This window comes from Zea mays, chromosome 8 (genome assembly GCF_902167145.1).
Source record: "Zea mays cultivar B73 chromosome 8, Zm-B73-REFERENCE-NAM-5.0, whole genome shotgun sequence".
NCBI lineage: Eukaryota > Viridiplantae > Streptophyta > Magnoliopsida > Poales > Poaceae > Zea > Zea mays.
This window is the reverse complement of record NC_050103.1, coordinates 172,834,827-172,976,998: the sequence shown is the minus strand read 5'-3', so window position 1 is coordinate 172,976,998 and position 142,172 is coordinate 172,834,827. Positions and strand designations below refer to the sequence as shown.

The window sequence follows — 142,172 nt, the reverse complement described above, 5'->3', positions numbered from 1 at the left end:
GTTGAGGCAAGAGAATGTCAGGTAATGGAGAGCGCCGGTGAGGCTCCGATAGGCCGTCACGTTGGTGACCACGACTCGCTGTCGTCGAAGAGCTTCGTCTGAGCGTCCTTGTTGTCACAGCAAATGTGACGATGGATTTCAATGATGAAAGCGTACCCCTGCCTTTTAACCAGACGAGGTTGAGTGACCTAGTGTGTCTTCGATTCTCCCTTCTCTCTTTGGCTTTGTTCGATGTTTCACTATTGTGTCTTTGCAGATGCTTGGGAACATCACATTTTGTCTACCCGCTCTTCCTGAGGAACCGGTATCAAGGCGGAGAAGAAGCGAAAAAGGGAGGCAGAGGAAGCAGCGGCGCGCTTGGAGCGCCGTCACAAGAAGAAAGCTTGTCTTGCTCGCGTCAAGTCGGGGGAGAGCATCACCCCATCCACGGACACGGAGGACCTGACCTCTACGGCTTCCGCCGGAGCGGGGAACCCTTCGTCCGTTGGCGTTCCTTCCCGCCCTGATGACGTCGAGGCGAGCTCCAGCGCCCTCCTCCGAAGGGAGGGCGCCGTCGCGGCGCCCACTGCCCCGACGACCATGCCGACGGGGCATCGCAAAGGGATGTCGAGGGCGAACGAGTCGTCTTCTACTCCCCCTGCGTTGGCAGGCCGCGAGATGGTGTCGCCTCCTCTAGCGCCAACTAATCCGGCAGTGCGCCACGAGGAGGTTTTACCACTGATCACGGATGGAAGCGACGTATCCTGGGGTGCTCCTCTCCTAGCCCCCGAGCGGGATGTGGCAGTTTGGTCGACATGTTCCGCTTTCTTGATCCTGAAAACAAGGTGGACTGATCTAGCTTACCCACGGGTAAAATTTTCTTAGGTTCTCGATGTTCCATGTGTTAGTCAGAAGGTTGTCGTCGCTGTTCTTGAGTCGGTAGGCTCCCGGGCGCATGATCTGGGCAATGATGTAAGGTCCCTCCCAAGGCGTCGAGAGCTTATGTTTGTCCTTGGTGGTCATTACCCTTCGCAGTATCATGTCTCCGACGTTAAATGACCTACCTGAAAGGGAAATGTACCCTTGGGCCATTTCTATAAATGTTTTGGAGATTAGATGCTCAACACATATTGTTTTGTGCTAAATGTCAAAGAGATGCAAATAGAAAAGTAAGGTATGATTCTAGCCTCAGTGAATTGTTTTTGGTACTAACATATTCTACTAAGTGCTAGGAACCTTGTCAAATCAAGAGAAATTGGATTGGAGAAGTTTGGCTAAGTCCAGCCAAACTTGCACCAGACTGCGATGCACCGGACAGTGTCCGGTGCTTAGGCTGGCGCGCTCGGCGAACTGGCTGCTCTCGGGAAAAGTTGGGAGAGTCGCGGCTATAATTCACCAGACTGTCCGGTGTGGCAGCCGCGCCCACTCCAACGGTCGGCCGCGCGATCAGCGGACGACACGTGGACTTCACCAACGGTCACCAGGTCGCACCGGACTGTCTGGTGTGCCACGGGGCCGGTTGCTGCAACGGTCGGCTTCGCCAGAAAAGGAAGGAAATCGTACACTGTTCACTGTCCGGTGCGCCCACAAACAGAAGGCAACAATGGCCTTCCAAATGGAGCTCCAACGGCTCCTAGCTGCCTTGGGGCCATAAAAGGGACCCCAGGCGCATGGAGCAGGACACCAAGCCTCCATTGAACATCCTAAGGCGCCTAGACTTCGTAAGCACGTATTCGGTTCATCGCATTTAAGATTTGAGCACTTTTCTGAGTTGACTCTGTTGCACTGTGTTGTGTGCTCGTTTCTTGACTTGTGTGCGTGTCGTTGCTGCGACTCTAGCTCTTGCATGTGTTTCTATTCCCTCCCTTACTCTTGTAGTTTAATTGCGATCGATCTTGTAAGGGTGAGAGGCTCCAACTTGTGGAGATTCCTTACAAAGAAAATTCTTGAGAAAAGAAAGAAAATCGTGGTACTCAAGTTTGATCTTTGGATCGCTTGAGAGGGATTGAGTGCAATCTTTGACCAAAGGAGGTCACCATAACCTGGAGTAGGCATTGTCGAACCACATGATAAAATCACCGTGTCACTTGCACATCTTTCTATTGTGATTGCTATCTCCCTTAGAGTTCTCACTTAATCACTTGCGCTATTGTTCCTAAGTTCAATACACATTCTAAAGGAACAATCAAGTGAAGAGTTCTCTCCCTCTCTATTCATAGCACCTTGGTTCTGACCTCACTAATATTTTATAAACTAAGTTTGTGTTGTTTAGTTTGATTTTTACAGGATCACATATTCATCCCCCCTCTAGGTGCTCTCACTACCACGCACCTGGTGATCATGGTAGCGTCGCAAGTCCTGTTGGTACTTGGCAGAGCGAACCACGACCATGTTGCGTGCTTCGTCGAGCAGGTCGACGGCGAGCTGTGCGTCCATAGTTGCTCGTTCAACATCGTAGGCCTTAGTTCTCGGGGAGCCGTATTCTAATTCAGAGTGCAACACGCCTCCGCGCCAAACGCTAGGAACAAAGACGTGCAACCTGTCGCCCGGGACGACGTGGCTCGCAGGCTCCAGAGTACTGCAGGTAGTTCGGTCGCCCATCGTCCGACGAACTTTTTGAGCTTGTAAAAAATCCGTGGTTTGAGGCATTGCAGGATTAGGCCATTCGCGCGCTCGACCTGCCTATTGGATTTTGGGTGCACCACCACTACCCAGTCAACACGAATGTGGAAGTCATCGCAGAACTGGAGGAGCGACTCCCTCGTAAATTGGGTTCCGTTATCGATGATGATGGAGTTGGGCACCCCGAAACGGTAGACGATGAAGGGCCCGACCAGGTATGATGTGAGCTTGGCAATTGGTCTGGCCTCGATCCATTTGGTGAACTTATCCACCGCCACAAGCAAGTGGGTGCAACCCTCTGGTGCTTTCTTGAAGGGCCCGACCAGGTCCAGTCCCCAAACCGCAAATGGCCAGGTAAAGGGAATGGTCTGGAGGGCTTGAGCCGACATGTGTGTTTGTCGTGCGTAGTACTAGCAGCCCTCACAGGTACGAACGACCTGCTCGGCGTCGGACATGGTAGTTGGCCAATAGAATCCTTGCTTGAACGCCTTCCCGACGAGCGCACGTGGGGCCCGCACGTTCCTTCGTGCATTTCGGCGAGCAACTGTCGTCCTTCATTATATGTGATGCACTTTTGCTTGATGCCCAAGGCGCTTTTCTTGTAGAGTGTTCTGTCGATGATAACGGAGGATTTCGCCTTTTGAGATATACGCCTGGTCTCAGTCGTGTCTTCGGGCAGCGCTCTGTCTGATAACAGGTTGACGAGGGGCTGGCGCCAGTCCTGTTGGTCGGTCGTTGCGACCAACTTGTTGGCGTGGGCAAGCGGGGCGACCGGGCCATTCGTCCCCTCGACACTTCCCTCCTCAACTTGCTTGATTTTCACTGAGGGTTCGTAGAGGTCAGAGGCGAAGACTCCATTCGAAACGGGTTTTTGCCCCAACGCTATGGTCGATAGCTCGTCGGCCTCGGTGTTGAAACGTTTGTAACTATGGTGCGGTTCGAAGGCTTTGAACTTCTCCTCGAGTTCACCGTAGTACGCACACATTTTCGGATCGCGCGGCTCCATCGCCTTCATGACTTGGTTGACAACCAATTTAGAGTCGCCACTGGCTAGGAGACCCCACGCTCCTACCACGACTGTGATCCGGAGTTCGTTGACGAGGGCTTCGTATTCAGCGATGTTATTGGTGGCGTCGAAGTGGAGGCGAATGGCGTAGCGGAGCTTGTGTCCTTGAGGTGACGTGAGGACAACACCTGCACTGCTTCCGGTCTTTAGGTAGGAGCCATCAAAATATATCGTCTAGTGCTCTGGGTCCTCCACTGGTGGTGGCTCCTGTGCCTCCGTCCATTCCACGACAAAAGTCGACGAGGGCCTGGGACTTGATCACGGTTCTGGCAATGTAGCTGATGTCGAGTTCGTTGAGCTCGAGGGACCACTTCGTGATGCGCCCGGACGCATCCCGATTCCGGACGATCTCGCCAAGGGCTGTCGTGGACACCACTGACATAGGGTGTCGGTCGACGTAGTGGACCAACTTCCGCTTGGCGATGAGGACCGCATAGAGCAGCTTCTGGATCTGAGGGTATCGTGTCTTGGACTTTGTAAACACCTCGCTGACGAAGTACACAAGCCTTTGTACCTTGAGTACATGTCCCTCGCTTTCTCTTTCCACTACTAGTGCAGCGTTGACACCCTGGGTGGTGGTTGCAACGTAAAGGAGGAGGGTTTCACCTGGATCGGGCGCAACCAAAACCGGTGGCGAGGTGAGGAACACTTTTATCCGATCAAGTGCCTCCTGGGCTTCGGTCGTCCAAGAGAAATGGTCACTTTTCCTCAAGAGCTTGTAGAGGGGCATTCCTATTTCCCCGAGTTCGGACACAAATCGACTGAGTGCGGCGACGCACCCGACCAGTCGTTGTACCCCTCTGGATGGGGCTCGTGCGTCAGATGGTCTCTATTTTTTCTTGATTAGCTTCGATTCCTCGATCCGACACCATGAAGCCTAGAAGCTTTCCCTTGGGGACCCCAAAAACACATTTCTCGGGGTTCAACTTGATTCGGAACCTTCGGAGGTTGGCGAACGTTTCTTCTAGGTCTGTGATGAAATCATTGAATTTTTTTGGTCTTTACGATGATGTCATCCACGTAGACTTCCAGGTTACGCCCGACCTGGTATGTAGCTCCGACGTTCTCCAAGCCAAACGGCATGGAGACATAGCAAAACATGCTAAAGAGGGTAATGAAAGTGGTACACGGCCAGGAAGGAGAGGAGCTCGCACCCGGCGGTCGAGTCCACGACCTAATCAATATGCGGGAGAGGGAAAGGGTCCTTGGGGCATGCCTTATTGAGCCCCGTTTTTCTTCTTGACAAGCACATGATTTGAGATCTATACTGGGTGGTGTATCTCCCTTACGGATCCCACCACCAGGAGCCTCGCCACCTCTTCGCCAATGGCCTTGCGTTTCTCTTCATCAAAATGGCGAAGTCGTTGGGTGACTGGCCTGGCCATAGGTTGGATATTCAGGGAGTGTTCGGCGACCTCCCTAGGGATCCCCGGCATATCCGCGGGCTTACAAGCGAAAACGTCGCGATTAGCCCGAAGGAAATCGACAAGGGTGCTTTCTTGTTTGTCGGGGAGTGTTGCCCCAATTCGAACGTGCTTGGAGGGGTCAGCGTCGTCGATTGGGACCCTTAGGAGCGTCGTCGACAAGCGAAAACGTTGCGGATTTGAATGTATCGGAACCAGCCTTAGGAGCGTCCGATCCAGCCTGCAAGTCGGCTCCAGGGAAGTTCATCACCTCGAACTGCATCTGCTCGGTGCGGAAATTAGAGGGGTCTCAGAACGTAACAGATGGAATGATCCGCCCGAGCGGGCGAGTGTCGTGCCCGGGCATGATGTCGTGAATCGGCGCGGTGTTGGGGCGTAGCGCGGGGCGTGCAATCCCCAAGGCATCGAAAGTATCAACATACATGATGTTGAGACCGCTCACCCCATCCATGAGGACTTTGGAGAGACGCTTCGGGCCGACGATTGCCTCGACGACAAGGGACTAGGTTCCGGGATGCAGGACCCTGCCTAGGTGATCGCGTCGGTCGAACGCGATTGGGATTTTCAACCACGAGGGGTCCAACGAGCCGAAAGGCTCTGCCGCATACACCTTCTGGGTGACGGACTCGTGGTGGCACTTGCTGCCGCTCCTCTGCTGATGGTTGGCGGTGGTCTCAGATGTTGGCGATGGTGCCTCCCCTACTTGCCCCTTTGTGGAGGCAACAAGTTGGTTGGGGTGTCGCTTTGGAGCAGTGGCACGATTCTCGTGGCGTCGCTTCTTCGGCCTGCTCCTGGTAGAGTGCCTGGGCGGCATGCTTATGACGACTTGTGCATCGAAACAGAGCTCTCCAGCTGAGTTGGCGAGGAAGTCGAGGGAGCCAAACTTGATGCTGCTCCCAGGAGTGAAAACCCCCATGTCAGGCAAACACTGATGATGTCGCTTGACACGCTAGCGGTCCCCTACCTGGCACGCCAACTGTCGTGGTTTCAGAAAACGAGGGACAATAAGATTTGTGTTCGGTGGACGATGCTAGCGCGGACTCGCTCCGAATGGTGAATCACGGGGACTTGGACGATGAACTTGGGACACGGGTTTATACTGGTTCACCCTACTCCAGTGTAGTGTTGATCGTAGTATTGCTTCAGGCGTGTTACAACAGGTGTGCTCGTGTGTGAGTAGAAGGGCCTTCCCTTTTATATCTCAAGGGATAGGCCTTACAACGGTGTCTCTTAGAGAGAGAGAGTCCTTCGGTTGTCATGGCGGGTCCCCTCGTCAAGGTTGTGTGCGGTAATGTTTCCGGTATGGTGTTGCTCATCTCGCCTGTTCCTGCGGTGAGTTCGTGGCTGACGTCCCCACGATGACACGCGATGAGCCCCACAATTCAGCCCCTGGGCCCGACGCATACAACACGACTTTCTCCAATCGTTGTGGGTCCTACGTCGTCCTTTCGCGCGCACGTCGCCCATTCGGTATGGCACCTCGTCCTGTCGCTTCTGTCATACCGGCTACTGTGGAGGCTCCGGTGCTAAGGTCACCTCTGACTGAGGCTACCTCATCCCACCAGACAACGTGGTATGCTTATTATAAGAAAGGGGTGTACCATCGTGTCTGCGACCATTGCGTGGGCTCCTGGTGACGTGTCCTGCCGTGGTTGACGTATGCTTGCGGCGTTGGCCTACTGCTTGGGCTCACTTGGCGGATGCCTGGTCGTCCGCCCCGCCTCACAGACATGCTCGGCAAGGAACTTGATCATCCACACCGCCTTGCATGCTTGCTCGGCAGAGGACTTGGTCGTCTGCTCCGTCTCGCAGACTTGCTCGACGGGGGATTTGGTCGCCTGCCTGCCTCGCAAACTTGCTCGGCAGGGGACTTGGTCGTCCGCTCCGCCTCGCAAACTTGCTCGGTGGGGGACTTGGTCGTCTGCTCCGCCTCGTAGGCTTGCTCGGCGGGGGACTTTGGCGCGTTGGCTAGAAAAGGGTTTATGGGCTTGTTTTGGGTACCACATTCCCGGGTACCTGACAGCATCCCCCAAGCCTTTGTGTGACCTATTGTGGTCGTGCGAAGGCTTTCTCTTAAGGAGTTGAATCCCTCGGTCCTGCCGTGGTTGACGTATGCTTGCAGCGCTGGCCTAGTGGTTGGGCTCACTTGGTGAATGCCTGGTCGTCCGCCCTGCCTCGCAAACTTGCTCGGCAGGGGACTTGGTCGTCCACTCAGTCTCGCAGGCTTGCTTGGCGGGGGACTTGGTCGTTCGCCCCGCCTCGCAGACTTGCTCGGCAAGTCTGCTTGGTCGTCTTCTCACAGGCGCACAGCCGGTCAGCCGCCCTCCAGTCCCGCACAGCTGTCGGTGAACAAGAACTAGGAGCTGCCAGCGCACAAGGACCAGGCCACCGGCGCACACGACTGCAGTCCCCAGCGGCGAACACGTCTGCAGCTCCCGTCGTTGCCCCAAGACAGAGCCGCTGCCCAAGGAGCCACCACCGCCGCCCAAGGAGGAGCTGTCGTATGCCCTGACCTTGTGCAGCGCCCTACTCCCTCGCCTAGATGGTATAAGTTGTGTTTTCTCCTCTAGTTTCCTTGTTTGTTGAGGGCCCTCTATTTGATTAGATTATACCATCTTGAGAAGGAATGGGGAGTTATGGACAGCAAACACACAGGTAAGTCACCATCTTGATGCTTGTAGTTGCTATATTGTGTATCACTGTATTGTAAATTATATATATATATATATATATATATATATATATATATATATATATATATATATATATATATATATATATATATATATATATATATATATATGTGTGTGTGTGTGTGTGTGTGTGTGTATGTATCCTATTACTATATACTATATAAGTATATATGTCTAGAAACATATGGACGACGAAACGGACGATCAGCTCGATTAGGGTCGATTAACTATACGACTAGGTCCGACTAGACGACTTGAAAACATTGCGGAGAATTCATAGGAAGTTGCTTATTTTAAACATGAACGGTGTCTATTAACCATGATTATGGTCCTTATGTATGTTCTCATCGAGGATAAATTTTTCTCATATTTAGAACATGAGTGCTAAACTGAGATGAAAGGTTGCTTGATGCTTTCTTTAGTGATGGTTCAGCTGTTGCAGAGGTATATTATTTGGACTAAATACTCCCGAATATTGTATCCTAGACTGGTTTCAAATGTTATCCAACCAAATTTCAATAACCATTGAATTTAATGGGACATACAGGGTGCGTTTAGTTCAGTTTTTTTAAACTGCTTCTACTTTGAAAAAAGCGCAAGCTGAACCAAAGAGGTTCAATTTTTATGCAGCTACTTTGAAAAAAGCAGCTTCTCTATAGTACAATTTTGAAAGCAGTTTGGGCCCTGCTTTTGCTACTTATCCAAGTTCGTCATATTAATAAACATATGCGGCAAATAGAAATTAAAATATGATTTAAAATAATTAAGTGTTATAATAAATGAAATAAAAACATTCTTAATATAAAAAAATTAAAAATGGAATTGTAAATTTGATTTATTTGTAAAAATATGAGAAACTTTTCCTGCGGGGGGCATTGTATATTAAGAAGACCTTCTCACATGCCCCACCCATACACAACGGCATCGAAACCCATGTGAGAACGACCACGACCGGAGCTGAGCCTTAGGCCTGTGCTTTGGCGTGGGACAGACGAGGGGATTTTTTTTAACCATAGCCTGAAATTCGCTCCCACGGGGAGTCAAACCCAGAAACTGAGATGTGCTACTCAGACCACCTAACCAACTCAGCCCCCTTTCGCAATAGAGTACATATAAACAATATATAATTTATTTACCGTGGGCAACTCACAAAAAATTGAACCAAACAACTTTTAGCTTTTTTCTTACAACAGCTTTTTCACATTAACTTTTCACAGCTAAACCAAACGTACCCATAAACTAGCATAATACATATATGCACTTCACACCCATTTTATCGCAATATAATCAGATTGACATGAACCAAAGAAAGTTACCTCTTCAAGCCGCGTCTGGAACTGCTCTTCCTGAAATACATGAACATCAAAAGGTAATATGTTTGCCTATAGATGAGAACATTCATGATGCACTGGTCTCTGAAAACAATGGTTTCAGACACCATTCAGATTATGCATAGCAAAGAAACGAACTGAATTTCGGGAAATAACATAAGGTGAGCCTAACAGGGGTTTTTTCCTTCAAAATTTCAACCCAGTTACAACACAGGTAAACAAAACTATGTACCTACTATACATTTATACAACATGCATTGGGACTTACGTGTATATGGTTTACGTGTTTTTTGCAAGATTTTGTATTGTGAACTTGTTCTGGTGCTGTGCTACTGCTACCCACTAATTTAAGAGGTTACTGAAACTAAGTGTCACCACGACACGTTTTGGATGCAGAACCCAAGGCAAGTGCGGTAAGAATGCCACTGTGTTTGAACTCACAGTCAGGGCATGTTTGAGAGCAAGGTATTGGAGGGGATTGAGGGGCTAAAATCACTTACTATCCCAATTCCCAAAAAAGCCATCAAAGAAATCCTAGAAATACAGTTTCCCATACAAACCCCATGAATATGTCAGAGTCGAGTATTACCTGTTGTCTCAACAACTCAGCTTTCTCCTCCGCGAGCCGCGTTACCATGTATTCTAGCTCGGCGATATAGGCCTTCAGCAACCGAGCAAAAGAATCAAATCCTCCACTTAAACTAGCAGGATTCGAAGCTTAATCACGTTAAATTGCAACATCTGTGAAAGGTGCACCCACCTGCTTCCTCTCCCGTGACCTGGCAGCAGACTCGCGGTTTTTTATCATTCGTTTCTCTCGCTGGATAGCAGAGCGAGCGCGATCCACTGTACTCACAAGCTGCCGCTTCCGTTCCCTCCCGCCTCCGCCGCCAGGCACACTCACGCCCTCCGCTCCGCCCGGTAACCCCATGACCGGCGCGGGGGGGACAGAAATCTTAACCTCATCCTCCTTCACCGCGCTCTCCCTGGCCAGGAAGTCCTCCAGCGTCACCTCCGGGCCGCCTGTGCCAGCGCCACCATCGGGAGCGACAGCCTGAGCCGCCACGGGAGCCACGGCTTCCCCACTGCCACCTCCGCCAGTGATCTCCTTCCACACCTCCTCCGCCGTCTTCCGCGTGGCGCTCACCGGCGCCGGGGCCGGGGGCATCGGGCGTCCGGGTTCCGACGCGGGCGGCGCCGGGGTGGGCATGTCGCTGTAGATGCCGCGGAGGAGCTCCTCGACGTTCATGGAGCCCGGCCCGCTGCCCCCGCCGCCGGGCCTGCTGGCGGCCTGCGCTAGGCGCGCGAGATCCGAGGCCGTGTGCGACGGCGAGGACGACGGTATCACCCTCGACGATGCCATGTGCTCGGCGCCTCCGCGCCCAGGGCCTTCCCGTCCCCGCCCTCGCCGCGCCCTTGTCGTTTCCGTCGGATTACTTTTTCTCTCCCTCTCTCAGCTCTCTGCTCTCGGGAGCTTGGTTAGATGAGGTGAGGGAATGAACTAGGAAGGAAGGAGAGGGACTGACGGAGCGGTGGTTGGTCTAATGGTTTGGTTGGCTCGCTGGAACTCGCAATGCGAGCTAGGGGCCAGGGCTCGAAGCGCTGTTGTCGTGTGCTGACTGATCGGAGCAAATACAATAATGGACTCTAAGTCTACTTATATGACATTTTTTCTTATATAAAAGAGATTATCAAAAAGCAGAGGTAATGAATTCTTCTCATGCAAGAGCCGGATGCTACACGAGCTTCAAGACAAGATGATAGAGAAAGCTACGAGGATTCATCTCAGAGTCAACTTTAGAACCAGCTTTATTATATGAGTGTGTTTATTACTGGCTCTAAATGACATGCTAAGAAGTTAGAGCCAACAATACACTTTATTATTAAACTTGCTAAGAGGATCAAATTTGTGGCGTTTACGCAAGTCTGGTCGACGAGTGACACATGTCTTGTGCGTGTGCTAGGAAGTGGTCTGTCTTCCTGCCGTCTGACTCGACTCGAGTACTCGACCATGGGTCGGTCGCCCGGCCCGTCGTATTGTCTATTGCGGGTAGGTTCTGTAGCAAGGAGATACAACAAGGGATCCCATGCGATCGGACTCCTCTCGCTAAGTCGTGCCTGTGAGTTCGAACCTATCCGTAGAGTAGTAGCCCGGAGCACGGTGGTCACTGGACCGGGGCCAGTGCGTCGTGGCTATAGTCTGAGTAGACCTACATGTACCACCCGATCCGACCCGATCGGTTAATACAATGGACGAGTATAGACCATAACTTTTAATCTGCAATAAATCACGGGCTATAATTTTGATCCAAAACTCGACCCAACCTGAAAAAAAAAACCCAACCAAAACACCCTGATCCGACGCGTCAAACTAGGAGGTACAGTCCAACCCAACCCGACACTAAGAACGAGTCAGGTATGGCCTGTGCTATATGACCCACAACCTGACTTTGATCTGACTCGAACCCTACCTGACGTTTTGAACAGGTCTAGTGTGAGTTGTCATGTATTGCCGAGCCTATGTCTGGACAAGTGCTTGAAGTCCGAGCGATGACTTGCGCCTAGAGCCCTAGACATGAACAACCTTTTTCATCGCTCGTCTAATGGCAACGACAACTGTTATCCGATAGTATCCACCTAGAAACGAGGTGTGTCGAGGAAAGCACATGTGACAGGCGACTCCCCCAACGACAAGGTAAATTGTTACCTTTACAAAGGGGTCATTTAGTTTGCTAGGGATATTCACAATCTGACTATACACGGAATCTGTTGGTGTCTTTTTGGACCAAACACTAATGTTCCCTAGGTCGTTCTCGTAGCGAGTTCGGACCTTGGGGATGATCCCTAGGTTTTGCCCACGAAGGGTCAAGACCTAAGATGATTATCCTGAAGATGGGACATCACCTCTATAATGGCCACCCCCTATTTGAGACTAAACAACAACGAACCCTAGGACATTCTCGTGATGAGCAATACCTTGGATTCGGCTCTGCAAGATTCACCTGTGTGACACCTCATAAGCCTCTGACAGGAACTAGGCAAAACTCACATTTCTACTACGGATTGTCCGAATGAGAGAAGAACATCGTCCGTGACCAAGCTCGTACTGTTCGGCCTTAGGCACAAACCATCCACCAGTTGGAAACCAAAGAAACCTGAAGGTGCCAAGTTCGGTAAAAAAGAATTATGGCATCCCTGCGGACCGTCCCGGGTGCATGACCGGACCGTCCGCGACTGCTTTATCCGACATCCGATGACACATTTAATGCACTGATAACCGCTGATATAGCCGTTATTACTGATCGTTATGATTTCAGTCGTTGATGTGCAAGGGCGGACCGTCCGGGCCAGGAGCGCAGACCGTCCGTGGTTGGCAGAAAGTGGGCAACAACTAGAAAGTGGTTTGTGGCTATAAATACAACCTCAACCACCTCCATTCACTTCATCATAGCTTCCACAACTCACATTCATTGCAAGGAGCAAAGACTTCGCCCATTCACACTCGAAGCATCAACTCCATCTCTAAGTGCCATAATTGTGTTCGAGAATCATTAGTGATTAGTGCTTTGGAGAGACACAAGAGAGTCTGACATTGTGATCTTTTATTGTTCTTTACTACTTGGCTTTCTTGATCGTACTTTCTTCATCTCATTCTAAACTCTCAAGTAACTTGTAAAGCTAGCAAGAGATACTTAATTGTGTGGTGATCATTGCGGGGTCTAAGTGACCCTCGAGATTAAGAAAAAGCACTCAGCCGGTCTAAGTGACCGTTTGAGAGAGGGAAAGGGTTGAAAGAGACCCGACCTACTTAGCCTTCTCAACGGGGAGTAGGTTCTTTGGAACCGAACCTCAGAAACAAATTGTTGTGTTCATTTGTGTTGATCATCACTGAAAGTTGCCTAGAGGGGGGTGAATAGGCAAATCTAAAATTTATAAAGTTCAAGCACAACTACAAGCCGGGGTTAGCGTTAGAAATATAAACGAGTGAAAGGGAATTAGGCTTACACCTAGTTCCTATATAATTTTGGTGGTTGAATTGCCCAACGCAAATCTTTGGACTAACTAGTTTGTTCTAGTGTATAAGTTATACAGGTGCAAAAGGTTCACACTTAGCCAATAAAAAGACCAAGTATTGAGTTCAACAAAAGAGCAAAGGAGCAACCGAAGGCTCCTCTGGTCTGGCGCACCGGACAGTGTCCGGTGCACCAGAGGACTCCAACTCCAACTCGTCACCTTCGGGAAAATCCAGAGCCAGCGCGCTATAATTCACCGGACTGTCCGGTGCACACCAGACAGTGTCCGGTGCTCCAACGGGACGCGGCTCTAGAACTCGCCAGCCTCGGTATTTCGCGAAGGATGCTCCGCTATAATTCACCGGACATGTCCGGTGTGCACCGAACTGTCCGGTGCATCCTCGGAGCAACGGCTCCTTCGCGCCAACGGCTACCTGCAACGCATTAAATGCTCGCGCAGCGCGCGCAGAAGGCAGGCGCGCCCATACCGGCGCACCGGACACTGAACAGTTCATGTCCGGTGCGCCACCGGACATCAAGGCGGGCCCAGAAGTCAGAACTCCAACGGTCAGATTCCAACGGCACTGGTGACGTGGCTGGGGCACCGGACATGTCCGGTGTGCACCGGACTGTCCGGTGCGCCATCGACAGACAGCCTCCACCAACGGTCAAGTTTGGTGGTTGGGGCTATAAATACCCTAACCACCCCCACATTCATAGCATCCAAGTTTCTCAGCTTCCAACCACTATACAAGAGCTAGCATTCATTGCAAAGCACACCAAAAGAGATCAAATCCTCTCCCAACTCCACACAAAGCATTAGTGATTAGAGAGAGTGATTTGTAGTGTTCATTTGAGCTCTTGCGCTTGGATCGCTTCTTTTCTTTCGCATTCTTTCTTGTGATCAAACACTCACTTGTAATTGAGGCAAGAGGCACCAATCGTGTGGTGGCCCTTGAGAGCACCTAGAGGGGGGGTGAATAGGTGATCCTGTAGAAGTTCAAAACTTAGGCCACAAAAACTTGTTAAGGGTTAGCACAAGTATGGCCAAGTGGCTAGAGAGGACTCGAAACACGATAACCACAAGAAAGCAATCACAGAGTTGACACGGTGGTTATCCCGTGGTTCGGCCAAGTACAAAACTTGCCTACTCCACGTTGTGGCGTCCCAACGGACGAGAGTTGCACTCAACTCCTCTCAAGTGATCCAATGATCAACTTGAATACCACGGTGTTTTTCTTTCCTTTGATCTTTTCCCGTTTGCGAGGAATCTCCACAACTTGGAGTCTCTCGCCCTTACAATTGAGTTCACAAAGAAATACGGAGTAAGGTGGGAATGAGCAACGCACACAAGACTCGAAAATCAGAGCAACAACACGCACACAAGTCGCAACAAGAGCTCGCAACGCAACACAAAGAGTTCACAACTCCACAAGAGCTCTATATGCTATCACAATGAAACGAATGCGTGAGATTGATGTCTTGGTGCTTAGAAGAGTTGTAGGAATGCTTGGTATACTCCTCCATGCGCCTAGGGGTCCCTTTTATATCCCCAAGGCAGCTAGGAGCCGTTGGGAACAAATCTGGAAGGCCATCTTTGCCTTCTGTCGTCGGGCGCACCGGACAGTCCGGTGCACACCGGACACTGTCCGGTGCCCGATTTGTTTCCTTAAACAGCGCATCCGACCGTTGCTGTCTGAGTCAGATCTGCGCACAGTTGGCGCACCGGACATGTCCGGTGCACACCGGACAGTCCGGTGCTTCCTTCCGACCGTTGGCTCGGCCACGTGTCGCGCGCCGATCGCGCGGCCGACCGTTGGCCCGGCCGACCGTTGGCTCACCGGACAGTCCGGTGCACACCGGACAGTCCGGTGAATTTTAGCCGAAGTCGCCGGAGAAAAAATCCGAGAGCGGCCTCTTCGGCCGAGGCAGTCTGGTGCACCGGACACTGTCCGGTGCACCACCGGACAGTCCGGTGCCCCAGACCGAAACAGCCCCTTGGCTGCACACAGCCAAGTCTTCTCTTTTCTTCTTCTATCTGTTTCTAACACTTAGACAAATATATTAGTACACAAAACCAATGTACTAAGACTTAGAAACATACCTTTTCTCTAGATTTGCACTTTGTTCATCCATGAGCATATTTTCACATTTAAGCCCTTGTGTTTGCACTCAATCACCAAAATACTTAGAAATGGCCCAAGGGCACATTTCCCTTTCAATCTCCCCCTTTTTGGTGATTTATGCCAACACAACATAAAGCAACTAGAACAAGTGCAAAATCACTTCAAATAAAACTCAAATTGGTTTTGATTCAATTTTGGCATATATGGATCATCCTTTGCCACCACTTGGTTTGTTTTTGCAAATCAAACTCAAACCTCTATCTCTAAGTCAAACACACATGTTGAAGCATAAAGAGAGTCATTCCAAAAGAGATTGATCAAAGATTTCAAAAACTCCCCCTATTTCCCATAATCAACACTTCTCCCCACAAGAAGCCATCTTTTGACAATAGAGACAATAAGAGACAATAAAAGCTTTTGACAAAACAAAAACTCTATTCTACTATTTTCAAAATCATCTCTCAAGTGGTAGCTGATCCATTTATTGCTTTGGCCTTTATTTTCTCCCCCTTTGGCATCAAGCACCAAAACGGGATCAATCTTGGCCTTTTAACCCCATTGCCTCACCAAAGTCTTCAATTAAGAGCAAATGGCAATAAGATTTCATGAGATGAACTTGGAATTAGTTACCCTCTCATCGGAGTGCAGTGGAAGTCTTTCATGGTCCAAGTCCACCTTTTCCCTTTCAATCCTCCTTCGAGACTAAATTATCAAACTCAAGCACATGGTTAGTCTCAAAGGGTCAAGTTGTAACACATCTCCCCCTAAACATGTGCATCACTTTGCAACGGACTTGTGAGGTCCAGGGAGTGTTGGTACAACTTGAGCACCACAATAAGCAACAAAATGCAGAATGAACCTGATCAAATGCATAAACACATGTATGCTACAATTCAATCCAAGTTCCGCGAATCTAAGACATTTAGCTCACTACGCAACCTGCAAAAGGTCTTCTCATCTAGAGGCTTAGTGAAGATATCGGCTAGCTGGTTCTCGGTGCTAACATGAAACACTTCGATATCTCCCTTTTGCTGGTGGTCTCTCAAAAAGTGATGCCGGATGTCTATGTGCTTTGTGCGGCTGTGTTCAACAGGATTTTCCGCCATGCGGATAGCACTCTCATTATCACATAGGAGTGGGACTTTGCTCAGATTGTAGCCAAAGTCCCTGAGGGTTTGCCTCATCCAAAGTAGTTGCGCGCAACACTGTCCTGCGGCAACATACTCGGCCTCAGCGGTGGATAGGGCAACGGAGGTTTGTTTCTTAGAGTTCCATGACACCAGGGACCTTCCTAAGAATTGGCACGTCCCCGATGTACTCTTCCTATCGACCTTACATCCAGCATAGTCGGAGTCTGAGTATCCAACTAAGTCAAAGGTAGACCCCTTTGGATACCAGAGCCCGAAGCAAGGCGTAGCAACCAAATATCTAAGAATTCGCTTCACCGCCACTAAGTGACACTCCTTAGGATCGGATTGAAATCTAGCACACATGCATACGCTAAGCATAATATCCGGTCTACTAGCACATAAGTAAAGCAAAGAACCTATCATTGACCGGTATGCTTTTTGATCAACGGACTTACCTCCTTTGTTGAGGTCGGTGTGTCCGTCGGTCCCCATCGGAGTCTTGGCGGGCTTGGCGTCCTTCATCCCAAACCGCTTTAGCAGATCTTGCGTGTACTTCGTTTGGGAGATGAAGGTGCCGTCCTTGAGTTGCTTCACTTGGAACCCAAGGAAGTAGTTCAACTCGCCCATCATCGACATCTCGAATTTCTGCGTCATCACCCTGCTAAACTCTTCACAAGACTTTTGGTTAGTAGAACCAAATATTATGTCATCGACATAAATTTGGCACACAAACAAATCACCATCACATGTCTTTGTAAAAAGAGTTGGATCGGCCTTCCCAACCTTGAAAGCATTAGCAAGTAAAAAGTCTCTAAGGCATTCATACCATGCTCTTGGGGCTTGCTTAAGTCCATAGAGCGCCTTAGAGAGCTTACACACATGGTCGGGATACCGTTCATCCTCGAAGCCAGGGGGTTGCTCCACGTACACCTCCTCCTTGATTGGCCCGTTGAGGAAAGCGCTCTTCACATCCATTTGGTACAACCTGAAAGAATGGTGAGCGGCATATGCTAGCAAGATTCGAATTGACTCTAGCCTAGCCACAGGAGCAAAGGTCTCCTCGAAATCCAAACCTGCGACTTGGGCATAACCTTTTGCCACAAGTCGAGCCTTGTTCCTCGTCACCACCCCGTGCTCGTCCTGTTTGTTGTGGAACACCCACTTGGTTCCCACAACATTTTGCTTCGGACGAGGCACCAGTGTCCAAACTTCATTGCGCTTGAAGTTGTTTAACTCCTCTTGCATGGCCAACACCCAGTCCGGATCTAGCAAGGCCTCTTCTACCCTAAAAGGCTCAATAGAAGAGACAAAGGAGTAATGCTCACAAAAATTAACTAATCGAGATCGAGTAGTTACTCCCTTGCTAATGTCACCCAGAATTTGGTCGACGGGATGATCCCTTTGAATCATCGCTCGAACTTGGGTTGGAGGTGCCGGTTGCACTTCTTCCTCCATCACATGATCATCTTGTGCTCCCCCTTGATCACACGCCTCCTTTTGATGAACCTGTTTATCGTCTTGAGTCGGGGGATGCACCATAATTGAGGAAGAGGGTTGATCTTGATCATCTTGTTCCTGTGGCCGTACTTCTCCAATCGCCATGGTCCGTATAGCGGCCGTCGGAACATCTTCTTCATCTACATCATCACAATCAACAACTTGCTCTCTTGGAGAGCCATTAGTCTCATCAAATACAACGTCGCTAGAGACTTCAACCAAACCCGATGATTTGTTGAAGACTCTATACGCCTTTGTATTTGAGTCATAACCTAATAAAAACCCTTCTACAGCTTTGGGAGCAAACTTAGAATTTCTACCCTTCTTCACTAGAATGTAGCATTTACTCCCAAATACACGAAAGTACGATACATTGGGTTTGTTACCGGTTAGTAGCTCATACGACGTCTTCTTGAGGAGGCGATGAAGGTAGACCCTGTTGATGGCGTGGCAAGCAGTGTTAACGGCTTCCGTCCAAAAGCACTCGGGGGTCTTGAACTCTCCTAGCATCGTTCTCGCCATGTCGATGAGTGTCCTGTTCTTCCTCTCTACCACACCATTTTGCTGTGGTGTGTAGGGAGCGGAGAACTCGTGCTTGATCCCTTCCTCTTCAAGGAACTCCTCCACTTGAAGGTTCTTGAACTCGGATCCGTTGTCGCTCCTTGTCTTCTTCACTTTGAGCTCAAACTCATTTTGAGCTCTCCTGAGGAAGCGTTTGAGAGTCCCTTGGGTTTCGGACTTTTCCTGCAAAAAGAACACCCAAGTGAAGCGGGAAAAGTCATCAACAATAACTAAACCATACTTACTCCCTCCTATGCTCAGATAGGCGACAGGTCCGAAGAGGTCCATATGCAGCAGCTCCAGGGGTCTTGAAGTGGTCATCACGTTCTTGCTGTGATGTGCTCCTCCCACTTGTTTACCTGCTTGACAAGCTGCACAAGGTCTATCTTTTTCGAAATGCACGTTAGTCAACCCTATCACGTGTTCTCCCTTTAGAAGCTTGTGAAGGTTCTTCATCCCCACATGTGCTAAGCGGCGATGCCATAGCCAGCCCATGCTAGTCTTAGCTATTAAGCATGCATCTAGACCGGCCTCTTCTTTTGCAAAATCAACTAAATAAAGTTTGCCGTCTAATACACCCTTAAAAGCTAGTGAACCATCACTTCTTCTAAAGATAGACACATCTATATTTGTAAATAGACAGTTATACCCCATATGACATAATTGACTAACAGATAGCAAATTATATCCAAGACTCTCTACTAAAAATACATTAGAGATAGAATGCTCATTAGAAATTGCAATTTTACCTAACCCTTTTACCTTGCCTTGATTCCCATCACCGAATATAATTGAATCCTGGGAATCTTTATTCTTGACGTAGGAGGTGAACATCTTCTTCTCCCCCGTCATATGGTTTGTGCATCCGCTGTCGATAATTGATAGTCGCCTAGAGGGGGGGTGAATAGGGCGAAACTGAAAATTTACAAAAATAATCACAACTACAAGCCGGGATTAGCGTTAGTGATAATAAATGGGTCCGCAAGAGAGGGCGCAAAACAAATCACAAGCAAATAAGGAGAGTGACACGTGGATTTGTTTTACCGAGGTTCGGTTCTTGCAAACCTACTCCCCGTTGAGGAGGCCACAAAGGTCGGGTCTCTTTCAACCCTTCCCTCTCTCAAACGGTCCCTCTGACCGAGTGAGCTTTCCTTCTTCTCAATCAACCGGGAACAAAACTTCCCCGCAAGGGCCACCACACAATCGGTGCCTCTTGCCTCGGTTACAATTGAGTGTTGATCACGAGAGCAAAAGAGAAAGAAAGAATGCGATCCAAGCGCAAGAGCTCAAAAGAACACGGCAAATCTCTCTCTCTAGTCACTAGGGTTTTGTGTGGAATTGGAGAGGATTTGATCTCTTTGAATGTGTCTAGAATTGAATGCCTAGCTCTTGTAAGTGGTTGAGAAGTGGAAAACTTGGATGGCAATGAATGTGGGGTGGTTGGGGTATTTATAGCCCCAACCACCAAATGTGGCCGTTGGGAAGCCAGTTTGCTTGATGGCGCACCGGACAGTCCGGTGCACACCGGACATGTCCGGTGCCCCTGCCACGTCATCAGTGCCGTTGGAATCTGACCGTTGGAGTTCTGACTTGTGGGCCACCCTTGATGTCCGGTGGCGCACCGGACAGCTCCTGTTCATTGTCCGGTGCGCCAGCATGGGCAAACCTGACGTCTGCGCGCGCTGCGGCGCATTTAATGCCTCTGCAGGTAGCCGTTGGCGCGGGATAGCCGTTGCGCTGGAGTCACACCGGACAGTCCGGTGCATACCGGACATGTCCGGTGAATTATAGCGGACGAGCCGTTGGCTTTTCCCGAAGCTGAAGAGTTCCTGAGGCCGCTTCTCCATGGCGCACCGGACACTGTCCGGTGTACACCGGACAGTCCGGTGAATTATAGCGCGAGAGCCCCTGGAAATTCCCGAAGGTGGCGAGTTCGAGCTGGAGTCCCCTGGTGCACCGGACACTGTCCGGTGGTGCACCGGACACTGTCCGGTGGCACACCGGACAGTCCGGTGCGCCCAGACCAGAGGGCCTTCGGTTGTCTCTTTGCCCTTTTGTTGAACCCAACACTTGGTCATTTTATTGGCTATGTTGTGAACCTTTGACACCTGTATAACTTATACACTAGAACAAACTAGTTAGTCCAAAGATTTGTGTTGGGCAATTCAACCACCAAAATTATATAGGAACAAGGTGTAAGCCTAATTCCCTTTCAATCTCCCCCTTTTTGGTGATTGATGCCAACACAAACCAAAGCAAATATAGAAGTGCATAATTGAACTAGTTTGCATAAAATAAGTGCAAAGGTTGCTTGGAATTTAGCCAATATAACTACTTACAAGATATGCAAGGAATGTTTCTTTCTTATATAACATTTTGGACCACGTTTGCACCACTTGTTTTGTTTTTGCAAAACCTTTTGTAAATCCTTTTCATAGATCTTTTGCAAATAGTCAAAGGTAAATAAATAAGAGTTTGTAAAAACATTTTCAAGATTTGAAATTTCCTCCCCCTGTTTTAAATGCTTTTCCTTTGACTAAACAAAACTCCCCCTAAAAGAGATCCACCTCTTAGTGTTCAAGAGGGTTTTGATATACCAAATGATAAAGACTTTTGGAAAGCACTAAGTTTTTGAATTTGGTGGTGGTGGTGCGGTCCTTTTGCTTTGGGCTCATTTCTCCCCCTTTTTGGCATAAATCGCCAAAAACGGAATCATTAGAGCCCTCGTAGTGCAATCTTCCCCTTTGGTCATAAATAAGTGAGTTAAGATTATACCAAAGACGAAGTCCTTTTGCGTTTGAGCTTTTACTCTCTCAACCAAGGATGAAGTCCTTTTCCTTGATGCTCATTTCTCCCCTGAAGAAGAGAGAGTTGCTCGGAGTGGTGGCGAAGTATGAGTTACGGAGTGGAAGCCTTTTGTCTTCGCCGAAGACTCCAATTCCCTTTCAATATACCTATGACTTGGTTTGAAATAAACTTGAAAACACATTAGTCATAGCATATAAAAGAGATATGATCAAAGGTATTCAAATTAGCTATGTGTGCAAGCTTAGCAAAAGAAATTTCTAGAATCAAGAATATTGAGCTCATGCCTAAGTCTGGTAAAAGATTGTTCATCAAGTGGCTTGGTAAAGATATCGGCTAATTGATCTTTAGTATTGATGTAAGAAATCTCGATATCCCCCTTGTGTTGGTGATCCCTAAGAAAATGATACCGAATGGCTATGTGCTTAGTGCGGCTATGCTCGACGGGATTGTCGGCCATCTTAATTGCACTCTCATTATCACATAGCAATGGGACTTTGGTTAATTTGTAACCGTAGTCCCGCAGGGTTTGCCTCATCCAAAGCAATTGCGCGCAACAATGTCCTGCGGCAATGTACTCGGCTTCGGCGGTGGAAAGAGCGACCGAATTTTGCTTCTTTGAAGCCCAAGACACCAAGGATCTTCCCAAGAACTGGCAGGTCCCCGATGTGCTCTTCCTATTGATTTTGCACCCCGCCCAATCGGCATCCGAATAACCAATTAAATCAAATGTGGATCCCCTAGGGTACCAAAGCCCAAACTTAGGAGTATAAGCCAAATATCTCAAGATTCGTTTTACGGCTGTAAGGTGTGATTCCTTAGGGTCGGATTGGAATCTTGCACACATGCACACGGAAAGCATAATGTCCGGTCGAGATGCACATAAATAAAGCAATGAACCAATCATCGACCGGTATACCTTTTGATCCACGGACTTACCTCCCGTGTCGAGGTCGAGATGCCCATTAGTTCCCATGGGTGTTTTGATGGGTTTGGCATCCTTCATCCCAAACTTAGCAAGAATGTCTTGAGTGTACTTCGTTTGGCTAATGAAGGTGCCCTCTTGGAGTTGCTTGACTTGGAATCCTAGAAAATACTTCAACTCCCCCATCATTGACATCTCGAATTTCTGTGTCATGATCCTACTAAACTCTTCACATGTAGACTCGTTAGTAGACCCAAATATAATATCATCAACATAAATTTGGCATACAAACAAGTCATTTTCAAGAGTTTTAGTAAAGAGTGTAGGATCGGCCTTGCCAACTTTGAAGCCATTAGTAATAAGGAAATCTCTTAGGCATTCATACCATGCTCTTGGGGCTTGCTTGAGCCCATAAAGCGCCTTAGAGAGCCTATAGACATGATTAGGGTACTCACTGTCTTCAAAGCCGGGAGGTTGCTCAACATAGACCTCTTCCTTGATTGGTCCATTGAGGAAGGCACTCTTCACGTCCATTTGATAGAGCTTAAAGCCATGGTAAGTAGCATAGGCCAATAATATGCGAATTGACTCAAGCCTAGCTACGGGTGCATAGGTTTCACCAAAATCCAAACCTTCGACTTGTGAATACCCTTTGGCCACGAGTCGAGCTTTGTTCCTTGTCACCACACCATGCTCATCTTGCTTGTTGCGGAAGACCCATTTGGTTCCTACAACATTTTGGTTAGGACGTGGAACTAAATGCCATACCTCGTTTCTCGTGAAATTGTTGAGCTCCTCTTGCATTGCCACCACCCAATCCGAATCTTGGAGAGCTTCCTCTACCCTGTGTGGCTCAATAGAGGAAACAAAAGAGTAATGTTCACAAAAGTGAGCAACCCGAGATCGAGTAGTTACCCCCTTATGAATGTCGCCAAGGATGGTGTCGACGGGGTGATCTCGTTGGATTGCTTGGTGGACTCTTGGGTGTGGCGGTCTTGGTTCTTCCTCATCCTCCTTTTCTTGATCATTTGTATCTCCCCCTTGATCATTGCTATCATCTTGAGGTGGCTCGTCTTCTTGATTTTGCTTTTCATCACTTTGAGCCTCATCCTCATTTTGAGTTGGTGGAGATGCTTGCATGGAGGAGGATGGTTGATCTTGTGTACTTGGAGGCTCGTCGGATTCCTTAGGACACACATCCCCGATTGACATGTTCCTTAGCGCGATGTATGGAGCCTGTTCTTCACCTATCTCATCAAGATCAACTTGCTCTACTTGAGAGCCGTTAGTTTCATCAAACACAACGTCACATGAGACTTCAACTAGTCCAGTGGACTTGTTAAAGACCCTATATGCCCTTGTGTTTGAGTCATAACCAAGTAAAAAGCCCTCTACAGTTTTAGGAGCAAATTTTGATTTTCTACCTCTTTTAATAAGAATGAAGCATTTGCTACCAAAAACTCTAAAATATGAAATATTGGGCTTTTTACCGGTTAGGAGTTCATATGATGTCTTCTTGAGGATTCGGTGAAGATATAACCGGTTGATGGCGTAGCATGCGGTGTTGACCGCTTCGGCCCAAAACCGGTCCGGTGTCTTGTACTCATCAAGCATGGTTCTTGCCATGTCCAGTAGAGTTCGATTCTTCCTCTCCACTACACCATTTTGTTGAGGTGTGTAGGGAGAAGAGAACTCATGCTTGATGCCCTCCTCCTCAAGGAAGCTTTCAATTTGAGAGTTCTTGAACTCCGTCCCGTTGTCGCTTCTTATTTTCTTGATCCTTAAGCCAAACTCATTTTGAGCCCGTCTTAAGAATCCTTTTAAGGTATCTTGGGTTTGAGATTTTTCCTGTAAAAAGAATACCCAAGTGAAGCGAGAATAATCATCCACAATAACTAGACAGTACTTACTCCCGCCGATGCTTATGTAAGCGATCGGGCCGAATAGATCCATGTGTAGGAGCTCCAGTGGCCTGTCAGTCGTCATTATGTTCTTGTGTGGATGATGAGTGCCAACTTGCTTCCCTGCTTGGCATGCGCTACAAATCCTGTCTTTCTCAAAATGAACATTGGTTAGTCCTAAAATGTGCTCTCCCTTTAGAAGCTTATGAAGATTCTTCATCCCAACATGGGCTAGTCGGCGGTGCCAGAGCCAACCCATGTTAGTCTTAGCAATTAAACATGTGTCGAGTTCAGCTCTATCAAAATCTACCAAGTATAGCTGACCCTCTAACACACCTTTAAATGCTATTGAATCATCACTTCTTCTAAAGACAGTAACACCTATATCAGTAAAAAGACAGTTGTAGCCCATTTGACACAATTGGGATACGGAAAGCAAATTGTAATCTAGAGAATCTACGAGAAAAACATTAGAAATGGAATGGTCAGGGGATATAGCAATTTTACCCAAACCTTTGACCAAACCTTGGTTTCCATCCCCGAATGTAATCGCTCGTTGGGGATCTTTGTTTTTCTCATAGGAGGAGAACATCCTTTTCTCCCCTGTCATATGGTTTGTGCACCCGCTGTCGAGTATCCAACTTGAGCCCCCGGATGCATAAACCTACAAAACAAGTTTAGTTCTTTGTTTTAGGTACCCAAACGGTTTTGGGTCCTTTAGCATTAGATACAAGAACTTTGGGTACCCAAACACAAGTCTTGGAGCCCTTGTGTTTGCCCCCAACAAATTTGGCAACTACTTTGCCGGATTTGCTAGTAAGCACATAAGATGCATCAAAAGTTTTAAATGAAATGGCATGATCATTTGATGCATTAGGAGTTTTCTTTCTAGGCAATTTGGCACGGGTTGGTTGCCTAGAGCTAGATGTCTCACCCTTATACATAAAAGCATGGTTAGGGCCAGAGTGAGACTTCCTAGAGTGAATTCTCCTGATTTTGTTCTCGGGATAACCGGCAGGGTACAAAATGTAACCCTCGTTATCCTGAGGCATGGGAGCCTTGCCCTTAACAAAGTTAGACAAATTTTTAGGTGGGGCATTAATTTTGACATTGACTCCCCTTTGGAAGCCAATGCCGTCCTTAATGCCCGGGCGTCTCCCATTATAGAGCATGCTTCTAGCCAATTTAAATTTTTCATTTTCTAAGTCATGCTCTCTAATTTTAGCATTAAGTTGTGCTATGTGATCATTTTGTTTTTTAATTAAGGCAAGGTGATCATGGATAGCATCAACATTAATATCTCTACATCTAGTGCAAATGGACACATGCTCAATAGTAGATGTAGAGGGTTTGCAAGACTTTAATTCAATAACCTTAGCATGCAACAAATCATTCTTAGTTCTAAGGTCAGAAATAGTAGTATTGCAAACATCAAAATCCTTAGCCTTAGCAATTAATTTCTCATTCTCATTTCTAAGGCTAGCGATGGAAGCATTCAATTCATCAATCCTAGCAAGCAAATCAACATCATCATTTCTAGGATCAATGCAAACATGAGAATCAACCTTAGCCAACAAATTAGCATTTTCATTTCTAAGGTTGTCTAAAATCTCATGGCAAGTGCTTAGCTCACTAGATAATTTTTCACATTTTTCTCTTTCTAGAGCATAAGCATTTTTAACCTTAACATGCTTCTTATTTTCTTTAATAAGGAAGTCCTCTTGGGAGTCCAAGAGATCATCCTTTTCATGGATAGCACTAATTAGCTCATTTAATTTTTCTTTTTGTTCCATGTTAAGGTTGGCAAAGAGAATGCGCAAGTTATCCTCCTCATTTTTATCATCCTCATCACTAGATGTTTCATATTTAGTGGAGGACTTCGATTTTACCTTCTTTTTGCCGTCCTTGGCCATGAGGCACTTGTGGCCGACGTTGGGGAAGAGGAGGCCTTTGGTGACGGCGATGTTGGCGGCGTCCTCGTCGTCGGAGGAGTCGCTTGAGCTTTCGTCGGAGTCCCACTCCCGACAAACATGGGCATCGCCGCCCTTCTTCTTGTAGTACTTCTTCTTCTCCTTCCTCTTGCCCTTCTTGTCGTTGTCCCTGTCACTGTCACTTGATAATGGACATTTAGCGATAAAGTGACCGGGCTTACCACACTTGTAGCAAACCTTCTTGGAACGGGATTTGTAGTCCTTCCCCTTCCGTTGCTTGAGGATTTGCCGGAAGCTTTTGATGATTAGGGCCATCTCCTCGTTGTCGAGCTTGGAGGCGTCAATTGGTTGTCTACTTGGTGTAGACTCCTCCTTCTTCTCCTCCGTTGCCTTGAAGGCCACGGGTTGCGCCTCGGATGTGGAAGGCTCATCAAGCTCGTTGATCTTCTTGGAGCCCTTAATCATGCATTCAAAACTAACAAAATTCCCGATGACTTCCTCGGGGGTCATTTGTGTATATCTAGGATTGCCACGAATTAATTGTACTTGAGTAGGGTTAAGGAAAATAAGGGCTCTCAGAATAACCTTAACCACTTCGTGGTCATCCCATTTTGTGCTCCCGAGGTTGCGCACTTGGTTCACCAAGGTCTTGAGCCGGTTGTACATGTCTTGTGGCTCCTCCCCTTGGCGAAGACGGAAGCGACCGAGCTCCCCCTCGATCGTTTCCCGCTTGGTGATCTTGGTGAGTTCATCACCCTCATGCGCCGTCTTGAGTAGGTCCCAAATCTCCTTGGCGTTCTTCAACCCTTGTACTTTGTTGTATTCCTCCTTGCTTAAAGAGGCAAGGAGAATGGTTGTGGCTTGAGAGTTGAAGTGCTCGATTTGGGCCACTTCGTCCGTGTCGTAGTCCTCATCCCCTACGGATGGTACCTGTACACCATACTCAACAACATCCCATAATCTTTTGTGGAGAGAGGTTAGATGAAATCGCATCAAATTACTCCACATAGCATAATCTTCACCATTAAAAGTTGGTGGTTTGCCTAATGGGACGGAAAGTAAAGGTGTATGTTTAGGAATGCGAGGGTAGCGTAGGGGGATCTTACTATACTTCTTACGCTCTTGGCGTTTAGAAGTGACGGACGCCGCGTCGGAGCCGGAGGTGGAGGTCGTTGAAGTGTCAGTCTCGTAGAAGACCACCTTCCTCATCCTTTTGTGCTTGTCCCCACTCCGATGCGGCTTGTGAGAAGATTTTTCCTTCTTCTCCTTATGGTGAGAAGAGGAAGATCTTTTCTCCTTCCGCTTGGAGGATTTCTTCTTCTTCTCTCTTCTCTTGGTGCGGGACTCTTCCGATGAAGATGAAGTGCTCCCTTGGCTTGTAGTGGGCTTGTCGTCGCCGGTCTCCATCTCCTTCTTGGCGTGATCTCCCGACATCACTTCGAGCGGTTAGGCTCTAATGAAGCACCGGGCTCTGATACCAATTGATAGTCGCCTAGAGGGGGGGTGAATAGGGCGAAACTGAAAATTTACAAAAATAATCACAACTACAAGCCGGGATTAGCGTTAGTGATAATAAATGGGTCCGCAAGAGAGGGCGCAAAACAAATCACAAGCAAATAAGGAGAGTGACACGTGGATTTGTTTTACCGAGGTTCGGTTCTTGCAAACCTACTCCCCGTTGAGGAGGCCACAAAGGCCGGGTCTCTTTCAACCCTTCCCTCTCTCAAACGGTCCCTCTGACCGAGTGAGCTTTCCTTCTTCTCAATCAACCGGGAACAAAACTTCCCCGCAAGGGCCACCACACAATCGGTGCCTCTTGCCTCGGTTACAATTGAGTGTTGATCACGAGAGCAAAAGAGAAAGAAAGAATGCGATCCAAGCGCAAGAGCTCAAAAGAACACGGCAAATCTCTCTCTCTAGTCACTAGGGTTTTGTGTGGAATTGGAGAGGATTTGATCTCTTTGAATGTGTCTAGAATTGAATGCCTAGCTCTTGTAAGTGGTTGAGAAGTGGAAAACTTGGATGGCAATGAATGTGGGGTGGTTGGGGTATTTATAGCCCCAACCACCAAATGTGGCCGTTGGGAAGCCAGTTTGCTTGATGGCGCACCGGACAGTCCGGTGCACACCGGACATGTCCGGTGCCCCTGCCACGTCATCAGTGCCGTTGGAATCTGACCGTTGGAGTTCTGACTTGTGGGCCACCCTTGATGTCCGGTGGCGCACCGGACAGCTCCTGTTCATTGTCCGGTGCGCCAGCATGGGCAAACCTGACGTCTGCGCGCGCTGCGGCGCATTTAATGCCTCTGCAGGTAGCCGTTGGCGCGGGATAGCCGTTGCGCTGGAGTCACACCGGACAGTCCGGTGCATACCGGACATGTCCGGTGAATTATAGCGGACGAGCCGTTGGCTTTTCCCGAAGCTGAAGAGTTCCTGAGGCCGCTTCTCCATGGCGCACCGGACACTGTCCGGTGTACACCGGACAGTCCGGTGAATTATAGCGCGAGAGCCCCTGGAAATTCCCGAAGGTGGCGAGTTCGAGCTGGAGTCCCCTGGTGCACCGGACACTGTCCGGTGGTGCACCGGACACTGTCCGGTGGCACACCGGACAGTCCGGTGCGCCCAGACCAGAGGGCCTTCGGTTGTCTCTTTGCCCTTTTGTTGAACCCAACACTTGGTCATTTTATTGGCTATGTTGTGAACCTTTGACACCTGTATAACTTATACACTAGAACAAACTAGTTAGTCCAAAGATTTGTGTTGGGCAATTCAACCACCAAAATTATATAGGAACAAGGTGTAAGCCTAATTCCCTTTCAATAATCCAGCTTGAACCCCCGGATGCATAAACCTGCAAGGCAAATTTAGGCTTGGGACTTAGGTACCCAACTCTTGTTGGGTCCTACAAGGTTAGTCACAATTTCCTTAGGGACCCAAATGCAAGTTTTATCACCTTTGCATTTTGCCCCTAACTTCCTAGCAATTACTTTTCTATCCTTTCTACAAATTGCAAATGAAGTATTCAAAGCACAATAAATTGTAGAAGGTTCATTCACTACTTTCCTAGGAGCATGAATAACATTCTTTCTAGGCACATGATGAATAGCATTTCTCCTAGACATATTTCTACCATGCATAACATGAGAGCTAGAAGCAGTCATAGCATAAGAGTCATAAGCATGTGAATCAAACACATCATGACCTCTAAAATCATTTCTAGAATATCTCCTATCATAGTACATGAAAGCATGGTTCTTTTGCACATTACTAGCCATAGGGGCCTTCCCTTTCTCCTTGGCGGGAATGGGAGCCTTATGGCTTGTTAAGTTCTTAGCTTCTCTCTTGAAGCCAAGTCCATCCTTAATTGAGGGGTGTCTACCAATTGTGTAGGCATCCCTTGCAAATTTTAGCTTATCGAAATCATTCTTGCTAGTCTTAAGTTGAGCATTAAGACTAGCCAGTTCATCATTAAGCTTGGAAATTGAAACTAGGTGTTCACTACAAGCATCAATGTCAAAATTTTTACACCTAGTACAAATTTCAACATGTTCTACACAAGAATTGGATTTATTTGCTACTTCTAATTTGGCATTTAAATCATTGTTGACACCTTTCAAAGTAGAAATGGTTTCATGACAAGTAGATAGTTCAAAAGAAAGCATTTCATTTCTTTTAACTTCTAAAGCATAGGATTTTTGTGCCTCAACAAATTTATCATGCTCTTCATACAACAAATCCTCTTGCTTTTCTAAAAGTATATTCTTTTCATTCAAGGCATCAATTAATTCATTAATTTTGTCTATCTTAGATCTATCTAAGCCCTTGAACAAACATGAATAATCTACTTCATCCTCATCACTAGATTCTTCATCACTAGAAGAATCATAAGTATTAGCATTACGAGTGATTACCTTCTTTTCCCTTGCCATGAGGCAAGTGTGATGTTCGTTGGGGAAGAGGGCCGATTTGTTGAAGGCAGTGGCGGCGAGTCCCTCATTGTCGGAGTCGGACGAGGAGCAATCCGAGTCCCACTCCTTGCCTAGATGCGCCTCACCCTTTGCCTTCTTATAATGCTTCTTCTTTTCCCTCTTGTTTCCCTTTTCCTGGTCACTTTCATTATCAGGACAGTTAGCAATAAAATGACCAAGCTTACCGCATTTGAAGCATGATCGCTTCCCCTTGGTCTTAGTCTTGCTCGGCTGTCCATTTCGACCCTTTAGCACCATCTTGAAGCGCTTAATGATGAGAGCCATTTCTTCATCATTAAGCCCGGCCGCCTCAATTTGCGCCACCTTGCTTGGTAGTGCCTCCTTGCTCCTCGATGCCTTGAGAGCAATGGGTTGAGGCTCGTGGATTGGACCGTTCAACGCGTCATCGACGTACCTTGCCTCCTTGATCATCATCCGCCCGCTTACAAATTTTCCAAGAATTTCTTCGAGCGACATTTTGGTGTACCTGGGATTCTCACGAATATTATTCACCAAATGAGGATCAAGAACAGTAAAGGACCTTAGCATTAGGCGGACGACGTCGTGGTCCGTCCATCGCATGCTTCCATAGCTCCTTATCTTGTTGACAAGGGTCTTGAGCCGGTTGTATGTTTGAGTTGGCTCCTCGCCCCTTATCATTGCGAACCGTCCAAGCTCGCCTTCCACCAACTCCATTTTGGTGAGCAAGGTAGCGTCATTTCCCTCATGAGAGATCTTGAGGGTATCCCAGATTTGCTTGGCGTTATCCAAACCACTCACTTTATTATATTCATCCCTGCACAATGAGGCTAGAAGAACAGTAGTAGCTTGTGCATTCTTATGGATTTGCTCATTAATGAATATAGGACTATCCGAACTATTAAAGTGCATTCCACTATCTACAATCTCCCATATGCTAGGATGGAGAGAGAATAGGTGACTACGCATTTTGTGGCTCCAAAATCCGTAGTCCTCCCCATCAAAGTGTGGGGGCTTGCCGAGTGGAATGGAAAGCAAATGTGAATTTGAACTTTGCGGAATACGAGAGTAGTCAAAAGAAAAGTTAGAATTAACCGGTTTCCTTTGCTCGTAGTCGTTGTGCTTTTGGGAAGATGTAGACTCATCACTGTCGTCGTAGTAGACGATCTCCTTGATGTGTCTTGTCTTCTTCTTCTTCCCATCTCTTCGCTTGTGGCCCGAGCCCGAGTCATTTGACTTGTCATCCCTTGGCTCGTTGACGAAGGACTCCTTCTCCTTGTCGTTGATCACAATTCCCTTCCCCTTAGGATCCATCTCTTCGGGCGGTTAGTCCCTTTCTTGAAGAGAACGGCTCTGATACCAATTGAGAGCACCTAGAGGGGGGGGGGGGGGTGAATAGGTGATCCTGTAAAACTTCAAAACTTAAGCCACAAAAACTTGTTAAGGGTTAGCACAAGTATGGCCAAGTGGCTAGAGAGGACTCGAAACACGATAACCACAAAAAGCAATCACAGAGTTGACACGGTGGTTATCCCGTGGTTCGGCCAAGTACAAAACTTGCCTACTCCACGTTGTGGCGTCCCAACGGACGAGAGTTGCACTCAACTCCTCTCAAGTGATCCAATGATCAACTTGAATACCACGGTGTTTTTCTTTCCTTTGATCTTTTCCCGTTTGCGAGGAATCTCCACAACTTGGAGTCTCTCGCCCTTACAATTGAGTTCACAAAGAAATACGGAGTAAGGTGGGAATGAGCAACGCACACAAGACTCGAAAATCAGAGCAACAACACGCACACAAGTCGCAACAAGAGCTCGCAACGCAACACAAAGAGTTCACAACTCCACAAGAGCTCTATATGCTATCACAATGAAACGAATGCGTGAGATTGATGTCTTGGTGCTTAGAAGAGTTGTAGGAATGCTTGGTATACTCCTCCATGCGCCTAGGGGTCCCTTTTATAGCCCCAAGGCAGCTAGGAGCCGTTGGGAACAAATCTGGAAGGCCATCTTTGCCTTCTGTCGTCGGGCGCACCGGACAGTCCGGTGCACACCGGACACTGTCCGGTGCCCGATTTGTTTCCTTAAACAGCGCATCCGACCGTTGCTGTCTGAGTCAGATCTGCGCACAGTTGGCGCACCGGACATGTCCGGTGCACACCGGACAGTCCGGTGCTTCCTTCCGACCGTTGGCTCGGCCACGTGTCGCGCGCCGATCGCGCGGCCGACCGTTGGCCCGGCCGACCGTTGGCTCACCGGACAGTCCGGTGCACACCGGACAGTCCGGTGAATTTTAGCCGAAGTCGCCGGAGAAAAAATCCGAGAGCGGCCTCTTCGGCCAAGGCATCCTGGTGCACCGGACACTGTCCGGTGCACCACCGGACAGTCCGGTGCCCCAGACCGAAACAGCCCCTTGGCTGCACACAGCCAAGTCTTCTCTTTTCTTCTTCTATCTGTTTCTAACACTTAGACAAATATATTAGTACACAAAACCAATGTACTAAGACTTAGAAACATACCTTTTCTCTAGATTTGCACTTTGTTCATCCATGAGCATATTTTCACATTTAAGCCCTTGTGTTTGCACTCAATCACCAAAATACTTAGAAATGGCCCAAGGGCACATTTCCCTTTCAATTTCCTTATTGCTAATGGCTTCAAAGTCGGAAAGGCCGATCCTACGCTATTTACCAAAACACTTGAGAATGATTTGTTTGTATGCCAAATTTATGTTGATGATATTATATTTGGGTCTACTAACGAATCTACATGTGAAGAGTTTAGTAGGATCATGACACAAAAATTCGAGATGTCTATGATGGGGGAGTTGAAGTACTTCTTAGGATTTCAAGTGAAGCAACTCCAAGAGGGCTCCTTCATTAGCCAAACAAAGTATACTCAAGACATTCTAAACAAGTTTGGAATGAAGGATGCCAAGCCCATCAAGACACCCATGGGAACTAATGGGCATCTCGACCTCGACACGGGAGGTAAGTCCGTGGATCAAAAGGTATACCGGTCGATGATAGGTTCTTTACTCTATTTATGTGCATCTCGACCGGATATTATGCTTTCCGTTTGCATGTGTGCAAGGTTCCAATCCGACCCTAAGGAATCCCACCTTACGGCCGTAAAACGAATCTTGAGATATTTGGCTTATACTCCTAAGTTTGGGCTTTGGTACCCTCGGGGATCCACTTTTGATTTAATTGGTTATTCGGATGCCGATTGGGCGGGGTGTAAGATTAATAGAAAGAGCACATCGGGGACTTGCCAGTTCTTGGGAAGATCCTTGGTGTCTTGGGCTTCAAAGAAGCAAAATTCGGTCGCTCTTTCAACCGCCGAAGCAGAGTACATTACCGCATGTCATTGTTGCGCGCAATTGCTTTGGATGAGGCAAACCCTGCGGGACTACGGTTACAAATTAACCAAAGTCCCTTTGCTATGTGATAATGAGAGTGCAATCAAAATGGCCGACAATCCCGTCGAGCATAGCCGCACTAAGCACATAGCCATTCGGTATCATTTTCTTCGGGATCACCAACAAAAGGGGGATATCGATATTTCATACATTAACACTAAAGATCAATTAGCCGATATCTTTACCAAGCCTCTTGATGAACAAACTTTTACCAAACTTAGGCATGAGCTCAATATTCTTGATTCTAGGAACTTCTTTTGTTAAGTTGCACACATAGCTCATAAGTATACCTTTGATCATGTCTCTTTTATATATATGCTATGACTAATGTGTTTTCAAGTGTATTTCAAACCAAGTCATTGGTATATTGAAAGGAAATTGGAGTCTTCGGCGGAGACAAAGGCTTCCACTCCACTCTACTACTCATCCTTCGCCGACGCTCCGCATCATCTCTCCATCTTTGGTATAATCTTCACTCATTTATTTATGACCAAAAAGGAGAGAGTAGTTCTAGAGGGCTCTAATGACTCCGTTTTTTGGTGATTCATGCCAAAGGGGGAGAAAGTATTAGCCCAAAGCAAAAGGACCGCACCACCACCAATTTCAAAAACTTAGTGTTTTCCAAGAGTATTTTTCAATTGGTATCTTATTGAGTTCAAAAGGGGGAGAAAGTAGTATTTCAATTTGAATCATCAAAACCCTCTTGAACACTAAGAGGATGATTTCATTTAGGGGGAGTTTTGTTTAGTCAAAGGAAAAGCATTTGAAACAGGGGGAGAAAATTTCAAAAATGCTTTGCAAACTCTTATTCATTTACCCTTGACTATTTGCAAAAGAACTTTGAAAAGATTTACAAAAGATTTTTGCAAAAACAAAACATGTGGTGCAAGCGTGGTCCAAAATGTTAAAAATGAAGAAACAATCCATGCATATCTTGTAAGTATTTATATTGGCTTAATTCCAAGCAACCTTTGCACTTATATTATGCAAACTAGTTCAATTATGCACTTCTATATTTGCTTTGGTTTGTGTTGGCATCAATCACCAAAAAGGGGGAGATTGAAAGGGAATTAGGCTTACACCTAGTTCCTATATAATTTTGGTGGTTGAATTGCCCAACGCAAATCTTTGGACTAACTAGTTTGTTCTAGTGTATAAGTTATACAGGTGCAAAAGGTTCACACTTAGCCAATAAAAAGACCAAGTATTGAGTTCAACAAAAGAGCAAAGGAGCAACCGAAGGCTCCTCTGGTCTGGCGCACCGGACTGTCCGGTGTGCCACCGGACAGTGTCCGGTGCACCACCGGACAGTGTCCGGTGCACCAGAGGACTCCAATTCCAACTCGTCACCTTCGGGAAAATCCAGATCCAGCGCGCTATAATTCACCGGACTGTCCGGTGCACACTGGACAGTGTCCGGTGCTCCAACGGGACGCGACTCTAGAACTCGCCAGCCTCGGTATTTCGCGAAGGATGCTCCGCTATAATTCACCGGACATGTCCGGTGTGCACCGGACTGTCCGGTGCATCCTCGGAGCAACGGCTCCTTCGCGCCAACGGCTACCTGCAACGCATTAAATGCGCGCGCAGCGCGCGCAGAAGGCAGGCGCGCCCATACCGGCGCACCGGACACTGAACAGTTCATGTCCGGTGCGCCACCGGACATCAAGGCGGGCCCAGAAGTCAGAACTCCAACGGCCAGATTCCAACGGCACTGGTGACGTGGCTGGGGCACCGGACATGTCCGGTGTGCACCGGACATGTCCGGTGTGCACCGGACTGTCCGGTGCGCCATCGACAGACAGCCTCCACCAACGGTCAAGTTTGGTGGTTGGGGCTATAAATACCCCAACCACCCCCACATTCATAGCATCCAAGTTTCTCAGCTTCCAACCACTATACAAGAGCTAGCATTCATTGCAAAGCACACCAAAAGAGATCAAATCCTCTCCCAACTCCACACAAAGCATTAGTGATTAGAGAGAGTGATTTGTAGTGTTCATTTGAGCTCTTGCGCTTGGATCGCTTCTTTTCTTTCGCATTCTTTCTTGTGATCAAACACTCACTTGTAATTGAGGCAAGATGCACCAATCGTGTGGTGGCCCTTGCGGGAAGTTTGATTCCCAAGTGATTTGAGAAGAGAAGCTCACTCGATCCAAGGGACCGTTTGAGAGAGGGAAGGGTTGAAAGAGACCCGGCCTTTGTGGCCTCCTCAACGGGGAGTAGGTTTGAAGAGAACCGAACCTCGGTAAAACAAATCTGCGTGTCTCACTTCATTATTCGCTTGCGATTTGTTTTGCGCCCTCTCTCGCGGACTCGATTATATTTCTAACGCTAACCCGGCTTGTAGTTGTGATTATTTTTGAGAATTTCAGTTACGCCCTATTCACCCCCCCTCTAGGCGACTTTCAACGAGTCCGAAGGAGAGGGCAAAAAAATCACAAGCGAATAAGAACGGATGACACGGTGATTTGTTTTACCGAGGTTCGGTTCTTGCAAATCTACTCCCCGTTGAGGTGGTCACAAAGACCGGGTCTCTTTCAACCCTTTTCCTCTCTCAAACGGTCACTTAGACCGAGTGAGCCTTTCTCTTCAATCAAATGGGACACTTAGTCCACTACAAGGATCACCACAACTTGGTGTCTCTTATTTTGATTACAAGTGAGTTGAGCACAAGAATAGAGGAAGAAGAAAAGCAATCCAAGCGCAAGAGCTCAAAAGAATACAAATGTCTCTCTCTCTAGTCACTAATTTGTTTGGAGTGATTCCGGACTTGGGAGAGGATTTGATATCTTTGTTTGTGTCTTGGAGTGAAGTCTAGAACTCTTGTATGAGGTTTGATGGCTGAAAACTTGGATGCATTGAAGTGTGGTGGTTGGGGGGTATTTATAGCCCTAACCACCAAAAGAACCGTTGGTGAGGCCTGCTGTCGTATGGCGCACCGGACACTGTCCGGTGCGCCAGCCACGTCACTCGGCCGTTGGGTCCCGACTGTTGGAGCTTCTGACAACTAGGCCACCGGACAGTCCGGTGGTGCATCGGACAGTCACTGTTCACTGTCCGGTGCGCCTTCTGACGCCTGCTCTGGCTTCTGCGCGCGCAGTGAACACTGTTCACTGTTTACTATACCGTTGCAGACGACCGTTGGCGCTTGGAGCCGTTGCTCCGCTTGGTGCACCGGACAGTCTGGTGCTACACGGGACAATCCGGTGAATTATAGCGGAGCGGCCTCCCGAATTCACGAAGGTGGCAAGTTCAGAGTAGAACTCCCTGGTGCACCGGACACTGTCCGGTGGCACACCAGACAGTCCGGTGCGCCAGACCAGGGCTGCCTTTGAGTTGTCTTTTGCTCTCTTTGTTTGAACCCTTTCTTGGTCTTTTTATTGGTTTGTTGTGAACCTTTGGTACCTGTAAAACTTATAATCTAGAGCAAACTAGTTAATTCAATTATTTGTGTTGGGCAATTCAACCACCAAAATCAATTAGGAAAAGGTGTAAGCCTATTTCCTTTTCAATCACCTTACAATTTGATTATTCCTCTCCCCTCTCTTTAAGTTCTCCTTCCTGTAATTTTTTTAAGTTAGCTCCCAAAGTTATCTATATTGATTGAGCAACTCATAACAAGAAGAACTCTCTTCCGCACTCCGATTTCATTCTAACCCTAATCCTGAGTGAAGTTCGTGTCAAAAGTTTATAATTTAAAGGTTTCATCTATTCACCCCTTCTATGTGACTTTCAGTTTTCATGACCTCCACGTATCACAAGAGGATATTTTGAGGCACTCTTGGCGTAATCGATCCAGAAGAACAATTCCTGTAATTAGGACTCTGCTTCCTCAATTAGTGTACTGGTATGCAAGTATAGTTAAAGACCATCTATAGTTTAGCTATCCGTGTCTTACTTGTTGTCTTTATTGTCCACTAGGTATATGCCCGTGCGTTGCTACGGAATTAATGTGATAAAATACATTAATATATAAAAACTCTAACTGTTATTCTACACTTTTATTAGCATCACTAAAATAGATGTTTGCACAAGCAATGACTGTGCATTGCAACGACATAATGACAGAGACGACGCTTTCTGAATGTTCTGTAGACGCAACGATCGTTCCCGGATCACGCGGTCGTGGCAAAAATATCTCACAATTTACTGCGGAGCATAGGCTTTCAATACCATATTCATATTTTGTGAAATGTGCCAACATCCAATCAATAAAACCAAAAGGGACGTGCTTGCCTTCAACAATCTATTGTCCCACACAAATATTATTTATAAAATGCTAAAGAAACTACCCTTGAGACCGTAGTGACCCATAGCCTTCAAATTATTCCTTTCAGACAAGCTATTCTGAGCACTGCTCCTAGCAACATCACGAGCTTTGATAAGAATCTGAACAAGAAGAGATTGTATTGAGGTTAAAATAACTCAACTAAAAAATGAATAATGCTCTGAATGACATATACATAATAATGGAAGCAAAACATAAGCAATCAGTACCTGAGGTTCACTCTATTTTGAAACAATTCCATGCATCATGCATGTCGCGTCTCCATCATGTAGCAACCTAGCTCAGCTTCCAAATGCTTATCACGTGCCTTTTTAATAAGTTTCTTCACAACATTCTTAGAGTAGACACTTAAGTAGTAGGATTATAATATCTGATCCTCCGTCTGTCATAGCGTTCCTCGTTCGTAAGCCAACACGGAGGATCTATTCATTCCGTATAAAATCTCCAAACAGACAGCTGTCGGCTGAGACAATAGGAGAGCGTAATTATAGTACCAAGAGTCTTTGCAGGTTTAGTGGCAGCACAGCTTATATGTATCGAGCTCACAGCACGCATCCGATGGAGTGTCAAAGCTTCTATGGGACGCCATGAATGGCCAGATGTGAAGTCTGAACACTATGATATCCTTGATGAGCAAGCAAGGTTGTTGTTCACTAAAATTATGGATTCAAGAGAAGTACGGACCCGTTTGTTTAGGATTATAATATACTCATGGTGGAGGAGGACTGAGGTTGCGCAAGTGCTGAGATTCTGGGCGTGTAGCTTACCCTGACCCAACCACAACAACAACCTGGACCTACGTGCTTCCCATCCCATGATATACTATCAAACGGTTGGCCAAAACGATCCAGACTTATCCAGATATTAGAAATAAACGGGGAGGAAAAAAACAGCACTTTATTGGTAGCCACCAGTTCTGAGTTTCATCCTACAAATAGGGATGTTTAAGATGCCCAACCAGATTGTTCACCTGAAAATCAAATGATGACCTAAACAAGAGTACAGCTAAAGCTAGAAATTCTTGGGCTCCTTAAGATCTCGAATAGATCCTCTGAACTCAGAACAAAAAACATATCACCAGAACAAAACCCATAGCCACTTCTCTCCATGCTTCAGCTCAGCTCTGTTCTACACTGCTCACTCACTCGGTCACTCCAGTACCCGTCATTTTCCTTCTCACATTTCTCATCCTCATCATCCTCCTCGTCGATCTCCATCACTGCCTCTCGGAACAGCCTGACATCATCCAATGTCGCCTTCCGGAACATAGCAATGTCCACTGCGCCAGCTACCATATGGTAACCCCTCAATTTGAGCTGCTCCGACGGGTCATTCTGCTTTCTGCATTGCAAACCCGCCCAGGTAAGCAGCATTGCCACCCGAGGCTGCTGCCGCCTTCTTCTTCTTCTTGGCCTCCAGCACCTTCCTCTCGGCCTCCCTCAGCGTAGCCCGGACCTTCCTGTTCCCGAGGTCCCACAGGTATCCCATGCTAGCCGACAGGTCGAGCGGGCCCATCTGCACGACGTCCACGCCGTCGACGGTGGCGTTGGCGTCGATCTTCGCGATCGCGGTGGCGGTCTCGACCTGGCAGATGACGAGGGTATCGTCCTCGCAGCGGGAGAGGTAGGAGTCATCGAAGCCGTAGGCGGAGGCGCGGACGATGGGGTGTGCAGCGCCGCGGACCCCGCGCGGCGGGTAGCGGCACTGCGGCAGTGGGAGACCGCCTCAGCGGCGGCCTCAGGGGACTCGATGGCGGGGAGTATGAGGCCCGCGGGGCCGAGGTCCAGCGCCTTCTTGGCCCAGACGGCGCTGGCCTCCGGGAGGCAGAGCACGGCGGGGGTGCGCGCGGCGTCCAGCACGCGAAGGCAGGCGAGCGCCTCGGGGATCCTGCCCAACCCGTGCTCCATGTCGACGACGACGTAGTCGTAGCCGGCGAGGGCGGCGAGGGTACGGGAGAAGGAGAGGAGGAACAGAACGTACAGGGTGTCTCCGTCGGCGAGGCGGGACTTGAGGGAGGGCGCGGGAGAGAGAAGGTCGGATGCCGCGGCGGAGGAGCGCCGCCCACGGCAAGGAAGCCGGTCCGTGATGCGGTATTGAAGGAAGGACGCGGGGTGGATGCGGTCGCGGGCGGGATGCCCCGTTGAAGGAAGGTCGCGGGTGGGGCGCGACGTTGATTGGTGGCCACGGGCGTTGATTGGTGGCCGCGGGAGGGTTGGCCGGGATGCGGCCGCGGGGTGCGTCTCGCGCGAGCGGCAGAACGCTGTGGCTGTGCACGCCTACAATACACACTTAAGTAGTAGTAGAGATTCATCATCTTGATGGGATGTGATCATAATAATTGTATCTGCAATAAACCTAGGGGGCAAAAACTATTTCAGTTCCGTGCTGCTATTAAATGGTCCACTAAAATTGGTTTGATCAGATATTCCAATTTTGTTGTCTCACATCTTTCTCGATCTTTTAGTTAATATCAAATTTAATATATGATATGTGAACCGTATGTTCATTTTTATTAAGTTTATGTTTTTCTGTGAGGGTCTATAATACTAGCTTTCACTAGACCCTTGTATTTGCATATGATCAAGCTGAAAGAGTCTGATCCACTTCAATCAATATCATTAAATACTGCTGTGTACCGTCGTAATAAATAGATATTGTATTAGTTATATTTCAAATTTCAATATTATCTAGAGTACAAAACATTATTTCTCACGACTCCATTCATGATGTGCTCGACACAGTTTTTAAAAAAAAACTCATTACGGACGCTTCGATCGTACGGCCGCTCGCCGACTCACGTGACCTGACGCATCTCCCCCTCGGTCCTCGACTCCTCGCTAGGAGGCTAGCGCTAGCGCAACTCAGACGCTGCAGGCAGGTCGGCACTCGGTGCGCACCCGCAATTCGCAAACCCGCACAACCTCCCCACCCCCCAAACCCATCCCTCCCGCGAGATCTCTCACCGGAGTCACCGCCCCCCAGATCCGCCTCCCCTCGCCGGCGCGCTCGCGTGTTTTCCGCTCGTCCGCCGCCATGTCGCACAACCACGGCGACACGATCCCGCTCCACCCCTCGTCGGCGCAGTCCGACATGGACGAGATCGAGAGCCTCATCCACGCCGCGCCATCTCCGGCCACCGTTCTCCCCGCGCGGCCACCGTCTCCGACGCGGGCCTCCATTCCCGTATCCTCCTCTCCGGCGTTGGCGCCGGCGCCCGTCCCCACGAAGCCGCCTCTCCCCGCCGCCTCCATTCCGATCTCCGTCTCTGTCTCCCCCGTTCTAACGTCCGTCTCCGTTCCCATCGGCGCTGACGGGTTTGGACCTCCACCCAACACGCTCACAGAGCCGGTATGGGACACCGTAAAGCGAGACTTAGCACGCATCGTCAGCAATCTCAAGCTCGTCGTCTTCCCCAATCCCTACCGCGAGGACCCCGGCAAGGCGCTCAGGGACTGGGACCTGTGGGGTCCCTTCTTCTTCATCGTCTTCCTTGGCCTCACGCTCTCCTGGTCAGCTTCCGTTAAGAAGGTACCCATTTCCTCTCGCAACTAGATTTAGTGCTCTCTTTTATATGGATCTGGTTATTACGTTGGTAGTGTCTGTCCTGAAGTGTTTCATGATATACCACTAGTTAACACTGCAGTTCTCGTTTTCCTCAAATATACCGGATAACGGGTTGTATTGTATATTAGTTATTAAACTAGTTATATGTCAGCATGTGAAGTTTTCTTAGGGGTGCGCAATTACCATTTACAAGGTCAACATTTCCATTGTGGTGATATATCAATGATGTTCTAAGAACATTTAATACCCGTGGGGATAGGTTGAGAGCTATCATGTGGTTTTTGTAAGTTGATGCATGCTGAATGTTGCATGTGAATCACTTCTCCTACCTCTATGGCTCTACCCTCTCAATTAGTTTATTATACTAACAATTGGTTCCCTATTTGTGCCCATGCAAGTTGAAGTGTGTATCTGATGTCACTTATTCTGCTTGTGTTGAGTTCTCAGATTGTGTCATTCTGTTAGTTCCAAAATGGATATGGAACTGGGTATCATCTCGTCACAATAGTGAAGTTTAATTGTCTGTAGTGTTCAAGCTTCATATGACCCTCTCTCTGTAAAGTTGTCAAAACTGAAATAAATAGTTGGTTTTGTTTACGTTGTCCTATGATCAAAGGGGGTAATTGGAGGGAAGAAGGTGACACAAACAACACGTGGGGGAAGATGTCAACTTGCATTCAGAAGGTGGCGAGAGGTGTGTGCCTGTATGGAGCAACCAAAGGGAGTGGAGGCGAAACTTAAGATATTTGGTGGTGGAACGAGAAAGTCTAAATGACCATTAAGGAGAAAGAACAATGTTTGTACCATGATAGGAGTGTGGACTGTGGACAACATAGAGAAGTACAAGGTAGAGAAGAAGACCACAAAGCGAGCTATAAGTGTGGCTAAGGCTAGAGCGTACAAGAACCTTTACCAACGTTTGATTATGAAGGAACGTATGAAGGAACGTGAGAAAGACATATATAGGATGGCTAGGGCCCATGAGAGGAAGATAGCGGATTTCAACCAAGTTAAATGCATTAAGGATGAAATGAAGCACCTCTTGGTGAAGGAGGATGAGATCGGGCATAGATGACAAGAATATTTTGACAAATTGTTCAATGGGATGAATGGGGACATAACCTTTCAGTTGGATGACTCTTTTGATGACACTAATAGGCGTTTTGTGTGTAGGATCCAAGAACCTGAGGTTAAAGAGGCATTGAAAAAGATGAAAGAGGTAAGGTAATGGGCTCCATGGTATCCCAATTGAGGCATGGAGATGCCCCCGGGATATAGCTATAGTATGGCTAACCAAGTTGTTCAATCATATCTTTTAGTCGAATAAGATGCCTGATGAGTAGAGAAAAAGTATATTGGTGCCGATTGACAAGAACAAGGGAGATATTCAAAGTTCTACTAATTAACGAGGAATTAAGTTGATTATAAAGCTATGGAAGAGAGTTATCGAGTATCCTCTGAGAGGAATAACGAGGATCTCTATTAATCAATTTGGTTTTGTACCTAGAAGGTCAACCATGGAAGCTATTTTCTTAATAAGACAAGTAATGGACCAATCTAGAGAGTAGAATAAGGACATATATATGGTTTTCATTGACTTGGAGAAGGCTTATGACAAAATGGCAAGGAATGTTATGTGCTGGGATTTGGACAAGCATAAAGTTCCAACGAAGTACGTTGGACTCATTAATGACTCATACAACAATATTTTAACCAATGTTCAAACAAGTGATGCATATATAGATTACTTTCTGATTAGAATATGACTACATCAAGGATTACCTCTGAGCTTTTACTTTTTTGCCTTGGTGATGGATGAGGTCACAAGGGATGTACAAGGGCATATCTTTTGGTGAATGTTTTTTTGCGGGCTATGTAGTGCTAGTTGATGAAAGCCTGACACGAGTAAATAGAAAATTGGAGTTGTGGCGGGATACTCTAGAGTCCAAATATTTTAGACCCTGTAGAACTAAAATTGAATATATGAATGTGACTTTGGCACTACTACACATGATGAAGTAGATGTTAGTTTGAAAGGTCAAGTAGTGGTTAAGAAGGATACCTTTTGATATTTAAGATCAATGCTACAGAGAGGTGGGGATATTGACGAAGGTGTTGGCCATAGAATCAAACTAGGGTGGATGAAGTGGTATCAAACATCTCACATTCTATGTGATAAGAGGGTACATACGTTAAGAAACAAGTTCTATAGGATAGCGATTAAGACATATTATGTTGTATTGTGCAAAATGTTGGTCTACAAAAAGACGACATGTACAATAGATAAGTGTTGCAAAAATGTGTATGTTGTGTTGGATCTGTAGCCATACAAGAAGGGATCTAGTCTGTAATGATGATATACATGATAGGCTAAGGGTAGCACCAATTGAAGAAAAGCTGGTCTAATACCGGTTGAGAGATGATTTGGATTTTGGACATGTTCAACGAAGACCTCTAGAGGCATCAGTGGCATCGGTGCGTAGAGGAAGACTGAAGTTGACGTGGGTAGCGGCTGTAAAAGAAATCTTTAAAGGATGCAATATAGGGATGAAAGTGGATATCTGAATTGTTAGGATAAATTTAATATTTTAAAATAGATATGTATGAAATTTATCTTTTCTTATATTATCAAATACATTCTTACAAATAAGAATAAAAATTTGCATAAATTGTTTTATGCATTATTTGCTCCCTACAAAAAAGGTGAAAAAAAATCTGAATCCGTATCTGAATTTTATATCTATCATTTGAGAAGATATATGATAAATTTTCGGTTTACATGATATGAATCTTTACAAGCTCAATGCTGAAAACAAGAATACAGATTTGAATAGCAGATTCTATATCCTATTTATTCATGATCAAGGAAAAAAGACAAAAAAACGATATCCAAATAAGTATCTGTTTTCATCCCTAATGGAATATAACCAAAGATTTAGCTTTGAATAGGAGTGCATAGAAAACAATTATCCATGTGCCTGAACCTTGTCTTGTGGTTTTTGTTCACTTTAGCCTACCCAACTTGCTCATGACTAAAGGCTTTGTTGGTGATGTTGTTGTTTATTTCCTTATCCCAGTTTCTAGCCAAACTATGCCTTCGTACCAAAAAAAGAGAGGTTGGATCTTGTTTTATGCTTCTGCTGTAGACTGTAGTTAGTAATGTGCAATGTCAACAAATTTTCTAAAGAACTAATTCATGCAGAAACTACAATCTTGGTCGTTACATGAAAGTTTTCTAGTTCTTAGGTATACAATTGATTTTTTGGTGTTAGCAGTGTCCCCTCTGTATATTATGTATAAAATTTTATGGTCGCATGGAGAAACCAAATTTATTTGCATTCTCTTGCATTATATTGTTTTTCTACTATTTACTTCAAAAGAAATAGCTGTGTATGTTGGTAGTATTGCAGTTAGATACTTGGTAGGCATGTCTCCCTTGTTCTTATAGAACAAGATATCCTGAATGAACAGGAATATTTGAAAAGCGTCATTTTCTTTTGCTGCTTCTTGTACTATGTTCCAATATAAGACATGACACCGATGATCTGGTTGTTCAGACTTCAGATCCGTGTGGCACATCATATAGAGAAAACATGCAGGGAGAGAGTTGTTACAAATAAGGGAGACTGAATTGGATGATTGTATTGAGATTCAATGTGACTACATATAAGTACATGACAAAACCCTAGACTAGGAGATTACACTACTACCCTTGGCTTTTATACCTTAACAAGAATTATGTCTGTATTGCATTGAGCCATCATAGTTGCAAGCGGAAGAACCATTTACCTGTAAGCTCGGGTTCCAATCTCTCAGTCGACACATCAGTACTTTTTACTTTAATTCAAACACATACAATGTGTGTTTCTGCTGCGTTCTATCAAATCAATCATTAATCGAATATTTGAATTTTATAGCGCCTAGTGTGCAAATTAATGATCCTGCTTTGTTTGTCAATGTAGTCTGAAGTATTTGCTGTTGCATTTGCTGTCCTGGCAGCTGGGGCTATAATTCTGACCTTGAATGTTCTGCTTCTGGTAAGACCTTTTTTTTCTACTCACAAACACGGTTACACATGCACATGACTGTTGGAGATAAATTGTCTCTGTGGCTGTGCTAATCAAAGTACCTTCCTAGCAGTTCTACAATTGTTTATTCAATCGCTTTTCAGGGTGGACACATCATCTTCTTCCAAAGCCTTAGTCTTCTTGGTTATTGCCTGTTTCCACTGGACGTTGGTGCTCTACTTTGCATGCTGAAGGACAACGTGATACTTAAGATTGTCGTGGTGACAATCACATTGGCATGGAGCTCCTGGGCTGCCTATCCATTCATGAGTGCTGCTGTTAACCCAAGGAGAAAAGCTCTGGCCCTATATCCTGTCTTCCTCATGTATATCTCAGTTGGTTTCCTCATAATTGCCATTGATTAACGGGGGGGCAAGCTTCCTAGTAACATCTGAATAGTTGTGACTTTCCTCGTGGATGGTTGAACCACCAGAAAACATACAAGTTTGAGTAGACAATGCTTCTACCCTGTAGTCTGAATCGTCTCGTGGGGATTTCGGTCTTTACATGATCCGGAGGCTTAAGGTTGTAAAATTAGTTGAAAATCTATACCTGTTGTAAAGGGCTGAACTTTTGACCACTGAATTGACTGCCAAGCTTCTTATACTGTGTGAGAGAAAATACTGTGTTAAATGAGGTGTTGAGAGGTGCATCGTGTGTTAAAGGGCTGAACTTTTGACCACTAAGTGCTAGTTTGGGAACCTCAATTTTTTAAGGGATTTCTATTTTTCCATAAGAAAATAAACTAATTTTCCTTGGAAAAATAGAAACCCCTTGGAAAATTGGGGTTCTCAAACTAGCCCTTAGAAACACTATTTTCGCATGGGATTCTTATTTTTTCAAGAGAAAATGAACTAATTTTCTTTAGGAAAATGAAAATCCTTTGGAAAAATTGGGTTTACCAAACTAGCCCTAAATGAGGTTATATATGCTGTTGAGAGGTGCATTGTGTTACTACATACGTACGGTGCAAGGACTCGTGTAAAGGCGCTTACATGAACAGAGAAAATACTGTGAGCAAGCGTCCTCTCTACGAAGGCGCCCGGCTGCAGCTCGGCTTGTTTGTTACTCCCTCCGTTTCGTTTTAGATGTCGCTGGATAGTGTAAAATTGAACTATCCAGCGACAACTAAAAATAAACGGAGGGAGTATTTAAAATTGATTGAATAGCCAAGTTTCCTCTTACCCTTATTTCTAAATAAGCCCGAGGGGCCGTTCGTTTCTATCGGAATAGAAACATAAAATAATTTCTAGCCAGTTTATTTTTCTAATTTATATAAGTTTTGATCAGCTTAAATAATTTCTGATCCATTCCTGGACAAACGAACAAAGGCTTAATAGAATCCACGGTGGCAGAAAAATGATTTAACGGCCCATAACAGTCCATCAGCGCCCAGCCTTGTACAAGCTCTAGGCCGAATAGGATTTACCTCCGGCTGGACCTCAGTCTTCAAATCTTGAGTTGGGACTTAGAGCAACTCTAAGGGCTAGTTTGAGAACTTCATTTTCTAAGAAATTTCTAAAATAATTTTCTTTAGAAAAAAATAGGATTTCCAAACTAGCCATAAGAGTTTCTAAAAAATTTACTCCCAAAAACTATGTATTCGAACTTATGACACATCATAACTATATTATAAAATTAACCCCTAAACTACTACTTCTCTTCGTCCACCGTTGAACACAAAATACAAAAGTATTTGTATGATCACGAAGGCTCCATGAACACAAGTTAAAAAGTCTCACTTCAAAGCGGGACAATATTCAAAAGGGAGCCTAACTTCAGCAGATTGTGTAGTGTTTATGTCAGTATAAAACACTATTTTATAAGATAGACATCACTGTTTACAATAAAATATAAAATAGGAGAACAAATAGAAGATATGATAGGAGAGCGGCATGGACAGCCTTAGCACAGTTCCGTTACTTTCATCTCGAAGTATATATTTGTATCACAAACTGAAAGTATCACTTATGCATCCAGTTGCTTATAACCTCATTTATTTAACAAAAAAAAAAACTCAATACGAAACGAATCCAACCTGTTGTCAAGTAGATTGATACTTATGGTGTCAAGTAGATTGATAACCATGGGCTTATGCCTAAAGCTGGATCATAGCCAGTTAAACACATTACACGATAAAATAAAATGAAGAAATTGTAAGTCTGAAAGAAGAAAATTGGTCAGAGCGTTGTGTGCTCTCTTTGTAACGTAAGATGTTATACATCACAGTTATAAACGAATTTAATCAATAATGCACCTCAAGCATAGACGTTAGCATTTTGGACCAGTGTTAGGGGTGTTTGGTTTCTGAGGATTAATTTTTAATCCATCTATTTTATTTTATTTCAGTCTCTAAATTGACAAATACGGAAACTAAAACTCTATTTTAGTTTTCGTATTTGATAATTTATAAAATAAAATGAAGAGACTAAAAATTAGTACCTAGAAACCAAACACCCCGCACAATGAGTAGCACAACTTGTGTGGGAATAATATCCCTGGGCATCAACACGATGCTTCCCCTGCACTACAGAATGCCACAATAGCTCAGCACAAAGCTGCTCCTCTATCCAAATCACATGGCTAAGCACACAGGTCATGCTATCTGCTTGATGCACAACCCAATATCAGTAAACATGCAAAACAAACCAGCTGGGTTATATAAGTTGGAAACTTTGACCTTGATGCATGTGGCTTGTTTTACATCACGTCATTCTATTTAGACGAATGTTCTGGCTTTTCCGTGGCATGGGCTCCAGTGATGCAATCACCTGAGGCATGGTCATCCCTCCTGAAACAATTATTTCTGCAGAAACCAAAAGAATGAATAATATATTGATTTATCAATTCTAGCAAGCAATAATGATTCGATGGATTCGTAAGTTTTTTGTAATGCAAAATTGACTAGATAGGAAAAAACAAGTAACAAGAATTTCAAGGAAAGTTGCCACATGACATAATAATATAGAGATGCTAGGCATCATATTAACCAAACTACCATACCGATTCCTTCTCGAATAGATAAATTAGGTCTTATGACCTCCTCAGAGTTCACCAGAAATATATCACCGATGTACAAATGATTTGTTGGCACATACACACTACACAGTTCTTCGTCGCCTTTGTCAGTCTGCAATAATATAAGTATATCAACATCAAAGGGGGGCATGCATGTATGGCATGACCAAAACAAAAGATAATATCATGTAGCAGTTCATTTTCTTTATAAAGTATCATATGGTCACTAGAAGTATGACTTTTGCCTCAGCAACCTTTCTGTACATAGAATATGAATTTTGCTTCAGCAACTTTTCTATATATAGAAGATCAAGTACCTGAAGGACCACCGTTGATGTTATGAATCCAAATGCATATTCACCAATTCGTGGATGACGAATTATTGCAACTTCTTTGAAAGCTGTCGTATTTTGATCTAACAACAAAATAATTACATAAGAAAACTTCTTGTGCAAACTATCTTTAAAATATAAAAAAAGAAACACATGCAATGGATGCTTCCTGACCTGGTGAAATTGCAGTGCTGACTTGCTTTGACGCTGAATATATATGCCTTACAAATGGCATTTTCTTTATAAACCACTCTCCCACCCAGAAGATGGTTGAACCAACCCATGAAGAAACAAATATTCCAACCAGAAATATGAATACCAGAGAAGTCAAAAAACCAAGACCTGCAATCATATCATGAAAACAAATAAGCACTTGAGACGATGGGTATAGTTCTGCTGGAGACCAGCAAGAATAGATGAAGTTTTACCAAATTATTTATGTAGAAGAGGGATCATAAGACAAGATTGTATTCCATCAATCAATTTTCCAAAGAGCCAAAGTTTCAATACTATTCTCAGCATCATGATGTGGTCCACATACTACCAAAACGTAATGCAAACTGTTCCATTAACTTTGTTGAAGGCCTATATTTCTTAGGACTATGGGTGAACACATTGATGGCACCACTATATGGGTGACATGGCAACAAAATATCTTCACCCCGTCCACTCACGGACCGGCGGTACTTATTCCTGACAGCTCTCTAGGATCATATATTGTCCCCACATACCAACACGAGTCTTTTGTGCGTACTTTGTCCTCACTCATGCGCGTCCGAGAAAACTTCCCGATCGGTCACCCATCGCAAATTGCTCTAAGCCAATCACGCTTAACTTGGAGGTTCTTTCGAGACAGGCTTCCGAAAAAGAAGATACACCTTTTTGTATGAGTACACTATTAATTCTATTAAGCCTTGGCCAGGATATCACAATCCACCAGGGTCAGAATATCACAATCCACCCCCCTTAGAAGACCGGCGTCCTCGTTGGTCAACCCCAATCCATGAACCTTCCCTCTTAGCCACGTCTTTGTGTCTAGTGTCATCATATGCCATGCCATGTGACCACTCCGGACCCACATGCGCCATATACCCGAAACCCTAACCCATACACGCCCGTGAAACCGCGAGGGTCGGCTCTGATACCACTTGTAACTAGGGATGAAAACGGTCGGTAAACACTAAAACCATTACCGTTTTCATATTTTTTATCGGAAACAAAATCGAAAACGGTAACTCCGGAAACGGAAACGATATCGGTATTTCGGAAACATCGGAAACAAAAGTTTGGTGCGGAAACGATCGATAAACATATCAAACTTCACAATACAACAAAGTTGACAAAAGATCACATAGACTACAAGTTCACAATTCATGATATAACAAGTTCACAATATAACACGTTCACAAGGATCACAAATTTATAATATAAAAAGTTTACAAAGATCACAAGTTCACAATATAACAAGTTCACAATATAACAAGTCCATAAATATCACAAGTTCACAGACTCAAAGTTCACAATTCACAATATCCACTCGATCTAGCTGACATGACATGCTTACTTATGAAATATTTTTTCCTCACATAAAGAGTTTTTTACAACATCACAGGAAAACCCTAAAATCTAGTGTGTGGAAAAGACAGACTATCGACTCTCTATCATTATATATTACTAATACATAACATGTACATAGAAAATGGTGGATTCGTTCGAGACACCAAATCGTTAATCCCAACTGCCTTCCAACACCATCTATCCCAAAAAAATCTTATGGCGTCCAAAAAATACAAACAGGCGATGCGAAAAATCACATGCTGGAAAATTCCGAGACACAATTCCGAAAAATTCCGAGACACAATTCCGGAAAATTCCGAGACACAAATTCGGTGATTTCCGACAAAAACCGGTAACCGAAGGAAACGGTCGGTAAAACACCACACCGATTCCGATAGAAAATTCTGAAAATCAATTCCGTTTTCGAAAAATACCGTTACCGACGAATCCGATCAAAAAAATTCAAAATCGGTTTTCGGAATTCCGAAAAATTCCGAAACCGTTTTCATCCCTACTTGTAACACCCCGTCCACTCCGGAACCGGCAGTACTTACTCCTGACAGGTCTCTAGCATCATATATTATCCCTAAAGACCAACACGGGTCTTTTGTGCTCACTTTATCCTCACTCGTGTACCCGAGAAAACTTTCCGGTCGATCACTCACCCCAAATTGCTCCAAGCCAAGCACACTTAACTTGTAGGTTCTTTCGAGATAAGCTTCCGAAAAAGAAGATTTACATTGTTGGTATGAGTACACTATTAATTCTATTAAGGCTTGGGCCAGGATCTCACAATCCACCAGGGCCAGGGCCAGGATATCACAAGGATAAAATAAGAGGAAAAAAATATAGCCTTTCCATTAGTTTACAATCACCATGTACAGAAAGTTTGAAGTATTTGTACAAGGATTACCAAATATGTTGATTCCAAGTTTTGCATATAGGGGACTGAAAAACCCATCAACAAATTGAATAAACCACCATGTGATGAAGAACGTGACTGCAACAGGGAAAAGGACTACACTGCAGACATAAAACACAAGAAATATATCATGCATACATAAAAGGTATATATAGCTATGGCAACATGTTTAGCTCAGTTATTGTGAAGGGCGTACCATCCAGTCATAAATTTTCTTGAGACCCAACTTTGAAGAACAGCACAGCATGCCTGCACAAAATATACCAGGTTAACCATGAACGATATTTGTCACTCAGTCTGCGCATAATAAAGTTATGTTTGCAAAATAATTAAAGGCTTATCAATATGCCCTCGTGATGTAGAAGTGCAACATGTGTGTTGTAAACTTGTAATAGTTCAACTGTCAATGTAAATAGCAAGCCACAAGGGCAAAAACAACATTGAGCAAAGTAAAAAACAACTTTGACCTTCAGAGATGGACAACAGTTTGTTTTTGTCATTCATGCATGCCGGTTTTCTTTCCAAGGAAATTTATATAGAGCAAACACAACTTTGGGTGCTGAGTTATAATCAAAGGACTGGTTCGACCCAGACACTTTATCTTCACTACCCTTAATACATTAATGCCAACCTCATATCATTACAAGTGTCATTGGATCCAATGATCAATTCAAAAATAACAACAATAACAAACATGGAAAACATACTTCACTTCTACAACATCCACATTTCTCTATATGAGTACCTTAGGTCATTATAGATTTAAAACTGGATCACGTTATACCGCCTCATAATAAAGAGTACAACAATATATAACTTCGCCACACCACCACCACAGTAATTACACCAACTTAAGCTCAATCACAGATAAGGAACATAAAACTACGCAACAACCACGATAACAATCATCTCCATACTACGGTCTTGTTCGTTTTATTCCTAAACCATGTAGATTGAGGGATATTTAGGTGGATTGAGGAAGATTTTGACTAGTAGTGGATTTATTCCCACTCAATCCCCATGGATTTGGGACAAAACGAACATGACCTACAGGTGGACTCTAGAAAGCATGTAAGCCATCCCATAAAAATATCCCCGTTTGCTGATAACATCACGTTCGCACTAATTTCAGATAAGTAGTACGATCAAAACTCAAACTAAGGCAAAATCCCTAAGGCTCTGTTTGTTTCGTTGGAATTGAATTCCATTTTAATAATTAGAATTTAGATAAAACTAATTAAGTTCATATATTTATATATATAATATATTTGTATATTACTCTAAATTATATGAGAGAGATAGTTATATACTACATTTATGTTATAGTGAAGCAAGTAGAAGAGTGTGATATAAGTTGTACATCAGAAAAATAGCATGTAAATCTATAGAATGAATTTCCATCTCTCACTCCATGAATTTGAGATAGACTTATATGATAACTTTGGAAAGTGGTGGAATGTCACATTTTAAAAAAAATAGTCTATTCTATTAGTAAGATTCCAATTCCTCAAAATGAAAGGAAACAAACGGGACCTAAATTTAAACCTACCCACAGGCAACACCAACGAATTCGAGGCTCGCATCGAATTGACAATCATCCCGTAAGCACGAAAGGGTCCGAACACTGGGAAGCACAAATCTACTGGTCGAACGGTCAGCAAGACCCTAGAAGGGCAGCACAGTCGCGCTACTAGCCCAATGCCGCCGCAACTCACGAGGCGAACGAAGGAGCGTAGAGGCTAGATCCGGACCTTGCGTGTGGAGGTGGTGGGCGAGCTGGGTCGCGGCGGCGACTTGGCTGGGTCCTCGGGGTCGACGGCCTCCGCCGCCTGGCTGAGCGGGATCGACGTCGACTCCTCCTCCGGCATGGCTCCGGCGGGTCTCCCCCTTCTAGAAGCTTCTCGCGGGGCGGGTGGAACGAAACAGATGCGAAGTCAGGCGTCGCTTCGGGCGGGCGAGCTAGGGAGGACGGCTGCTTTTGGCAGGCGGCGAGTAGCGGCAAGCAAAAGCGGTTGGTGGCGGAGTACGCAAGAGACGGGACGGGGACGGCCGGACGGGCCGCCGAGAGAGAGACGACGACGTCAAACCCTGGCGGGGACGGAGTGACCAAACTGCCCCCCGAGACCTAGCTCTGACGTTTTGTCCCTACCTGTCAGTGTGTTTCCTCATTCGGGAGCCGTCCTCCACGCGGGGGTCAGCATATCTGTTGGACTGCGGGGACCACGCGACGCGGATGCGGATGGGCCAATGGGGTGACCACGAGTCATGACGGCGTCATCGGGAAAGCGCATCCATCCTTGGGGAAAAACGGAGGAGCGATCGGCTTGACCGCTTGGGTCGTGAGCTGGCTTGAGTGGTGACAAATTTGAAATTATACCATCATGTAAAATGGATTTCGCCGGACTGTCATCAACTTAGGGCTCATTTGACAGAGCTCCACTCCATAATTCTTTAGCTCCGAGAGCCGATTCTCTAATAGCAGAAGTGAATCTATTTAACAAAAATTGTTTGGTAAATAGGCTATCAAGTGATTTCTGAGGGGTTAGAGAGTGGGGAACAGGTTGGGAGCGGTGGGAAGAAGGTTTTAGCTACCACTTTCTAGTACAAATATTCACTCCACTCCCACCATAGAGCAGTTCAGTTTTTTACTGTTTACTTTTGTAGGAGTGACTTTCGCTGGAATCGGAGTCATGGGAGTTGTACCAAACGCCCCCTTAGGTACACACGCTAAAATGCCATCTAACCATTTAAAAAAAGAAAAACCATATTAACTAATGAGGCGTTTGGATCCATTCATTTTGGAGTAATTGAAATTTATTAAATAAAGTAACATATTTAGCTTGGAATTTGACATTCCATCTGTTTCCAAAGTTTAGATATAAACATATCTCACATTCATAGGGTGAAGGATATGAAATGGTTTTATGTATTAGTAGAATATGATTCTACTCTGCAACTTTAGGGTGCTCTTCGACTCACTACTCTATAATAAAAATATAGCACATAAATATCTTCGACATATTGCTAATAATAGTATACAAATATATTTTGCATAAACTATATTAGCTTAATTGATATGTGCATAAATTACTATTATTAGAATGGAATTAAATTCCAAAGATCCAAACGGGCCTACCTTAACCTCTTTTCTATGTCAGAGAGAACATAGAAAATAACAAGCTAACGCGTGTCAAGGGTCTGTTTGGTTCACTGCCTAATTTACTATATTTTGTCCTAAATTTTCTATATAAGATTAATTATTAAATTCGAACGAATAACTTTAGATAAGGTATGACGCATTTACAACCAAACAGACCTCAAAAAGCCGCTCATCTTCCATGACGGGCGTCTTACCTTCCTCCCCACCCCAGCCGCCATGCTTGCCTTCTTCCTCTTCCTTCCGCTCGGCGTCATCCTCTCCGTCATTCGCATTAAAATAGCAGCATTGAAGCAAGCAACCTTGGTTCATCGAGTTGGCTGTTGGGCCCCTGTTCTCTTCTCCTGATCCTTTGACAATCAGACACTCATCACTCTTATTGCAGCAGCAAGCAGCCTGCTTGGTTCACCGAGTAAGAACATGATCTCTACAATACTTACGTATGTGCCTCGGATGCTTGATATGCAAGTATTTTGTTGGCGCTTCTGATGGTATTTATGCTGTTCATTTATGAGAGATTTTCCCTTTTATTTTCATATTGGGAAATTAAAAAAAAATGAAAAAAGGCCAGCAGAGCTGGGCCGCTGGCAGGCCGCTGCCGAGCAGCCCAGCCGGCTGGCCGATCCCCATCGCGTGCATGCGCATGTATCGAACGGCTGAAAGCAGGCTGGTAGAGGGAGTAGGGATCGAGCGTGCGCAAGGCACGAGCGGAGGCGATTCGGAGAAGGCCGAGCGTCTGGGTGGCGGCGGCGTTCAATGGATTACGATCCGCGCGGCTCGTTCGTCCGGAATCTCGGTGAAATCCGTTTGCCTTCTCCCCTCTCAGCTCCTTAAATGGGAGTTCGATCCCCTGGCCGTTAATCATCTCTCTCAGCATACGCTCGTATCAGCCTTCTCTCCCAGTTCACTGCTCCAATCGAATCTCGATCGATTTGTTCGATCTTCTGTTGTGATTCTCGCTGGTGGTGATTGGAAGAGGGTAGAGGTGATCCCAGCGCTCGTGCAGCTTGGTCTGTGTGCGCTCAGTTGCATTACCAGTGCTCCTGTGTAGTGCTCTGTCGGCTCTGATTGTTGTCCACCGTGGCCTGGTGCTTGGGCTCCCTGCTGCGCGGTGTTCCTCTTCTCGGGCCGGTGCCGAGGACGTCTCCCTCGGCTCCGGCAGCGGCTCCAGTATCTCCGTCAACCTCCCGCCGTGCAGGTCCGGACGTGGGCGGCGGAATTGGTTTTCTGGGACAGAACCTCGTGTTCGCTGAGCTGGTCTTCCCACGTAGACAATCTACGTGCTGTGAGTTACCCGTTGCCTCTATTTATTTATTGAATAATTTTGTGCTATCTGCTAGTATTATTTACTTGGGTGTGATTGCACAATTTGTGGGCGGATTATGTGCTCGATGATGATAGCGGTGTAGTGAGACGACGTGACAGTCTGGGTTTTATTGTGTTGTTATTTTCAGCATTGATATTATTTGTGCCTAGTTATTTCTTACTATTGTGCAAGCTGATTATTTAAGTTCATTATTGTTCCTTAATTCTTATGCACACTGTTTTGATCTTAATATTCATGCTTGATTTCTAGGCTCATAATATTTGATCTAAAACCCTGATTTGGTAAGATAGGACTGTCACGTTAGTCGAGGATCTTTGATCACCCTTTAGCGTTGGAGGGCTGTCTATTGCAGCAACCCGCTATTTTGAGAGCAATATTTTAATATAAACAATCATGTTTATTTGTTTAATCTGCCTTCTTCATCTACCTGCCATGTTTAATTTGCAAATGGATTTGAGTAGCTATATTACATGTTTTCATGTCCTGGAATTGCTACTGTTCATTGCTGTTATAATTACATATGACATTTATCTGAGTTATATGCTTGTTTTATTCGGAATTAGTATATGTAATCTATTTAAATATGTAGAAAGCATGTCACTTATTCCTCTAAATTTACAACAATCCAGAAAACCAACTCCTATTATGGCCTCCAGTTCGGATGTCATTAAGCCTGAAGCGTTCGACGGCGCAAGCTTTAAGCGCTGGCAGATTAAGACTCGCATGTGGCTCACTGACCTAAAATTATTTTGGGTAGTGACATCGGCTGTTCCCCAGGCTGCATCAGATGATTCTGATGATGCAGCGAAGGCCGCCGCACTAGCGGAGAAGGCCAAGTGGGATGAAGCCAATGAGGCATGTTTGTCTCGTCTGCTGAACGTCTTGTCGAACCGCTTATTTGACGTGTACTCTCGTTTTACCTCCGCCAAGGGTCTATGGACTGAACTTGAGAACGAGTTCTCTGAAGTTGACAATGGCAATGAGTCATTCACAACGGAAAACTACCTCAACTATAAAATGGTTGAGGGAAGGTCTGTTATGGAGCAGCTACAGGAGATTCAACTCCTTGTTAGGGACTTGGTCCAATATGGTTGCGTCCTACCAGACAGTTTTCAGGTGAATGCAATACTGGCAAAGCTCCCGCCTTCTTGGCGAGACTTTGTGACTTCACGCCGCCACATGAAGAAGCAATTGACTCTCACTGAGTTGTCAGCTGCGATTAATGTGGAAGAGCGTGCAAGGTCCAGTAACAAGCTATCCCAGCAACTCCAGGCTCACGTTGTTGAGAAGGGTGGAGATAGAAAATTCCAGAAGAAGAAGAACTCTCCACAGAAGAATATGAACCAACCTAAGTCCAAAAAGATGAAGAAGAAAAAGGAGGACTTTATCTGCTACGTTTGTGGTGTCTCCGGGCATACAGCTCGGAGATGCAAACTCAGGAAGGGAAAAGGTCCTCCACCTCAGCGCAAAGAAGGGAACGTGGTGGTTAACTCCACCCCAGGGTATGCACCTCAGGCCTTTATGGCAAGTCCATCAGATGACTGGTGGATGGATTCTGGTGCTACTGTTCATATTTGTGCTGATCGATCCATGTTCTCTTCATTCCAGGGATACAACAGCGCACCAGTCTTGATGGGAAATGGTGTTCCGGCAGCAGTTCGAGGTACTGGACAGGTCTACCTGAAGTTAACTTCAGGAAAGACGCTCGTGCTGAAGGACGTACTCTATGTGCCATCGATGAGCCGGAACCTCATTTCAGTGTCGCTGCTATGTCGACAGGGTCTCAAATTAGTGTTTGAGTCTAATAAAGTGGTCCTGTCTAAGTTTGGTACTTTTGTTGGAAAGTCATATGAGTCAGGCGGTTTGTTCTGTCTTTCTGTTTTGAATAATCATTCTTCTTACCATGTTAATGTGGTCTGTAATAACGATTCCATTAATAATATATGGCATTCCCGTTTGTGTCATGTGAATTTTGAGGCCATTAAGAGATTAAGTGACATGTCTTTAATTCCTGAATATAAACATGTTAAAGGTGTAAAATGTGGTATTTGTGTGCAAGCCAAGCAGCCTAGAAAACCGTTTCATACGGTTGAAGGCAGAAGTACCACTCCTTTAGAACTAATTCACTCAGATATCTGTGAGATGAATGGTATAATCACAAAAGGCGGTAAAAGATACTTTCTTACCTTGATAGATGATGCTACCGGGTTCTGTTATATTTACTTACTCAGAACTAAAGATGAAGCACTAGAACACTTTAAGATCTATAAGACTGAAGTTGAAAACCAGCTAGACAAGAAAATTAAAAGGTTACGGTCTGATAGAGGAGGTGAATACCTTTCCAACCTTTTTGATGAGTACTGCAAAGAGTGTGGAATCATTCATGAAACCACTGCTCCATATTCACCTCAGTCAAATGGGGTAGCTGAAAGGAAGAACCGAACGGTGTGTGACTTAGCTAATGCTTTGTTACAAAGTTCGGGGATGCCTGACATCTGGTGGGGCGAGGCAGTACTCACAGTGTGCTATGTCCTGAACAGGGTGCCGCCTCGCAACCGTGAGGCCACACCCTATGAAGGATTTAAAGGAAGGAAGCCAGATCTTTCGCATCTTCGAACTTGGGGCTGCCTTGCAAAGGTGAATGTCCCGTTGCCGAAGAAGAGAAAGCTAGGCCCTAAGACCGTAGATTGTGTCTTCTTGGGTTATGCACATAACAGTGCAGCTTATAGATTTCTAGTGGTCCATTCCGAGACAAGCGAAATCGCTGTAAATGTAATAATGGAGTCTCGGGATGTGACATTCTTTGAGAGCATCTTCCCTATGCGGGATAAGGAAGTAGTAGCCCCAGATGGTCCATCTCGGACATATTCTCTGCCCTCGAGTGTCCATGACCAGACTCCAGATTTGGAGTTAAGGAGGAGTAAGAGACAAAGGACTGAAAAGTCTCTGGGTGATGATTATATTATCTATCTAGTGGATGAAGAACCACGCTCCCTCACAGAGGCATATACATCTCCGGATGCAGAGTACTGGAGGGAGGTTGTCCGTAGCGAGATGGATTCAATCATCTCGAACGGAACTTGGGAGATAACTGATCTCCCAGCTGGTTGCAAGCCTGTGGGCTGTAAATGGATCTTTAGGAGGAAGAGGAGACCTGATGGTACTATTGAAAAGTACAAGGCCCGTCTTGTGGCTAAGGGTTTTACTCAAAAGAAAGAGGAGGATTATTTTGATACTTATTCTCCGGTGGCTCGATTGCCCACAATCCGTGTGCTTTTAGCGCTGGCAGCTGCTTATAAACTTCTTGTCCATCAAATGGACGTAAAGACAGCATTCCTAAATGGAGAGCTGGAAGAGGAAATTTATATGTAGCAACCAGAAGGATTTGTGGTTAAAGGACAAGAGAGCAAAGTGTGTCGCTTGATTAAATCCTTATACGGTCTTAAACAAGCTCCCAGACAATGGCATGAGAAGTTTAATAATACTCTGACCACTGCCGGGTTTTGTGTAAACGAAGCCGACAAGTGTGTGTATTATCGCTTCTCTGGGGGCAAAGGTGTCATCATGTGTTTATACGTTGATGACATATTGATATTTGGGACCGATTTGGAGGCTATCATGGAGACAAAATTATTCCTCTCCAAGAACTTTGATATGAAGGACTTGGGTGAAGCTGATGTTATACTGAACATCAAGCTGATAAAGGGTGAGGATGGGATTACTTTGTCACAATCCCATTATGTGGAAAAGGTCCTGACTCGCTTTGGACATATGGACTGTAAACCAGTCACCACGCCCTATGATCCATCCTACACGCTCAGTAAATATGAAGGCGAGCCTGTGAACCAGCTACTATATTCGCAGATCATCGGATCTCTCATGTACCTGAGCAGTGCAACTAGACCAGATATCTCATATGCAGTATGCAGACTGGCTCGTTATTCGGCCAGTCCAGGAGATAGACACTGGGTAGCCTTGTACAGAGTGCTTCGGTATTTGAAGGGAGCGATGAATCTTGGTATTAAATATACCGGATTTCCGTCAGTACTTGAAGGATTCAGTGATGCAAACTGGATCTCTGACTCGGATCAAATGAAGTCTACAAGTGGCTATGTGTTCACTTTAGCTGGTGGGGCCGTGTCATGGAGATCGTCTAAACAATCAGTGTCGACACGTTCCACCAAGGAGGCTGAATTAGTTGCACTTGATTCAGCAGCATTGGAGGCTGAATGGTTGAGAGACCTGTTGTCAGACCTTCCAATGCTAGCAAAGCCGATACCGGCTGTCCTAGTATACTGTGACAACACTTCTGTGTTGCTAAAAGTGAACAGTAGAAAGGACAACCAAAAATCCTCGAGGCATATCAGAAGACGACTTGATTCATGTCGGCATGCTAGAGAGACGGGTGTAATAACAGTAGATTACATCAAGTCTGAAAGGAACCTTGCTGATCCTTTCACCAAAGGGCTGGCTCAAAAGCCAATCCAAGCAGCGTGCATGGGAATGGGACTCGTACCCTGTTAGCGGTTTCAACTGCGGATAACTGTCCTGTGTGACCGGAGATCCCGAGATCCAGGCTCCAGGAAACGAAGCACTGTGAAACCAAGAGCACAAAAGATAAAGAGTCTCATGAGCTGCTGTGCTCTGTCTGTATGGCAGGTTGAGCGATATGCTCTTAATGAAGTCAATGCTATAAGCAGGGAAATTGTCCTACAGAATTTCCTTAATGATTTCACCTATATGAGTTGACTGTGGGGTCGCAGTCCAGGAGAGAATGGGGTTTTCTCTCTAGTGAGCTCATGAATAGATACTAAAGGGCATGACCGTAACGCCCTGCCCCGTAAGAGAAGCAGATAATCTGCCTAGTACTATGTGCCTTTTGTGCGAAGATTCTCACACTAGGGTTTGTGGATCAAGGCGTAGTCCTCCGCTTACTCGTGCAGGGTTGGAACACACTGGGATAGGCTTTGGTTCAAACCTAACAAGTACCTCTGCCGAAAAGTAGTATATAAACAGTACGGGAGCTCATTGACATTGATCAGAAAATAAGAGTGAAAATGGTGGGGATTGCTGTTCATTTATGAGAGATTTTCCCTTTTATTTTCATATTGGGAAATTAAAAAAAAATGAAAAAAGGCCAGCAGAGCTGGGCCGCTGGCAGGCCGCTGCCGAGCAGCCCAGCCGGCTGGCCGATCCCCATCGCGTGCATGCGCATGTATCGAACGGCTGAAAGCAGGCTGGTAGAGGGAGTAGGGATCGAGCGTGCGCAAGGCACGAGCGGAGGCGATTCGGAGAAGGCCGAGCGTCTGGGTGGCGGCGGCGTTCAATGGATTACGATCCGCGCGGCTCGTTCGTCCGGAATCTCGGTGAAATCCGTTTGCCTTCTCCCCTCTCAGCTCCTTAAATGGGAGTTCGATCCCCTGGCCGTTAATCATCTCTCTCAGCATACGCTCGTATCAGCCTTCTCTCCCAGTTCACTGCTCCAATCGAATCTCGATCGATTTGTTCGATCTTCTGTTGTGATTCTCGCTGGTGGTGATTGGAAGAGGGTAGAGGTGATCCCAGCGCTCGTGCAGCTTGGTCTGTGTGCGCTCAGTTGCATTACCAGTGCTCCTGTGTAGTGCTCTGTCGGCTCTGATTGTTGTCCACCGTGGCCTGGTGCTTGGGCTCCCTGCTACGCGGTGTTCCTCTTCTCGGGCCGGTGCCGAGGACGTCTCCCTCGGCTCCGGCAGCGGCTCCAGTATCTCCGTCAACCTCCCGCCGTGCAGGTCCGGACGTGGGCGGCGGAATTGGTTTTCTGGGACAGAACCTCGTGTTCGCTGAGCTGGTCTTCCCACGTAGACAATCTACGTGTTGTGAGTTACCCGTTGCCTCTATTTATTTATTGAATAATTTTGTGCTATCTGCTAGTATTATTTACTTGGGTGTGATTGCACAATTTGTGGGCGGATTATGTGCTCGATGATGATAGCGGTGTAGTGAGACGACGTGACAGTCTGAGTTTTAGTGTGTTGTTATTTTCAGCATTGATATTATTTGTGCCTAGTTATTTCTTACTATTGTGCAAGCTGATTATTTAAGTTCATTATTGTTCCTTAATTCTTATGCACACTGTTTTGATCTTAATATTCATGCTTGATTTCTAGGCTCATAATATTTGATCTAAAACCCTGATTTGGTAAGATAGGACTGTCACGTTAGTCGAGGATCTTTGATCACCCTTTAGCGTTGGAGGGCTGTCTATTGCAGCAACCCGCTATTTTGAGAGCAATATTTTAATATAAACAATCATGTTTATTTGTTTAATCTGCCTTCTTCATCTACCTGCCATGTTTAATTTGCAAATGGATTTGAGTAGCTATATTACATGTTTTCATGTCCTGGAATTGCTACTGTTCATTGCTGTTATAATTACATATGGCATTTATCTGAGTTATATGCTTGTTTTATTCGGAATTAGTATATTTAATCTATTTAAATATGTAGAAAGCATGTCACTTATTCCTCTAAATTTACAACAATTTATCCCCTCTCTTTTTTGTTATTGTTGTTGTTGTTGATGTTACACTGGTCTTAAGCTGCTGGTTTTTCATTGACTTGATAGTTGATACAGATCAATCATGATGAAGTATTCTGCTATTGTTACTGACGTGGGGTATCTTCGAGAGTGATATTAGTTCATATTGTAATTAAGCAGAGTAACCAGTTAAAATATGTTTCAATAGCGGTGAACTGCGAATCTGGAATACTTGCTTCTTTCTCGATGAAACATGAATGCCTTGGTTCACTGTGGCTAGCGCTTCACTTGGGGAGGACATGTTTGCTTCTGCTTGCGGGGCACCGTCCTCGCCGTTAGATCCCTCATCGGAGGAGGAAGGGAGTGCACGGTAGTGGCTCCAGTCCTCCTCGTGGCCGTCGTCGACGTAACCGAGCTCGTTGTCGTCGTTAATATGAACTCGCCTGTTTCCTTGCGGCGACGAGCAACGAGCATGTGGTACTCCTCCTCCAGGACAATGTCGTAGATCGGGGCTTCAACCTTCACCTGGATGGCGTTAGAGGCACATATTTAATCTTTGCGGACGACGCGGAGTTGCTGGAGCATGGTTGCACACCCCAATGGCTCCGTGCCCAGGGTACGTGTGCGTGTGCGGCGGCAGGAGCCGGCGGGTGATCCTACCATGCGAATATTTCTCTCACTCACCCTCTCTCTCCCACTCTCTTTGTGACAGCCACACAGGCACGCGCACAAATTAGGTGATGGATGCCAGCGCGTAGCTTTGGCGGGATGGAGTTTGAGCATTTGATGCGTAGAATTAGATGGAGCAAAGCTCTAGGGTTTTTTCATGGATCTAGTGGAGGACATCGATTCAATGTGGAGTACAGACATTTGTGTCGGCTTTCGTACGGATGTGCAGGGACAACAATTTAACCTGTAGACCTGAAACCCAAAGGGTATAGACACAAGTAGAAATTTTGTCTCGTGTACCCGCACCCTGACCTAAACTTTCAAGAGTGTCGGTGCATGTTTCTATTTGAACCCACGAGTGACCCACACTACTCAAAATTTGGTTCATTCTTTATTTTTACATTGCAAAAATAATTGTTTTGAAATTGTAACTTTGCTAATGACTCATTAATTTTTCGTTATTTTCAAGGTTAGAAGGCCTAAAATCAATAGATATAACTCAATTATTATCAGTACTTTTTTTAGATAATGGAAAAATCATCCGATCTTGGCCTCAAATAAACTCAAATGAGCTTATGACCATTTATTACAAAAGACGACAGCATATTGCCAAAACTCCTCCTATGACCATGCCATTGAACACAAACTAGACATACCAAAAGAACTTCAGCTACCGAACCACAGCTACTACATAGTTAAACACAACGCAGATCCCCATCCAAAATTGCTGAAGAACGGTAGTAGCACTCTCTCCACATTACGACATGAAGACTTTATTAACTCTTGGTCCTCCCTTCTAACCTGAAGCTGAGACCAGAAGTGTCACCAATATATTGCCTCGAAGGTTACCTGCACACATGATTTAGGAGATGAATTATTGAACACCACATCATCTATACTTAACCAAATAGCCCAACAAATTGGCGATGCAACGGTTATCAATACTTAATTGTTAATAGAAAAAATATTGTTTAAAAATGTATACTAGCAAAAACCCACGCGTCACGAAACCTGATGGGTTCGGGTGCGTTTTTAGAATGTCATATGTGTTAGGATTTATGGGCTTGGCCCAATTAAGAATTTCTAATAAATCACAGGAAAATCTCAAAAGCCCATATAAGTGGATGGCAAAGGGATAGGTGGAACCAATAGCACCATATTGCTAGCTCTTGTGGAGTAGAGCTAGCTTAAATATGGAAGCCACACTCACTCACCAAGTCATGGATGAGAGGAGAGAGTGTGGAGAGCCACACGCGCGCGCGCGCTCGCTCGTCTCGCCTGGCCGGGGCGGGGCGGGGCGGGGCGAAGGGCGCGGACGCACGACATGCGCGTGAATGGTCCGCCGAAATCCGGCCCCTCGCCTTGCGGGGGCGCGACTACCTTTTGCCGTTTGATTTTTTGGTTTCTTGGCTGTTACGCTTATCCTAACCGATCGCTACAAAATCTCAACTGATTGCGAGATTTTCGTGGGTGGATAAGCACGGGGGTCGCGGACTCGGCCCTATAAAAGGAGCCCGGCAGCCAGCCTCCAAATCATCCCCAGATCCCAGTTCGCTTTCGCCTCTCTTCATAGCTGAGCCGCCTTTTAGTTCCCTTCGTCCCGACCGCAGAGGTGCATCTGCGATCAGGAGAGCAGGTCTCCGGAACCCTTCGTCTTCTAGATCCTGCACCGGGAGAGGGCGAATAAGGTTTTTGGGAAGCGTCTTCACGCGACTGCTCGTGATCTTCTGACATCGTCGACCCAGCTGATCCTGGCGCGCGCCAACAATCAGTAAGTCTAATCAGTACGCATCATCTGATTTGGCTTTTATTTCAGTTCTTCTGATTTGGTCATGATTTATATTCGGAATTTAAACTGGAATTTGTCTAATTATTCAACAATCCAAAAACCTTATTGTAGACAATTTCCTAGTTTTTCTATGGCTGCTTTTGCCGACGCGCTGAAGCCAGAAAAGTTTAATGGTATGCACTTTAAGAGATGGCAAGTCAAGGCCACGCTCTGGCTTACTGCTATGAACGTCTTCCATGTTAGTAAAGGCAGACCTGAGGGTCCACTGACTCCTGAACAGGAGAAAGAGTACGACCATGCCAATACTATGTTCACGGGAGCCATTCTTAGCGCCCTTGTTGACCGTCTGGTTGATGCGAATATGCAGTACACAGACGGGAAACAGTTGTGGGATGCACTTACTACTAAGTATGGTTCATCAGATGCTGGCAGTGACCTGTATATCATGGAGAGCTTTCATGATTATAAGATGGTTGATAATCGCTCTATTGTAGAGCAAGCTCATGAAATACAGTGTATAGCCAAGGAGCTCGACCACCTTAAGATAGTCCTTCCTGACCGATTTGTGGCTGGGTGCATTATTGCAAAGTTGCCTTCTACATGGAGGAACTTCGCCACAGCTCTGAAACATAAGAGACAGGAGATATCAGTTGAAAATCTAATAGCGTCTCTGGATGTTGAGGAGAAAGCTCGGGCAAAGGACACGGGATCTAAAGGAGGCGAGGGCCACTCCAGCGCCAACATGGTTCAGAAGAACCACAACAAGGGCAAAGGGAAGCCAAAATCTAACAAGCCCAATAAAACTACCAACTTCAAGAAGAAGAAGAACAAGGCTGAATTGACATGTTTCGCATGTGGCGAGGCGGGTCATTTTGCCAAGGATTGTCCTGATCGAGCGGATCGCCGTGGCAAAAAGGGCAATGTCAACACAGTGATCGCTAGCAATGAGGAAGACAAAGGGTATGGTAATCTACCTTTCATCTTCTCAGTATTTCAATCACCTAGTTGGTGGCTTGATACTGGTGCTAATGTTCATGTGTGTTCTGACATTAACTTGTTCTCTTCTTATCAGGGCGCCCGGGATTCTTCCGTGCTAATGGGGAATGGGTCACATGCTTCTGTTCATGGCACTGGCACGGTGGATCTGAAGTTTACTTCGGGAAAGATCGTGCAGCTGAAGAACGTGCATCATGTCCCTTCTATACACAAGAATCTCGTTAGCGGAACCCTTCTATGTAGAGATGGGTTCAAGGTAGTTTTGGAGTCCAATAAATTAGTTGTGTCCAAGTCTGGACAATTTATTGGTAAAGGCTATGATTGCGGAGGCTTGTTCCGCTTTTCTTTGTTAGATTTCAATAATAAGTCTGTGAACCATATTTGTGCTAATGTTGATGATCTTGCGAGTATTTGGCACTCTCGTTTGTGTCATATTAATTTTGGCTCTATGTCTCGGCTTGCAACCATGAGTTTAATTCCGAATATCACCATAGTCAAAGGTTCTAAGTGCCATAGTTGTGTGCAGTCGAAGCAACCTCGAAAGCCTCATAAGGCTGCTGAAGAGAGACACCTGGCACCACTAGAACTCATACATTCTGATCTTTGTGAGATGAATGGTGTGTTGACAAAAGGTGGTAAGAGATACTTCATGACATTGATTGATGATGCGTCTAGATTTTGCTATGTATACTTGCTTAAAACTAAAGATGAGGCTTTAGACTACTTTAAAATCTATAAGGCTGAGGTTGAAAACCAACTAGAGAGAAAGATCAAACGTCTTAGATCAGATCGTGGTGGTGAGTTCTTTCCCAAAGTCTTTGACGATTTCTGTGCAGAACATGGCATTATTCATGAGAGGACTCCTCCCTATTCACCCGAGTCAAACGGGATTGCTGAAAGGAAAAACCGTACGTTGACTGACCTGGTGAATGCCATGTTAGACACTTCTGGTTTATCTAAGGCATGGTGGGGGGAGGCAGTCCTGACTTCATGTCATGTTCTGAATAGAATTCCTATGGGCAAAGAAGAGAAAACCCCTTATGAGAAGTGGGTTGGGAGAAAACCATCACTTTCATACTTGCGCACTTGGGGGTGCATGGCGAAAGTCAATGTACCAATTAATAAAAAGCGCAAGCTTGGTCCAAGGACAGTGGATTGTGTCTTTCTTGGATATGCTTCGTATAGCATAGCTTATAGATTTTTAGTAGTTAAATCTGAAGTTCCTGATGTGTATGATTGATACTATTATGGAATCACGTGATGCTACTTTCTTTGAGCATATATTTCCAATGAAAGACATTCATAGCAATTCTAGATACTCTTCTGAGATAATTCCTGAACATAATACACCTATTGAGAGTTTTGAACAGCCACATGAAATTGTCCTAGAGGAGGATGACAATGATGCTCCTAAAAGGAGCAAGAGACAAAGGGTTGAAAAATCCTTTGGTAGTGATTTCATTGTGTACCTTGTGGACGATACTCCTACTACCATTGTAGAAGCATTTGCATCTCCAGATGCAGATGATTGGAAAGAAGCAGTTCATAATGAGATGGACTCTATTCTTTCAAATGGTACGTGGGAAGTCACTGATCGACCCTATGGATGCAAACCCGTGGGTTGTAAGTGGGTGTTTAAAAAGAAGCTCAAGCCTGATGGTACAATTGAAAAGTACAAGGCTAGGCTTGTGGCTAAAGGCTATACTCAGAAAGAAGGAGAAGACTTCTTTGATACTTACTCACCTGTTGCTAGAATGACCACTATTCGAGTACTACTTTCTTTGGCTGCCTCGTATGGTCTCCTTGTTCATCAGATGGATGTAAAGACAGCTTTTCTTAATGGAGAGCTGGACGAGGAAATCTATATGGAACAGCCTGATGGATTTGTAGTAAAGGGTCAAGAAAGCAAGGTGTGCAAGTTATTGAAATCTTTGTATGGTCTGAAGCAAGCACCAAAGCAGTGGCATGAGAAGTTTGACACTACTCTAACGTCTGCAGGCTTTGCCGTTAATGAGGCAGACAGGTGTGTATATTATCGCTGTGGTGGGGGCGAAGGAGTTATATTGTGCTTATATGTTGATGATATATTGATATTTGGCACAAACATTGATGTGATCAATGAAGTCAAGTCTTTTCTATCAAAGAGTTTTGATATGAAAGATCTGGGAGAAGCTGATGTGATTCTAAACATCAAGCTGATTAAGGCAGATGGTGGGATTACTCTCTCGCAATCTCACTATGTTGAAAAGGTTTTGAAGCGATTTGGCTTCTCTGAGTGCAAACCTTCTCCAACACCTTATGATCCCAGTGTGACACTGCGAAAGAACAAGAGAATTGGTTTAGACCAATTGAGATACTCTCAGATTGTCGGTTCACTCATGTATCTTGCTGGTGCAACAAGGCCCGATATCTCGTTTGCTGTGAGCAAATTGAGTAGGTTCATGTCAAATCCCGGGACTGATCATTGGCATGCACTTGAGCGGGTTATGCGCTACCTGCAAGGTACAATGAGTTATGGAATTCACTATTCTGGTCAGCATGCAGTACTTGAAGGATATAGTGATTCGAACTGGATATCTGATGCAGACGAGCTTTATGCCACCAGTGGTTATGTCTTTACTATTGGTGGAGGTGCGGTATCATGGAGGTCATGCAAGCAGACCATTTTGACGAGGTCAACCATGGAAGCCGAGCTAGCTACACTTGACACAGCAACCGTTAAGGCAGAATGGTTGCGTGAACTCTTGATGGACTTGCCGGTGGTTGAGAAACCAATACCAGCTATCCTTATGAACTGTGACAATCAGACAGTGATTGCTAAAGTGACCAGTTCTAAGGATAATGGAAAGTCATCAAGACATGTCAAAAGACGATTGAAGTCTGTCAGAAAGTTGAGAAACTCCGGAGTTATAAGTGTGACTTATATTTCAACAGATAAAAATCTGGCAGATCCTTTTATCAAGGGACTACCACGTAATGTGATAGAAATCGCATCGAGAGAGATGGGTATGAGACCCGAATAAAGTTGCCATGGTGGAAACCCAGTCTATGTGATCGGAGATCCCGTGAATTAGGTCCTGGGAAGAACAAGCCATTGGTGAACTGAGGAGAGTAACCTTTGACCCTCTCTAAGTAAAGATGCAATACTCTCAAATGCTGTAAGGCAGGTTGGCTTTGTGCCTTAATGTGTTCTGTTGGCTTGTATTAGCGAAGATGTTGTCCTGCAGAACATTCTTTGAAAGAACACACCTATATGAGTTAGACTGTCTAACGTCGCAGTCTATGAGATTTGGGTGATCTCTAGTAAACTCATGAAGAGACCTTGGAGTACGACGTATATGCTCCACCCGAGAAGGGGACTACTGGTAGCCAAGTACTGGTCATGACTTCAAGTGAAACCCATTCACGCAAAACTTGCAATTCAAGGCATAGTCCATTGTCCAAGTTGTGGGTTGGTGTAGCTTGGAGTTCTAGGCGGAAGTTCAACTTAACAGTCTCTGCTGAAAAACTAGTATATTAAACAGTAGTGAACAGCGGCGAAAACTACAGATGGGCATTTGAGATCTGGTAGGGGATTGTTAGGATTTATGGGCTTGGCCCAATTAAGAATTTCTAATAAATCCCAGGAAAATCTCAAAAGCCCATATAAGTGGATGGCAAAGGGATAGGTGGAACCAATAGCACCATATTGCTAGCTCTTGTGGAGTAGAGCTAGCTTAAATATGGAAGCCACACTCACTCACCAAGTCATGGATGAGAGGAGAGAGTGTGGAGAGCCACACGCGCGCGCGCGCTCGCTCGTCTCGCCTCGCCTGGCCTGGCCTGGCCGGGGCGGGGCGGGGCGAAGGGCGCGGACGCACGACATGCGCGTGAATGGTCCGCCGAAATCCGGCCCCTCGCCTTGCGGGGGCGCGACTACCTTTTGCCGTTTGATTTTTTGGTTTCTTGGCTGTTACGCTTATCCTAACCGATCGCTACAAAATCTCAACTGATTGCGAGATTTTCGTGGGTGGATAAGCACGGGGGTCGCGGACTCGGCCCTATAAAAGGAGCCCGGCAGCCAGCCTCCAAATCATCCCCAGATCCCAGTTCGCTTTCGCCTCTCTTCATAGCTGAGCCGCCTTTTAGTTCCCTTCGTCCCGACCGCAGAGGTGCATCTGCGATCAGGAGAGCAGGTCTCCGGAACCCTTCGTCTTCTAGATCCTGCACCGGGAGAGGGCGAATAAGGTTTTTGGGAAGCGTCTTCACGCGACTGCTCGTGATCTTCTGACATCGTCGACCCAGCTGATCCTGGCGCGCGCCAACAATCAGTAAGTCTAATCAGTACGCATCATCTGATTTGGCTTTTATTTCAGTTCTTCTGATTTGGTCATGATTTATATTCGGAATTTAAACTGGAATTTGTCTAATTATTCAACAATATGCAGATGTGATACTATATAGGTTTAGATAGATTTCACTGGTTTGAACAAGGACGAGTTTTTACTCCATCTAATGCCAATATGCCATCCACGTGCGGGATGGGACGCAAATACGCAATGGGCTGTTTTCCCCTTCCCATTGTCCCATACATCAGTCCGTTGCCTTTCCGCGTCCTTCTTTATCTTTTGAGGGGGTCACAGCCTCACAGGCCCGTCCGAGTCCGACGACTGTATTTCATGTTATGACAAACTTACCTCTTGGTTCCGGCGATGCATCCTCGGACGCAGCAAAGGTTGAAGAATCTTCCTTTTGTGTGCAAGTACAAGGTAGCAGCATACAGCACGATGAATAATGTTTGTTTCTGTATGTAGTATTCGATTACCACGATGTCCCAGCTTGCATCGCACTTTGCAGCTATGACGGTCAAACCAATGCGCACAGACGACACGATATACAAGTTAGAAGCAAACCTTCTTTGGATCTTAATTTGGTGCATATGAATATGATATACATATTGAAACACGGCTATCCATTCAAGACCTAACGTCCTTCCACATGTCATGTATATTTTGTAAAGAATATATATCTCCCACCGTCCCCATACCCCTATGACAGAAAGAAAAGGTATAGAACTATATAGAAGTACATTGGATGCTTAAGCATATGATATGTTCTCATACGAATTAGTATAAAAGTTGGCATTGCAGTTGCAGCTACAAAAGAACAATCACAAATTTTGATTGCAGAGAAGCTTGTCCACATGATGGCGCAGGCTGCATGGCATCCTCGCCCTTCACTACGCCTACTGCTACTTCTCATCAATGCGTGCGCCGTCCTCAACAGTCCGGTGGCCGCGCGAGCCGAGCGGACGGGGTACATTGTCCACATGGACAAGTCCGCCATGCCGCGACACCACTCCGATCACCGCGACTGGTACGCCGCCACCGTCGCGTCTGTGACGGACGCGTCAGCGGGCGTCCGAACTAAGCCGCAGCTCCTATACACTTACGACGAGGCGCTTCACGGCTTCGCGGCGACACTCTCTGCCTCCGAGCTCCGCGCCCTCCGCGGCCAGCCGGGCTTCGTCTCAGTCTACCCGGACCGCCGAGCGACGACGCTGCACGACACCACGCACTCCATGGAGTTCCTCAACCTCAACTCCGCCAGCGGGCTGTGGCCGGCATCCAAGTTCGGCGAGGGCGTCATCATCGGCATGATCGACACCGGGTTGTGGCCCGAGAGCGCGAGCTTCAACGACGCCGGCATGCCCCCGGTCCCGTCCCGGTGGCGCGGCACGTGCGAGCCGGGCGTTCAGTTCACGCCCTCCATGTGCAACCGGAAGCTCGTCGGAGCGCGCTACTTCAACAGGGGCCTTGTCGCCGCGAACCCGGGCGTAAAGATCTCCATGAACTCGACGCGCGACACGGAGGGGCACGGCACGCACACGTCGTCGACCGCGGGAGGCAGCCCCGTGCGGTGCGCGTCCTACTTCGGGTACGGGAGGGGCACGGCGCGCGGCGTTGCCCCGCGCGCGCACGTCGCCATGTACAAGGTCATCTGGCCCGAGGGGCGGTACGCGTCCGACGTGCTGGCAGGCATGGACGCGGCCATCGCGGACGGCGTCGACGTCATCTCCATCTCGAGCGGCTTCGACGGCGTGCCGCTGTACGAGGACCCCGTAGCGATCGCCGCGTTCGCGGCCATGGAGCGCGGCATCCTTGTCTCGGCCTCGGCTGGGAACGAAGGCCCACGGCTCGGCAGACTGCACAACGGCATCCCGTGGCTCCTTACCGTCGCTGCCGGCACGGTGGACCGGCAGATGTTCGTCGGCACGTTGTATTACGACGACGCCATGAGAGGGACCATCCGCGGCATCACTACGTACCCAGAGAACGCTTGGGTCGTGGACACGAGGCTGGTCTACGACGATGTCCTATCGGCTTGCGACTCAACAGCGGCGTTGGCCAATTCAACGACCGCTCTTGTCGTGTGCCGTGATACGGGGAGTCTGACCGAACAGCTGAACGTCGTCGCCGAGGCCGGTGTCTCCGGGGCCATCTTCATCTCGGCGGACGGAGCAGATTTCGATGATTCCATGCCCCTCCCCGGTATTATTATCAGCCCGGAGGACGCACCACGGCTGCTGAGCTACATCAACTCCAGCACGGTGCCAACGGGCGCCATGAAGTTCCAGCAGACGATCCTCGGCACGCGACCGGCGCCGGTGGTCACGCACTACTCTTCGCGGGGCCCGTCGCCGAGCTACGCCGGCGTGCTCAAGCCCGATATCCTAGCGCCAGGGGACAACATCCTTGCGTCGGTGCCGCCCACAATTCCAACCGCGATGATAGGCCAAACACGACTGGCCAGCGACTTCCTGGTCCAGTCCGGGACGTCGATGGCTTGCCCGCACGCCAGCGGCGTCGCGGCCCTGCTGCGCGCGGTGCACCCGAGCTGGAGCCCGGCCATGATCAAGTCGGCGATGATGACCACGGCGACCACCGCCGACAACACGGGCAACCCGATCACGGCTGACGTCGTCGGTAACACCACCGTCGCGAGCCCGCTGGCCATGGGTTCGGGCCAAGTCGACCCCAACGCCGCGATGGACCCTGGACTGGTGTTCGACGCCGGGCCGGGCGACTTCGTCGCGCTCCTCTGCGCCGCGAACTACACGAAGGCCCAGGTCATGGCGATCACGAGGTCGTCGGCGTCGGCGTACAACTGCTCCTCCGCGTCCAGCGACGTGAACTACCCGTCCTTCGTCGCGGCCTTCGGTTTTAACGCCAGCTCCGGCGCCATGCAGTTCAGGAGAACGGTGACCAACGTCGGCGTGGGCGCCTCGGTGTACCGCGCGTCTTGGGTGTCGCCGAGCAACGCGAACGTGTCCGTGTCGCCGGGGACGCTGGAGTTCAGTGCGCTGGGGCAGACGGCGACGTTCCAGGTGGGAATCGAGCTCACTGCGCCTACCGGCGGCGAGCCGACTTTCGGGGACATAGTTTGGGCCGACGCTAGCGGCAAGTACAGAGTGAGGACTCCCTACGTCGTGCTTTCTGGTCTCCCGTATCCGTCGTAGTCCTTTTTCTTTCGGCTCCATATAAGACCGTACATAGCAGTAATCTCTATCTCTGTATCTTTTATATCTAATATATTAAAGCACTAGTTTCAACGGTCGTCCTATGTCAAATTTTTGCAAAAAACCCCCTCAACTTTAGTTCAACAAACCCGCAGTATTGTACGCGACACGAGGCCAGATCCCCGACGTCTGTTTCGCAGTACATCCCCATCACAACATTTACCTCGTTGTCTCGTAAGCCCTAGCTCTGTTCCTTGCCCATCCGTCGCCTGTGTCGCGCAAAGCCAACATCTCTTGCATCCATCACCCAGCCGCAGAGAAGAGCGCCTCCGCCGAGCCAGACACCTGGACTTCGTCACCCTCCTCTCCTGGGCCAAGAATGCCGCCCTTGGGGCGACTCAACCTCGCACCGCCATACACGACATCACCAACGGGACCCGCCGGACGCCCAGCTACGGGGAGGCGCTCCTACGCGGCCAGGTCAAGGCGCTCCTCCACAAGGTCGAGGAGGAGCAGGGCTGCGCCGCCGCGGGTCTGGCACTGCACAACATCACCAACGACTCCCACATCCCATCATCGGGTTCGCGATGGGCGACCTCCATGCCACTGACACCACCTCACCTCCACCACCGTTAAGACCCGCGCAGGGCCCCGTGCCGCACGCCCGGCTTCGGGGAGGCGCTCCTACGCGGCCAAGTCAAGGCGCTCCTCCACAAGGTCGAGGAGGAGAAGGGCTGCGCTGCCACGGACATGGTGATTGTCACCATCATCTGAACCAGATATTCCTTTAATATCATTGCTATGCCAAGATTCTGCATTAACATCAGAAGTTAAATGAGGCTAGAATTTAGTCTTCATTTTCACTTTGGGATCAGTCTATTCATGTCTATATGCAACCACAGGACACGAAGCTCTACCACCGGTAATAGAGGGGTCCTCGAAAGATCCTCCACTTGCACTTCTAGCATGACTACAACCATACTTTGGAAATCGTACTATAAATCTATGATTATTTTCATGGTCAGATATAACACTTCTACAATGAGGGGGTATCTCTTCCATTTTGAATTCTTTTTCTTTTTTTATGGATCCCTAGAGAAATCTGTAACTGAATTATCTTAGTATGTATGCCTTTTGTTTTCTCTGTTTTGAAATTCTACATTTAGTATATGTTGAGTGAGTCTATTATTGAAATTGTATTATATTTTCCTTCATCTTCATTAGATGTTGAATTAGCTTGATTCATTAGCTTGACCGCATAACTGATGGATTAAGTTGATACAACAAGATTTGATTGGTACTTGGTACAGTCAATGAAAATGGATAAAAATACATTTGTCTTTGTGTCGGGATATTGTTTATTTGTGGTTTTCTATTGAGTTTACGAGTTGGCATCACCAAGTGTGAGAGAGAATCAATTTACATGAATCAAACACATTGCATATCTCTTCTTTTGTTGCTGCCATGTTTTGTTATCCTTTTCCTAATTTTTTATTAATGATTGTTCCCAATGGAATAAAAACAGAGCACATACCAAGCATTAAGGGGGCTCTAAATATTTTTCTCAACATAGCTATGAGCAGTAATTAAATAATATCTTGTGGTCATAATTGGATTTGTTGGATTGGGTGTAGAGAATGTTCTCATATGGTGCTACTTGTTTTAAATGTTCAAGCCACACAATTGTTGGGTGTTCTTGGATTTGGGGGATTTTGCTATCTCTTGGGTGACATCATGCATGCTACTGCAACATTGATCTATTTTGTTGAGTGTTGCATACTGTACATCATAAGGTGCTTGTTGGTTCCACTTTGTAATGCTATCAATGCTCTGGTGTCGCTTGCAGGAACACAAGATGTGACATACGTGTACTGCATGTTGTATGTCACATTTCTTCCACTCCGCTGGATTTAATATCGCTACAAGAAATGGCATTACTATCGCCTGGTGAGTCCATTAGTGCCTCACATTTTGATGTCCCAGAAATACGTCAAGTGCCTTAAATGTGCTTCCACACAATTTTACTTAGTTCATAAATCATAACTTAATGGTGTTTATTTCACTGTTATACTTTAATTTAAATTTAGTTGTTATCCACACCACAAATCCTCTAATAGAAAGCTGTGTTGAAGGAATAAATAGTTGTAAATATGTGTCCATTCCGCGCTAAAATGGCAGGAGTAGATTATTAGCATGGTTCCGATTTTATATAAATAATAATAATTATTGCTTCTTTATGGTCAAATTAGTAGGATAATAATATAGTCACTAGAACAAAATGTAATGGTATGTGAAAGGGAAATGTGCCCTTGGACCATTTCTAAAGTATTTTGGTGATTAAAGTGACCAACACAAACTAAGTGAGTAATTATGTGCAAAATGGTGGATGAAGTGCAAATCATCAAGAAGGTATGATTCTAGACTTAGTACATTGTTTTTTGTGTACTAACATATTTGTCTAAGTGCTAGAATCAGGGAAAATAGAAAAGGAAAATGACTTGGCTGGAGCAGCCAAGACTCTGCGCAGTCTGGGTGCACCGGACAGTGTCCGGTGCGCCAGGCTGGCGTCTGGTCAACTGACCGCTCTCGGGAATTCGTCGGCGGCGTACGACTAAAATTCACCAGACTGTCCGATGGTGCACCGGACTGTCCGGTGAGCCAATAGTCGGTAGCGCCAACGGTCGGTCGCGCCAACGGTCGGTCGTGCAATCCGCGCGTGACGCGTGGCCGAGTCAACGGTCTGATGGGGGCACCGGACTGTCCGGTGTGCACCGGACAGTGTCCGGTGCGCCAACGGCTACAATTCTGCAACGGTCGGCTGTGACATTTTAGGAAGGAGATCCACACCGGACAATGAACAGTGAATGTCCGGTGGTGCACCGAACTGTCCGGTGCGCCACCCGACAGAAGACAAGAATTGCCTTTCTGGAATGCCTCCAACGGCTCCTAGCTGCCTTGGGGCTATAAAAGGGACCCTTAGGCGCATGGAGGATATATGCAAGCATTCTTTGATCATCTCTAAGCACCAAGACTTCATTCTAGCACATTTGATTCTTAGTGATAGCAATTTGAGCTCCTCTTGAGTTGAGAACTCCGTGTGTGAACTTAGAGCTCAAGTTATGACTAGTGTGCGTGTTTGTGCTCTTGCTTTGAGTCTTGTGTGTGTTGCTTTTCCCTTCCTTACATCCGTGCTTCTTTGTGATCATCAATTGTAAGGGCGAGAGACTCCAAGTTGTGGAGATTCCTCGCAAACGGGAAAGAGTAAAGAAAAAAGAACACCGTGGTATTCAAGTTGATCATTGGATCACTTGAGAGGAGTTGAGTGCAACTCTCGTCCGTTGGGACGCCACAACGTGGAGTAGGCAAGTGTTATACTTGGCCGAACCACGGGATAAATCATCGTGTCTCTTGTGCTTGTTCTCACTGTGACTATTGTGTTTCACAAGAGCTCGGTCCTTAGCCACTTGTCTTCATTGTGTTAACACTTAATCAAGTTTTGTGGCTTTAAGTTTTAAGTTTCTACAGGATCACCTATTCACCCCCCCTCTAGGTGCTCTCAGTATGTCTGGCTTTTAATATCTTGGTAATTATCAAGGTGTTAGTCTGTTTTGGCACAAGCTAAAATATATAAACAATCTCTTGATATTCCTAATTTAAATTTGATTTAACAAGCTAAGGCATGGTGATGAATGTTTCTTTACAAGTTCTTAGATCTTGGTTCTGATTCTGTACCCCAACATGTATTTAGTGCGAAAATTCGAGTATGATGGTTGGGAGTCGCAACACAATTAGCTTTCTTGTGTAAGTAACTTAAGTAAAAATACATTTGTTGACACTATATTCTTTGATGAGGTATTGACTATCATTTTGTCTATGTACTGCATGTGATAGTTGGAGGTGAGGCTTGGTGGTAATCTTTGATTTCTTCTTCCAGTTGTGCCTGATGTGCAAGACATGACATGATACTATTCACATGAAACTGACAGGACATGATTGCAGAATGGGGTACAAATGATTTTCCTATTGTACTGCCATTTTTTTGCCAGGGCACAGAGTTATTGTCTTGTGTTTTATCTGTGTGATAAATCTATAGATAGCCTATGTTGATGCTAATGACACTAGGGTTGCAGAGATGGGTGTCGGATTGGCTGTAGGGATGGGTGCTGGTATGGATGTCTAATGGTGTGGATGACCAACGTATGATGAGTGTTGTTGGTATAGACAACATAGGGATGACATATGGTGATAGACCTGAGCCTCCTCTTCCGTCGGATGCATTAAGCACTATTTATATTGAGGACTTACCTGCAAACTGCACATGACGGGAAGTTTCACATATCACTCTACAAAATTTTATTACTATTCTTTGCTAAACATTTTTCTAAATTTGTCATACCTTTGAATATTCTGTTGAGCTCATTTAAATGTCACGTTGTACCGTTGGTTTTGTCTTTGTTGAGAGACTTATGGTGTTGTCTTCCTTTTTTTTCTTTAAACCTTTGTGGAAAAGTAACTCACTAGCGAGTACACAAGCAGCTAGCTCGGATGCCCACCAAGAAACCATTAGGGCACGTTCGTTTATGCTGTAACAGACCAGGATTAATTACAAATCTCCAAAACTTATAGTAATTATTGAAGGAGTCCAAGCCAGATTTATTCCACACCTTCATTCCATGCGAAACGAACAGGCCTTAGTTTCACTCGGATGCCCACCAAGAAACCATTAGTCTCTAAACGTGCTGCTTCGTTTCATTTATGATGTGTAGCCATTCTTTTTATATTGGATCAACCCACCATGTATTATTGTAAAGGTTTAAAACACGTTCCTATAATTAATCCAATTAAATAAAATTTATCTATATAATATATAAAAATTATAGTAACGTACGGTCACTTGACTAATAAAAAAAGTCCCAGTGTTTCTCTGCACTTGTTGCTGGAGTTGTTCATACCCCTCAGCAGTTGTACGAGGAACTCTTAAGCACGAGAAGCTCCAATAAATCATGCATCTGCTAACTTAACATTCCAAACTGGCAGACCGACTATCGGATAACAAGATGTTCTCAAAACTGCGCGGATCGTGAACTGCTGCTGCCGATTCTTTGAGGTGACATAACCGTTCCCACGTTTGCACATTCTGGGGTGGGGTTCTGATTTCCCTGGAGATATAGCAACACGACCACAGAGGCAGCAACGTATTGATTCACACCGTTCCTTCGAGAAGTTCATGAAGGCTCTCACCATGTCCCTCGAATCCTAGCTCCCTTGTGAAGACATCAAATGTTAAGAATGCAAGAACATATTTGAAGGGAAACACAAGAAGGACGTCTGAGGGTGTTAGAAGAGTGTAGAACAAAAGCAACTTGTGTTGTCAGCTGTCATGTGGCCAAAAGAAATACTTAGGGCTCAGTTAGAAGTGGATCGAAGAGGATGAAAAGGGATTAAATCTCTTGCTAGTTAAAATTGAAAGAAGAGAATTTAATCTCCTATGATCCTCGTGCAACCGATCGGCTCATTAATGCAAGCACCAACACAATAATTTTATCTTGCCTCAGGTTGGCCAGCAAGAAAGATCGTGCGGATTTTCAGCACAGAGACATTCGACTTCTCGAGATAATTTTCCACTGAGGTCATTTCCTAGGATCTTCTGAATTGTGTTTGAAGGTGGTTGATCCATACCCTAATTGCCGCTTTGCCAAAAAGATCCACCTAAGGGCTTGTTCGGTTCTACCCCAATCCATATGGATTGAGAGGGTTTTAATCCCTATTAAGTCAAAATCTCTCTCAATCCATATTAACCCTCCAATCCATATGGATTGAAAATAACCGAACAAGCCCTAACAGGCCTTGTTCTTTCAGCCCTTTCACAGCAAGCATGGAAAGGACCATTGCCATCATTCCATCAAGATGAAAAGAAATACATAAGGCCTTATTCGTTTGTGTCGGATTGCACCTGGAATTGTTCCACCCAATCAAAGTTTATATAAATTAGAGAAGCAATCTGGTTAGGAATTGTTCTGGCCTACCAATCCGGTAAAAACGAACAATGCCTAAGGAAGCACGTCTCCGTAAGTTAAAGTAAGCATATAGATGTAAAAAGAACGATCCCATTCTAGTGTAGTCTTATAAGGCCCGCCTGACAGCATAGTTGGGGTGGGAGGACAAAGAATATGCGAAAATGTTAGCCGATGAAAACCCGTCTCCACATATCTACCATAATAAGCAACGGGGAGATCAGCATCAGCCAGTTTCATAGATGCTACATGCTAGACACCAACACGTATGCGTTCCTGTAAGAACTGTAGCATGCCACCTAATGGCAAAGAAGGAAACTACTTCAGCCCATATACAGAGGCAAAATTGTCTTTTCCAGCATCATTTAACAGCAGTTGAACTGAGAACTAACGGTGGTGGCGCATGCGGATTAAAAATTAAAACCGATGGCACTGAAGGCAACTTTTATTTCATGACATGAGAAGGAATAAACATATATTTTGATGGCAAAGAAGGAATTCACACAATACTTATACACCAAGAGACATCCATAAGTTACACATGCATGATGTGATCAAGTAAACAAATTATGCATCGCCATGCCATGCTTTCAGATGCGATATTATCCCTGGCTAGCAAAGGACTCGATCAGAAGCTGGTACCCCTCGGGCACCCTGCTCTGAGTTTTCACACATGCAGCTATAGTAGGCATGTCTGCCTTTACATCTAGGAAAGTAGCGAGCTTGAGGAGCAAATGGAAGTCCGAGATCCGCTTCACAAATGCCAAATGCTTCATCCGCTCCAGGTGACTTCTCAACGCGCTGATGCTCACAGGATTTCCACGGTTCTCTATAGGAAAGCCTACTGAGAGTGGACCCTGCAATCACCAAGCACACCGTGGTTGGAACTTTAGAACATCTTGCTAGGTGAAACAGAATTCTGTAATCAGCTAACACGAAAAGCACAGTGGACCATTTCCTCGCTTCCTTGTGTCAAAATTATGAATTATGGTCACACCCCAACATAAAACAGTCACCAAAGCTGAAGATGTTTTAATGTGTAAATCTAGTGCATCATCTATCTTATTACAGACATTAAAGGGCATATGCGAGAACTATATTGCAAAAGAGTTAGATATATAACTCTTACTGAAGAACACTGTGCCACTTTTTACCAAATAAAAACATCACTCGACCGCTATGATGCAGATCAAAACAAATGAATAACACTATTACCATGCAACTGTGCTACTTGCGGTTATTCCATTTCAGTGCACTAACTTTGTGGAACAATGACCAATGACAGGAGCCAATATCTGCTTAGTTTTAAGCTAATAAGCCCTGAAAATGCATGTTCGTTATGGAAACAAATATGCTTACTACAGCTTCAATACCTAATATATTTGACTCAGTTTAACATAATTTTTACATCTGCAGCTTATCACCAAATATGTGAGGATTGTTATGTCGAATAACCAATCATGACCTGCTCGCTCAGAATATACAGTAATTTGCAAATAATGTTGCCAGTTTAAATGCAGCATCAGTGTAACAGTTGAAGGCTTTAGGTTTATTGAGAAGTACAAAAATTATATCCAATCATTCGTGCTTACAAGTTTAGATGATTTTACTAACTCGAAGTTAACAGTTTATCACGGTATATAATGAAGGGCTTTTAGAATATGCTATGCTGCATGTGTGTAGATAGATAGGGCAGCGCTATTTGTCACCTTAGGTGATGATCACCCACCCTAGGATGCCTTAACAAATCTTCATTGATTGTTAAGCCATTCATGATTTATGTTAAGCCATTCCATTGTGGGTGATCATCACCTAGGGTGACAAATAGCGTATACACAAATACACAAATTATTCTAGAAATGATCTCAGAAAATGAAAAACTACAGAGGAGCAATCAAATATCGGTCTTATGCCCTATTGCAACCTATGGATGGCCTTTTTTGTGATATCCTAGCCCCGGTGGATGGTGGTATTGGCCTAAGGCTTAATAGAATTAATAGAGTACTTATATCAACAAGATGCATCTTCTTTTTCGGAAGTCTGTCTCGATAGAACCTCGAGGTTAAGTGTGCTTGGCCCAAATCAATCTTGGGATGGGTGACCGACCGAGAAGTTCTCGGGTGCGCATGAGTGAGGACAAAATGAGCACAAAAGACTCATGTTGGTCTATGGGGATGATATATGGTCCTAGAGAACTGTCAGGAGTAAGTACCGCCGTTACGGGAGTGGACGGGGTGCTACAAATGGTATCAAAGCCGACCCTCGCGGTTTCACGAGCGTGTGTGGGCTAGGGGTTCGGGCATATGGCACATGGCGCATGTGGCCCAGAGTGGTCACATGGCATGGCATATGACGACACTGGACACACATACGTGGCCAAGAGGGGAGGTTCCTGGCTTGGGGTTGACCGACGAGGACGTCGATCTTCTAAGGGGGGTGTATTGTGATATCCTGGCCCCGATAGATGGTGGTATCCTGGCCCAAGGCTTAATAGAATTAATAGAGTACTCATACCTGTCTCGAAAGAACCTCGAGGTTAAGCGTGCTTGGCCCAGAGCAATCTTGGGATGGGTGACCGACCGAGAAGTTTTATCAGGTTTGCATGAGTAAGGACAAAGTGCGCACAAAAGACTTGTGTTGGTCTGTGGGGATGATATATGGTCTTAGAGGGCTGCCATAAGTAAGTACCGCCGGTCCGGGAGTGGACGAGATGTTACATTTTTCCATTTCTCGCACCTAAAGTGATAGAATCATGCACAGGATAGAAAGTTGGGATTGTAGAGCAATGGACCCCTTAAGATGAAGGTTCTTAGAATAGGTATAGAACAATTATTTGACGGAAAGTAACTTTAGAGCCTTCAATATGAGATCCCTTAAGATGAAGATTCCGATAATTCTTTTAAAGGTGGAATCAGAGAATATTTGTGTGTGAGGGCACGCGCAAAAGGTATAGTGAATAAATATCACCAATTTTCCTTCTTTTCTACAAGTTTTTTTAAATATTCTAGGTCCTGGCAACCCCATTAATCTCAATGGAAGTATGGTACATCAGTATTGAAGAAGTTCATGACACCTTGTGATAATTAAGTAATTAACTGATAAGGTCATGTACGGCTCTACCACCCCCTCAAAACACTGCCGTTTTTTCAATAAAAGCACCAAAACATCAACGAACTATACATTCTTGAGGCATATAGATCACAAAATTATATCTCAGATAGCTTTTATGCAGACCACTCCCCGTACTATGTTCCTTGCAGAAGGGTTTTTAGTTTTTACACTCATTGAGGCCCTAGGGCCAAGCATATATGCTCATATTAAATGACAGAGCTCTTTCTTTTGGTTAAAAAGTGGGTACACTATTAATGAAACTGTAAATCAACTCTATTTGTGGATTATATATAGACTGTAAGCACATCTTCAGTAAAAAATGCCACGAAAGTTCATAAATCCAAATCCCATATGTCTAGATGACATTATAAGACTCATGCACAACATAACCACAATAAAGAAATCTGTTTAACTACTGTGTACTAGATTTTGTCACTTCAAATATCACACACAAGGAAGCATTCTTCATCCAACAAGGTAAACATGTCAAGTTACCGTAGCAGGGGCAGACCTAGACAGAAGCTCATGAAGGTACAGGAAACAAACTCACTCAAAAAATTGAAGCTAATGTAAAAGGGGGCAAACCCAGGGAAAGTATAAACCAAGGCAAACCATCTACCATCCTCCCATAAATGCAGAGAGACTGTTTCGAACACGCGACTTGGTGACTCAGTGAGATAGCTCTCACAACTGCATCAGTCCTGCCCTTCATTTTGAAGCTAATGTAATGAACAAATTTTCACCATGCTTAAGCTACCTAAATTTTTGCATACCATGAGGTGTACTCCCTCTCAAATTTTTCCTTAGGTCCAACCCTTTGTTCAAAGGGAAAAAATCCTATGGTTCAAGTCAAAAGTATGTGTGTCCAAAGGGGACAATCCTACAGTTTCATGGTCAAATATATAGTGTGTCAATTTACTACTCTTCTCTAAGGAAAAAAGTGTGACAAACTTGTGATTTACTGCACCCTAGTACAAATTCATATATCCTTGAACCTAAAAGATTAAAGCTTTAAGCCCAGATTAGGTGCCTTGTATCACCTCACCCACCCCCAGCTGGCTGTAAATAAAAAGGGTACTGGGAAATTTGACGAGAAAAAAGTAGCTCATTAACCAGCGGCAACCCTTCCTATTAATGGAAAAAACCAATTTTGCCATCGATTGGTAAACTTAGATGTAATCCTCTATTCATAATTTCATATGAACTATAAATTCCAAAGTACAAGAGAAGTGAGTAAAGGAAAATACCTGGTGATCAGAGATCTTGACGGGCACGAGGAAGAAGTCATTATCCACCTCCATAGTATCCTTCCCCCCAGCCACCACCTCTTTCCGCATCTTTGACAGACGGGGATCATCAGCATCCTGAACCTCAGTTTCCAGTACCCCATCCTTGAAGAGCTTGACACAAATCTCACTCATCTGGAAGGCCTCGAAGTGCACATCCCCGGTGCCGTCATCCCCCACCTCCAGTTTGACTATGGCGGTGACCCACTCCGGGATCCCGCCCTCAGCCTGCAGCTGGGCCGCCTGCACGACCTCCCGGTTGGACATGGTGTACTCACCAGTCTCGCTGGCCTTTCTCCCAACGGCCTGCGTGAACACGAGGCCGACCCGGCGCATCCCGAGCCCCTCGGCGATGGTATCGACGCGGGCCTCCTCGTCGGGGTCCCTCAAGAGGTGGACCACGTCCTCGGAGCCCTGCTGCGGCGGCTCATAGATAAAGTCGACGAAGACATCCTTGGTCTCTGCGTCGACGCGGCCGTAGAGGAAACCCGCCCGCTTGACGCCGAAGCCGAGGAACTCGGCGACGTAGAGCTGGAACGCGTTGGCGGCATCGCGGTCAAAAGAGGCGGCGGCGCAGAGCGCGTTCTCCTGGCGTGTGACGCGGATCTGGCGCGCGATAAGGTCATCCATGGTCATCTTTTTGCCGAAAGAGCCAGCGGCGGAAAGTGCCTTGGGCGGCGGCGGGCGGGCCGAGCGCGCGTCGGGCGGGTATGCGAGGTAGACGAAGGCGCCGTTGGCGAGGCGGAGCGAGGCAAGCGGCGCCGCCGAGTCGGTGAGGAGTGGGACAACGGCGGAGGGGTTAGGGAGCAGGAGGGCCGGGTCGAGGGAGAGGCGCTGGAGCGGGACGGGCACGGTGAGGTGCGACTCGATGAGGCGCTGCAGGTCGGCGACGGTGACTGAGGCCGAGTCTGGGACCGTGATGCGGTCCGTGCCGTCGCGGCTGCGGATACGGAGGATCATCGCGGCGGCGGCTCGAGCTTAGCTTCGGCCGTTGGGTTTTGCCGGGATTCGGGGGTGTGCAGTTGTGATTTATAGGTAGAATCGGGGTGGGGCAGAGAATCTGTTCGAGGAAGAAACGGGGCGAGGTGTGCAGGAAGGCGGAAGCCCGGCGGGGATGAGCCGGAGAGGGAAGAGCGGAGATGGTGGGTAGCGCTGGGAGGGGAAGGGACAGCGGTGTTTGGAAAGTGAAATAGAATGTCTCCGATAAACTCTCGACGTCATCTTCTGTTTCAAACTCCAAACATCGAACTAATCTACAGTATAACATAGGCCCTGTTTGTTTCAGATTATAATCTGGCCAGATTATATAATCCAGCGCAAATAATCTGGTGGGTAAACAAACATCTAGATTATAGGTCCAGATTATATAATCTAAAGCCCAGATTATTATAATCTCATAATCTCTTCAAGAGTAGCTTATTTCAGATTATTTTTGGTAAAAGACCCACTACCCATGGTTATGTGAATTGAAATTACGTTAATCTGCCATCCTCTTTTTCACCCGTCGGTATCTCAAAGTCCATCCTACCCTACCGCCTCGCACAAGTATCCGACGCCGCCTGCCTGGGAGTCCACATCGCCGCCTCCTGGAAAACTCCCGCCGCCTCCAGGAGACCATCCGACGCCGCCGCCGCTCCTGGGAGTGCACGCACACCGCCGCCTGGGAGTGCACGCACACCGCCGCCGCTCCTGCGTTAATCTGCCATCCTCCTGGGAGTGCACGCACACCGCCGCCGCTCCCCAGCGCCATCCCAGGTGTTCGCTCCCTAGCCCCAACGCAGGTGATAATTCCCCAGCCCCAACGCAGGAGAGCATCTGACGCGCTGACTGGTTGTCGTTCGGAGTTTCTTATTATCTAGAAATCATCATTCATGGCTTTTGTGCCTTGCTGGTAGGTGACGACGGGGCTTGTTGAGTGTTCTTCAAACCTGAACGTGTGGCTGCATATAGATTCAATTGAATACAGACCGGCCCAAGTTGCAGTTCTACATCCTGCCGCCCTCCGCATTGTCCAGCGTACCGGCTCCTCCATGGACAACCTCGACGCCGAGGAAAATTTGGCGGCGGCCTTAAAGTATAGGAGCACCTTGCGGCGAGGCTTGGATTTCAATGCGTTCCTGGAAGACGAAGAAAGTGCGGCAACTTCCCCGACACCGACGCCGGCTACGGATGGCGAGCTCGCAGGCACGGGAGGGCTCGGCACTACCACTGGCGTGCGGCGAGGGGGACACGACGTCGCAAGCGTTGGCAGGGGCCGCGGCCAGAACTACCCGAGGTCGTCGATCGACGTTGTCGAGGACGAGCGCAGGGCTGGGCGAGGACTCGCCACCGCTAGCGTTGGCATGGTGAGCGCTGGGCGCGGCCTCACCACCGCGAACCTCGGAATGGCGAGGGCTGGGCGTGGTGTCGCCACACAGGACGAAGCTATGGATCGTGTCACAGGTGTGCTGTAGATGTTCACAAGTTGTGTCATGTGTTACGTTTACCTGTTCCTGTTAACCCCACTTGTTTGTTCCAATATTGACAAGATATTATTTTGTAGATGTTATTTCCGGACGTGGAAAGCGGCCAGCACAAGGTTCGCAAGGGTCTGCTCGTTCTGTTCGTGGCCGCGGACGTGGGAGCGCATACAAGCCTCCACGATCTAATATAATTCATGATAACGATTCGCAACCCATCGAAGAGGAACAGCATGCTGAACCACTAATTGGAAACAATGTAAATTCCTTTCCTTTTTTCCTATTGTTCTAAACTTTGAGGAACAACATGCTGTACATGTTTTAAATTTCTAAACTTTACTTGCATACATGTTTTAAATTTTGAGTAGAATGAAGTTTATGACAAAGCAGCTTGGACTTTTGAGAACACTAGAGTATTTTGTGAAATCTGTATCCAAGAAATCAATGCTGGTAATAGGCCGAACGGCATCATGACTATCCGTGGTTACAACAACATAGCTGAAAAGTACAAGATAGCAACAGGGTTGCACCATTCAAGGCTTCAATTGAAGAATAAATTGGACTTACTGAAAGGTTTATATGGTTTTTGGTTGCAATTAAATGCAAATACTGGATTAGGATGGAATTCTGCATTTAAAACTGTGGATGCACCTGAGGACTATTGGAATCGTGTTACTAAGGTATCACTTATTTAATTTTGTACAATTACTTCATTTTATACAGTTATTGTAATGACATTGGATTAACCATTATTGTACGTGTGTGCAGGGCAACTCTCACTGGAAAAAACTGAAAAAAGGTCCTCCTGATCATGAAGAGCTGTTACAACAATTGTTTGGAGGCGTCGTTGTGGATGGCTCTGGTGCATGTGCTCCTGGTGAAGAGTTGGGTGCTGATGATGTGCCTGCAAACTATACTCCAGAACATGCTAACACATATATGTCTCCCCCCAGTACATCTGTGAGCAAGAGGCCCTCTCAACATCCAAATGCTAGTACTGCAACTAGTCCAAGGAAGCGCACTAAAAATCCAATGGTTAAAGTTATGCAGGGCATTCATGAGACCTTAAAGAATAATTGTAAAATTTCTGAGATGGACATGAGATTCACTTTCGTTGTTGCGGGATGGCCCGGATCGGTGCATGATATGAGAGTATTTAATGATGCTTTGCACAAGTATGACACCATCTTTCCTCATCCTCCACCAGGTATGATTATTTGTACACATGTTTTATTTTGAATTAAAAACTATGTTTTTTAAATTTTATGTTGGAAATAAAATTGTAGGAAAATTTTACCTCGTTGACTCTGGATATCCAAACCAGAAGGGTTATCTAGCTCCATACAAAGGTGTGAAATACCATTTGCCAGAGTTTAGAGCGGGACCACGGGCAAGTGGGAGAAAAGAGGTATTCAACCAATTACACTCCTCTCTTCGTAATCATATCGAGCGTTCCTTCGGTGTTTTGAAGATGAAATGGAGAATTTTACTGGATTTACCAAGCTATCCAATGCTGAAGCAGTCAAAAATAATACATGCATGTATGGCTCTACATAATTTCATTCGAGACAGCAAACTGACCGACGAAGAGTTTGATCGGTGCGATCGAGATGAGAACTATATGCCAATTCCTCCAACACAACAAGATAGTACAAGTCAATTGGGAGATGATGAGGGAGAGGTCGACATGAATAATATTCGAGATCAAATTGCAAATGCATTGTTTGCTAGGAGAATGTAATTTTATTTATAGATACTTTCTTGTGCATAAATAAGATGTACGAAAATGGCATCTATTTTTCGTATCTTCAAAATATTTGTATGAATCGATAGAATGACATATACCGGCAAAAAAGAAATCAAATAAAAAACAAGGGCATTGTTGACTTTGTGTGTTAATAACAATAATCTGCATTTGTATAATCCAGACTACCAAACAGCTATATATAGATTATAATCTAGACAGATTATAATCTGGATTATATGATCTAGATTATAATCTAGATTATATAATCTATAATCTGAAACAAACAGGCCCATAGTACTTTACACGGTTATTTATATGGCTAGATAACTTTACACTAAACTTCAGTTCTTTTCACGGTACGATATATGACTGATGGACTCAAATCGTTGAGCCAAACAGCCTCTACGGTCTAGGGTAGTCCAGCATCGAGATTAAACTTTTAGGACGTGTTTGGAAGCAAAGTATTTTAAAATTATGGTTTCAAAATATTATAGTTTTAAGGTGTTATGACATAGTTGTATTATTTTTTACATCACTCTTAGCCATATGTGTTTGGAGATAAAGTATATCAAACCAAGATATTTAATATACATGTGCAAGGGTAGTTATAGACAAAAACTTTAGGTTAAAGTAGAGCTTTAAATACTCCAAAAATACAATGGTATCTATAATACTATGGTATTCAAAACAGAGTTATTTACAATGTAGCCAAACACCTCTTGGCAAAAAAAATACTATGGTATTCTCCAATACTAAGTATTACCTCGAAACTCCAAAAATACTTTGTTTCCAAACACTCCCCTTAGACTAACATAGGCCCAACTGGTGTCGAGTTCACACGCGCCTGTTTGTTTCCATAGTGCTAAAATTTAGCACCTCCTAAAGTTTAGAATCTGTTTTTGCTAAACTTTAGTGCTCGAAGGATGTTTAGATACAAGTGCTAAACTTTAGCACATAACTCTTAATTAATTCCTACCTGTCGTGGTTACGGAAACCGGGGGGACAATAAGATTTGTATTCGGTAGGGGATGCTAGCGCGGACTCACTCCGAATGGTAAATCAGAGTTGGTCGGCAGAGTTGGTCATCAGAGAGTTGGCCAGCCGGTCCGCCTCGCAGAGTTGGTCGGTGGAGTTGGTCAGTCGGTCCGCCTCATAGATTTGGTCGGCAAAGTTGGCCGATGGAGTTGATCATCAGAATTGGTCATCGTCAGAAACTTAGTCGGTAGGTGGGCCATTTTTTTAAAGTCCATGGGCCTATTTCGAGTACCCGATTACCAAATACTCGACAGCAGCCCCGAGCCATCGTGTAACACCTTGAAGTTGCACAAAGGCTTTCGTTGAGGACCAAATTCTTGGGTGCGCGCAAGCGCGTCTGATAGATGTAGTCCCCGAGTATATGGATTGCTTGGGGGTTTATTCGGTACTCAAGTAGTTTAGGGGGCGGACCCTTCCTGCGATGGTCATCACACATTGAGCGTGAGTCCATTTAGTGCTAGAGTAAGATGTAGTCTTGAGTGGTGATCCTCTAAGGGCTTGTTCGGTTGCTAGGGGATTGGAGGGGATTGAAGAGGATTAAATCCCCTCCTATTCAATTTTGAATAGGAAGGGATTTAATCCCCTTCAATCCCCCTCAAATCACTAGTAACCGAACATGGCCTAAGTGGGTCGTCTTCCAAGGGCTTGATCCTTAATATGCACGCATCCTCCTCGAAAGGCCTTTCGAGGTCTCTTTGAGGGGAGGGCTAGCTTCCACCAACCTAGTTGAAGCGTCTCAATCCTCTTGGACTCAAATGTGATTCAAATACTAGTCCCAGAAGGCAAGTATAAACATTTATACATCAGATGGTTCCAGATCTGCTAAAATAAGACAAACCTATAAAGGTGGTGATCAACTTTAAGAGTTGGTCCACAACTCGGGACATATCATCAGAGTGGGGCTAAAGCAGCCCGATATTCGCATCGAAGCAAATCGGCGGTCCAACAACCACAGACATGATTGGGAGCAAGCGTAACTCTCACCCGATAAGCGATCTCCTTCTCTGAAAAACAACAAAAAAGCAAGAGTGAGTACTTACGTACCCAGCAGCCCACCTTCACCCACGAAATGGGGAAATCAGATATAATGCATGGAGTATGTGGAGCTCGAGATATTTTTGCAGAAAAATCAATTTTTGTTGTAGGGCAATTTTGTAAAACATTTTATCTTTTTCAAAGTGCATCCTCTCCCAAAGGAGCAGGAAGTTTTTCAATATAGAACAAAATCCCTTGGACTAAACCATCCAGGAATCTCGGTAGTTTCCCACCGGTTTACATTTCAAAAACAACTACTAGACTTCTTGTCCACCATGGCTCACGGCTCAACCGTCGGACATTTTAAAACCACTTTCCAAAACCATTTTTGGAAAACAAAACACTAATTGTCATACCAAGCCATAACTCATCCAAATCCGTGGACGCGGACTATTCGAATAGGTTTTTGAACTCTGCGCAGAGGTGTACACTTTACCCACTAGTCCGGTTTATGCAATCTCACTGACGTGAGATCCAAATGTCGAAACTCTTTCTTCCCTTGCACTGTAACACCCTGATTTTGGGGGTTTAAAATTTCTTTCTAATTATCACCCAAAAGCAGGTGTTACTCCTCCTTTTCTCACTCTAGATTTTCTCTCTCTAGATTCCCTCTCCTTTTCTCCCTTTTAAGTGGAATTAGCTTAAGTGAGAGAGATTTAATTGTTTATTTTGCTAAAACATTTTGGGTCATGACATGTTGCATCATGCCGAGCTTAAAATACTCTTTGAAGTGTTGCACATGTTTGAATTTATTTGAATTTGAAACCTAGTTTGAATTTAGATTTGAAAATCCTATGGAAAAAGAAATAGAAAAGGAATTAGAAAATCCACAGAAAAGAAAAAGAGAAAGCAGCCCATCCGGCCCAATTAAGCCCAGCCAGGCCGCGCGCCCGCGCGCCTGCCGCCCCTAACAGGCGGACCCCGCCTGTCAGCGGCAGTTCCCCTCTCCCCCGCGTGCTCTCTTTCTCTCTCTGTCTCGCGGACATGGATTGCCAGTCGTCGAACCGTTGCCCACACGCCCTTGTCCTCTCTCCCTGCGCCGTGGACCAGCCCTGTCAGTTCCGCCCTCTCCGCGCGTGGCCGTGGACCGGCGCATGCGCACTCGCGCACGTCGTCGGGTTTCTCGGCCACGACGCCCGCCCACGCGCCCAACTCTCTTCTTACAGCCCTGTCAGTGCCCCACGCACACCCTCACCTCATTTCGCACACCCTCGCCCTCTCTCGCGCTCTGCCCTCACCGCCAGCCGCCGTCGGAGACCTGAGCCCGCGTTCCCGACCATCCAACTCGCCGAAGACCGCTCCAAGCCTCCCCGAGCTCCGCCGCGAGGTGAGACACCCGTCCCCGTGCCTAATTTCCCTTATTGTTCCCTGTGTTCGTCCAATTTTGCCTTCGCCGGTGCTCGGCCGCGGCGGTCCGCCGTGCTCGCGCGGTGGCCGGTCGATTTAGCCCGGTCTAGTTCACCGGAGTAGTTCCCTGTGTCGCCCCTTGAAAGGGAAATAGGCTCAAACCTTTTCCTAAATGATTTTGGTGGTTGAATTGCCCAACACAAATAATTGGACTAACTAGTTTGCTCTAGATTATAAGTTTTATAGGTGCATAAGTTCATCTACAACTACTCTAAATCGACTGTCCGGAATACCGTAGATTATTCCGGACAGGAGAAGCTTTTTGGAAAAACAAACTAAGTGCGGACCGTCCGGGCCCTTGCGGCGGACCGTCCGCAACACCAGGATGACCCTCGGACAGAACCAATGCAAAAACTCAAGTCTACACTACGGACTGTCCGGAGGGAAAGCAAGCACCATCCGAGACCACGCGCGGACCGTCTGGCCTCAGGCGCGGACCGTCCGGTAGGTGAGGAACCAAAAAACCCGAAGGTGACGGGTTCGGTAAAATGAATTATAGCGTCCTCGCGGACCCTCCAGGGTGCACGACCGAACCGTCCGCGACTGCCTTTATCTGACATCTGACGACTCATTTAATGCATTATAGCCGTTGATATAGCCGTTACTGCTGACCGTTGCGATTTCAGTCGTTGATGTACAGGGGCAGACCGTCCGGACCAGGGGCGCGGACCGTCCGGACCAGGGGCGCGGACCGTCCGCGGTCGGCATAATTGGAGCAACGGCTAGGAAGTGGTTGGTGGCTATAAATACAACCCCAACCACCTCCATTCACTACATCCAAGCATTCCAATCTTCAACATTCAATACAAGAGCTAGCAATCCATTCCAAGACACAATCAAAGTCTCAAATCTCTCCAAGTTTCACAATTGCGACAAGTGATCATTAGTGATTAGTGACTTGAGAGAGAGAGAGTGATCCATGTGTTATTTGTCGCTCTTGTCGCTTGGCTTTTGCAATCGTGCTTTCTTCTTCCCCATTCTTATTCTCAAGACACTTGTAATCAAAGCAAGAGACACTAAGTTTGTAGTGGTCCTTGTGGGGTCTAAGTGACCCGTTTTATTAAGGAGAAAACTCACTCGGTCTAAGTGACCGTTTGAGAGAGGGAAAGGGTTGAGAGAGACCCGGTCTTTGTGACCACCTCAACGGGGAGTAGGTTTGCAAGAACCGAACCTCGGTAAAACAAATCACCTATCATCCGTTCTTATTCGCTTGTGATTTGTTTTTGCTCTCTCTTTCGGACTCGATTATATTTCTAACGCTAACCCCGGCTTGTAGTTGTGCTTAAAGTTTATAAATTTCAGATTTTCCTATTCACCCCCTAGGCGACTTTCAATTGGTATCAGAACTTGGTACTTCATTAGAGCCTAACCGCTCGAAGTGATGTCGGGAGCTCACGCTAAGAAGGAGATGATGACCGGCGACAAGCCCGCCACAAGCCATGGGAAAGCTCCATCGGGAGAGTCCGGTAACAAGAAAAGGGAGGAATCACCTCCCCGCGTCAAGTCGCACCGGAGTGGTGATAAGAAGAAGAAAATGAAGAAAGTGGTCTACTACGAGACCGATTCTTCGTCACCTTCACCTCCGGCTCCGACAGACCGTCCGTCACTTCCAAGCGCCATGAGCGCAAGAAGTTTAGTAAGACCCCCTTACGCTATCCTCGCATTTCCAAACGCACCCCTTTACTTTCCGTCCCACTAGGCAAACCACCGGTTTTTTACGGTGAAGACTATTGTATGTGGAGTGATAAAATGAGGCACCATCTAACCTCACTCCACGCTAGTATTTGGGACATTGTTGAATTTGGAGCGCAAGAACCATCCGTGGGGGACGAAGGCTATGACTCGGACGAGGTAGCCCAAATCCGACACTTCAACTCCCAAGCCACTACTATACTCCTCACCTCTCTAAGTCGAGAGGAGTATAATTAGGTGCAAGGGTTGAAGAGTGCCAAAGAGATTTGGGACGTACTCAAGACCGCGCACGAAGGAGACGAGGTGACCAAGATCACCAAGAGGGAAAAGATCGAGGGGGAGCTCGGTCGCTTCAAGCTTCATCAAGGGGAGGAGCCACAAGCAATGTACAACCAACTCAAGACCTTGGTAAACCAAGTGCGCAACCTCGGGAGCACCAAATGGGATGACCATGAAATGGTCAAGGTTATTCTAAGATCACTTGTATTTCTTAATCCTACACAAGTTCAATTAATTCGTGGTGATCCTAGATACAAGCTAATGTCTCCCGAGGAGGTTATAGGAAAATTTGTGAGCTTTGAATTGATGATCAAAGGCTCCAAGAAAATCATCGAGCAAGGCGCCTCCTCCACACCCGAAATGCAACCTGTCGCATTTAAGGCGACGGAGGAGAAGTGTCGGCGTTTCGAGACCGGGGGTCCCTAAGCCGACGAGTGAATGTCGCCGCGTGCCCCAGCCCAGATGGGTCGACGCGAGGCCGAGCGCGAAGGGGGGAAGTGAGGTGGCCGGAGACCAGCGTGAGAGAGGTGGGAATCCCGCGGCCTTCGTGTTCGTCCCGCGCCCAGGTCGGGTGCGCTTGCAGTAGGGGATTACAAGCGTCCACGCGGGAGAGGGAGCGAGCGGCTCCAAGCGAGCGCCTGTCTCGTCCTCGTCCCCACGCGGCCAACCCTCTCTAAGAGGGCCCTGGTCCTTCCTTTTATAGGCGTAAGGAGAGGATCCAGGTGTACAATGGGGGTGTAGCAGAGTGCTACGTGTCTAGCGGAGGAGAGCTAGTGCCCTAAGTACACGCCGTCGTGGCGGCCGGAGAGATTTTGGCGCCCGGTTTGTGTGATGTCGTGGCCGTCGGAGGAGCGCTGGAGCCTAGCGGAGGGACAGCTGTCGGGGCTGTCGAGTCCTTGCTGACGTCCTCTTGCTTCCGTAAGGGGGCCGAGAGCCGCCATCGTCAGGGAGCGTGCGGGGCGCCATCATTGCCTATCTGGCGGAGCGAGCCAGATGGGACGCCGGTCTTGTTCCCCGTAGCCTGAGTCAGCTTGGAGTAGGGTAATGATGGTGCCTCCCGTTGACGTGGCCGGCCCGCGCCCTAGGTTGGGCGATGCGAAGGCTCCTCCGAGGTCGAGGTCGAGTCCGTCTTCCGTGGCCGAGGTCGAGTCCGAGCCCCTAGGTCGGGCGAGGCGGAGGCCGTTGGCTGAGGCCAGGGCGGAGTTCGAGTCCTGGTCGGGCGAAGCGGAGTTCGTCGTCTTCTGGGGCTGAGCCCAACTCCGAGCCCTAGGTCGGGCGGAGCGGAATTCGTTGTCTTCTGGGGCTGAGCCCAAGTCCGAGCCCTGGGTCGGGCGGAGCGGAATTCGTCGTCTTCTGGGGCTGAGCCTAAGTCCAAGCCCTGGGTCGGGCGGAATGGAGTTCGCCGTCTTCCGGGGCTTAGCCCGAGTCCGAGCCCTGGGTCGGGCGGAGCGGAGTTCGCCGTCTTCCGGGGCTTAGCCCGAGTCCGAGCCCTGGGTCGGGCAGAGCGGAGTTCGTCGTCTTCTGGGGCTGAGCCCAAGTCCGAGCCCTGGGTCGGGCGGAATGGAGTTTGCCGTCTTCCGGGGCTTAGCCCGAGTCCGAGCCCTGGGTCGGGCGGAGCAGAGTTCGCCGTCTTCCGGGGCTTAGCCCAAGTCCGAGCCCTGGGTCGGGCGAAGCGGAGCTTCCTATGGTGCCTGCGGCCGGGCCTGACTGCCTGGCAGCCTCACTCTATCAAGTGGCACCGCAGTCGGAGCGGCGCGGGCGGCGCTGTCTTCCTGTCAGACCGGTCAGTGGAGCGGCGAAGTGACGGCGGTCACTTCGGCTCTGTCGGCTGAGGGGCGCTTGTCAGGATAAAGGTGTTAGGCCACCTTTGCATTAAATGCTCCTGTGATTTGGTCGGTCGGTGCGGAGATTTGGTCAGGGTTGCTTCTTGGCGAAGACAGGGCCTCGGGCGAGCCAGAAATATGTTCGCCGCTGGAGGGGGGCCTCGGGCGAGGCGGGGATCCTCCAGGGTCGGCTGCCCTTGTCCGAGGCTAGGCTCGGGCGAGGCGTGATCGAGTCCCTCGAATGGACTGATCCCTGACTTAATCGCACCCATCAGGCCTTTGCAGCTTTATGCTGATGGGGGTTACCAGCTGAGAATTAGGAGCCTTGAGGGTACCCCTAATTATGGTCCCCGACAGTAGCCCCCGAGCCTCGAAGGGAGTGTTAGCACTCGCTTGGAGGCTTTCGTCGCACTTTTTTTGCAAGCGGACCAACCTTTCTCGGTTGCGTTTTGTTCCGGTGGTTGCGCGCGAGCGCACCCGCCGGGTGTAGCCCCCGAGGCCTCGGAGGAGTGGTTTGACTCCTCCGAGGTCTTAATGCCTCGCACAATGCTTTGGCTGGTCTGGTCGTTCCCTCATGCGAGCTGGCCGTAGCCCGGGTGTACGGTCGGGTCCCAAGTTCTCGGGCTAGTATGTTGACGCTGTCAACGGTTTGGCCGGAGCCGGGTTTGCGAGAGCAGCCCCCGAGCCTCTGCACAGGGCGAGTGGGCGATCAGGGACAGACTCGACTTTTTTACATACGCCATTGCATCGCCTTTCCGCAAGGAGGAGGGGGGGGGGGGGAGAGCGCCATGTTGCCCTCGGTGGGCGCCGAACATGGTGTCTCCGGTGAGCTGCAGACGGGTAATCCGAGCGGACATCCGTGCCCCATTCGTTAGGGGTCGGCTAGAGGCCCAGAGGCGCGCCCAAAAGTACCTGCGGGTGATCTGCCAGACCCGGTCCCCTGGCGACGGGGTCCGAGGGCTCGATGCCTCCCTCTGATGGGATTCCGTTACAAGATCGTTCCCGCTGGTCTCGGAAATATCCTAGGGTACCTCGGGAGCGCAGCCCGAGCCTTGGTTATGTATCGAACGTACCCATGGTCATCCCTCGCTCTGTGTCTGAGGCGGCTGTGAACCCTTCGGGGGCCAGCCTTCGAACCCCTGATCAGTAGTGGGCGTGGAGCCCGAGTAGCCTGAGGTGGCCGTTGAACCCTTCCGAGGGGCCGACCTTCGAACCCCTGACCAGTAGTGGGTGTGGAGCCCACGTGCTCTGAGGCGGCTATTGAACCCTTCCGAGGGGCCAGCCTTCGAACCTCTGATCAGTAGGGAGGCTCGGAGCCTGGTTCCTTCACGGGGAAGGACCCTCTTCGGGGTATCCCCCTTCCCCGGTCCCTGTTGCAAGAGAGAGGAAGAGGGAAAAAGGAGAAGGATACGAAATCGAACGACGCGGCGTACCTTTTTTGACACGGTCATTATGGCGAAGGCGAAGCGTTGCTCGCTTCTCCTGCCAGAGGCGCCGCCTGTCCCGCCGCGGAGTTAATGCGATGGGGCGAGTGGTTCGCGGGGCGGCCATTGCGCGTGCGCGAGCCGTTCGAGGAACGGCTGTTTCGCTTCGTGTTTTTGAATCCCGCGGCCGGTCCGGGCGGAACGTTGAACCGGTCTCGCCTTGGCCTTTATATACTCGGGGGAGGGTCTGGCGATGGTTCTTTGCTCCGCTTCCTGCCTCCCTCTTAGGTTTTCGCAACCCGAGAGACTTAGCCAGAGAAAAGGAAACCGCCCACCCTGTCCTTTGCGCCGCCACCCCTTCTGCTCGGTGATGGCCGACCGGGTGACCATCATCTCGCCGCGCGACCCATGGCCTTTCTCCACAGTGACGACGGGTGATCTAGAGGATCTTGTTGCTGAGGGTTTACTTCGCCCTCTCTCTGATGAGAGGCGGCCAGAATGGATTCCCCCCGTGAGCGGAGCCGCTCCGTCCCCACCGCCGGGGTACATCGTGAGCTTCGTCTCCTTCCACGAGCGGGGATTTGGTGTGCTGGCGAGCCGCTTTATGCGGGCGATCCTGCACCACTACGGGGTGGAGTTGCACAACCTCAGCCCCAACTCCATCTCGCAGGCCGCCATCTTCGTAGCGGTGTGCGAGGGGTACTTGGGGATCGCCCCCCACTGGGACTTGTGGACCCATCTCTTTTTCGCGGAGCTTTTCGCTTCGCCGACGGGGGAGAGAAAGGTCCGCGCGGCAGTGCGGGCCGGCGGCTGCATCCTTCAGCTGAGGCAGTCGCGGGTGTCGCTGTATATTCCTGCCATCCTTGCGTCCTCGAACAAAGGGTGGCAGCGCCGGTGGTTCTACCTCCGGAATGACGGCGAGTTGCTCCCGCCGTTTTCCCAGCGAGTAGTCACCGTCGCCGCAGATGCTTGGCACCATAGGACCCCGCACGAAAGGCAGAAGAACCTCGAACCCCTTCTCAAGGCTTTGGAGGCGTTGCGGAAAGGGGGACTCACCGCCGCGGGAATGATTGCCGCCATCCACCACCGGAGGGTGCTTCCCTTGGCGGAGCGACGGTTGCCGCTCTGGGAGATGACACCGGAGGCTGACTTGGAGGGCTCGCGGATGTCCTCGGATCCTCTTCCCTTCGATGTTCTCCACGGGCGGGTGGCCGTCGCGTTGGGGAAACCGGACCCCAGCGCCTTCTCCCAGCCTTTGATGCGCCCTGACCAAGGGTGCGTGACTCTGGTGAGTGTCCGCTCCTTCCTTCCTCTTGCATCGGGTTGCTCCTGGTTCTTACGGTCGGGATTTCCATCCGTCTTCAGGAGGTAGGGTGGCACAAGCCTTCCCTGCCACGGGTCCCGCAGGATGCGGTGGACCGAGCAGCGCGACGGGTTGCCGCGGAGGAGAAGAAGAAAAAGAAGGACGCGGAGAAGGCCCGGGCCCGCGAGCGGACGCGGGCTCGGGACGCCTTGGAAAAGCTCCGTCGTCGGTAGAAGAGGGAGGGGCTCCCGAGGGAGCCGTCGTCGGAGACGCCTGATGACGACGATGATGATGAAGATGATGACGAGGAAGACGACATGGCTGCCCGCCTCGGCTTCAGCCCTGGCTTGAGGTTAGGCCAGGAGCCGTCAAGCCAGCCCCCAAGTGGGCTGATGCCGTCAGTCCCCAGAGTCGGGTCGCCGAGGTCCCGGCCCGAAGAGCGGGGGCAGACCGAGAGGTTACCTGACCCCTCGGTTGGGGGAGTTGAGGCGACCCTGGGGAGCCAGGCCGAGGCATCTGTTCCCCGAGAGCCATCGCCCACGCCGGCAGCGCAGGAGAGCGACCCTCAGGTCGCCGTGGCGGTGCCCGGGCAGTCCGCCTCCCGGGCGTCCAAAGCGCCCAAAGCAAGGGTGGTGCCGAAGCTGCCGGCAAAGCGGACCTCGGCGGCGGCTTCGGGGGTCGAGATCCGAGAGACCTCCTCTCAGGCACGGCTGATCATGGCCCGGAGCGGGTAAGTATCTTGGAACGTCTTCGTCCTGGCTTTTCATTCGTATGTCCCGACCGTGATTTTTCTTTCCTCCTCAGCAAGCGAAGCCATGGCCTGACCGATCTGGCTCACCGAAAGGCCCTTAAGACGGTGTCGGCTTCCGCAGCCAGCGCCACTCCGGGCCTTGCCGTTCAGCTGACCTTCTCGCAAGGCGCTCAACAGCAGGGGGCTCAGGCGGCACTAGTCGCCGTGGAGCGAGTTCCCGAGGCCGGCTCTTCTGCCGAGGCGGCCATCGTGCTAGGGGAGGCGGCTGACGCGGACGTGGCCCCGGCCCCATCGGACATGCCAGTGGTGCTGGCACCTGTTGCTACTGAAGCCGCTGCCGTCCCAGTCGGGGAGCGACCTGTCGCTGCCGACGCTGAGACGGCCGAGGCGTCGGCGCTTGGTGCCTCGGAGGAGGGGGGCGTGGAGACGTGATCCGTCCCGCCGAGCGGCAGCCTTGTCGCTGTGCGACGGAGCTCCGAGGGTCGGCGTCAGTTGCTCCGGTTCCGGACCCGCGGGGCCTCAGTTCCCTTCTTCGTTCTCGACGATGAGCGGGAGGAGCAGTCCTGGGACGAGCTCCGCGAGTGTGCCGAAGCAACGGTGGGGTCGCTCCGGTCGTCGCTGGAGGTTTTCTACAGGGACGTCCCCAAAATCCTCCAGGTAATGGTTTCAGGCATACCTTTTCTTTTTTTGTGGCCAAGGCGTCTTTCGTGACGCCCCGCTTCCTTTCCTCGGGATCTGACGGATCTGAGCGCCGCCAAGTCGTCGTTCATCCGCCACGAGGTCGACATCTGGGGCTCGCTGCGATCCCTGAGGACCTCGCTCGCCGGGGCTACTGTGCACCTCTCTCAGCAGGGCGCCGAGGCGGCGGACCTTCGGTTGCTCTGCACTGATCTGAGAGCCGAGGCGGCAGCGGCACGCGCGAAGGCGGCAGCGGCACGCGCAGAAGTGCAACGATAGCAGTTGGAGTTCGACCGGATCGTCGATGAGCGGGACCAATCTCGGGGCCGGGCTGCCGAGGCCGAAAGCCGGGCTGGAGCCCTTGCAGCCGACCTAGCCGTAGCCCAGGTCGCAGCCTCGGAGCAGCGTGCCCGAGCCGGTGGTACGCCTTGGCCCATTTCGGTTTTCGTTTCAGCTTGTTTCCTCCGCTCGTGTTTGAGATCTTTCGTTCTGGCTATTCGCAGAGCTCGAGTCCGCCCTTGATGAGTCCGCCAAGGCGCTTGCCGGGGCGGCCGAGCAGAGGGAGGCCGACCGCGCGGCCATGTCCGAGGCCGTCTCGGACTTCTGCCGAGTCCTTGGCTCCGGCGACGTCCCCTCAGGAAGCTCCCCTCAAAGTCGCCTGCAGGCCTTGGGCGATCATGTGCGCGGCAGACTCCGCGAGGCGCTACACCACGGCGTCAGGCGGGCCTTTGCCGTGCTCGCTTCCCACTACGTCGTGGACCTGGAGCGGGTCAGCGAGGGGTATTGCCTTCCTGACGAAGATGAAGCCGCCCTGGCAGAAGTCCAGAGGCTCGACGCGGCCGCCGCAGGTCCGAGCGCAGTGCTGGCGACCACCTTCGAGGCAGAGATCCTCCCGCCTGCACCGTCGTCCGAAGCCGGGATGGACTTTGCCGAGGGCGGGGACGAAGCCGAAGGCGCGGCTCCTTCCCGTGGCGACGCCTAACTCTGTCAGAGCAGTTTTTGTTGGATGCACGTGTGTTTTTCTGCGGCCGCTGAGGCCTGAACACTTTATTACCGTTGCATAAAGTCGTGCTCCTTTCTCTTTCATTTTGCGTGTCCGGCCCCGCCTGTAAGTAGCAGGGTGGCTTCCCCAAGTAGGGGTCACTTTTCGTGGCGGGTGACGAGTGAGGTGTCCGTAACCCAGAGGTGTAGGAATCCCTCGGCTCGGTCAGCCTTGCCACTTACATGCACCCGCGTTCGCTCCTTGGGGTCCTGCTTCCGACATAGCCGGGGGAACGCAAAAGCCTTTTCGATTGAAAATTTTGACGCAGAGGGGTTCCCCCCCTTTTTAGCCCCCGAGGGAGGGTCGGGCTCTGCCGAGGCAAGGCTGACCCTTCCTTGATGACTAAAACTTGCATGGGGGCAAGGTAAGCGAACAACTTGAAAGCATCTTAAGGGTAGAGGCGACGTAGCTGTTAGATGTTCGAAGTGTTGGTGCAGACCTCGCCTTGACTGTCGGCCAGTTCGTTTGTTCCGGGCTTCAGGACTTTGGCGATGATAAGCGGCCCTTCCGAGGGGTGCGTGTAGCCCCCGGGTGTCTCCAACAAGGGCTCAGGGTGCGATGGTGGAGCTCCTTCCCATCCCTCAGCAAGACGAACGACTTGGCGCGCCGCGCTAACCTCCGAGCTTTGGCTCGGTCGAGGGGTAGCTCTCCTCGGTGGAGATATTGCAGGTACGGGGTCTGCCAGCTTCGATTAGGCGTGACCCCGCTCCGCTCCTCCTCGACGCACAGTGCCTCGCCCTCGGGTGCCGAGGGTGCCTCAGGCCGAGCTGAGGGTGCCTCGGACTGAGCCGAGGGTACCTCGGGCTGGGCCGAGGGCGCCTCGGGTTCGGGCGTGTTGTCGATTTTGACGGAGGGTTGATGCAGGTCTCGGGTGCAGGCTTCCGGGGGAAACGTTATTCGCCCCGAGGCGGTACAGAGGCAGGCCCCTTTTGCCGAGGTGCGGGATGAAAAGGCTGAGGGCCGCAAGACATCCCATGACTCTCTGTACGCCTTTCAAGTCCGTGATGGGCCCCATGCTGGTGATGGCTGCGATCTTCTCTGGGTTGGCTTCGATGCCCCGCTTGGAGACGATGAACCCCAGGAGCATGCCTTGGGGCACCCCGAAGAGACACTTTTTGGGATTGAGCTTGACGCCTTTCGCCTTGAAACATCGGAATGTCACTTCAAGGTCCGAAAGGAGGTCGGAGGCTTTCCTCGTCTTGACTACGATGTCATCGACGTAGGCCTCGACCGTGCGGCCAATGTGTTCGCCGAACACATGGTTCATGCACCGCTGGTACGTCGTGCCCGCATTCCTCAAGCCGAACGGCATGGTGACATAGCAGTACATGCCGAAGGGTGTGATGAATGAAGTCGCGAGCTGGTCGGACTCTTTCGTCTTAATTTGGTGATACCCTGAGTAGGCATCGAGGAAAGACAGGGTTTCGCACCCAGCAGTGGAATCCACGATTTGATCGATGCGAGGCAGAGGGTAGGGAACCTTCGGACATGCTTTGTTCAGACCAGTGTAGTCTACACACATCCGCCATTTCCCCCCTTTCTTTCTCACAAGCACAGGGTTGGCAAGCCATTCGGGATGGAATACCTCTTTGATGAACCCTGCCGCCATTAGCTTGTGGATCTCCTCGCCTATGGCTCTGCGCTTCTCCTCGTCGAATCGGCGTAGAGGCTGTTTGACGGGTCGGACTCCGGCTCGGATGTCCAGCGAGTGCTCGGCGACATCCCTCGGTATGCCGGGCATGCCCGAGGGACTCCACGCGAAGACGTCGGCGTTTGCGTGGAGAAAGTCGACGAGCACTGCTTCCTATTTGGGATCGAGCTCGGAGCCGATCCGGACTTGCTTGGAGGTGTCACTGCTGGGGTCGAGGGGGACGGACTTAACCGTCTCCGCTGGCTCGAAGTTGCCGGCATGACGCTTCACGTCTGGCACCTCCTTAGAGAGGCTCTCCAGGTCGGCAATGAGGGCCGTGGGGCCGACGGTGATGACCCCGTTGGGGCCCGACATCTTGAGCTCCAGATAGGTGTAGTTGGGGACGGCCATGAACTTCGCGTAGCATGGCCTTCCCAGTACCGCGTGGTAGGTTCCTCGGAACCCGACCACCTCGAACGTCAGGGTCTCCCTTCGGAAGTTGGAGGGTGTTCCGAAGCAGACGGGAAGGTCGAGTTGTCCGAGGGGCTGGACGCGCTTCCCGGGAATGATCCCATGGAAAGGCGCAGCGCCTGCCTGGACCGAGGATAGATCAATACGCAGAAGCCCGAGGGTCTCGGCGTAGATGATGTTGAGGCTGCTGCCTCCGTCCATGAGGACCTTGGTGAGCCTGACGTCGCCGACGACGGGGTCGACGACGAGCGGGTATTTCTCTGGGCTCGGCACATGGTCGGGGTGGTCGGCTTGGTTGAAGGTGATGGGCTTGTCGGACCAGTCTAGGTAGACTGGCGCCGCCACCTTCACCGAACAGACCTCCTGGCGCTCTTTCTTGCGGTGCCGAGCCGAGGCGTTCGCCGCTTGCCCACCGTAGATCATGAAGCAGTCGCGGACCTCGGGGAACTCTCCTGCCTGGTGATCTTCCTTCTTGTCGTCGTCGTGGGCCTGGCCACCCTCCGCGGGTGGCCCGGCCCTGTGGAAGTGGCGCCGAAGCATGACGCACTCCTCAAGGGTGTGCTTGACGGGCCCCTGGTGGTAGGGGCACGGCTCCTTGAGCATCTTGTCGAAGAGGTTGGCACCTCTGGGGGGTTTCCGAGGGTTCTTGTACTCGGCGGCGGCGACAAGGTCCGCATCGGCGGCGTCGCGTTTTGCTTGCGACTTCTTCTTGCCCTTCTTCTTGGCGCCGCGCTGGGTTGACGCCTCAGGGGCATCTTCCGATGGGCGGCCCTGGGGCTGCTTGTCCTTCTGGAAGATAGCCTCGACCGCCTCCTGGCCGGAGGCGAACTTGGTGGCGATGTCCATCAGCTCGCTCGCCCTGGTGGGGGTCTTGCGACCCAGCTTGCTCACCAGGTCGCGGCAGGTGGTGCCGGCGAGGAACGCGCCGATGACATCCGAGTCGGTGATGTTGGGCAGCTCGGTGCGCTGCTTCGAGAATCACCGAATGTAGTCCCGGAGAGACTCTCCCGGCTGCTGTCGGCAGCTTCGGAGGTCCTAGGAATTCCCGGGGCGCACGTACGTGCCCTGGAAATTGCCGGCGAAAGCTTGGACCAGGTCGTCCCAGTTGGAGATCTGCCCCGGAGGCAGGTGCTCCAACCAGGCGCGAGCGGTGTCGGAGAGGAACAGGGGGAGGTTGCGGATGATGAGGTTGTCATCGTCCGTTCCACCCAGTTGGCAGGCCAGCCGATAGTCCGCGAGCCACAGCTCCGGTCTCGTCTCCCCCGAGTACTTTGTGATAGTAGCCGGGGGTCGGAACCGGGTCGGGAACGGCGCCCGTCGTATGGCCCGGCTGAAGGCCTGCGGACCGGGCGGTTCGGGCGAGGGACACCAATCCTCCCTGCTGTCGTAGCATCCCCCACGCCTGGGGTGGTAGCCTCGGCGCACCCTCTCGTCGAGGTGGGCCCGACGGTCGCGGTGATGGTGCTCGTTGCCGAGGCGACCCGGGGCCGCAGGCGCTGTGTTGCGCGTGCGTCCGGTGTAGACCGAGGCTTCCCGCATGAATCTGGAAGTCGCGGCATGATGTTCCGAGGGGTGCCCCTGCCTTCGGGAGGTGGAGCTCTTGGCCCGTCGGACCGTGGCGCCTTCCAGGAGATTCTTGAGCTCTCCCTGGATTCGCCGCCCGTCGGTGGTTGATGGCTCTGGCATCGCACGAAGAAGCATCGCTGCTGCAGCTAGGTTCTGGCCGACCCCACTAGATGCGGGTGGCGGCCTGACCCTGACATCATCGGCGATGCGGTGCTGGAAGCCCTGGGGTAGATGACGTATTTCTCCGGCCGGAGGTTGGCCCGCCCATGTCTGCCCGACGTTTCGGCGGATTGGCTCAAGCGCTCCTGCTCCCTCGTCGAGCCTGGCCTGCACCCCACGGATTTTCTCGAGCTGTGGGCCATGACCCCCCGTCGGAACGGGGACCACAGCTAGCTCCCGTGGGATGTCAACGTGAGGCATCGGCCTAGGGAGATCACCGTCCTCCGGCATGCCGAGATGGTTGCCTTCGGAGGGACCCCCTAGATCGACGTGGAAACGTTCGCGGCTTGGGCCGTAGTCCTCGTCGCTGAGGCTGCGGCTACCGTCGGAACAGTCGGAAAGGCAGTAGTCACATGCGGTCATAAAGTCCCGCATGGCACTGGGGTTGCCAAATCCAGAGAAATCCCAGCAGAAGTCGGGCGCGTCGTCTTCCTCGGACCCAGAGGGCCCGTAGGTCGAGACGTCCGTTAGCCGGTCCCAGGGTGACCGCACACGATACCCCAGTGGGTTTGGACTCGCCTCTACGAGAGCGTCCGCCAAAGCGAGGTCGCTTGGCGGTTCGAGGCTGAATCCGAAAGGTGTGGGATGGGAATCGGTCGGTACCTCTTGGACGACGGGCGGCGATGAAGTCACGTCGGGGACTGACCGCACCGTCGTCTCAGGTACGAGGGTGACGTCCAGCAAGCCTTTCGCGAGCGTGCTGGCGTCGTCCGTTTGCCTAGAATCGACGTGTTGCAGGGAGACGACGCTCGTCCTCGTCTCAAACGCGAGGTCGATGCCCGGCGCGCCCCCCGTTGGGGTGCTGGTGTTGTCGACTCGCTCGACAGCCGACGAGACGCTGCCTCCTGCTTGGCCTTGGTTGCCCTGCCTCCTCCTCCGTCGGCGGGGAAGAGGACGGGGCGAGCTCGAAGGTTGTTCTTCCACCACGCGGGGAAGACGTCGTCGATTCCGCCGCCGGCGGGCGGACTGTCGGCCGCCATTGTCGCTGTCGCCCGGCGGTGGAATGAGTATCATGTCGTAGCTGCCGTCGAGGGACACGAACTCAAGACTCCCGAAACGGAGCACCGTCCCGGGTTGGAGAGGTTGCTAGAGACTGCCCATCTGGAGCTTGACAGGAAGCTGTTCGTCAACACGCAGCAGGCCCCTACCTGGCGCGCCAACTGTCGGCGTTTCGAGACCGGGGGGTCCCTAAGCCGACGAGTGATTGTCGCCGCGTGCCCCAGCCCAGATGGGTCGACGCGAGGCCGATCGCGAAGGGGGGAAGTGAGGTGGCCGGAGACCAGCGTGAGAGAGATGGGAATCCCGCGGCCTTCGTGTTCGTCCCACGCTCAGGTCGGGTGCGCTTGCAGTAGGGGATTACAAGCGTCCACGCGGGAGAGGGAGCGAGCGGCTCCAAGCGAGCGCCTGTCTCGTCCTCGTCCCCGCGCGGCCAACCCTCTCTAAGAGGGCCCTGGTCCTTCCTTTTATAGGCGTAAGGAGAGGATCCAGGTGTACAATGGGGGTGTAGCAGAGTGCTACGTGTCTAGAGGAGGAGAGCTAGTGCCCTAAGTACACGCCGTCGTGGCGGCCGGAGAGATTTTAGCGCCCGGTTTGTGTGATGTCGTGGCCGTCGGAGGAGCGCTGGAGCCTGGCGGAGGGACAGCTGTCGGGGCTGTCGAGTCCTTGCTGACGTCCTCTTGCTTCCGTAAGGGGGCCGAGAGCCGCCATCGTCAGGGAGCATGCGGGGTGCCATCATTGCCTATCTGGCGGAGCGAGCCAGATGGGACGCCGGTCTTGTTCCCCGTAGCCTGAGTCAGCTTGGAGTAGGGTAATGATGGCGCCTCCCGTTGACGTGGCCGGCCCGCGCCCTAGGTTGGGCGATGCGAAGGCTCCTCCGAGGTCGAGGTCGAGTCCGTCTTCCGTGGCCGAGGTCGAGTCCGAGCCCCTAGGTCGGGCGAGGCGGAGGCCGTTGGCTAAGGCTAGGGCGGAGTTCGAGTCCTGGTCGAGCAAAGCGGAGTTCGTCATCTTCTGGGGCTGAGCCCAAGTCCGAGCCCTGGGTTGGGCGGAGCGGAATTCATCGTCTTCTGGGGCTGAGCCCAAGTCCGAGCCCTGGGTCGGGCGGAGCGGAATTCGTCGTCTTCTGGGGATGAGCCCAAGTCCGAGCCCTGGGTCGGGCGGAATGGAGTTCGCCGTCTTCCGGGGCTTAGCCCGAGTCCGAGCCCTGGGTCGGGCGGAGCGGAGTTCGCCGTCTTCCGGGGCTTAGCCCGAGTCCGAGCCCTGGGTCGGGCGGAGCGGAGTTCGTCGTCTTCTGGGGCTGAGCCCAAGTCCGAGCCCTGGGTCGGGCGGAATGGAGTTCGCCGTCTTCCGGGGCTTAGCCCGAGTCCGAGCCCTGGGTCGGGCGGAGCAGAGTTCGCCGTCTTCCGGGGCTTAGCCCGAGTCCGAGCCCTGGGTCAGGCGAAGTGGAGCTTCCTATGGTGCCTGCGGCCGGGCCTGACTGCCTGTCAGCCTCACTCTGTCAAGTGGCACCGCAGTCGGAGCGGCGCGGGCGGCGCTGTCTTCCTGTCAGACCGGTTAGTGGAGCGGCGAAGTGACGGCGGTCACTTCGGCTCTGTCGGCTGAGGGGCGCTTGTCAGGATAAAGGTGTCAGGCCACCTTTGCATTAAATGCTCCTGCGATTTGGTCGGTCGGTGCGGCGATTTGGTCAGGGTTGCTTCTTGGCGAAGACAGGGCCTCGGGCGAACCGGAAATATGTTCGCCGCTGGAGGGGGGCCTCGGGCGAGGCGGAGATCCTCCGGGGCCGGCTGCCCTTGTCCGAGGCTAGGCTCGGGCGAGGCATGATCGAGTCCCTCGAATGGACTGATCCCTGACTTAATCGCACCCATCAGGCCTTTGCAGCTTTATGCTGATGGGGGTTACAAGCTGAGAATTAGGAGCCTTGAGGGTACCCCTAATTATGGTCCCCGACAGTAGCCCCCGAGCCTCGAAGGGAGTGTTAGCACTCGCTTGGAGGCTTTCATCGCACTTTTTTGCAAGGGGACCAGCCTTTCTCGGTTGCGTTTTGTTCCGGTGGGTGCGTGCGAGCGCACCCAATTAGGGGTACCCTCAAGGCTCCTAATTCTCAGCTGGTAACCCCCATCAGCATAAAGCTGCAAAGGCCTGATGGGTGCGATTAAGTCAGGGATCAGTCCATTCGAGGGACTCGATCACGCCTCGCCCGAGCCTAGCCTCGAACAAGGGCAGTCGACCCCGGAGGATCTCCGCCTCGCCCGAGGCCCCCCTCCAGCGGCGAACATATTTCCGGCTCGCCCGAGGCCCTGTCTTCGCCAAGAAGCAACCCTGACCAAATTGCCGCACCGACCGACCAAATCGCAGGAGCATTTAATGCAAAGGTGGCCTGACACCTTTATCCTGACAAGCGCCCCTCAGCCGACAGAGGCGAAGTGACCGCCGTCACTTCGCCGCTCCACTGACCGGTCTGACAGGAAGACAGCGCCGCCCGTGCCGCTCCGACTGCGGTGCCACTTGACAGAGTGAGGCTGACATGCAGTTAGGCCCGGCCGCAGGCACCATAGGAAGCTCCGCTTCGCCCGACCTAGGGCTTGGACTCGGGCAAAGCCCTGGAAGACGGCGAACTCTACTCCGCCCGACCCAGGGCTCGGACTCGGGCTAAGCCCCGGAAGACGGCGAACTCCATTCCGCCCGACCCAGGGCTCGGACTTGGGCTCAGCCCCAGAAGACGACGAACTCCGCTCCGCCCGACCCAGGGCTCGGACTCGGGCTAAGCCCCGGAAGACGGTGAACTCCGCTCCGCCCGACCCAGGGCTCGGACTCGGGCTAAGCCCCGGAAGACGACGAACTCCATTCCGCCCGACCCAGGGCTCGGACTTGGGCTCAGCCCTAGAAGACGACGAATTCCGCTCCGCCCGACCCAAGGCTCGGACTTGGGCTCAGCCCCAGATCACGACGAACTCCGCTTCGCCCGACCAGGACTCGAACTCCACCCTGGCCTCAGCCAACGGCCTCCGCCTCGCCCGACCTAGGGGCTCGGACTCGACCTCGGTCACGGAAGACGGACTCGACCTCAACCTCGGAGGAGCCTTCGCATCGCCCAACCTAGGGCGCGGGCCGGCCACGTCAACGGGAGGCGCCATCATTACCCTACTCCAAGCTGACTCAGGCTACGGGGAACAAGACCGGCGTCCCATCTGGCTCGCTCCGCCAGATAGGCAATGATGGCGCCCCGCACGCTCCCTGGCGATGGCGGCTCTCGGCCCCCTTACGGAAGCAAGAGGACGTCAGCAAGGACTCGACGGCCCCGACAGCTGTCCCTCCGCCAGGCTCCAGCGCTCCTCCGACGGCCACGACATCACACAAACCGGGCGCCAAAATCTCTCCGGCCGCCACGACGGCGTGTACTTAGGGCACTAGCTCTCCTCCGCTAGACACGTAGCACTCTGCTACACCCCCATTGTACACCTGGATCTTCTCCTTACGCCTATAAAAGGAAGGACCAGGGCCCTCTTAGAGAGGGTTGGCCGCGCGGGGACGAGGACGAGACAGGCGCTCGCTTGGAGCCGCTCGCTCCCTCTCCCGCGTGGACGCTTGTAATCCCCTACTGCAAGCGCACCCGACCTGGGCGCGGGACGAACACGAAGGCCGCGGGATTCCCACCTCTCTCACGCCGATCTCCGGCCACCTCACTTCCCCCCTTTGCGCTTGGCCTCGCGTCGACCCATCTGGACTGGGGCACGCGGCGACATTCACTCGTCGGCTTAGGGACCCCCCGGTCTCGAAACGCCGACAAGAAGAAAGAAGAGTACATCAAGTAGACTCCCCATCGACGCCTCCAAGCTCGACAACGAGGAGATGGCACTCATCATCAAGAGCCTTCGCCAAATCCTCAAGCAAAGGAGGGGGAAGGACTACAAGCCCCGCTCCAAGAAAGTTTGCTACAAGTGTGGTAAGCCCGGTCATTTCATTGCTAAATGTCCATTATCAAGTGATAGTGATAGGGGCGACGACAAGAAGGGGAGAAGAAAGGAGAAGAAGAAGTATTACAAGAAGAAGGGCGGCGATGCCCATGTTTGCCGGGAGTGGGACTCCGATGAGAGCTCCACCGACTCCTACTACGACGAGGATGCCGCAAACATCGCCGTCAACAATGGTCTCCTCTTCCCCAACGTCGGCCACAAGTGCCTCATGGCAAAGGACAGCAAGAAGAAGAAGGTAAAATCTAAATCCTCCACTAAGTATGCAACATCTAGTGATGAGGCTAGCTCTAGTGATGATGAGGATGATTTATTAACGCTTTTTGCCAACCTAAACATGCAACAAAAGGAGAAATTAAATGAGTTAATTAGTGCTATTCATGAGAAGGATGAACTCTTGGACACCCAAGAAGACTTCCTAATTAAAGAAAACAAAAGGCATGTTAAGGTTAAAAATGCTTATGCTCTAGAGGTAGAAAAAGGTGAAAATTTATCTAGTGAGCTAAGCACTTGCCATGATGTTATTTCCAACCTTAGAAATGAAAGTGCCAAATTAATTGCTAAGGTTGAGAAATCAAATGTTTGTGATGATTCAATTGACAATCTTAGAAATGATAATGCTAGTTCAATTGCTAAGATTGAAAAATTGAATGCCTCTCTTGCTAGCCTTAGAAATGAGAATGAAAAATTAATTGCTAAGGCTAAGGAATTAGACGTTTGCAATATTTCTATTTCCAATCTTAGAGATGAGAATGACATTTTACATGCTAAGATTATTGAACTAAATTCTTGCAAACCCTCTGCATCTAGCATTGAGCATGTCACTATTTGCACTAGATGTAGAGATGTTAACATTGATGCTATTCATGATCACATTGCTATGATTAAACAACAAAATGATCATATAGCAAAATTAGATGCTAAAATTGCCGAGCATGAGTTAGAAAATGAAAATTTTTAATTTGCTCGTAGTATGCTCTATAATGGGAGACGCCCTGGCATTAAGGATGGCATTGGCTTCCAACAGGGAGGCAATGTCAAACTCAATGCCCTCCTAAAAGATTATCTAACTTTGTTAAGGACAAGGCTCCCATGCCTCAGGATAACGAGGGTTACATTTTATACCCTGCTGGTTATCCCGAGCACAAAATTAGGAGAATTCACTCTAGGAAGTCTCACTCTGGCTCTAATCATGCTTTTATGTATAAGAGTGAGGCATCTAGCTCTAGGCAATCAACTCGTGCTAAATTGCCTAAGAAGAAAACTCCTATTGCATCAAATGATCATAACATTTTATTTAAGACTTTTGATGCTTCTTATGTGCTAACTAACAAATCAGGCAAAGTAGTTGCCAAATATGTTGGGGGCAAACACAAGGGGTCAAAGACTTGTGTTTGGGTACCCAAGGTGCTTGTTTCTAATGTGAAAGGACCTAAGACCGTTTGGGTACCTAAGAACAAGGCCTAAATTTATTTTGTAGGTTTATGCATCCGGGGGCTCAAGTTGGATCATCGACAGCGGGTGCACAAACCACATGACAGGGGAGAAAAAGATGTTCTCCTCCTATGAGAAAAACCAAGATCCTCAACGAGCTATCACATTCGGGGATGGAAATCAAGGTTTGGTCAAAGGACTTGGTAAAATTATTATATCACCTGACCATTCTATTTCCAATGTTTTTCTTATAGATTCTTTAGATTATAACTTGCTTTGAGTTTCTCAATTATGCAAAATGGGCTACAATTGTCTTTTCATGGATATATGTGTTATTGTATTTAGAAGAAGTGATGATTCAGTAGCATTTAAGGGAGTGTTAGAGGGTCAGCTATACTTAGTTGATTTTAATAGAGCTGAACTCGACACTTGCTTAATTGCTAAGACTAACATGGGTTGGCTCTGGCATCGCCGACTAGCCCACGTTGGGATGAAGAATCTTCATAAGCTTCTAAAGGGAGAGCACATTTTGGGACTAACAAATGTTCATTTTGAGAAAGACATGATTTGTAGCATGTCAAGCAGGGAAGCAAGTTGGTGTTCATCATCCACACAAGAACATCATGACAACCGACAGGCCGCTTGAGCTACTCCACATGGACCTATTCGGCTCGATAGCTTACATAAGCATCGGCGGGAGTAAGTATTGTCTTGTAATTGTGGATGATTATTCTCGCTTCACTTGGGTGTTCTTTTTGCAGGAAAAATCCCAAACCCAAGAGACCTTAAAGGGATTCTTGAGACGGGCTCAAAATGAGTTTGGCTTAAGGATCAAAAAGATTAGAAGCGACAATGGGACGGAGTTCAAGAACTCTCAAATTTAAGGCTTCCTTGAGGATGAGGGCATCAAGCATGAGTTCTCTTCTCCCTACACGCCACAACAAAATGGTGTAGTGGAGAGGAAGAATAGAACTCTATTGGACATGGCAAGGACCATGCTTGATGAGTACAAGACTTCGGATCGGTTTTGGGCCGAGGCGGTCAACACTGCTTGCCACGCCATAAACCGGTTATATCTACACCGAATCCTTAAGAAGACATCGTATGAACTCCTAACCGGTAAAAAGCCCAATGTTTCATATTTTAGTGTCTTTGGTAGCAAATGCTTTATTCTTGTTAAAAGAGGTAGAAAATCTAAATTTGCTCCTAAGGTTGTAGAAGGCTTTTTACTTGGTTATGATTCAAACACAAGGGCATATAGAGTCTTTAACAAGTCCACTGGTGTCGGTGTTTCGAGACCGGGGGGTCCCTAAGCCGACGAGTGAATGTCGCCGCGTGCCCTAGCCCAGATGGGTCGACGCGAGGCCGAGCGCGAAGGGGGGAAGTGAGGTGGTCGGAGACAGGCGTGAGAGAGGTGGAAATCCCGCGGCCTTCGTGTTCGTCCCGCGCCCAGGTCGGGTGCGCTTGCAGTAGGGGGTTACAAGCGTCCACGCGGGAGAGGGAGCGAGCGGCTTCAAGCGAGCGCCTGTCTCGTCCCCGTCCCCGCGCGGCCAACCCTCTCTAAGAGGGCCCTGATCCTTCCTTTTATAGGCGTAAGGAGAGGATCCAGGTGTACAATGGGGGGTGTAGCAGAGTGCTACGTGTCTAGCGGAGGAGAGCTAGCGCCCTAAGTACATGCCATCGTGGCGGCCGGAGAGGTTTTGGCGCCCGGTTTGTGTGATGTCGTGGCCGTCGGAGGAGCGCTGGAGCCTGGCGGAGGGACAGCTGTCGGGGCTGTCGAGTCCTTGCTGACGTCCTCTTGCTTCCGTAAGGGGGCCGAGAGCCGCCATCGTCAGGGAGCGTGCGGGGCGCCATCATTGCCTATCTGGCGGAGCGAGCCAGATGGGACGCCGGTCTTGTTCCCCGTAGCCTGAGTCAGCTTGGAGTAGGGTAATGATGGCGCCTCCCGTTGACGTGGCCGGCCCGCGCCCTAGGTTGGGCGATGTGGAGGCTCCTCCGAGGTCGAGGTCGAGTTCGTCTTCCGTGGTCGAGGTCGAGTCCGAGCCCCTAGGTCGGGCGAGGCGGAGGCCGTTGGCTGAGGCCAGGGCGGAGTTCGAGTTCTGGGGTCGGGCGAAGCGGAGTTCGTCGTCTTCTGGGGCTGAGCCCAAGTCCGAGCCCTGGGTCGGGCGGAGCGGAGTTCGCCGTCTTCCGGGGCTTAGCCCGAGTCCGAGCCCTGGGTCGGGCGGAGCGGAGTTCGCCGTCTTCCGGGGCTTAGCCCGAGTCCGAGCCCTGGGTCGGGCGGAGCGGAGTTCGCCGTCTTCCGGGGCTTAACCCGAGTCCGAGCCCTAGGTCGGGCGGAGCGGAGTTCGCCGTCTTCCAGGGCTTAGCCCGAGTCCGAGCCCTGGGTCGGGCGGAGCGGAGTTCGCTGTCTTCCGGGGCTTAGCCCGAGTCCGAGCCCTGGGTCAGGCGGAGCGGAGCTTCCTATGGTGCCTGCGGCCGGGCCTGACTGCCTGTCAGCCTCACTCTGTCAAGTGGCTCCGCAGTCGGAGCGGCGCAGGAGGCGCTGTCTTTCTGTCAGACCGGTCAGTGGAGCGGCGAAGTGACGGCGGTCACTTCGGCTCTGTCGGCTGAGGGGCGCGCGTCAGGATAAAGGTGTCAGGCCACCTTTGCATTAAATGGTCCTGCGATTTGGTCGGTCGGTGTGGCGATTTGGTCAGGGTTGCTTCTTGGCGAAAACATGGCCTCGGGCGAGCCGGAAATATGTTCGCCGCTGGAGGGGGGCCTCGGGCGAGGCGGAGATCCTCCGGGGTCGGCTGCCCTTGTCCGAGGCTAGGCTCGGGCGAGGCGTGATCGAGTCCCTCGAATGGACTGATCCCTAACTTAATCGCACCCATCAGGCCTTTGCAGCTTTATGCTGATGGGGGTTACCAGCTGAGAATTAGGAGCCTTGAGGGTACCCCTAATTATGGTCCCCGACAGTAGCCCCCGAGCCTCGAAGGGAGTGTTAGCACTCGCTTGGAGGCTTTCGTCGCACTTTTTTGCAAGGGGACCAGCCTTTCTCGGTTGCGTTTTGTTCCGGTGGGTGCGCGCGAGCGCACCCGCCGGGTGTAGCCCCCGAGGCCTCGGAGGAGTGGTTTGACTCCTCCGAGGTCTTAATACCTTGCACAATGCTTCGGCTGGTCTAGTCGTTCCCTCATGCGAGCTGGCCGTAGCCCGGGTGTACGGTCGGGTCCCAAGTTCTCGGGCTGGTATGTTGACGCTGTCAACGGTGTGGCCGGAGCCGGGTTTGCGAGAGCAGCCCCCGAGCCTCTGCACAGGGCGAGAGGGCGATCAGGGACAGACTCAACTTTTTTACATATGCCCCTGCGTTGCCTTTCCGCAAGGAGGAGGGGGGGAGAGCGCCATGTTGCCCTCGGTGGGCACCGAACATGGTGTCTCCGGTGAGCTGCAGGCGGGTGATCCGAGGGGACATCCGTGCCCCGTTCGTTAGGGGTCGGCTAGAGGCCCAGAGGCACGCCCAAAAGTACCTGCGGGTGATCTGCCGGACCCGGTCCCCTGGCGACGGGGTCCGAGGGCTCGATGCCTCCCTCTGATGGGATTCCGTTACAAGATCGTTCCCGCTGGTCTCGGAAATGTCCTAGGGTACCTCGGGAGCGCAGCCCGAGCCTTGGTTATGTATCGAACGTACCCATGGTCATCCCTCGCTCTGTGTCTGAGGCGGCTGTGAACCCTTCGGGGGCCAGCCTTCGAACCCCTGATCAGTAGTGGGCGCGGAGCCCGAGTAGCCTGAGGCGGCTGTTGAAGCCTTCCGAGGGGCCGGCCTTCGAACCTCTGACCAGTAGTGGGTGTGGAGCCCACGTGCTCTGAGGCGGCTGTTGAACCCTTCCGAGGGGCCAGCCTTCGAACCTCTGATCAGTAGGGAGGCTCGGAGCCTGGTTCCTTCATGGGGAAGGATCCTTTTCGGGGTATCCCCCTTTCCCGGTCCCTGTTGCAAGAGAGAGAAAGAGGAAAAAAGGAAAAGGATACGAAATCGAACGACGCGACATACCTTTTTTGACGCGGTCATTATGGCGAAGGGGAAACGTCGCTCGCTTCTCCTGCCGGAGGCGCCGCCTGTCCCGCCGCGGAGTTAATGCGATGGGGCGAGTGGTTCGCGGGGCGGCCGTCGCGCGTGCGCGAGCCGTTCGAGGAACGGAACACGGGCGCATCGTCTTCACGCCGTGAGAGAGGGTTCTCTCGCTGCCCCCGGATGGGACGTAAGTTTGGCTGACGACGTGACCGCTGCTCCTGCCCGCCTGCCACCGCCATTACTGCCGGCCCATTTTTGGCCGCATTGACCGTCGCGCCAGGCTGGCGCTGCTAGGTCGTGCGCTGGGTCGCCTCGAGTCGCGGTATTGGTTCCGCAGTCGAGGTGGCGCGGTGGTGGCGCAAGTGGCGGTGCAGTTGCATGCACGAAGCATTCGGCGCGCCGGTTGCATGACGCGTGGGCCTGGGCCTCCGTGCTGGGCATGTTGGGAGTCGGAGAAGTGCGCCCACTTGGCGCGATTGCATGTCGCCTGCATGGCTGCCCGCCCTTTCGCCCGCTGGTCTGGGCAAAAGTGGAGAGCCGCTTGTAACCGCTGGGCGGTTGCACGCACCGCGCACGGCGGTTTGGCTTCTTCTGCTCTGGACCGGCTTGCATGACGTGTGAGACCCAGCCCCCGCGCCGTAGGGGAGGACCTTGGAGCGTGTTGGAGAAGACTCAGCCCACGACGGCTGGGGACACAAGTAGGGAGAGTCGCCTTTAAAAGGAGGGTGACCCCCTTGGGAGGCGACCATGTCTTCGCGCTCCCTTATGCATCGTGTCTCTCCACCTTCCAAGCCCCCGGATGGGGGATACCCGCCGTCTTTCCGCCTCGTCGTTGGAGGAACGCAACTCCGTGGGAGTTGGTACCTTTCAGCCATCGTTCGGCTTCAAGGATTTTCATCATGCAGCCCGGTTGCACCCCTCCGCCGGCGGTCACCCGAGACGGTGACCACCAACCCCTGGATGGGGAGAGGCAAGCCGGGCTGTGATCTTGGTCCCGCCCTCAGCCTCAAGGATGTTCATCATCCTTGCTGGGGCGGAGAGCGAGGCGAGCCGGGGCTCTACCTCCTGCGCGGGCCGGCTGGCCACCTCTTCTTCTAGCTTCTGGTGGTGGCAACCATCCTCCAGCTCTGCGAAGGAGGCGTCCTCTAGCCATGCCGGGGAAGGCGAACTGTTGCTGTCCAGCTAGGATGCAATATTCCACCCTCTTCCTCGCTTTCGTGGCGAGGACGGGAACGAGGACCTGCCGGTGCGCTTGGAAGCGACCCGCTCTTTGGCTTTGATGGCTGGTTTGCGTCCCTTGAGCGGGAACGCGAACAAGAGCCTTCCGGCGGCCGCGTCCGTCTGAGGACCACGGCTGCTACTGCAGAGGTCGCTAGCGGGTCACCTGGAGCTCGTCGCCCCGCAGGCTCCCCGGTGTGGAGGTTGTTCATACCCGTGGGGGTGGAACCGGGGTTCCGTTTGTAATGGCACTTTGAATGCTAGTGTTTTTGTTCATTATGGCTGTCGAGGCCTGAACATGTGTGTAATTTCGGCACGGAGCCGTGTTTTTTCCTCATTTTCGAGCACTAAGACTCGCCTGTTGGTTGTCTGAACCGCTTCACCAAGCGTGAGTCGCCCCGTGTAAAGGTGACGAGTGAGGTATCCGTATCCCGGAGGCGTAGGAGTCCCTCGGCTCGGTCAACCTTGTTGTCCGAGGCTTCCCTTGCTTAGTTAAAGGAACCCCTCGGCCGCTCTTCGATGAGCCGAGGCCAGGGGTAGCGGTGTCAACGCGAACAGAGGCAGAGTTGGCTTGAAAAGAAGACCTGGTCGGCCGGAGCCTGGCCGGGTCGTCCGTTAGCGGGATCGACGCCAGAATTGATCTGCCGAGGCCTCGGGCCGGGCTGATGTCCTTGGGGGACAGCTGGCCGAGGCCCCGGGGTGACCGACCGAGCCGCCTGCTCAGGCCGGATTCTCGGAGAAGACCCTGGCGGCGATGGCCCGGGCTTGGTGATGACGTTGTCCTTCAGAGCGGAGACCCTCGGACCGCGTCACCGTCCGAGGCTAGGTTGGACCTCGCCGAAGGTGTTATCGACGCCGAGGGTGCTGCTGCTCCCTTCAGCCGTCAAGATCCGAGCCTGCAGGATCGAATTATCTTGTAGCGTGTGTTTTCTGCGGCTGCCGAGGCCCAAACACACCCTCGCAGTGTTGTAAAGCTGCGTCTCTTTTCATCTTGTTTCGAGTATCTAGACTTTTTTGTCGGTAACGGAATTGTTTGTGCGAGCGAGAGTTGCTTCTCACGGAAGGTGATGAGTGAGGTATCCGTATCCCGGAGGCGTAGGAGTCCCTCGGCTCGGTCGGCCTTGCCGCTTACGCGCACTCTTACCCGTCCATGGGGTTCTGTCACCGACGCAGTCGAGAAGGCTGGAAGAATCGCTCTGGCAGAAGAGCTTCCGAACGTGAAGACTTATTCGGTCCGCGAAATCACTTATCCGAACGTGAGTTACTTATCGCAGAAGGTGATGAGTGAGGTATCCGTATCCCGGAGGCGTAGGAGTCCCTCGGCTCGGTCAGCCTTGGCTGCTTACGTGTACTCCATCGTCTTCAGGATCCACTTTCGAAGTAGTCAAAAAGCACGAAAGACGTTCTGGCAGAAAGGATCTTTTTTCGAGGAAAAAATTCGACGCAGAGGGGGTTCCCCCCCTGTAGCCCCCGAGGGAGGGTCGGGCTCTGCTGAGGCGAGGCCGACCCTTCCTTGATGACTAAACTTTGCGTGGGAGCAAGGTAAGCGAACAACTTGAAAGCATCTTAAGGGTAGAGGCGACGTAGTTGTTAGATGTTCCAAGTGTTGGTGCAGACCTCGCCTTGACTGTCGGCCAGTTCGTTTGTTCTGGGCTTCAGAACTTTGGCGATGACAAACGGCCCCTCCCAGGGGGGCGTGAGCTTGTGTCGACCTCGAGCGTCTTGTTGCAGCCGAAGCACCAGGTCGCCCACCTGGAGGTCTCGGGACCGGACCCCTCGGGCATGGTAGCGTCGCATGGACTGCTGGTACCGCGCCGAGTGTAGTAAGGCCTTGTCCCGAGCCTCTTCCAGCTAGTCCAGCGAGTCTTCTCGACTAGCTTGGTTGCTTTGGTCAGCATAGGCCCTCGTCCTCGGGGAACCGTATTCCAGGTCTGTGGGCAAGATGGCCTCGACCCCATAGACTAGAAAGAACGGCGTGAAGCCCATGGCTCGGCTCGGTGTTGTCCTCAGGCTCCAGACCACCGAGGGGAGTTCCTTCATCCATCGCTTGCCGAACTTGTTGAGGTCGTTGTAGATCCGAGGCTTGAGTCCTTGTAGAATCATGCCGTTGGCACGCTCTACTTGCCCATTTGACATGGGGTGAGCCACGGCGGCCCAGTCCACCCGGATGTGGTGATCCTCGCAGAAGTCCAGGAACTTTCTGCCAGTGAACTGGGTGCCGTTGTCGGTGATGATGGAGTTCGGGACCCCGAAGCGATGGATTATGTTGGTGAAGAACGCCACCGCCTGCTCGGACCTGATGCTGTTTAGGGGTCGGACCTCGATCCACTTGGAGAATTTGTCGATGGCGACCAACAGGTGCGTGTAGCCCCCGGGTGCCTTCTGCAAGGGGCCGACGAGGTCCAGACCCCACACAGCAAAAGGCCAGGTGATGGGTATCGTCTACAGAGCCTGAGCGAGCAGGTGGGTCTGCTTTGCGTAGAACTGACACCCTTCGCAGGTGCGGACAATTCTAGTAGCGTCGGCCACCGCCGTGGGCCAGTAGAAGCCTTGTCGGAAAGCATTCCCGACAAGGGCTCGAGGCGCTGCGTGATGGCCGCAAGCCCCCGAGTGTATCTCTCGCAGGAGTTCCTGACCTTCGGCGATGGAGATGCATCGCTGGAGGATGCCGGAGGGGCTACGGTGGTAGAGCTCCTTCTCATCTCCTAGCAAGACGAACGACTTGGCGCGCCGCGCCACCCGCCGAGCTTCGGCTTGGTCGGAGGGTAGCTCTCCTCGGTGGAGATATTGTAGGTACGGGGTCTGCTAGTTTTGATCAGGTGTGACCCCGCTTCGCTCCCCCCCGACGTGCAGTGTCTCGCCCTTAGGGGCCGAGGGTACCTCGGGCTGAACCGAGGGTGCCTCGGGCCGAGCTGAGGGTGCCTCAGACTGTGCCGAGGGTACCTCGGGATGGGCCGAGGAGGCCTCAGGCTCGGGCGTGTCGTCGATCTTGATGGAGGGTTGATGCAGATCTCGGGAGAAGACGTCCGGGGGAACCGTTGTCCGTCCCGAGGCTATTTTAGCCAGCTCGTCCGCAGTCTCGTTGTAGCGCCGAGCGATGTGGTTGAGCTCGAGCCCGTATAACTTGTCTTCCAGGTGCCGAACCTCATCGTAGTAGGCCTCCATCTTCGGGTCGCGGCAGTGGGAGTTCTTCATGACTTGGTCGATGACGAGCTGCGAGTCGCCGCGAGCGTCGAGGCGTCGGACCCCTAGCTCGATGGCGATCCGCAGTCTGTTGACCAGAGCCTCGTACTCAGCCACATTGTTGGATGCCGGGAAATGGAGGCGTAGCACGTAGCGTAGGTGCTTCCCGAGGGGCGAGATGAAGAGTAGGCCTGCGCCGGCTCCTGTCTTCATCAGCGACCCGTTCGGAGCTGTTGGGAGTTGGGTGTCGACCCATTCGGCCACGAAGTCCGCCAGGACCTGGGACTTGATGGCCTTCCGAGGGGCGAACGAAATTGCTTCGCCCATGATTTCCACCGCCCACTTTGCGATTCTACCCGAGGCCTCTCGGCACTGGATGATATCCCCCAGGGGAAAGGACGACACCACAGTTACCGGATGAGACTCGAAGTAGTGTCGCAACTTCCGTCATGTCAGGATCACCGCGTACAGCAGCTTCTAAACTTGTGGGTAGCGGATCTTAGTTTCGGACAGTACCTCGCTGACGAAGTAGACTGGCCTCTGAACGGGCAATGCATGCCCCTCTTCTTGCCTCTCGACCACGATCGCGGCGCTTAACCACCTGAGTGGTCGCGGCGACATAGACCAAGAGGGCTTCTCCAGCAGCTGGGGGCACCAAGATAGGCGCCTTTGTGAGGAGCGCCTTCAGGTTCCCGAGGGCTTCCTCGGCCTCAGGGGTCCAAGTGAAGCACTCGGCCTTCCTTAAGAGGCGGTACAGAGGTAGACCTCTTTCGCCGAGGCGTGAGATGAAGCGGCTCAGAGCCGCGAGACATCCCATGACCCTCTGTACGCCTTTCAAGTCCTTGATGGGCCCCATGCTGGTGATGGCTGCGATCTTCTCCGGGTTGGCTTCGATGCCCCGCTCGGAGACGATGAACCCCAAGAGCATGCCTCGGGGCACCCCGAAGACACACTTTTCGGGATTGAGCTTGACGCCTTTCGCCTTGAGGCATCGGAATGTCACTTCAAGGTCGGAAAGGAGGTCGGAGGCTTTCTTCGTCTTGACTACGATGTCATCGATGTAGGCCTCGACCGTGCGACCAATGTGTTCGCCGAACACATGGTTCATGCACCGTTGGTACGTCGCGTCCGCATTCCTCAAGCCGAACAGCATGGTGACATAGCAGTACATGCCGAAGGGTGTGATGAAAGAAGTCGCGAGCTGGTCGGACTCTTTCATCCTGATTTGGTGATACCCTGAGTAGGCATCGAGGAAAGACAGGGTTTCGCACCCAGCAGTGGAATCCACGATTTGATCAATGCGAGGCAGAGGGTAGGGAACCTTCGGACATGCTTTGTTCAGACCAGTGTAGTCTACACACATCCGCCATTTCTCCCTTTCTTTCTCACAAGCACAGGGTTGGCAAGCCATTCGGGATGGAATACCTCTTTGATGAACCCTGCCGCCATTAGCTTGTGGATCTCCTCGCCTATGGCTCTGCGCTTCTCCTCGTCGAATCGGCGTAGAGGCTGCTTGACGGGTCGGGCTCCGGCTCGGATGTCCAGCGAGTGCTCGGCGACATCTCTCGGTATGCCGGGCATGTCCGAGGGACTCCACGCGAAGACGTCGGTGTTCGCGCGGAGAAAGTCGACGAGCACTGCTTCCTATTTGGGATCGAGCTCGGAGCCGATCCAGACTTGCTTGGAGGCGTCGTTGCTGGGATCGAGGGGGACGGACTTAACCGTCTCCGCTGGCTCGAAGTTGCCGGCATGACGCTTCACGTCTAGCACCTCCTTAGAGAGGCTCTCCTGGTCGGCGATGAGGGCCTCAGACTCGGCGAGGGCCTCGGCGTACGTGGGGCCGACGGTGATGACCCCGTTGGGGCCCGGCATCTTGAGCTTCAGGTAGGTGTAGTTGGGGACGGCCATGAACTTCGCGTAGCATGGCCTTCCCAGTACCGCGTGGTAGGTTCCTCGGAACCCGACCACCTCGAACGTTAGGGTCTCCCTTCGGAAGTTGGAGGGTGTTCCGAAGCAGACGGGAAGGTCGAGTTGTCCGAGGGGCTGGACGCGCTTCCCGGGAATGATCCCATGGAAAGGCGCAGTGCCTGCCCGGACCGAGGACAGATCAATACGCAGAAGCCCAAGGGTCTCGGCGTAGATGATGTTGAGGCTGCTGCCTCCGTCCATGAGGACCTTGGTGAGCCTAACGTCGCCGATGACGGGGTCGACGACGAGCGGGTATTTCCCTGGGCTCGGCACATGGTCGGGGTGGTCGGCTTGGTTGAAGGTGATGGGCTTGTCGGACTAGTCTAGGTAGACTGGCGCCACCACCTTCACCGAACAGACCTCCCGGCGCTCTTGCTTGCGGTGCCGAGCCGAGGCGTTCGCCGCTTGCCCACTGTAGATCATGAAGCAGTCGCGAACCTCGGGGAACTCTCCTGCCTGGTGATCTTCCTTTTTATCGTCGTCGTGGGCCCGGCCACCCTCCGTGGGTGGCCCAGCCCTGTGGAAGTGGCGCCGAAGCATGACACACTCCTCAAGGGTGTGCTTGACGGGCCCCTGGTGGTAGGGGCACGGCTCCTTGAGCATCTTGTCGAAGAGGTTGGCACCTCCGGGGGGTTTCCGAGGGTTCTTGTACTCGGCGGCGGCGACAAGATCCGCGTCGGCGGCGTCGCGTTTCGCTTGCGACTTCTTCTTGCCCTTCTTCTTGGTGCCGCGCTGAGTTGATGCCTCGGGGGCATCTTCCGATGGGCGGCCCTGGGGCTGCTTGTCCTTCTGGAAGATAGCCTCGACCGCCTCCTGGCCGGAGGCGAACTTGGTGGCGATGTCCATCAGCTCGCTCGCCCTGGTGGGGGTCTTGCGACCCAGCTTGCTCACTAGGTCGCGCCGATGACATCCGAGTCGGTGATGTTGGGCAGCTTGGTGCGCTGCTTCGAGAATCGCCGGATGTAGTCCCGGAGAGACTCTCCCGGCTGTTGTCGGCAGCTTCGGAGGTCCCAGGAATTCCCGGGGCGCACGTACGTGCCCTGGAAATTGCCGGCGAAAGCTTGGACTAGGTCGTCCCAGTTGAAGATCTGCCCCGGAGGCAGGTGCTCCAACCAGGCACGAGCGGTGCCGGAGAGGAACATGGGGAGGTTGCGGATGATGAGGTTGTCATCGTCCGTTCCACCCAGTTGGCAGGCCAGCCGATAGTCCGCGAGCCACAATTCTGGTCTCGTCTCCCCCGAGTACTTTGTGATAGTAGTCGGGGGTCGGAACCGGGTCGGGAACGACGCCCGTCGTATGGCCCGACTGAAGGCCTGCGGACCGGGCGGTTCGGGTGAGGGACTCCGATCCTCCCCACTGTCGTAGCGCCCCCCACGCCTGGGGTGGTAGCCTCGGCGCACCCTCTCATCGAGGTGGGCCCGACGGTCGCGGTGATGGTGCTCGTTGCCGAGGCGACCCGGGGCCGCAGGCGCTGTGTTGCGCGTGCGCCCGGTGTAGACCGAGGCTTCCCGCATGAATCGGGAAGTCGCGGCATGATGTTCTGAGGGGTGCCCCTGCCTTCGGGAGGCGGAGCTCTCGACCCGTCGGACCGTGGCGCCTTCCAGGAGATTCTTGAGCTCTCCCTGGATTCGCCGTCCCTCGATGGTTGATGGCTCTGGCATCGCACGAAGAAGCATCATTGTTGCAGCTAGGTTCTGGCCGACCCCACTGGATGCGGGTGGCGGCCTGACCCTGACATATTCGGCGATGCAGTGCTGGAAGCCCTGGGGTAGATGACGTATTTCTCCGACCGGAGGTTGGCCCGACCATGCCTGCCCGACGTCCCGGCGGATTGGCTCAAGCGCTCCTACTCCCTCGTCGAGCCTGGCCTGCACCCCACGGATTTGCTCGAGCTGTGGGTCGTGACCCCCCGCCGGAACAGGGACCACAGCTAGCTCCCGTGGGATGTCAACGCGAGGCACCGGCATAGGGAGATCACCGTCCTCCGGCATGTCGAGATGGTTGCCTTCGGAGGGACCCCCTAGATCGACGTGGAAACATTCGCGGCTTGGGCCGCAGTCCTCGTCGCCGAGGCTACGGCTACCGTCGGAACAGTCGGAAAGGCAGTAGTCGCATGCGGTCATAAAGTCCCGCATGGCACTGGGGTTGCCAAGTCCAGAGCAATCCCAGCAGAAGTCGGGCGCGTCGTCTTCCTCGGACCCAGAGGGCCCGTAGGTCGAGACGTCCGTCAGCCGGTCCCAGGGTGACCGCACACGATACCCCAGAGGGTTTGGACTCGCCTCTACGAGATCGTCCGCCAAAGCGAGGTCGCTTGGCGGTTCGAGGCTGAATCCGAAAGGCGTGGGATGGGAATCGGTCGGTACCTCTTGGTCGACGGGCGGCGATGAAGTCACGTCGGGGACTGACCGCACCGTCGTCTCAGGTACGAGGGTGACGTCCAGCAAGCCTTTCGCGAGCGCGCTGGCGTCGTCCGTTTGCCCGGAATCGACGCGTTGTAGGGAGACGGCGCTCGTCCTCATCTCAAACGCGAGGTCGATGCCCGGCGCGCCCCCCGTTGGGGTGCTGGCGTTGTCGACTCGCTCGACAGCCGACGAGGCGCTGCCTCCTGCTTGGCCTTGGTTGCCCCGCCTCCTCCTCCGTCGGCGGGGAAGAGGACGGGGCGAGCTCGAAGGTTGTTCTTCCACCACGCGGGGAAGACGTCGTCGATTCCGCCGCCGGTGGGAGGACTGTCGGCCGCCATTGTCGCTGTCGCCCGACGGTGGAATGAGTATCATGTCGTAGCTGCCGTCGAGGGACACGAACTCAAGACTCCCGAAACGGAGCACCATCCCGGGTTGGAGAGGTTGCTGGAGACTGCCCATCTGGAGCTTGACGGGAAGCCGTTCGTCAACACGCAGCAGGCCCCTACCTGGCGCGCCAACTGTCGGCGTTTCGAGACCGGGGGGTCCCTAAGCCGACGAGTGAATGTCGCCGCGTGCCCTAGCCCAGATGGGTCGACGCGAGGCCGAGTGCGAAGGGGGGAAGTGAGGTGGCCGGAGACAGGCGTGAGAGAGGTGGAAATCCCGCGGCCTTCGTGTTCGTCCCGTGCCCAGGTCGGGTGCGCTTGCAGTAGGGGGTTACAAGCGTCCACGCGGGAGAGGGAGCGAGCGGCTTCAAGCGAGTGCCTGTCTCGTCCCCGTCCCCGCGCGGCCAACCCTCTCTAAGAGGGCCCTGATCCTTCCTTTTATAGGTGTAAGGAGAGGATCCAGGTGTACAATGGGGGGTGTAGCAGAGTGCTACGTGTCTAGCGGAGGAGAGCTAGCGCCCTAAGTACATGCCATCGTGGCGACCGGAGAGGTTTTGGCGCCCGGTTTGTGTTATGTCGTGGCCGTCGGAGGAGCGCTGGAGCCTGGCGGAGGGACAGCTGTCGGGGCTGTCGAGTCCTTGCTGACGTCCTCTTGCTTCCGTAAGGGGGCCGAGAGCCGCCATCGTCAGGGAGCGTGCGGGGCGCCATCATTGCCTATCTGGCGGAGCGAGCCAGATGGGACGCCGGTCTTGTTCCCCGTAGCCTGAGTTAGCTTGGAGTAGGGTAATGATGGCGCCTCCCGTTGACGTGGCCGGCCCGCGCCCTAGGTTGGGCGATGTGGAGGCTCCTCCGAGGTCGAGGTCGAGTCCGTCTTCCGTGGTCGAGGTCGAGTCCGAGCCCCTAGGTCGGGCGAGGCGGAGGCCGTTGGCTGAGGCCAGGGCGAAGTTCGAGTTCTGGGGTCAGGCGGAGCGGAGTTCACCGTCTTCCGGGGCTTAGCCCGAGTCCGAGCCCTAGGTCGGGCGGAGCGGAGTTCGCCGTCTTCCGGGGCTTAGCCCGAGTCCGAGCCCTGGGTCGGGCGGAGCGGAGTTCGCCGTCTTCCGGGGCTTAGCCCAAGTCCGAGCCCTGGGTCGGGCGGAGCGGAGCTTCCTATGGTGCCTGCGGCCGGGCCTGACTGCCTGTCAGCCTCACTCTGTCAAGTGGCTCCACAGTCGGAGCGGCACAGGAGGCGCTGTCTTTCTGTCAGACCGGTCAGTGGAGCGGCGAAGTGACGGCGGTCACTTCGGCTCTGTCGGCTGAGGGGCGCGCGTCAGGATAAAGGTGTCAGGCCACCTTTGCATTAAATGCTCCTGCGATTTGGTCGATCGGTGCGGCGATTTGGTCAGGGTTGCTTCTTGGCGAAGACAGGGCCTCGGGCGAGCCGGAAATATGTTCGCCGCTGGAGGGGGGCCTCGGGCGAGGTGGAGATCCTCCGGGGTCGGCTGCCCTTGTCCGAGGCTAGGCTCGGGCGAGGCATGATCGAGTCCCTCGAATGGACTGATCCCTAACTTAATCGCACCCATCAGGCCTTTGCAACTTTATGCTGATGGGGGTTACCAGCTGAGAATTAGGAGCCTTGAGGGTACCCCTAATTATGGTCCCCGACAACTGGACTAGTTGAAATTTCTTGTGACATTGTGTTTGATGAGACTAACGGCTCTCAAGTAGAGCAAGTTGATCTTGGTGAGCTAGATGATGAAGAGGCTCCGTGCGTCGCGCTAAGGAACATGTCCATTGGGGATGTGTGTCCTAAGGAATCCGAAGAGTCTCCACAAGCACAAGATCAACCATCTTCCTCCATGCAAGCATCTCCACCAACACAAGATGAGGATCAAGCTCAAGATGATGAAAATAAGGATCAAGAAGATGAGCCACCTCAAGAGGAGGACAATGATCAAGGGGGAGATGCTAATGATCAAGACAAGGAAGATGATGAGGGTCCAAGACCGCCACACCCAAGAGTGCACCAAGCAATCCAACGAGATCACCCCGTGAACTCCATCCTCAGCGATATTCATAAGGGGGTAACTACTCGATCTCGTGTTGCTCATTTTTGTGAACATTACTCTTTTGTTTTCTCTATTGAGCCACACAGGGTAGAGGAAGCACTTCAAGATTCGGATTGGGTGATGGCGATGCAAGAGGAGCTCAACAACTTCATGAGGAATGAGGTATGGCATTTAGTTCCACGTCCTAACCAAAATGTTGTAGGAACCAAGTGGGTCTTCCGCAACAAGCAAGATGAGCATGGTGTGGTGACAAGGAACAAAGCTTGACTTGTGGCCAAGGAATACTCCCAAGTCGAAGGTTTGGATTTCGGTGAAACCTATGCACCCGTAGCTAGGCCTGAGTCAATTCGTATATTACTTGCCTATGCTACTTACCATGACTTTAAGCCTTATCAAATGGACGTGAAAAGTGCCTTCCTAAATGGACCAATCAAGGAGGAGGTCTACGTTGAGCAACCTTCCGGCTTTGAAGATAGTGAGTACCCTAACTATGTTTATAAACTCTCTAAGGCGCTTTATGGGCTCAAGCAAGCCCCAAGAGCATGGTATGAATGCCTAAGAGATTTTCTTATCACTAATGGCTTCAAAGTCGGAAAAACCGATCCTACTCTCTTTACTAAAACACTTGCAAATGATTTGTTTGTATGCCAAATTTATGTTGACGATATCATATTTGGGTCTACTAATGAATCTACATGTGAAGAGTTTAGTAGGATCATGACTCAAAAATTCGAGATGTCTATGATGGGGGAGTTGAAGTATTTCTTAGGATTCCAAGTAAAGCAACTCCAAGAGGGCACCTTCATTAGCCAAACGAAGTACATTCAAGACATACTCACCAAGTTTGGGATGAAGGATGTGAAGCCCATCAAGACACCCATGGGAATAAATGGGCATCTCGACCTCTACACGGGAGGTAAATCCGTAGATCAAAAGGTATACTGGTCGATGATAGGTTCTTTACTCTATTTATGTGCTTCACGACTGGATATTATGCTTTCCGTATGCATGTGTGCAAGATTCCAAGCCGATCCTGTGACAGAACCTCCCAAGTAATTAGGCCCACCTACAGTTGTCCTTGTCCAACGGACTTCAGACAACCCTGTAGGTGCCCCTGAACTACTTGACAAGCTCGGTATCTTTTCTTACCTTACCAGGAACGTCTCACCCGTCTTGCAGACATTACAGAACATCGGAGATAAAGAAATGCGGAAGCGAATTACATAAACTTTACATTTATTTCAAAAGCAAGCTTGAGTTATGTTATTGCAGACCAGACTAAAAGTGAGTGCAGAGTAGTAATATTATACAAGCCAGGGGAGGCATAAACTCCTCCCGATAAGTTTAATAAACAAAAGATCCTAAGTGGAGGACCGAGTCCTCCCACACTTCAATCTTCTTTTTCCTCGTTTGGTACCACCTTGGAGCAGAAGCAACAAAAGTTTGTCGCTTCCTCACCTAAAAACAACAAAGGGATAAACCCTGAGTATGGAATACTCAGCAAGTCTTACCCGACTAAGGAAAAGACTCTCAAGGGTATGCTGGATAAATAGGAGTCAAGGAGAGGCTTTAGCAAAAATCAACTTATACTTTTGCAGAAGTAGCTTACTAAAGTGAGTCCTTACTTTCAATCTTTTAACGCCATGTTAAGTATTAATAGACTCCATTTGCATCTAGTCTAATTTCACATCACATCAAGACAACATCATTTTTATCCATCGTGTTCACATCCTGACTCTAGGTTGTAGAAAAGTGACCAAGTCTTCATAACCGCGAAGGTACGGCGATCCGAATCGATTATACTCAGCTGAGGATCTCCAATCACACGACATATGTAGCACTTAACCCTTGCATATGTCAACCCGCCACCGGGGTTCTTAAGACCGGATCAGGTTCACGCAAACCGAGAGCACAGATACACCACCGTCCAGCCTCTTGCCACGGAGGGTACACGCTACTCTCGCCACCGCTCCACGCCCATTTCGTGTTATCTTATTCCGGCCTTAGTCTGCCCGAGGCAAGGCTTACCCATGACGAGGCATGTGACCAGTTAAAGGGTCCTCGGTCAGCACGCCTACATACGTGTTAATCCTTAACCAACCTGGGTAGAACATCACCTGTTCCTACCCCAAGTCTCAATTTAAGTATTTCCACCCTTAGGAATGTGTCTGTTCCTTAGGATGAAAGAGCATCACGGGGAGCTTTGCAGTAAGATCCCACTATTGCTCCAAATGAAAATATTCTTGCAGGTAGAAGCCATCCTCTCCATGGTTAAATTGAGGACAACCTCTATCCACAAGATCTAAGCAAGGCTAAGCATTTTTGTAAATCATATTTTGATACTTCACAGAAGTATCTATAAAAGGTATGGATATCAAGGAAAGGCAATGCATCAAAGGGTTTCAAGTAACTCCTATGAACCTAATGCACATCTCACTAGACTTAAGTGTGCAAAAAGTATTTAAAAACACAAGGAAAGGGGTTGCATGCACCGGGGCTTGCCTTCGTTCACAGGTGAATCAGGCTCAGATCCACAGATGTCAAAGTAGAAATGATTTCCGGCCTGGGACTCCGAAGGTGGTGGTGTCTCCTCTTCAGTTACTTCTACCTCTTCTTCTCGTTCTAATCATAACCATACATAAGTATAAGAATGGATGCCATGGAATGCTCATGAGGATGCAAAGATAGCATAAACTTATTATTTATGTCTTGAGTACAACTTTCCTTCACGGAGTTCCGGGAACTTAGGGTTTCCGGAGTCGGTAAAGGAGTTCATAGGGCAGGGGGGCGTTTTGGGGTTTGGTGATCAAACAAGGTCCAAATCAATTCAAACTTTACCCAAGGCTTCTAAATATTGCATAACACTCATATAAAAATTTTGGGCATTTTAGGACTTACCAATTCTTTTCTAAAAATCTATAACCAACATTTTTAATCACTTTAAATACCTTAAAATTTCTTACTTTCACTAAAAATCACAAACTTATTTTTATTAAATACTATGGAAAATAACAAACCTAGGAAAATTAGTTTCACCATTTTAGCATTTTTCTACATTTTTCTATAATTGTTTTGGCTCTGGGGATAAAAGAAAAAGAAAAACAATAGAACAGTACTGGGCCGAATCCAGCCTAGGCGGCCCAGTGACCAGCAGAAGCACGCCCACGCGTGCGCGCCCACGGGAGTTTTGCACAGAAGACCCCGATTTATTAACTAAATCAAAACAGGTTTGCTCACTGTTCTTCTGTGTCACTGACCAAATGCAGAAAAGTCCTCCAACATCTATTCCTTTACCCGACGCGCCCTCGACGCCGTTCACGCACGGAGGAGCTCCGGCGAGCATCTACGCCGGCCGATTAGGGCAACGGCCGGGTTCTCCGAGCAGCGGACACGAAATTAACACTACTCCAACCATTTTCCCCAACTTAATTTGGCTATTCATCAATTATGGAGCTCTGGCCACGATGGCCGTGAGCAGCACGGCAAGACCGACGCGTTCCCGGCGACCAGAGGCTACTCCGAGCAAATTAAGGGTTTGGCAGGCATCACAACGATGTGAGAGTGCACAAACAAGAAAGCAGGGAACGGGGACTGACCGGAATTGGGCTGGCGACGGTGAGCTCGGTTTCGCGGTGGCGGAAATCGGGTTTGGGGAGAATGGGAAATCCGTGCGTGCTAGTGGATGATCGAGGGTGGGAGCGGGTGCAATAGCTGCTTGGATGCATGGCGGAGCTGGGGGTACGGTCAATTTATAGCGCCCGCAGGCGGTGGTGCTCAATTTGGCCGAGCCACGCGGCGGTCGGAGGGGAAGAAGAAACACTGGCCGCGTGAGTTCGTGGCCAACGGCGTGGCAGTAACTCCGGTGAGCCACGGAGACTTCAGAGAAGGTCACGGCGACACGGTAAAAGAGTTAAGCCACGCGGCGCACGGCCGGGAGGCGGCGGTCGACGGTGAACATATCCACATCCGCCGCGGTAAAGATGGTACGGTGGCCGGGGTTGTTTAATGGTTGAAGTTTATCCCCGGCGGTGACCTCCAAGCGTTATCCACACGGACCGCGGCACCAATCCCGGCAAAGCGGTCGCCGGCGGTGAGATTTTTCCACGGCGGTCGATCTGATCCGGTTAGAGCACTGTACCATGGGATATGTTCATCAGTGCGCCTGACAGTCACAGTTTAGGACCAATTCTCTCTAAAGTTTCTCTAGTAACTCACTCCACTCTCTGTAGCAAAGTTTCAAAGCTACAAACCAGCTACAATTTGACTATAGGGATTGAACTCATTTGAGCACTGGATCCAAATCAAAATCGAGCTCAAAGTTCACCCCATAGCACTGTAACTCTGAAATTCAACTTCAAGCAGTCTGACAGCCCATCTTTGATTGGGTTTTTCTCCAAATTTCACATAAGACCATGGCTTGAATCCTTAAACAAAGTTGTTCCCCTATGATTGGTCTTCAACTTTGATGTGGTCACCTACCATGAATTCCCACTATTTTGAAAGCTACACAGCCTCAAAGTTGGGCCTACAACCCTGTTTTCAGACTTAGCATAGGAATCAAAATCAAGGTCCTTTTTGCAAATGAGTCCAAATCTCAGGGTTTGGCTTGTAAATTCACATATTTGTGAACCAATTGACTTTAGATGCTTAAACATAGTAGTTTTTACATTTTAGTCCAAAGGTTCATCACTTTTGCACATAAGCCCCTAGGGTTTGGTTTTAGGGTTTTCCGGGGTTCCAATTAGGGTTTCTGGTATCCCAGGGGTACAAAAGTGATTCAAGTTTATTCTTAGGGTCATTTTATGACTTTTACCCTAAAGTCTTTTGGTTTTCTTAACTTGGGTAAAGTTTTACCCCTATAATCCCTATTTAGGGTTAAGTTCCTTAACCAGGGTTCTAGTTGCAAAACACTTAAAACAATACAACTTGTTTGAAATTTTTGCCTAGTGAATGCACTCTAGGTGTGTCAAACATATGCAATGCCAATGCTTATGATGTCATGCTCAAGTTTTAGTAATAGTAACACCAGGGGTGTTACATCCTTCCCCCCATAAAAGAATCTCGTCCCGAGATTAAAATCCTAGGGTAGGTAATGATAAAGGAAACACATCACATTTTTATTTCCTTAATTTTGGTACAAGGCAGGGGTGATGTGGGGGTTACTTCTTTATTACAACAACTATACAGGTTTTACAATTTACATGAGGCTAGAAAGCCTGGGAAATTCTTATCTAAAAAGTCTTGGGTTTCCCATGTAGCCTCATCTTCCGAATGCTGGTTCCACTGTATCTTGTAGAACTTGAGAGTCTTTCTTCGGGTGACCCTGTCCTTTTGATCCAGAACTCGAATAGGATGTTCCGAGTATGTTAAATCTGGTTCCAGGACAACATCAGTCACTTCAACGGTTCGATCAGGAACCCGAAGACACTTCTTCAGTTGTGACACGTGGAACACATTATGCACAGCAGACAATGTTTCGGGGAGCTGAAGTCGGTATGCCACTGGTCCACATTGCTCAAGCACCAGGAATGGACCAATGTACCTGGGTGCAAGCTTCCCTTTAACCCCGAAACGCGATACACCCTTCATTGGTGAAACTTTCAGGTAGACATAATCGCCTACCAGAAAACATAAGGGTTGTCGTCGTCGGTCTGCATAACTCTTTTGTCGAGTCTGAGCTTTCTTCATATTATGGATAATTCTCTGAACCTTTTCTTCAACCTCTTTCACCATATCAGGTCTAAAGAAGTATCTTTCTCCAGGTTCAGACCAATTTAGCGGAGTTCGACACCGTCGTCCATATAAAGCTTCAAAAGGTGCCATCTTGATACTTTCTTGATAACTGTTATTGTATGAAAACTCCGCTAGGGGCAAACATTCATCCCATTTTGGTGAGAAGTCCAGGACACATGCCCGCAGCATATCTTCAAGTATTTGGTTCACCCTCTCAGTCTGCCCACTGGTTTGAGGATGATAAGCCGAACTGTGGAGTAATTTAGTATCCAAGGAGTTGTGAAGTGCTTCCCAAAACTTGGCTACAAATTGAGGTCCACGGAACACCATGCAGACTGAGAATACGGGCAATGTATAATGCTGCATAAGTGGCTACTGTATATGTGACCTTAACAGGTAAGAAGTGGGCAATCTTTGTGAGTCGATCAACGATAACCCAAATAGAATCATACCCTTTGGCTGTCCTGGGTAATCCCACAATAAAGTCCATACTGATGTCTTCCCATTTCCATGTTGGGATTGGCAAAGATTGTAATGGACCAGCAGTTTTCATGTGTATGGCCTTGACACGTCTGCAAGTGTCACACTTAGCCACATAGCGTGCAATTTCGATTTTCATCTTTGTCCACCAATAATGTTGCTTTAAGTCTTGATACATCTTAGTGCTTCCGGGATGAATAGAATAGCGACTAAGATGTGCTTCATCCAAAATTTGCTGGCGGAGTTCTGCGTTCTTTGGCACTACTATGCGGTTTTTAAACCATTTCACACCTTGATCGTCTTCCTTGAAACACTTGGCTACTCCAGCCTTTATCTTCTCTCGAATGTGCTTCATACCCAGATTATCCTTTTGAGTATCAATTATTCTTTGCAAAATGATTGACTCAAGCTTTAGTTGATTTAGAGTCCCTTGTTGGATGATTCCCAGGTTTAGCTTTTCCATTTCTTGACACAAAGTGTTCTCGGAGGTCTTCGCCATAAGGCAGTGGCAGGAAGTCTTACGACTCAACGCATCTGCCACCACATTGGCCTTGCCTGGGTGATAATGGATCTCTAGTTCATAGTCTTTAATAAGCTCAAGCCATCTTCTTTGCCTCATATTTAACTCTGACTGGGTGAAGATGTACTTCAAACTTTTATGATCTGTGTATATGTGACAGATATTACCCAGCAGATAGTGACGCCAAATCTTTAGGGCATGAACCACAGCAGCTAGCTCCAGATCATGAGTTGGATAGTGCTCCTCATGTCGGCGCAACTGCCTTGAAGCATACGCAATCACTCGGCCCTCTTGCATCAGTACACAGCCGAGCCCACTGCCAGATGCATCACAATATACGTCAAAAGGTTTAGTGATGTCCGGTTGAGCCAATACCAGAGCAGTGGTCAATAGTGTCTTCAGTTGCTCAAAGGCTTCATTGCACTTAGAAGACCAATTGAACTTAATGTCATTCTTCAACAAACTTGTGATTGGCTTCACAAGCTTAGAAAAATCTGGTATGAATCTGCGATAATACCCAGCTAGTCCAAGAAAACTCCGGACTTGGTGAACAGTTGTTGGGGGTTTCCATTCCAGAATATCTTTGACCTTGCTAGGATCTACCGCAATTCCTTTAGCCGATAACACATGCCCCAAAAATTGAATTTCTTCCAGCCAGAACGCGCACTTGCTGAACTTGGCATATAGCTGGTGTTCCCTGAGGCGCGTCAATACAATCCGTAGATGCTGAGCATGGTCCTCTTCATTCTTAGAATATATCAAGATATCGTCGATGAAGACTACCACGAATTTGTCCAACTCGGGCATGAACACCGAGTTCATCAAATAGGTGAAGTGGGCAGGAGCATTTGTGAGCCCGAAAGACATTACCAAGTATTCAAACAATCCATACCGCGTAGTAAACGCGGTCTTCGGTATATCCTCGGGTCGAATACGGATTTGATGATAGCCCGACCTGAGATCAATTTTGGAAAATACCCTCGCCCCAGTCAGTTGATCAAATAAGATGTCGATCCTGGGAAGGGGGTACTTATTCTTGATAGTGACCTCATTTAGGGGTCGATAATCCACGCACATTCTCAAGGTTTGATCCTTCTTCTTAACAAAAATGGCGGGACAACCCCAAGGGGACGAGCTTGGCTGGATGAATCCCTTATTCAGTAGATCTTGTAATTGAATCTTCAGTTCCGCTAATTCATTAGGGGGCATACGGTACGATCTTCGGGAGATGGGAGCCGTACCGGGCTTTAGCTCAATTACGAATTCTACATCTCTTTCAGGGGCAGTCCAGGCAAATCTTCCGGAAATACATCTGGAAACTCACATACTACCGGAATATTCTTGATCTCCGGTACAATGGCTTCATATACTCTACCAGAAGCTTTGGCTGGATTAGTTGCGGGGAGAGTCAAAAGAATCTCTTCTTGGTTATAGCTCAACCTGACGGTTCTGAGTTTAGTGTTGAGGATTGCCTTGTGTTGGGTTAACCAATTCATACCCAATATTACATCTATATCCTGGCCCTTTAGAACAATCATATTAGCAGGAAAGTTCCGTTCGGCCATTGTTACTGGCACTGCATAGGCCACTTCTCTAGTATAAATGTGTCCCCCAGGTGAATGAATTTTAAATCCCTCCTTTGATTCATGGTATGCAATATGATATTGTTCCACAAACTTCTTGCTAATAAATGTATGTGAAGCACCAGAATCAAAAAGAACAATTGCTGGGTGACTGGCCACGGGAAACGTACCCATCATCACCGGTTCTCCTTCCGGTGTAGTAGCCACTTGAGTGTAATACACACGCCCCGTCTTCTTTGTATTCTTCCCCACAACATTTCCTTTGGGCTGAGTTGATTTCCCAGATCCTTGCGAAGCATTAGATTGATTTTGCCTAGGGTATGGGCAGTCTTTGATGAAGTGTCCCGACTTGCCGCAATTAAAGCACCCAGTTGAAGAACTAGGCAAGGCAGGAAATCGAGTGCCTGGGGCACCCGGCTGTTTTGGGGTAGTGGGGGTATTATTGGGGCGGATAATGATAGGCTGCTTGAAGGGAAATGAAGGTGGACGAGAAAAAGTGCGATTTTGGTTTGAGGGTCGAATCACAAACCGTTGCTTCTTCGCCTGGCCCTGATTAGGCCTCTCACCACCGAATCCCTTATTCTTCCCAGAGGTTGTGTATTTGGCTTCAACAGATAAGGCCGTGCTGACAGCCTTTCCATATGTGAGGTCTATGCATGTGGCCATTTTCCTTTGTAGCCGATCATTCAGTCCCCGCATAAAACAGTTCTTCTTCTTCAAATCTGTATTCACCTGATCGATAGCATACTGCGACAGGTGATTGAATTTGTTGAGATATTGGTTGACGGTATCTCCACCTTGTTGTAACTTCATAAATTCCTCTTGTTTCATATGCAGCACTCCTTCGGGGATGTAGTGTTCACGGAAGGCTGCTTTAAACTCATCCCAGGTGACTTGATGGTTGATAGGTTGAATAGCCACAAAATTTCCCCACCAGGTACTGGCAGGACCACGGAGTTGTTGTGCGGCAAACAACGGCTTCTGCGTCTCTGAGCAACGGAGAAGACCAAACTTTTGCTCGATAACCCGAATCCACTCGTCAGCTTCTAGGGGATCTTCTGCCTTGACGAATAGAGGTGGACGGGTTTCAGAGAAGTCCAGATAAGTGGTCTCTCGAGGGCCTTGTGGATAACCTCTTCCCGCCTGCTGCTGAAATTGTTGCTGACCCACCATTTCCCTAAGGAAGCGGGTATTATCGGCGGTGGCATTCACCAAGGCGGCGATCGCCTCGGCTAACGTGGGAGGAACTGGAGGTGGGTTTGGGGTAACATCCCGTCCCCCAGAAGTTCCTGCTGCATCCTGTCCTCGAGTCCTGGTCGGCATCTGTGGCAAAAATATTTGAAGTAAACATAATGTGCCAGAGAAAACCTTCCATTTTACATTACTATAAAAAGTAATGATACAGACTCGATATTACATAACAGGATACAATACCCATTATACAAAGGTTCAACCTATTAACAGGATACAATACCCATTATACAACAGTACACCCTTCAAAACCCTACCATACACTACTCTACTTCTACTTCTATTATACCCTTATTCCTGCTTGCCATTACTCTTGGCGGCTTCATCGTCAGGTGTGGGAGTCCAGATATCAACCAACCTCAAAGGAGGGGGCTCAAAAAGGTCTAACTCCCCACCCAGCGCACGTCCCGCAACGTGAGATGGTCCAGCTTCCGCCTCAGCAGGTTGTGCAGGCTCACTTGGGTGTAGTTGTGAGTATAGTATATGGACTTCCTCGTGCAACGTGTTGCAGTAAACCTGTAGGTTATCAACAGTCGAGCTAAGTTCTTTAACTCGGGCCTGAGCCCTTGCTTCCTTAGCGCACATTAGCAAACGAGACTGTACGGCCCAGTCAAGTGCTAAGTCTCGATCAGCGAGTTGATCCTGCAAGTGTCGGATGTCCCTTCGTAGTTCATTGATTCTATCTCCGTCGGCGACCCAAGCATCAATCCTATGTTGCAGCGCTGCTTGAAGTCGACTCACACGAGCTTCAAGGTCTCCGATGGGGTCGTTACTTCCACTGCTGCTACTTTCATGTCGGGGAGCCAATTGATGCCGAGGCACCCCAATTGGTCCCGTAGACTTGCGTGCCGTTAGCCTGGTACGTGGCGGCATCTTTCTAAGGGGAAAATGTTATTAGTAAGATTCTTAGCATGATGCATGTATAATTACAGAATCAACCTTAGTCGATTCAACCTTCTATATGTTGCACTCTTCCTATCTGGTCTTTAAGATAGACTTCTTCAGAATACTTTAGATAAGAAGAGAAAAGAATTTTGAGGTAAGACTTTTGAAAATCCTTTTGAAGATGCTTCGTAATATCTGCCAAGAAGGGCTATGCTCCGATACCAGCTGTGACAGAACCTCCCAAGTAATTAGGCCCACATACAGTTGTCCTTGTCCAACGGACTTCAGACAACCCTGTAGGTGCCCCTGAACTACTTGACAAGCTCGGTATCTTTTCTTACCTTACCAGGAACGTCTCACCCGTCTTGCAGACATTACAGAACATCGGAGATAAAGAAATGCGGAAGCGAATTACATAAACTTTACATTTATTTCAAAAGCAAGCTTGAGTTATGTTATTGCAGACCAGACTAAAAGTGAGTGCAGAGTAGTAATATTATACAAGCCAGGGGAGGCATAAACTCCTCCCGATAAGTTTAATAAACAAAAGATCCTAAGTGGAGGACCGAGTCCTCCCGCACTTCAATCTTCTTTTTCCTCGTTTGGTACCACCTTGGAGCAGAAGCAACAAAAGTTTGTCGCTTCCTCACCTAAAAACAACAAAGGGATAAACCCTGAGTATGGAATACTCAGCAAGTCTTACCCGACTAAGGAAAAGACTCTCAAGGGTATGCTGGATAAATAGGAGTCAAGGAGAGGCTTTAGCAAAAATCAACTTATACTTTTGCAGAAGTAGCTTACTAAAGTGAGTCCTTACTTTCAATCTTTTAACGCCATGTTAAGTATTAATAGACTCCATTTGCATCTAGTCTAATTTCACATCACATCAAGACAACATCATTTTTATCCATCGTGTTCACATCCTGACTCTAGGTTGTAGAAAAGTGACCAAGTCTTCATAACCGCGAAGGTACGACGATCCGAATCGATTATACTCAGCTGAGGATCTCCAATCACACGACATATGTAGCACTTAACCCTTGCATATGTCAACCCGCCACCGGGGTTCTTAAGACCGGATCAGGTTCACGCAAACCGAGAGCACAGATACACCACTGTCCAGCCTCTTGCCACAGAGGGTACACGCTACTCTCGCCACCGCTCCACGCCCATTTCGTGTTATCTTATTCCGGCCTTAGTCTGCCCGAGGCAAGGCTTACCCATGACGAGGCATGTGACCAGTTAAAGGGTCCTCGGTCAGCACGCCTACATACGCGTTAATCCTTAACCAACCTGGGTAGAACATCACCTGTTCCTACCCCAAGTCTCAATTTAAGTATTTCCACCCTTAGGAATGTGTCTGTTCCTTAGGATGAAAGAGCATCACGGGGAGCTTTGCAGTAAGATCCCACTATTGCTCCAAATGAAAATATTCTTGCAGGTAGAAGCCATCCTCTCCATGGTTAAATTGAGGACAACCTCTATCCACAAGATCTAAGCAAGGCTAAGCATTTTTGTAAATCATATTTTGATACTTCACAGAAGTATCTATAAAAGGTATGGATATCAAGGAAAGGCAATGCATCAAAGGGTTTCAAGTAACTCCTATGAACCTAATGCACATCTCACTAGACTTAAGTGTGCAAAAAGTATTTAAAAACACAAGGAAAGGGGTTGCATGCACCGGGGCTTGCCTTCGTTCACAGGTGAATCAAGCTCAGATCCACAGATGTCAAAGTAGAAATGATTTCCGGCCTGGGACTCCGAAGGTGGTGGTGTCTCCTCTTCAGTTACTTCTACCTCTTCTTCTCGTTCTAATCATAACCATACATAAGTATAAGAATGGATGCCATGGAATGCTCATGAGGATGCAAAGATAGCATAAACTTATTATTTATGTCTTGAGTACAACTTTCCTTCACGGAGTTCCGGGAACTTAGGGTTTCCGGAGTCGGTAAAGGAGTTCATAGGGCAGGGGGGGTGTTTTGGGGTTTGGTGATCAAACAAGGTCCAAATCAATTCAAACTTTACCCAAGGCTTCTAAATATTGCATAACACTCATATAAAAATTTTGGGCATTTTAGGACTTACCAATTCTTTTCTAAAAATCTATAACCAACATTTTTAATCACTTTAAATACCTTAAAATTTCTTACTTTCACTAAAAATCACAAACTTATTTTTATTAAATACTATGGAAAATAACAAACCTAGGAAAATTAGTTTCACCATTTTAGCATTTTTCTACATTTTTCTATAATTGTTTTGGCTCTGGGGATAAAAGAAAAAGAAAAACAATAGAACAGTACTGGGCCGAATCCAGCCTAGGCGGCCCAGTGACCAGCAGAAGCACGCCCACGCGTGCGCGCCCGCGGGAGTTTTGCACAGAAGACCCCGATTTATTAACTAAATCAAAACAAGTTTGCTCACTGTTCTTCTGTGTCACTGACCAAATGCAGAAAAGTCCTCCAACATCTATTCCTTTACCCGACGCGCCCTCGACGCCGTTCACGCACGGAGGAGCTCCGGCGAGCATCTACGCCGGCCGATTAGGGCAACGGCCGGGTTCTCCGAGCAGCGGACACGAAATTAACACTACTCCAACCATTTTCCCCAACTTAATTTGGCTATTCATCAATTATGGAGCTCTGGCCACGATGGCCGTGAGCAGCGCGGCAAGACCGACGCGTTCCCGGCGACCAGAGGCTACTCCGAGCAAATTAAGGGTTTGGCAGGCATCACAACGATGTGAGAGTGCACAAACGAGAAAGCAGGGAACGGGGACTGACCGGAATTGGGCTGGCGACGGTGAGCTCGGTTTCGCGGTGGCGGAAATCGGGTTTGGGGAGAATGGGAAATCCGTGCGTGCTGGTGGATGATCGAGGGTGGGAGCGGGTGCAATAGCTGCTTGGATGCATGGCGGAGCTGGGGGTACGGTCAATTTATAGCGCCCGCAGGCGGTGGTGCTCAATTTGGCCGAGCCACACGGCGGTCGGAGGGGAAGAAGAAACACTGGCCGCGTGAGTTCGTGGCCAACAGCGTGGCAGTAACTCCGGTGAGCCACGGAGACTTCAGAGAAGGTCACGGCGACACGGTAAAAGAGTTAAGCCACGCGGCGCACGGCCGGGAGGCGGCGGTCGACGGTGAACATATCCACATCCGCCGCGGTAAAGATGGTACGGTGGCCGGGGTTGTTTAATGGTTGAAGTTTATCCCCGGCGATGACCTCCAAGCGTTATCCACACGGACCGCGGCACCAATCCCGGCAAAGCGGTCGCCGGCGGTGAGATTTTTCCACGGCGGTCGATCTGATCCGGTTAGAGCACTGTACCATGGGATATGTTCATCAGTGCGCCTGACAGTCACAGTTTAGGACCAATTCTCTCTAAAGTTTCTCTAGTAACTCACTCCACTCTCTGTAGCAAAGTTTCAAAGCTACAAACCAACTACAATTCGACTATAGGGATTGAACTCATTTGAGCACTGGATCCAAATCAAAATCGAGCTCAAAGTTCACCCCATAGCACTGTAACTCTGAAATTCAACTTCAAGCAGTCTGACAGCCCATCTTTGATTGGGTTTTTCTCCAAATTTCACATAAGACCATGGCTTGAATCCTTAAACAAAGTTGTTCCCCTATGATTGGTCTTCAACTTTGATGTGGTCACCTACCATGAATTCCCACTATTTTGAAAGCTACACAGCCTCAAAGTTGGGCCTACAACCCTGTTTTCAGACTTAGCATAGGAATCAAAATCAAGGTCCTTTTTGCAAATGAGTCCAAATCTCAGGGTTTGGCTTGTAAATTCACATATTTGTGAACCAATTGACTTTAGATTCTTAAACATAGTAGTTTTTACATTTTAGTCCAAAGGTTCATCACTTTTGCACATAAGCCCCTAGGGTTTGGTTTTAGGGTTTTCCGGGGTTCCAATTAGGGTTTCTGGTATCCCAGGGGTACAAAAGTGATTCAAGTTTATTCTTAGGGTCATTTTATGAGTTTTACCCTAAAGTCTTTTGGTTTTCTTAACTTGGGTAAAGTTTTACCCCTATAATCCCTATTTAGGGTTAAGTTCCTTAACCAGGGTTCTAGTTGCAAAACACTTAAAACAATACAACTTGTTTGAAATTTTTGCCTAGTGAATGCACTCTAGGTGTGTCAAACATATGCAATGCCAATGCTTATGATGTCATGCTCAAGTTTTAGTAATAGTAACACCAGGGGTGTTACAGATCCTAAGGAAGTTCACCTTAGGGCCGTAAAATGAATCTTGAGATATTTAGTTTATACTCCTAAGTTTGGCCTTTGGTACCCCAGGGGATCCACATTTGATTTGATTGGTTATTCCGATGCTGATTGGGCAGGGTGTAAAATTAATAGAAAGAGCACATCAGGGACTTGACAGTTCTTGGGAAGATCTCTGGTGTCTTGGGCTTCAAAGAAGCAAAATTATGTGGCTCTTTCTACCGTCGAAGCCGAGTATATTGCCGCAGGCCATTGTTGCACGCAATTGCTTTGGATGAGGCAAACCTTTAGGGTCTATGGTTACAAATTAACCAAAGTCCCTCTCCTATGTGATAATGAGAGTGCAATCCGCATGGCGGATAATCCCGTTGAGCACAGCCGCACTAAGCACATAGCCATTCGGTATCACTTTTTGAGGGATCACCAACAACGAGGGGATATCAAGATTGCATATGTTAGCACCAAAGAACAATTAGCTGATATCTTTACCAAACCACTAGATGAGAAAACTTTTACCAAACTTAGGCATGAGCTAAACATTCTTGATTCTAGGAACTTTGATTGATTCCTTGCACACATAGCTCATTTATATACCTTTGGTCATCTCTTTCATTTGCTATGAATAATGTGTTCCATAAGTGCATTTCATGCTAAGTCATAGATTGAAAGGGAAATGGAGTCTTCGGCGAAGACAAGGCTTCCACTCCACTCCATCGAATTATTCATCCTTCGCCGACACTCCGCACCGTTCTCCATTTTGGTATAACCTTCACTCCCATATTATTTACCAAAGGGGGACAAAGTTTGAAGAAGGGCTTATGTTTCACTCACAAGTATCCGTTTTTGGCGATTCATGCCAAAGGGGAGAAAGTATTAGCCCAAAGCAAAAGGACCGCACCACCACCAATTTCAAAAATGTAGTCTTTCAAATTTGTATTAAAAGAAGGTTTTTCAATTGATATCTTATTTTTGATAGAATTTTCAAATTGGTATAACCCTTTCAAAATTAATATCTAAAACCCTCTTGAACACTAAGAGGAGAATTTCATTGAGGGGGAGTTTTGTTTAGTCAAAGAAAAAGCATTTGAAACAGGGGAGAAAATTTCAAATCTTGAAAATGCTTCTCGAAATCTTATTCATATACCGTTGACTATTTGCAAAAAGACTTTGAAAAGAATTCCCAAAAAAACATTTGCAAAAACAAAACAAGTGGTGCAAGCGTGGTCCAAAATGCTAAATATGAAGAAAGCAATCCATGTATATCTTATGAAAATTAAACCAATTTAATTCCAAGTAACCTTTGCACTTACCTTATGCAAACTAGTTCAATTATGCACTTATATATTTGCTTTGGTTTGTGTTTGCATCAATCACCAAAAAGGGGGAGATTGAAAGGGAAATATGCTCAAACCTTTTCCTAAATGATTTTGGTGGTTGAATTGCCCAACACAAATAATTGGACTAACTAGTTTGCTCTAGATTATAAGTTTTACAGGTGCATAAGTTCATCTACAACTACTCTAAATCGACTGTCCGGAATACCATAGATTATTCCGGACATGAGAAGCTTTTTGGAAAAACAGACTAAGTGCGGACCGTCCGGGCCCTTGCAGCGGACCGTCCGGGCCCTTGCAGCGGACCGTCCGCGACACCAGGATGACCCTCGAACAGAACCAATGCAAAAACTCAAGTCTACACTATGGACCGTCCGGAGGGAAAGCAAGCACCGTCCGAGACCACGCGCGGACCGTCAGGCCTCATGCGCGGACCGTCCGGTAGG

The 142,172-nt window shown here is 49.2% G+C and overlaps 6 protein-coding genes and 1 pseudogene across 8 annotated transcripts in view; 3 read left to right on the top strand and 4 right to left on the bottom strand.

Annotated features, from left to right (window-relative positions):
* LOC103636447 (bZIP transcription factor 12) overlaps window positions 1–10,745 on the bottom strand; it is a 12,208-nt gene extending 1,463 nt beyond the window's left edge. Inside the window, exons 1-3 of one of the 2 annotated variants that reach the window (XR_004852269.1) lie at window positions 9,876–10,739; window positions 9,705–9,776; window positions 9,101–9,199 (exon numbers count right to left, since the gene is read on the bottom strand). Coding sequence is in view for 1 of the 2 variants with exons in the window: in XM_008658800.4 (XP_008657022.1) it covers window positions 9,101–9,130; window positions 9,705–9,776; window positions 9,876–10,478 (705 nt within the window). In the remaining variant the exon portion in view is untranslated. Of the gene's footprint in view, window positions 1–9,100; window positions 9,200–9,704; window positions 9,777–9,875 lie in introns of both variants that reach the window. The other variant, XM_008658800.4, reaches the window with a different exon arrangement.
* Window positions 10,746–38,537: 27,792 nt separating this feature from the next.
* Window positions 38,538–40,696, bottom strand: LOC103637514 (2-keto-3-deoxy-L-rhamnonate aldolase-like; annotated as a pseudogene).
* On the top strand, window positions 40,486–45,973 carry LOC100281275 (yip1 domain family member 6). The gene is made up of 3 exons (NM_001154194.3): window positions 40,486–41,189; window positions 45,188–45,262; window positions 45,397–45,973. The coding sequence occupies exons 1-3, from the start codon at window positions 40,695–40,697 to the stop codon at window positions 45,655–45,657; spliced, it is 831 nt and encodes a 276-aa protein (NP_001147666.1). The 5' UTR covers window positions 40,486–40,694; the 3' UTR covers window positions 45,658–45,973.
* A 1,416-nt stretch (window positions 45,974–47,389) lies between these two features.
* LOC100191373 (Protein LIKE COV 2) lies at window positions 47,390–53,241 on the bottom strand. Of its 2 annotated transcripts, XM_008655999.4 has the most exons (8): window positions 52,873–53,241; window positions 51,318–51,370; window positions 51,113–51,222; window positions 48,817–48,984; window positions 48,628–48,725; window positions 48,296–48,422; window positions 47,973–48,098; window positions 47,390–47,897 (listed from the first exon to the last, which is right to left on the bottom strand). In XM_008655999.4, the coding sequence occupies exons 1-7, from the start codon at window positions 52,987–52,989 to the stop codon at window positions 47,998–48,000; spliced, it is 774 nt and encodes a 257-aa protein (XP_008654221.1). In that variant the 5' UTR covers window positions 52,990–53,241; the 3' UTR covers window positions 47,390–47,897; window positions 47,973–47,997.
* A 2,467-nt stretch (window positions 53,242–55,708) lies between these two features.
* On the top strand, window positions 55,709–57,561 carry LOC118473174 (uncharacterized). The gene is made up of 2 exons (XM_035961921.1): window positions 55,709–57,107; window positions 57,214–57,561. Exons 1-2 carry the CDS (start codon window positions 55,999–56,001, stop codon window positions 57,236–57,238), a joined length of 1,134 nt encoding a protein of 377 aa, XP_035817814.1. The 5' UTR covers window positions 55,709–55,998; the 3' UTR covers window positions 57,239–57,561.
* A 13,045-nt stretch (window positions 57,562–70,606) lies between these two features.
* Window positions 70,607–73,108, top strand: LOC103637513 (subtilisin-like protease SBT3). Its single transcript, XM_023300900.1, has 4 exons — window positions 70,607–70,622; window positions 70,706–71,708; window positions 71,790–72,701; window positions 72,873–73,108. Exons 1-4 carry the CDS (start codon window positions 70,607–70,609, stop codon window positions 73,072–73,074), a joined length of 2,133 nt encoding a protein of 710 aa, XP_023156668.1. The 3' UTR covers window positions 73,075–73,108.
* Window positions 73,109–79,462: 6,354 nt separating this feature from the next.
* On the bottom strand, window positions 79,463–84,705 carry LOC100194136 (NPL4 family). The gene is made up of 2 exons (NM_001139188.2): window positions 83,447–84,705; window positions 79,463–79,945 (listed from the first exon to the last, which is right to left on the bottom strand). Exons 1-2 carry the CDS (start codon window positions 84,443–84,445, stop codon window positions 79,691–79,693), a joined length of 1,254 nt encoding a protein of 417 aa, NP_001132660.1. The 5' UTR covers window positions 84,446–84,705; the 3' UTR covers window positions 79,463–79,690.
* Between the last annotated feature and the right edge of the window lie 57,467 nt (window positions 84,706–142,172).

What these genes read in the sequence shown, in the direction of transcription:
- LOC100281275 (NM_001154194.3), top strand. Translation starts at nt 40,695, where the DNA reads ATGTCGCACAACCACGGCGACACGATCCCGCTCCACCCCTCGTCGGCG. An exon ending in GGTCAGCTTCCGTTAAGAAG is followed by an intron (nt 41,190 to 45,187) that starts GTACCCATTTCC and finishes TTGTCAATGTAG; the next exon opens with TCTGAAGTATTTGCTGTTGC. An exon ending in CCTTGAATGTTCTGCTTCTG is followed by an intron (nt 45,263 to 45,396) that starts GTAAGACCTTTT and finishes ATCGCTTTTCAG; the next exon opens with GGTGGACACATCATCTTCTT.
- LOC100191373 (XM_008655999.4), bottom strand. Translation starts at nt 52,989, where the DNA reads ATGCCGGAGGAGGAGTCGACGTCGATCCCGCTCAGCCAGGCGGCGGAG. An exon ending in CCACCACCTCCACACGCAAG is followed by an intron (nt 51,371 to 52,872) that starts GTCCGGATCTAG and finishes TATTTTGTGCAG; the next exon opens with GCATGCTGTGCTGTTCTTCA. An exon ending in CAGCACTGCAATTTCACCAG is followed by an intron (nt 48,726 to 48,816) that starts GTCAGGAAGCAT and finishes TTTTGTTGTTAG; the next exon opens with ATCAAAATACGACAGCTTTC.
- LOC118473174 (XM_035961921.1), top strand. Translation starts at nt 55,999, where the DNA reads ATGTTTATTTGTTTAATCTGCCTTCTTCATCTACCTGCCATGTTTAAT. An exon ending in GTGGTTAACTCCACCCCAGG is followed by an intron (nt 57,108 to 57,213) that starts GTATGCACCTCA and finishes TCTTCATTCCAG; the next exon opens with GGATACAACAGCGCACCAGT.
- LOC103637513 (XM_023300900.1), top strand. An exon ending in GCGTTCGCGGCCATGGAGCG is followed by an intron (nt 71,709 to 71,789) that starts CGGCATCCTTGT and finishes GTGGCTCCTTAC; the next exon opens with CGTCGCTGCCGGCACGGTGG. An exon ending in CAGGTCATGGCGATCACGAG is followed by an intron (nt 72,702 to 72,872) that starts GTCGTCGGCGTC and finishes GGTGTCGCCGAG; the next exon opens with CAACGCGAACGTGTCCGTGT.
- LOC100194136 (NM_001139188.2), bottom strand. Translation starts at nt 84,445, where the DNA reads ATGATCCTCCGTATCCGCAGCCGCGACGGCACGGACCGCATCACGGTC. An exon ending in TCAAGATCTCTGATCACCAG is followed by an intron (nt 79,946 to 83,446) that starts GTATTTTCCTTT and finishes TGGTGATTGCAG; the next exon opens with GGTCCACTCTCAGTAGGCTT.